This window comes from Felis catus, chromosome B3 (genome assembly GCF_018350175.1).
Source record: "Felis catus isolate Fca126 chromosome B3, F.catus_Fca126_mat1.0, whole genome shotgun sequence".
Lineage (NCBI taxonomy): Eukaryota > Metazoa > Chordata > Mammalia > Carnivora > Felidae > Felis > Felis catus.
Genome location: NC_058373.1, coordinates 21,700,940 through 21,845,118, shown reverse-complemented (window position 1 = coordinate 21,845,118; position 144,179 = coordinate 21,700,940). Strand labels below are relative to the sequence as shown.

The 144,179-nt window shown below is 48.3% G+C and overlaps 1 protein-coding gene and 2 long non-coding RNA genes across 4 annotated transcripts; 2 read left to right on the top strand and 1 right to left on the bottom strand.

The window, feature by feature from the left end:
- The first annotated feature begins 52,447 nt into the window (after window positions 1-52,447).
- LOC109500551 lies at window positions 52,448-60,015 on the top strand. The gene is made up of 3 exons (XR_002158157.3): window positions 52,448-53,011; window positions 56,074-56,193; window positions 59,035-60,015. It is a non-coding gene; the product is annotated as an uncharacterized LOC109500551 (long non-coding RNA).
- A 15,725-nt stretch (window positions 60,016-75,740) lies between these two features.
- KLF13 (Kruppel like factor 13) lies at window positions 75,741-126,675 on the bottom strand. Its single transcript, XM_023255009.2, has 2 exons — window positions 125,591-126,675; window positions 75,741-81,824 (listed from the first exon to the last, which is right to left on the bottom strand). The coding sequence occupies exons 1-2, from the start codon at window positions 126,180-126,182 to the stop codon at window positions 81,535-81,537; spliced, it is 882 nt and encodes a 293-aa protein (XP_023110777.1). The 5' UTR covers window positions 126,183-126,675; the 3' UTR covers window positions 75,741-81,534.
- Window positions 126,676-126,787: 112 nt separating this feature from the next.
- LOC123385838 lies at window positions 126,788-133,742 on the top strand. 2 transcript variants are annotated; one of them, XR_006598961.1, is made up of 3 exons: window positions 126,788-128,678; window positions 130,763-130,929; window positions 133,038-133,742. It is a non-coding gene; the product is annotated as an uncharacterized LOC123385838 (long non-coding RNA). The 2 variants fall into 2 exon arrangements; XR_006598960.1 differs by having other exon boundaries at window positions 126,788-130,929.
- Window positions 133,743-144,179: the final 10,437 nt, after the last annotated feature.

The window sequence follows — 144,179 nt, the reverse complement described above, 5'->3', positions numbered from 1 at the left end:
CATGCGGGAGGCTCTGTGCTGATCTCTGCTGTCAGAGGTGACTCTGGCAGAGGTGATCAGGCTCGCCTTGGTGAGAGAAAATCTGTGGTTGTGCTCATCCATAGCCTCCGTCCCTGCAGCCAGGATCTCTTTATATAGGGACCCATTGAGCAAACATCTGGATGGCCAGTGAAAGAGTTGGCTCGCATCACAGAACATGCCATCTTGTCCACCTGATTCTTGACAGTCTTTTCTACACAGTGTACTTGTAATGAGCATAAACATGGGGCACAAATATCTTCATGCCCTATGCACATTTTGAGAGAGCCATCTATGGGGTTTCTTAACAGTGCCGTTAATGACATTTGGGGTCAGATAATTCTCTTCTGTAGGGGACTGTCGTCTGTACATTGTAAGGTACAGTTTAGCAACATCCCTGGTGGACCCCTACCCACCAGATGCCAGTAGTGCCATCCACCTAGATGTGACAATCAAAAATGTCCCGACATTGCCAATATCCCCAAGTTGAGGCCAGGAGGATCATCCCATTAAGAACCATTAAGTGTAGGTTCATTCTCCTGGATGTCGTTCAGTCCAGAAATGTGAAAAACATTTGTTCTGTGGAAGCCTTATCCACTGGGATGATTTTTCTTCCCCACCGTCTTTCAAGGACACTCCAGATTGGGGCTGTATCTCTCATAGCCTGCTCTCAGCTGGAACCAGCACATCACAGAGAACCATCTGAAAGCAGGCCTGCTCCACCATCTGGTCCTAAGGAACTTCCCATGAGACATAGAGTGAGGAAGAGGAGGCAGCAATCAGGAGTACATGTCACAGGGGCCGAGCCACCTGCTCAAGCAACTGACATGTGCCTTCTGGGTTTTCTCAAGCACAACGTCTTATGCACCATCTCCCCTAGATGATAGACTTCAGATGTATGCGCTTGACTTTATAGGTGGGTAGATCAGATCACACCTCATCTATGATGGGCAGCTCAGGATTATGGAGTCCATCGATGTCCTCTGGTCAGCAGCTCAGCCCCTACCAGAACCAACGTAAGATGTTTAGCAACATCTTCTGGCAGTATGCCAGAAGCTGTTTCTTAGAAAGGAGAATAGTTCTATGCGGAAGAGGTCATGACTTTGTTCCAGATCACTAGAGTCTGTACTATGATTCACCCACTGGGGTTCTCTACAGAACTGCTGTTGGCCATGAACACTTGAGCACCACTGGGTCTGTTAGAAGATGAGGCCCAGGGGTCCCACTCAAAACAGGTGGCCTTACTCATTCCTTGGTAAATGTGTTGGGATAGCATAACCAAATAGCACATAGGTTGCCTTCAAAATCCAAAAGTCTCAGCAAGTGTCATGCTTATTTTTCAGGTATACTGATGTATTTTTCACTTTGTTGGGTTGTTCTGAAGAGCTCCGTACAGTCCACTGAAATGTCATCAAGGTAATAGGGTTCTTAATATTTATGGAGATTTTCTCCCACCTCTGTGTCTTACTGGGGCAGTTGCAATCAATGTAACGATGCCAGTAGTGAGGTCCAGCACTGTGTTCTGTGTGGCATCTTTACCAGCTCTATTATGGAGGTAGGAAAACTGGCAGGAACCTGAGGCAAGAGGGGAGAGCATGCTGTTGGCAGTCCTCGACATGAGCAGACTCTTTCTGGTGGATCTTATACATTGACATAGAGAACCAAAGTCACCCATTAGTGCCCAGAAAAGGTGTTTCATCTAGAACAGCAGTGGCAAGTGAAATGACCCATCAGTTGTAAGTTTACCTTGACCAGCTGCCTTTCTCCAGCATGCACTTGTCTTCAGTGTAGGTTAAACGGGTGAGGGACAAGGGGTTATACTAAGAACCTCTTCCCTTAAACTGCCCAAGTCCATGATAGCACTGCTAATCTCTGAGATTCCCCCAGGATGGAGAATTACCTACCCTTGATTTACCATCAACACAGAGAGGGGACTTTCACCTTCACCCCATTGCCTACCAAAAGAGCATTCACTCCAAGGCAGAAAAGCTGACACGGACATCCTGCCCACAGCCAAATGTAGCTCTTCCAACTATGCACTGGAAACTGGGAAATGAACACAGGTCAACACTTAGGACAAAACTCTTTGTATCACCTGACCTCCGTAAGCCTCCACCTTGCTGCAGGGCCACAGTGGTATTTTCAAGTTCCCCCAGATCAGTAACAACTCAGAGCCAGTGCCAACCTAGTGTCCTGAATAATTAAAGTACTCCCGTCCCCCAGTAATTACATGGGAATAGACATTTGCCAGAACGAGTCTTTTTGTCCCAGGACACAGCCACTATCAGGAAAAGTCACAGACCCCCGGGAGAGGTTTGGAGGACTTTTGTGACATCCAACTAGGGTAATAGGTGTGGTCTTTTCTCAAGGGCACCTGGTTCACATTTAGCGAAGGGGTTGCAGACCTGTGCGGTGGCTCAGATCTGCAAATTCCACAAACAGTTGTGACTCCACTCTTTGGTTAAGAAAGGAATTTTGCCTTCAAACAAGAGTGTTTTTTAATAAAGTTAACTTTGTTGAGGTATATTTGATGCACAAATGTCAAATGTACAGTTGGATGACTTTCGACAAATGTATCCTCCCTGGTGGTCACCACCAGATACAGAACATCTCATCACCCCTAAGAGACTCCTCCTGCCCTCCCTAGCATGCCCCCACCTGCCAAAGCAGCTAATTGTACACGTCACTTTGGATTTATTCTGCCCGTTCTTAAGCTTCACACAAATGCAATCATAATATGTACTGTTTTGTGTCAGTCTGTAACTTTTTTTACCACTGAGTAGTATTCCATTATGTGACCACACCACAATTTGTGTATCCATTTTCTTGTTAATGGACATCCAGGTTGTTTCCTGTTTGGGGGTATTATGAAAAAGCTGCTGCCAGCACTGGTGAACACTTTGTGGATATAAGCTTTCATTGCTTCTGGATCCATACAAGTAGCAAAATCGCTGGGGCACAGAATGAGTCTATACTTAATTCTTAGAAATTTCCTAACAGCATTCCAAATAGGTTGGGTGGTTTTACAACCCTACCAGCAAATGGTTTTGGTTACCCTAGATATGAACATACTGTGTCTGTTTTTTTTCTGATGCCCATGCAATAGTCCCCACGACCTTACGGTTGCCTCCACCAACCTGGAGCAGCCCAAATGGATGTCTGCTCCTGGTATGCCTAGGGGTTCACACACCTTAGGCACGTGCACAGAAGCACAGGGTCTGGTCACACCCCCACAGAGTATTTGTACAGACGTGTGCCATCTTATTCCCCTGCCTCATGCCTCCTGTTCCCTTTCTCTTGGAGGCTGAACATACACTTGCCCTCTGGCTGGCAACCTCGCATGTACCTCATCTCGTTGCATAGGTGTTTGGCTCCTGGATGTCAGGACCTTTGTCTGACATGCCCTGATGCCCATGGAGGCTTAGCTCATGGATGTGACTGGGACCTTTTCTGCTGGAGCAGAAGAGGAGCCCTCCTCTGTGAGCCCAGTTGAGCCAGGCAAGTAGCTGTCACCCAGGGAATGGAAGTGACCCACTATTCACTTCCCAGAGAATGTCTGGGAGTGCCCTGGAAGAGCTCCACAAAGTGCTGGGGCTCATCTCTTCACAAAGCAGCAATTGCCCAGAAAGGAAGCCATCTCAGGGGAGGGGAGACTTGCATCAGACAGAGAAGGGGGTAAAGGAGAATTCCAGCAGTTCGTGCACTGCTCACACGAACACTGATTGGGAGCCAGCTTTGTACTGGGCTGGCTAAAGGTTGGAGATTCACAATGAAATAACCAGCTTCCTCCCCTCCCCCACACACCCTCCAGCACACACAATGGGAGAGAAAGAAGGCCAGAGAGGGACATCTACTGATTAATGTAGAAACTGCTATAACAAGAATAAACAAGGCCAGCTATAGCAGGAGCCACTTCTTCCCTGGGCTGAGGGCCAGGGAAGACTTTGGGGAGCCCCTGCAGTGAGCTTGGGCTGTCCATTGCCATTTGTACACCAAGAAACCACAGCTCAGAGAAGGTAAGAATGCCTGCCCCAGGCCACAAAGCAGTTTAGGAGCTGAGGCAGGCAGCAGGCAGCTCCGTAGGGCCCCTAAGTCTGTGCCTGTCCTGGACATGCCTGCAGAAGGTGGGGAAGCCAGGAGTTTTAGGAGAGACTGTGTGTCCAGCAGCTGGTGGTGCAGGCCAGTCATAGAGGTTGTCAGAAATAGGCAGGAAAAGAAGACCATCCCCTCTAGACCCATCACCTGCACCCTGTCAGTAACACACACCACTTGGAAGCCCTAGGGAAGTTGAGTGTGATCACTGCAGTCCCCACCTCCTATGGAAAGAGAGCATGACCCTCTCTGCATTGCCATTGGACATCCCTGCCCCCCTGCATGTCTGAGCAGGATACACGTGTGCTGTCTGCACTCTTGTCCTTGGGCCAGCACCTGTACCCATTCTGGCCAGACAGGTGCCTGAGGAGCCTAGGGTGATAGCCACAGCACCATGGAAGAGGGGTGGATACAGCCTTGCCATCCTGGGGCCCCTTTTACCTTGGCAGAATCCTGGCATTCATCAGGTCCATATTTGCATTTTGAATTTTTGAACTTCCAGATCTAAATGAAAGTATCATGGTCACTTGATGAGAGCTCATTGGGGATCTGGATCAGGAGTAAATGAGCCATACGTACTCTGCTTCTGGAAAGCTCAACAGCCCTTTCCCAAGCAGTTATGCAGACGAACAGAGGAGGGGACCTGGGAAGAAAAGATGGTAAAAGACCACAGGACAAGCACAGGCATCTTGGAGGATGGTTGCAGGTATGAACAATAAGAGGTTGAAATGTTTCCCACCACTCAGAAGTTCAGCTTCTAGCAGGGTTCTTGTTCTTCTGAAAAAGGCTTGGCCATGATCAGTGATGCAAGAGCCGAAAGCCACTTTGTGACCACCATGGGTGGAAAGATCCCCCATGTTTGTGAAACACCTGCAGCAGGAAAGACAAGCTTAGAAGCTGAGACCTTAGCAGATCCCCCTGGCATAATACTGGGCAACAATGAAGACATCTTGGTGCTGGAGCCAAGAGGGCTTTGTGTGGACCAAGAGAATGTGGGCAAGGAGGCTGGCACCTGAGCCGATGCAGCTGGCGCTGTGTATCACCCTGTCTGGCAGCTGTGACTTGAGTCCCAATTTTTCTCCCTTTCTTATCTGGGACCTTATCTAATCTGACATGAACTTGATGCCCATTTCAGTCACTGCATCCGCTCTGTGCCATGTAACAGGTCAACAGCCGTATTGCTAACAAGATGCCCCATCTAGAGGTGGCCATACACTCTGGGCTCAATGAGCACTAACCGCAACAAAACTGTGTCTGGAGAGGTGTCTGGGTGTGTGGTTGTCAGCTTATCTGCTTATCAAAAAGGCTTTGCTTCTTTTGCAGGACTTTTGGCTTTCTTTTTTAGTTAGGGGCCACAAAGCTGCATTTAAATTGTAAATAAAAAAAACCATATGATGATAAGGAAATACAGAGAGTAATTTTTTTTTTTTTAGACTCAGTCATGGAGTGCTTTTAACTGCTTTTTGTTTTCTATGTATTTTAAGCCAGTAAAGAAATTATGCTAAGGGTCCCAGTAAGTATGAATTATACCCATCTCAGGGTGACTGAAACGGGGTAACAATGTTTCCTTTTGATTCCATCCTAATTCTAAATCTATTGATTAATAGCTTTAAATTTCTACAGTAGTAAATGTATTAATTCTTCCGTTCACACTTAATCCAATTTGAGGCCATTCGTGTGTGATTTTTGTATCTGCCTTCTGTGTAAAGGGAAGATACACTGCTTGCCTCCAGATAGAGCGACCCACAAGGCGCTTTGGAGTCAAGGTCAGCTAAGTGCTGCCCCCTGGTGGTGGGCATCGCCATGGTGGGTCTGAGGCTTTGAGGGGAGGCTGTGAAGTCACAGTACCTGACACTCTCTTCTCTGTGAACTTCCAGATTTCAGTGAAAGCGTCAATTTTCTGTGCCAAAAAGTCCACAGTACTGTTTGCAATGTTTTCTTCCTTTTACACAGGGCAGGGGGGGGAATCAATAAATATTTGGCAAACCAACAATCTACTTCTCCTCTTAAAATCCAGTGCCCCTTTAAGAAACAAAACAGATGAACATAGGGGAAAGGAAGCAAAAATGAGATAAAAGCAGAGAGGGAGGCAAACCATAAGAGACTCTTAAATACAGAGAACAAACTGTGAGTTGCTGAAGGGGTGTTGGGTGGGGGGAACGGCCTAAATGGGTGATGGGCACGAAGGGGGACACTTGTTGGGATGAGCACTGGGTGTTACATGCAAGTGATGAATCACTAAATTCTACTCCTGAAATCATCATTACACTATCTGTTAACTAACTTGGATTTAAATTAAAAAATAAATAAATAAATAAATAAATAAATAAATAAACTTTTAAAAAAAGAAGAAAAATAAAATCCAGTGTCTTGACCAATTGATTCTATAGTTCTAGATTTTGCTTCACTTTGTAAACCTTGATCTGAAACCTATAACCTACTACGGTGCCCCCAACAATAATTAAATCAGAAGTTTAGGCTTAACACGACACTTTATTATAAAGTCAAGTCCAGCCTCTTTGCCACCAACAAGAGATTTTGGGAAACACCCAATCGATACATTTCCCTCTTGGGGAAAAAAAAAAGGAATGAATAGTAAGACAAAAGGTATCAACCTCAAAAACAACTTTTTCATTAAAAATAATCAACTCCATTAGTTAGATTTTTTTTTTTTTTGTATCATGGATGCAAAAGGCCTGTTCTAGATGCCTCAGGATAACCACCATGAGGTGGTTTCTATCAAAGAGAAATGCAATAGGGATGGTCACAAACTGCTTCCACCAGAGGAAAAATGCTTTAGAACTGTTTTTTTTTAATTTTTTAATTTATTTTTTTCAATATATGAAGTTTATTGTCAAATTGGTTTCCATACAACACCCAGTGCTCATCCCAAAAGGTGCCCTCCTCAATACCCATCACTCACCCTCCCCTCCCTCCCACCCCCCATCAACCCTCAGTTTGGTCTCAGTTTTTAAGAGTCTCTTATGCTCTGGCTCTCTCTTTTTTTAATTTTTTTAACATTTATTTATTTTTGAGACAGAGAGAGAGACAGAGCATGAACGGGGGAGGGTCAGAGAGAGAGGAAGACACAGAATCCGAAACAGGCTCCAGGCTCTGAGCTGTCAGCACAGAGCCCGATGTGGGGCTCGAACTCATGGACCGCGATATCATGACCTGAGCCGAAGTTGGACGCTTAACCGACTGAGCCACCCAGGCGCCCCAAAACTGGTTTTGATAACCTTAAGGTTAGGGCCTATGTGAATATTTTTGGAAGCACCTATCCACATCCTCCCCACCCTGAAAAATACCTAAGACTCTGGTTAATGCATATGTATTTCCTGCAAAAGATAACTGTGATTTCTGGGAACCATGTGGCAGGTGCTTTGTGACCTTGAATGAAAAGTCACTGGGCACCCACTGCTGGAGGTCTATCGGCTCCAGACGCTGAAAGATGGGCAATGAAGAACTATCAATAAGGAGAGGGCTAAGGGCCCTTGGGCAGAACCTGACTGTGATGTGGCACAGGGGTTGGTAACTCCATCCAAAAGTTTTAAGGTAATAGTTGCAATAATCCTTAGTCTTTCCCTTCTGTTATAGACAACATGTTTGTGTCTTCTACTCCAGAATCCATATGTTGAAATCCTAACCCCCAATGTGATAGTGTTCAGAAGGGGAACTTAAGGAGGTGATTAAGTCATGCGAGCGGAGCATGATGGGACTAGTAATCTTATGAAAAGAAGCCAAGGAGCTTCCTCTCCTTGTCTGTCTTTCTCCCCATCTCTACCCACCCACCACTACCATGTGAGGACACAGCAAGAATATAGTCATCTGAAAACCAAGAAGTGTGCTCTCATCAGATGCTGAATCTAACTCAAACTTGATCTTAGATTTCCCAGCCTCCAGAACTATGAGAGATAAATGTTCATTGTTAAGTCCCCCAACTACACTTTCTTATTAGCAGCCTAAAGGGACGAAGACACCTTCTGGCTTCAAGAAGTGACTTCAAGAAGTGACTTTGCCATTTTTATTCTGACTTTCAGTTCATGAGATAACATTCAATAGTGTCACTCAAAAATGTGCATGGCAGAACAGTGGAAATATTCATTCTTTTCCATTTGAACATTCAAATACTGGTAATGAATTTTCTGGAAAAAAGAGAAGCAATTCCTGAGTGTGGTCCCCATGAAGGTAAGGAGGGAGGTAAGTTGACAGGTATGCCAGGACTTACCCTCAGAGCACTCCTGAGATGCTGCCCACACATACCAGAAGTGTATACACAGAGTGCCAGAGTTTCTGGCACCCTGCAAGACCATCCCTCAGATCCAGTTCATGGGTCTTTCTTGGAAATGAGTCTCAATGACCCATAGTGAAGAAAGAGTCCAGTTGCCAAGCCTATAGTGAACAGTCAGCTGAGAAGCTGGATGGTCTAGTTGGAGAACTTGCCTGAGGGAGCCTCCCCTCCTATGGTGAACTGAGTAATTTGAGTCAATCCATCCAATCTATCCAACAACTAGAAAAGCTGCATAAAATATAAGAAACACCTGCTAAAAGACATCAGATTAGCAACAAGATTAGAAAGAATTACATTTGGGGTCATTTTTAGTCTAAGGGAGAGTACCAATTCTACAAGAGTAGAACACATCAATGACAAGGCCCATTAAGAATAAAAGCACCAGTGGGGGTGAGACACTCTTGGTTTGAGAGGACTGCTAGGAGAAGCAAGAAAACTAGCCTTTATAGGGACTATAGCCTGGCTTCAGTCATCAGAGTGGCCCAGGAATTCTAAATTCCTGAATTGAGTTAAAGAGATCTTGTATGCCATGAACCTGCCCAAAGCAATTGGACATTACCTGTAAAAAGATAACATTATCCTATCCTTCAAAGTATTTCTACAAACAGCTTTGCATGTATAACATCTAACTCACAATAAAATAAAACCAGGCAGTCAAGAAGACAAACCAACAGAAATAAAAACTAGCAGAAACACACTGAGCCATAGAAACAAGCCCACACAAGTTCCAGATATTGAAGCTATCACTCACAGATTCTTAACTAGCTGTTTACTACTGTCAGGGAGATAAAACACAAGATTAATAATTTTCGTGAATTGGGGGCACCTTGTTTGCTCAATCAGAAGAGCATGCAACTCTTGATCTCAGAGTCCTGAATTTGAGCTCCACATTGGGTGTAGATATTACTTAAATAAATAAAACTTAAAAAAAAATAAAATTTTTTGTGAATTTGAAACGTTTTTATAGCACAACTGAAAGAAGCCAGATTCAAAAGTTTATATATTGCATGACTCCATTTTTTTGACATTTTGCCAAAAAGGCAAGACTATAAGGACAGAAAACATGTCAGCAATTGCTGGGGTTGGGGAATCAGGAAGTGGATGACCTCAAAGGGGAATTTTTAGGGTGATGGATCTATGCTGCCTGGTACTGGAATGGTGGATACAAAACTCTGAATTTGTCAAAAACATAAAATTGCACATCACAAAGAGTGCATTAAAATGCAAACTTTGTGTAAGGGAGGTTGGGGGATCCCAGGATGGAATGCAGACTGTGACAACAGATTCTGACCACATTACAAATGTATGACATGGCCTCTCAGAAGGAGGTAGGGAAAAGCAGCTGACCTAAGTCACTTGGGAAAACACTGTTTTGACTGGAGACCAAAAGACTTACAGACATAAGCAACTGTACTTAAGTACTGCTTTAGTTTCTCACGAGATAAACAATAAAGAAACTGTTTCACTCAAATGCTGGGATTGAACAAATAGGTGACCACACAGTGGATATTAGGAGCCAGTATCTCACTGTTGGAGACTGAGGTTACGGATCAGCATTGGGAGGTGGGAGTGAGTCCTTCCTGAGGGGCTTCCCCAGAGTCTGAGACATCAGTGTGATGTGAATGTGTGTTTAGTTCAGTGTGAAAGGACAAGTAGAGGAATGATTACGGGTATGAGTGTGTAAATGAGCTCAGACAGACAAGTTTCCTGGCTTCATCCACTGGGAGGAGCTAGAAGCAGTGACAACCCAGGAGAAGGAGCACACCCAGCTCCCAGATCTTGGTTTCTAAATACCATTTTCCAATAAAAGAAGTCAGGGCTCCTTAGAGAAATGACTAATTCTAGGGTATAGTATCTGGGAACAGCAGTGACCTAGACTATGGCCTCTTTGCTTCCAGGAAGCAGGCCAGGGTTAGAGATGGAAGCTGTAGCACATCTATCTGCTTCTCTCAGTCTTAGTCATGGGAGGCTGGGCAGTATAGGTGGCTGGAGGGGTGTTAGTTGCCCAAGAATGAGAACTTACTTTGTCATCAGGGTATGGAGACTGTTCTATCACCGGGAAAACAAAGGTATCATTGTTGGGCTGCTTTTTACCACATTTCTATGAGTGAAGTTGTACATACATCCCCTACAATGAAAAGTAGTGTATAAGAGAAAGTGGGTAAAACATACACATTTCCTAAGGTACTGGTAGCCAAGAACCCTTCTTCTTCTCATATACTTACTACACTAACACTACTATACCATCACTGAGTTTAGTAGTTGTTATGGACAGTACAGGAAAAAAGGATTTCTGTAATTAAAGAAGAATTCTATAAAATGTTAGTGTGTGAGCCCCTAAATACAGCTGGGTTGATGAGTTTGCTAATAAACAAGACATTGAACAATGCATGATTGTGGCAGAAATCTCCCAGCTGTTGAAACAAACTTGTATAGTACCTCACCAGGGGCATATCCAGGAATGCTGGGCTGTTACTGGGAATGAGTTGAGCCAAGCCTTGAATAAATGATGTCATGATTTAAGGTGAGATTATCTCTTCTGACTTCTCTTCTCATAGGTTTTGAATAAACAGTGTTAGACTTTACTGAAAGCTGCAAAAATCCATGATTTAGATGGATGTCTCTGTCCATTCTGGCTGCTATAACAAAGTGGCACAGACTGGGAGGCTTATAAACAACAAAAATTTATGTTTCACAGTTCTTGAGGCTGGAAATCTAAGATTAGGGTACCAGCACGGTCAAGCGAGGGCCCTCCCTCAAGTTGTAGACTTCTCATATCCTCACATGGTGAAAGGGGCAGGGGAGCTCTCTGGGGCCCCTTATACAAGGGTGCTTATCCCATCATGGGGTTCCACCCTACTCCCAAGGGCCCCATCTCTTAATATCATTATTTTAGGGATTAGGATTTCAGCATGTGACTTTTGGGGGAGCATACAAATATCCATAGACTATAGTGATACATTAAAAATAAACTGCGTTAAACTTTTCAATAGGAAGGAAAAATTAAGACCCCTCATTTGAAAAGATAAAAGCTCATGCTTTTATCTTTAGTTCCTCCCAAAGTAAGATCTCAAAGCAGTGATTGACATTTTCCTCCTAACAAATCTTCTCAGGACATTGTATAGCCTGTGGTAGGTACAAAAGGAAAAGACAACATTCTTCACTTTAAGAGATTGATTATGAGCACAGCCCTTCCTAGTTGAATGCTCTTCTCCGTTTGCTTCAGTAAATCAAAATGTAAATCAATGGCACAGATACTGAGTTTTCAGTATTTTAAAATATAATGTTTCTTATGGAAAGTAATTCGTGTAAAGCTATGTATGTATTGTGTGTATACCCAAGTTCAAGTAATGGCTTTCATTGCAGTTCTAGAGAAAAATTAATGATACAAAATATATTATAGCCATGATGAGAAGTACCATTGACATTAAGTACTAACCCCCCTTATATTCTCTATATCTTACTAGTCAATACCCAAAATTTCTGCTGAGAGAAAGAGAGAGAGGGGCAGATTAGTCATAGTTGAAGAGAGAATCTTTGAACTGAAGATAGGTCTGAGATGTAGGGTCTGCATCAGTTTGGTGAGTATATACACATCTGGTATCTTGTGTGAGTGGTCAGCTGGGAGGCCCCCTCTCCTCTGACGAGCTGTAGAGGATACAGCAGATGGAGCTCAAACGTGGATCCCAATACCAGGATTTGCCAGTAAGGAGCCAGTTGAGGCTGCATCCCATGCCCACCCTCGAGCCTCAATCGTGGCAATCAGGCAGGGGTGTGGGATAGGCAGGAGGAGACAGGGCCAGGGAAGTGCTTTGTAACCAGGTACTAGCTGAGGTCTGGGGACTCCTCATTCACAACACTCCCCATAGCTCCATGGCTAGGTGTGCTGGTAGATGTTCAACTCTGGCCCTTCCCACCCCAGTGGTCCTTGATGAATTCTGGCTCCCTCATCCTCTATAACCAGGTGCCCCTACCCTAGCTACAGGGACATACTCTTCCATGGAAACCACTGGGGTTTCCCTGGGCCTGGCCAATGCTCGTCTGGTAAAACTTCAACTCAGGTCCATCCCATAAAAGCCAGTGATTCCACCCACATGTGCTGGCATCAATGAGACTTTGACAAAATAGGACCAGAGCTGCCCCGATGTTCCTCCTCTTCCCCCATCTCAACACCAGCCTTCAAAGACGTAAAGCTGGCTTCACTGGTCTGCATGGATCATCAGGCCACCTCACTGATCAAAGGTTTGCAAGAAGCAGCCACTGGGGTCTGCAAGGGGCCTGAGCTGCTCCTCCTACTCCTGGGCCGTCTTCAGAGAGTTGCAAGACTTTAGCCTCCCTGGGACCAGGAGTACACCTGAGGAAAGCCCCGGATTCAATCCCAGCCTCACCAACCACACTCTGTGGCCCTTTCCTGCTCTCGGATGACCTCTTGAAGGGAAGGAAAAGGCTGGGAGAAACAGCTGTCCAGCAGCTCACCAATGGGCCCAGCAGGAAGGGCAAAGGCTAGTCCTCAGGCCCCTCCCAGATCCAGCAGGGTTGCTGCTGAGCTGTCCTCCCCCTGCACCAGCTCTGAGCTGAACTGCAAGGCCATCTGTCACTTCTATACCTTCTGAGCAGAGCACAGCACCCTGTTCGCCGACTGCAGAGCCCTGGAATTTGTGCCAGTGCCCAGCTCCACCCCGGCATGCAGGCTCCCTGAGGACAGGACTGGGATCCCCACGCACCCCCTCTGACCACCACCTGGGCTGGAGAGTAAGTATTCAGTGAATATCTGTTGAGGGTGGAGCTCAGGAAGGGTGAAGGAGCCGGAGGTTGAGCCAGGAACAGAAAAAAACAACTGGGGTGGGCACTTTTCAAGAGCTCTATGCTGTACAGAACTGAGAGCACCACTGCTGGGAGCACTAGACTGTTAACACATGCAGAGCACCTGAGGCAAAACCTGACTGGGGAGGGAGCACCCTAGGAGCCATCTCCCAGCAGGGCCAAGTTGTGTGGAAAAGAGGGCGCGTGTGCCACCACACCAAGCCTTCAGCCCACCCAGCCTCTCCCCTGTCAGCTACTGTGGTGAAGAAAAACAAGACTCCAAGAGAAGAGTCTGGGTGGGGTTGCCAGATTCAGAAAGAAGAAAAGAAGTAGAGCTGCCCAGTTGAATCTGAATTTCCAATAAACGTCAAATACAATTTTTAGTTTAAGTAAGTTGTATCCAATATTTGGGACACACTTATATCAAAAAACATTCCATTGAATTTCCACTCAAATTTAACTGGTATCTGAGCCTATTCAGGCTGTTATAACAGAGCCCCACAGATGGCTGGCTTACAAACAATGGAAACTTATTTCTCACAGTTCTGGAGGCTAGGAGGTCCCATGATCTAGGTAGACACCAGCAGATTTAGTGTGCGGTGAGAACTCTCCTCCCAGTTCAGAGACCGCTGTCTTCTTGCTGGGGTTTCTCATGGCAGAAGGGGCCAACTGGCTCTCTGGGGTCACTTATAAGAGCACTAATCCCATTCATGAGGGCTCCCTCATGACTTAATCATCTTCCAAAGGTTCCACCTCCTAATACCATCCCATTGGGGATTAGGATTTAATGTATGAATTTGGGGGGAGATAGAAGCATTCAGTCTATAACTAGTGGGCGTCCAATATTTTCTCTGGGAACCCTAGCCTGGTGACTCCTGAGGGACAGGTGTTATCACCAACTACATGGACAGAGGTGGAAGAAAGGCCCTCCCCACTTGTGTTGACATAAAACCATTATGAAAACCCCATCCCCAAAATTCATGACGCAGCATCCTCAAATCTGACTCCCTTGGGCAGCAGGCCTTCTCTTAAGTGGGGAAGCAGAGCAGGAAAAAAAGGTAAGGAATGTAGAACCTTCTGTAGCAGGCCTGCTGGCAGAGGGGGCTTTGTAGGGCTCGGCAGCCCGGGACTCACTTGCTAACATGCCCAATGGCTCCGTGCTTCAGGGAGGCTGTCTACTGCTCAAATTCTCTGGCCCCGACAGTACTGGAACACTGAGGCTATTCCCCTCTGGTTGTGGGGAAATTACTTGGGTCTGAAAAATGGGTTGATGGTCAGAGCAGAACTAACCTTTCAGGAGCCTCTGACCTCACAAGCAGTGTCTGAGGAAAGTCCCTGGAGACCCCATGCAATGAGAGCCAGCAGCGGGCAGGGGAGGAGCCCCTGCACCTGCCTGAGGTGTGAAAGTGGGTATGAGGCCGGCACATCTGACAAACCTCTCTGCTCATCAAGAGAAGATGCTCCACAGTCAGGGGCCCAGGTGGTGCAGCCACAAGCCTGGCTCTGATGTAACAAGTGTACAGGAAGCCTTGGCTGAGCACAGGAATGTGTGAGCCTTTGTATGTGCCCGTGAATGTCTATGTATGTGTGTCTGTGTGTCTGTGTGTGTCTTTCCTGGGTATATCTATGGGTGCCTGTATGTGTCTGGGAGTGTCTGTCAGTGTGTGTATATCTGTCTGTGTGTGTCTGTGGGTACCTGTGTGTGTCTGTGATGTCCTGTGTCCTATGTGTCTGTCAGTGTCTGTGAGCACCTGTGTGTCTCTGTGTATCCATGTCTCCATCTCTGAAGTGTCTGTGGGTCTCTGGGGTCATACATGTCTGTGTCCGCATGTGGGGACATGTTTGTTTCTCCACAACACACCGTATCTCTGCTCATGAGAGGCCAAGGAGGAGAAATAGGCCATCTCTACATGTCTCCCAGTTGCAGGCTGAGATTCTGATAAAATCCCCTTTTTCTAGAAGGCATTCTTAGGTGGTTTCCCTTTGGTTCTGGGGTCCCCACTGCCTCCATATGCAGGATCCTGCCATGGGCAAGAGCAGGTAGTGTGGGAAGGTTTGAGGTGAGCTGCTCTTAGCTCCAGCTCAGACAGCAAGTCGGGCCAAAGCTGCTGTTGGCCATGCTGCACAGAACTGGAGTCTGGGTTTGTCTGGAATCTCCAGTAAATAAACAGGAAATTCCCAAGTGGCTCCTGAAAATGACTTGCATACACTAGGGTGAAAGTGAATAGTCTTTAGGAAAAATAGGACTCATAACTCACACTTTCTTCCCAGGCTCATTTTTTCCCAAAGAGATGTTTTTATAAAGTTATGAATGGATTTTTTAAACCATATAATAAAAGGACATGGAAAGCAGGCTTAAAAGGGATGGAATCCTGATTTAGTCAAAGAAAACAGAATGACGCAGGGAATAGTGATACAGAGACCCATGCCCCGAGGCCACAGCTGCTGCCTGAGAGTGCCGAGTTTTCCGGATGCCCGGGCATATGTGAGCATGTATGAGGACACTTACACCAGCGTTTTCCTACACATGGGAGCTTACTGAGCACATATTAAAATATCTTCATTCACAGGATCCTGCTTTCCAGTGGCAGACACATGCCCTTGTGTGAACGGATGAAACTGTGGACTTTAGTTGTTTCCCGACTTTTGTCACTTTTGTTCACTGCCCTGCTGCAGTGAACACCTTTGTCGTAAGTTTTCACTTGATGGTGAGTAAACTATAGACGGAGTCGCTAAGTCACACATGTACAAGCACATGCTGAGTGGTGCTGCTGCCTCTGTGGGGCGTGGAGGTGGGCAGAGCCAAGTGAGGCCACATACAAGCCACACGGCCACCAAGCTCTGCCACACAGCCCAGTGGGGGACACAGGAGCAGGGACAGCATGCCCTGAAGAGGTAAAAAGTGTTTCCCACACCTAATACCACCTTAGGGGGCAGCGGAAGAGGGGAAGACACTCGGCATCCAGATGAGGCAGTATTGATTCTCACCAGGTTTACTCATTAGGATCAGGCCAAGAGGACCAGAAGGGGCACCGAGGCCTATTGACCTCAGGCTCAAGGAACGGGACACTGTTGATTGACAAGCTGTTCCAGGAATAAGAGTCAGAAGAAGCTGCCTTTCCCTGCACTTAAAAGAAGGGCAGAGCAAATGTGTGGCCCAGGTCAAGTGTGATTCCTCAACCTCTGCCTCCTTCTCCTCGAGCTCTGGTTCATCCCTCCCATATTGGCCCCATAACCAAGTCTGTCTTCTGTGTCTCACATTCCATACGTGCCTTGCCTGTGCCAAGCCACCCAGAACAGTGGACTGCCATGGGTGGGATTCCTCAGCCACTGGGGGTCTGGGACCCACCTGCAGCCCTAAAAGGTAGCTGAGGCCTCCAACCAGCACCCAGCCTTCTTCTGTCTCATGGGCCTGTGGGTGAGCTCCTCCCAATGACTCAGGACTAGCTCTACTCCCATATTTACTACTGAGTGTATACTGTTGATGCAGACCAAACCTGACCAATACTGTGCCAGTGGAAGGACTCTGTTCTAAGACTGGGGGTCTCAGGCCCCACATGGATAATCAGATACCTGGTCTGGGCCCCACTGCCCAGGGTTGTCTCCATCCCCTCCCAGCCTGAAGGCTGCTTACACAGAACACAATGACAGCTCTTGAACCTCACACAGAGGAAGCTGCGTCCCACCCTGAAACTTCCTCCTACAGTACATGAGTCTGTTGTACAAAGAGTGAGGGAGTCATCAAGATGAATAATCTGCTCTTTTCAAATTTGGATACAATCACACAGAGTATGTTCTCTGCCTATGATGAAATCAAACTAGAAATCAATACCAAAACTCAACAGGAAAGTCTATAAACACTGAAAATTAAACAATACACTTCTAAATAATCCATGCATCAAAGAGGAAATCTCAAAGGAAATTTTAGAATACACAGAACTGAATAAAAATTGTCATGGTTAATTTTATCTGTCAACTTGACTGGGCTAAGGAGTTGCCCACATATCTGGCTAAACATTATCTCTGGTTGTATCTGTGAGGGTGTCTCTGGAACAGATTAGCATTTGAATTGATGGATTCAATAAAGCCGATGGTCTCCCCAACGTGGGTGGGCACCATGCATTCAGCGAGGGCCTGAATAACACAAAAAGGCAGAAGAAGGTTGAACTCACTCTCTGCTTGACTGCTTGAGTGATAATTTGAATCTTCTCCTGCCCTTGTTGGTCCCAGTTATCAGGCCTTCAGACTCAAACCAGAATCTATAGCATCAGCTGTCAGTTCTTAGACCTTCCAACTGTATCTTTGATTGCCCTGAGTCTCCAATTTGCAGATGACAGATCATAGAAATTCCCAGCCTCTGTAATTGCCTGAGTCAATACCGTATATGAAATCTCTTTATAGATAGATGAAAGATAGATAAATAGATAGATAGATAGATGATAGATAGATAGATATGGAAAATGGAGATACAAGTAGAGACATATATCATCTACCATGATCTATCTATAGATAGATTATATAGATACATAAATATAGTTATATAGATATACAATCGATCCTGTTTCTCTGGAGAGCCCTAATACACAAAATGAAAATACAGCATATATAAATAAGCAAGACATGGTTAAAGCAACGTTGAGAGGGAAATTTATAGCACTAAATTCTTCTGTTAGAAGAGAGGAAAGACTTCTAGCATCACAACATGAGGAGTTCTGTGGACATGCTCCTCAGGGAAACTGTTGAAAAGCATAAAAAAACAACTACTTGAAGTGTCAGATAATGGTCCTAAAAATATACAGCAAATGAAAACAAAAAACATGTATTCAGGAAAATCTACTATAATTCATTAAGAACAGTGAGAGTTTGTAATATATGAACCAAAACCTGCTCCATTCCTTCTCCCTTCCAACTCAGCAAGGCAGAAACTCCATTCCAGTTGGATGCAGCCAAGAACACATTGCTCTCTTTCCTGGGGCTCCCAGCTGGAGACCTACAGAATCTTCCCAGGAAGAACAGGTCAGCACTTAGTATCCTACCTCCAGCTGCTTGAGGCTGAGTTCTAGTGAGTATGGCTGAGAAGTGGGAGATCCCTTCTGTACAACCACCACTCATGGGTAAATTTTCCACTTTGGACAATGGTGCCACTGAGAATACAGGGACCCCAAACACCTTTGCTCCACCTTGTAATGTGGTGGTTCCATACTAGGAAAGGTAAACAGAAACAGAGGCTACTGCCCAACCCCATCTAGCAGGTACTCAGCTCCTAAAGTGTGGATATCACCTAAAGAAAAGTACATCATTTTCCCCAACTCACCTCAATAGCCAAGGCTCAGAGATTTTACCTGGGGGGAAAGCAGATAACTTGAGAAAGAAATCCTAGGAGGAGTCCATCTGGTATCAGAACAAATACCAAATATTGATCCCCAGAACCACTCTTTGAATGGAGCCATACTTTGACTATATTAGTGTATATAATAATTGTTGAAAACAATGTAGCAATTAGCCAGCAATTAGTAGAGCATAATAGCTGGGTGTTATCAGAGAAAGAGACAGTCAGAGACAGTACTGCCAAACCCATGGTCATCACAGAGTGGCTGTGGGTATACCCAAAGCTGTCCCCAACTCTGTAAGAGCAATATCAAAGGCTTAACACTGCAGGGGGGGAATAAATTCTACAAAAAACATCCAACAATTCACTAAACAAATAAACATGCAATAACAATAACAAGCCTTTTAGGGGAGTTGAGTACCAGTATCAGAGTTGCTACAAGTTATTATCCAAAATATCCCAACACAAAGTAATGAAACATACAAAGAAACAGGAAAGCATAACCCATATACCAGGAAAGAAGCAAGCAATAGAAATTGCCTGCGACAGTGACTAAATGTCACTGACTTTAGTAGAGACTTTAAAGTGGCCATTATAATATGTTCAAAGAATAAATGAAACCATGATTTAAAAAGTTAAGAAAAGCATGATAATGTTTCATCAAACAGAGAATATCATAAAGAGATAGACCTTTTTTTAATTTTTTTTAAAGTTTATTTATTTTTGAGACAGAGAGAGACAGAGCATGAACGGGGGTGGGTCAGATGAGAGGGAGACACAGAATCTGAAACAGGCTCCAGGCTCTGAGCGGTCAGCACAGAGCCTGACGCAGGGCTCGAACTCAGACCGCGAGATCATGACCTGAGCCGAAGTCGGACACTTAACCGACTGAGCCCCCAAGCGCCCCAAGATAGACTTTTTTTAAGCAAATGGAAACACTGGAGTAGGAAAGTAACAAAGAAAATAAAATTTCCGCTAGAGGGATTCAACAGTAGATTTAAACTGGCAAAAGAAAGAATTTTAGCAAAGCTACAGATAGATCTATAAAGAGTATGCAAGCTGAAGAAAAGAGAAAAATAGACAAAGAAAAACAAACAGAGCTTCAAAGATATGTGGGACACCATTAAGTACAGCAATATAAATGTATAGTAGCCCCCCCTTATCCATGGGGAATACATTTTAAGACCCAGTGGATATCTGAAATTGTGGATAGCACTGAATCTTATATAAACTATGTTTTTTCCCTATACATACATACCCATAATAAAATTTAATTTATAAATTAGGCACAGTAAGAAACTAACAACAATAACCAATATAAAATAGAACAATTGTAAAGTTATATGAATGTAATCTCTCTGTCTCTTTCTCTCTTGTATTGTACCCACCTTCTTGTGATGATGTGAGATGATAAAATGCTTATTTGATGAGGTGAAGTGAGGTGAATGACGTGGGCATTGACGTGAAGTAGTATTAGGCTACTATTTATTGACCTTCAGTGATATGTCGGGATGATCATCTGCTTCCAGACAGCAGCTGAATGTAGCTAATTGAAACCATTCAAAACAAAATCATGGATAAGAGGGGACTACTCTAATCGGGGTGCCAGAAAGTGTTAAAGTAAATAAACAAGGAAACTGTTAGACTGAGGTGGCCTTGATAGCCTGTGTAAGCAACCCAAAACCTGAGCCAGAGTCAGTTTTACAAATGCACCCATATCTGAGAAAATGAAATTTAAGGACAATCAATCACAAATAGTTAACTAGGTTTTCCCAAATAAGGCAACTACTTAAGCCCTACCAGTCAAATCATTTCCTTGCTCTACTTCCATATCTTCTCTATAAAAGTCTTTCCTCTTATTTCTGTGAACAGAGCATTCCTAACCACTTTTGTTTGGTGCTATTCAATTAAATTGATGTTTGCTCAAATAAACACTTCAAATTTTTAATGTGTCTCAGTTTATCTTTTAACAAGGAGAGGAGAGAGAGAAAGGAAAAGGAAAAATACCCAAAGAAATGATCTACACATCCAAGCTCAATGAGCTCCAAAAATGCTGAAAACCAAAAACAAGTAGAAAATCTTAAAAGCAACAAGGGAAAAAAAAACAATGCATCACTTACAAGTGAACCCCAAGAAGATTAACAGTTGACTTTGCATCAGAAACAATGGTGACCAAAAGAAAGTGAGATAACCTATTCAAAGTGATCAAAGAAAAAACTTTCAACCAAGAATTCTGTATCCAGCAAAGTGATCTTTCAAAGATGGAAGGTGAAATAAAGACATTCCCGGTACACAAAAAATGAGAGAATTTGTTTCTAGCAGCCCCTCCTCCATACAAGAAATACTAAAGGAAGTTCTTCACGATGAAAGTAAGTGACCCCAGAGGGTAATTAAAATTTACACAAGAAAACAAAAAACATTAGTAAAGATAATTATGTAGTTATATTGTTTAATTGTAAAAGATCCTATAAAATGTCTATTTTTCATTCTCTTTTCTTAACTGGTTTAAAAAGCAATTACATAAAATGATATGCTTATAATGTATACTTGGACATATATATAATATATATAGTTTAGGTTCAAAGACACAACTAGATTGAAAGAAAACAGATTTAAAAATATACCATTTAAAGAGAAATTTCAAGAAAATTGGGGTGGTTATCTTAATACCACATACTTTAAAACAACAACAAAAACACTGTTACTAGAGATAAAGATTGCCTCAATGCAACTCACCAATACCTCCCACAAAGAAACTCAATGCTCATCTGGAACTCCAATTTTTGCAATTTTCATCAAGAGAGCACCTTCAGATTACCTGGTCTGGAGGACTGCAGAGTTTACAGTTGTGGTCCCAAACGACCATATATATTTGCATACCTTAAAAGCTGCTGCCTGAGGGTCTTGCTTTAAATCAGCCAGAAGCTAGGTGCTAACCAAGATCCCTCCCTCTGGAACACTCACAAATCTTGGTACACCCTGAATAACTGGGACAAATTAAGAATAAATCAGTCTGAAAAAAAAATTAAAAAAAAAAAAAGAATAAATCAGTCTGATTAGACAGTCACAAAGGTTCAAGAGACAACCAAGAACTAGGGCAAAGTTAAATGATAAGTTTCATCTCCAACACAAGGCTACTCCTTCAAGACTGGGATAGGTGGTTGTTTCAGCTACTATATAGACACCAACACAGAGAATCAAGCAAAAAAAGAAAAGAAAAGAAAAAGAAACAGAGGAATATGTTTCAAACAAAATATAAGATAAAACCTCAGAAAAAAACCTTAATGAAATGGAGATAAGTTATCTGATAAAGAGTTCAAAGTAATGGTTATAAAGATGCTCATTTAACTCAGCAGAATAATAGATGAACACAGTGAAAACTTCCATAAAGAGAGAAAATACAAGAAAGTACCAAACAGAAGTAAAAAAGCTGATGAACACAATAATTGAACTAAAAAATACAGTAGAGGGATTTAACAGCATTCTAAGTGAAGCAGAAGAATGGATCAGCAAGTTGGAATACAAGGCAGTGGAATTCACCCAATCAGAGAAGAAAGAAGAAGAAGAAGAAGAAGAAGAAGAAGAAGAAGAAGAAGAAGAAGAAAGAAGAAGAAGAAGAAGAAGAAGAAGAAGAAGAAGAAGAAGAAGAAGAAGAAAGAAGAAGAAGAAGAAGAAGAAGAAGAAGAAGAAGAAGAAGAAGAAAGAAGAAGGAGGAAGAAGAAGAAGAAGAAGAAGAAGAAGAAGAAGAAGAAGAAGAAGAAGAAAGAAGAAGAAAGAAGAAGAAGAAAGAAGAAGAAGGAGAAGAAGAAGAAGAAGAAGAAGAAGAAGAAGAAGAAGAAAGAAGAAGAAGAGGAAGAGGAAGAAGGAGAAGGAAAAGAAGCAGAAGGGAAGGAGGAGGAGGAGGAGGAGGAGAAGAAGAAGAAGAAGAAGAAGAAGAAAGAAGAAGAGGAAGAGGAAGAAGAAGAAGGAAAAGAAGGAGAAGGGAAGGAGGAGGAGGAGAAGAAAAGAGAAGGAGAAGGAGAAAAAGAAGGAGAGGAGAAGGAGAAGGAGGAGGAGGAGGAGGAGGAGCAGGAAGAGGAGGAGGAGAAGAAAGGAAAAAAATTTTAAGCACAGATCACTTACAGGAACTATAGGACAACATCAAGTGAAATAACATTCACAGCCTGAGAAGAAGAGGAAAAGGAAAGGGGGACAGAAACTTATTTGAAGAAATGATGGCTGAAAATTTTCCTGACCTAGGGAAGGAAACAGACACTGAGATCCAAAAAGCCCAAAGAGTTCCAAATAAGATGAACTCAAAGAGACCCATGTTATAATTAAAATATCAAAAGTTTAAAAAAAAAGAATCTTAAAAGCAGCAAGTGAAAAGCTACTTGTTACTTCTAAGAGAAACTACATAAGACTATAAGCAGATTTCTCAGCAGAAAGTTTGCAGTGCTCTTCCAACCAATAATACTCTTCCCAGCAAGGCTATCATTCAAAATTGAAGAAAAAACAAAAAGTTTTCCAGACAAGCAAAAGCTTACAAGAAATCAAAAGGGCCTTCTTTAAGTTGAAAAAAAAAGGCACTGATTAGTAACGAGAAAACATATGAAAGTAAAAAGCTCACTGAAAAGGTAAATATATATTAAATAATTAATCACTTATAAAACTTGTATGAAGGTTAAAAGACAAAAGTAGTAAAAATGACTACAATAGTTAAGGGATATACAAATTTTAAAATTATAACATCAAAAACATAGATAAATAGATTGACAGGTGAAAGAGATAGATCTATATCTATATCACACACACACACACACACACACACACACACAAACACACACATACACATACTCACACCATATTACCTATTATCTGTTTCCCTGGGGAACTCTAATATAGTAACCAAGTGGGATATATCCCAAGAATGAAAGGTGTTTTAACACCTGAATATCAATTAATATAATGTACCATGTCAATAGAATAAAGGACAAAAATCATGTGATCATCTCAATAGACTCAGAAAAAGAATTTCATAAAATCCAACACATTTTCATGATTAGAAATATTCAACAAGCCAGAAATAGAAGAGATCTTTCTCAACCTGATTAAAGATGTCTACAAAAACCCCATAGTTAATATCATACTTATGGTGAAAGGCTGAATGCTTTCCTCCTGAGATCAGAAACAAGACAAGGATGTCTGCTTTTACCACTTCTACTTGATGTAATGTTGGAGGTTCTACCTAGGGAAATTAGGCAATAAAAAGAAATAAAAAGCATTGAAATTAGAAAAGAAGTAAAACTATCCAATTTGCATATGACAAGATTTTGTATAAAAACAACTCTAAAAATCTATTAGAACTTATAAATGAGTTCAGCAAAGTGGCAGCATACAAGATCAATACACAAAAATCAACTATTTTTCTACACATTAGCAACAAACAACTGAAAATGAAAATAAGAAAACAATTCCATCCACAATAAAATACACAGAATTAAATACTGAGAATAAATTTATCAAAAGGAATACAAAACCTATATTCTGAAAATTATAATGTTGAAAGGAAATCAAAGTGATTTAAATAAATGGAAAAACATCCTATGTTCATGGACTGATGACAATATTGCTGAGATGGCAATATTCCCAATATTAATCTACAAAGTCAATGTAGCTCTTATTAAATTCTCAGCTGACTTCTTTGCAGAAGTTGACAATCTGATTCTCAAGCTACAGTAATTAAGTCAGTGTGATACTGGTTGAAGGATAAGCATATATATCAATGGGATAGAATTAGAGTCAGAAATAAACCCTTACATTTATGGTCAATTGATTGTGACAGTAGTACCAAGACAATTCCAGGGGGAAAGGAAGAGCCTTTTCTACAAATAGCTCTGGGACAACTAGATATATCTACATGCATTCCTCATATCATACACAAAACTTAACTGAAAATGGATCATAGAACTAAATCAAATACTGAAGACTATAAAACTCTTAACACGAAAATAGGAATAAATTTTTATTACGCTGGGCCAGGCTAGATATGACACCAAAAGCAAAAGCAACAACAACAACAACTACAACAACAACAAACAGATAACTTGGACTTCACCCAAATTACATACTTTCTGTTTCAAAAGACAGCAACAAGAAAGTAAGAAAACAATGCACAGAGCAGGAGGGAAAAAATTGCAAGTCATATATCTGATAAGGGACTTGCATTTAGAATACATTAAGAGCTATGACAGTTCAACAACAAAAAGACAAATACCCTCATTAAAAATGGGCAAAGAACCTGAATAGATATTTCACCAAAGAAGATACGCAGATGGCTAATAAGCATAAACAAGATGTTCAATATTGTTAACCATCAAGGAAATACAAATAAAATCCTCAATGAGATACCACTTCACATACATTGGGAGAGCTAGCATTAAAAACCCAGATCACAACAAATGTTAGCAAGGATATGGAAAAATCAGAACCCTTATACACTGTTGGAATGTAAAATGATGTCACCACTTTGGAAAATAATCTGACAGTCTCTAAAATTGTTAAACAGGGATCCCATATGGCCCAACAATTCCACTACTGAATCTATCCCCAAGAAAAATGAAAACATGCCTACACAAAAACTTGTACACTAATGTTCCTAACAACATTATTCATAATTGGCAAAAAAAGGAAAAAAAACTAATGTCCATCAGTTGAAGAATAGATAACTAAATGTGGTATATCCATACAATGGAATACTGTTTTGCAACAAAAATGAAGTAGTCATACATGCTACAACATGAACGAACTTTATATTATTATGCTAAGAGGAAGAAGCCAGTTACAAAGGACATCATATGTATGATTCTATTTATACGAAATTTCCCAAATGAACAAATCTAAAAAAATTAGTCATTTCCATAAGCTGGGGATAGGAAGAATGGGGTGACTTCCCATGAGTATGGTGTTTCTTTTTTGAGTGATGAAAATATTCTAAAATTCTGGTAATAGTTGCACAGGTAAGTGAATATACCAAAACCAATGAATTGTATGGCATGTGAATTATAGATCAATAATCAATAAAATTGTTATATTTAAAACAATGAAGTTAAAATAAAAGAATAGAAAAAAATCAATGAAGCAAAAAGCTGATTAATCAAAACAATAACATTGCCAAACCACTAGCACTTTTAGTTCTATAAAAACTGCCAAACTGCTTTCCAGAGTGGCTGTACCATTTTACATTTCCACCTCTAGCATCCTTCAAGATATCTAGGATGGGGGCACTTGGGTGGCTGTCAGTTAAGCATCCAACTCGATTTCAGCTCAGGTCATGATCTCACAGTTGTGAGATCAATTCCCAGGTCAGGCTCCGTGCTGGGCATGGAACCTGTTTCAGATTCTCTCTCCCTCTCTCTTTGCCCCTCCCCCACTTGAACGTGTGCTCTCTCTCCCTTTATCTCTCTCTCTCTCTGTCTGTCTCAAATATATATATATATATATATATATATATATATATATATATATGTAAACAAAAATACCTTGGGCTTCAGACTCTTCTACAACACAGAATAGCAGAAGACCATAATGTTACTCCTAAGAATTTTGAAGGAATGTTTATAGCTCAAGAATACCTTAGTGCATTTGGACTGCTATAATAAAAATCTCATAGACTGGGTGGCCTAAACAGGAGACATTTTATTGCTCACACTTCTGGAGGCTAGAAGTCCAGCAGATTCAATGTCTGATGAAGGCTTGCTTCCTGGTTCATAGACAGCCATATTTTCACTAGGTCCTCATATGGAAGAAAGAGTAGGGAACTCTTCATGGTCTCTTTTGTAAGGGCACTAATCCTACAAATGAGGGCTCTACCCTTATGACCTAATCACCTCCCAAAAACCCTACCTCCTAATAACATTACATTGGAGGTTAGGTTTCAACATATGGATTTGGGGGGGATCAAAAACATTCAGCCTATAAGAAATTAAATGGTTAACTACTTTGTATCTCATGTGGAAAAGTCAAATGGAAGGCATTCTTAGATGGGAAAGTGTTTGTTCAGAAAACATACCACCAAAAATTCTTACAGACATAGCCCCAATTGAATAAGGTAAAAAACAACTTAATGTTTTTTAAAAAAATGATAAAAATATGGTGTTAAATGTTGCCAGTGAGCACATAAACCAGTTGTAAGAAAGATCAACATAAATCATTGCTATGAATCTAGTTACAGAATTGAATATGAATGCCGAGAATTCTTCTTGAGACAAAAGAAATTTACATCATAATAGTTCCATGCCAATGATCTAGATATACACACCAGTTTATTTTGCTAAGTACCAAGAAGTGAGTGAATAAAAGACCAGGTGAGGAGAAATCTTTTTTTCATTTTATGGTTATGAATATAGGCAATAATCTAAAAGAACCCTGTGAACAGAAAAAAGAAGCAGGGAAGATACTTTCCAAAACACAGAGAAGATACCCACCAAAGATAACAAAATCCATTAAATGAAAGACAAAACAAAAGAAAGAGCAAGAAAGCGTAAAAGTAAAAAAGCATGCAACAACATGGCAAAAATAAGACTGAAGGTATCAATTACAATGACAAATGTAGATAGGTCATGTATCTCTGTAATAGGACATAAACTATTGGTTTAATTCAAAAAACAATATCCAAGCACATGCTGTTTATAAGAGACACACTTAAAGGTGTGGAATGTGATTTGTGAACACAAGGTCAGTGACCACATGCTGTCCTGCAGAGTCCAGCCGTGGGACACCATGTGGCATGTAAGAGATAACTCAGTATGTATTTGCTAATGAAAGCAAGGGGGTAGGCAAAAATGTGCTAGGTAAATGCAGACAAGCAAGGGAAAAATACAGATATCAAAAGTTTTTTTTTTTAATCATAGAAAATAAAATCCAAAACAAAAGTATTAAAATAGGGCAAAGAAGATCATTTTATTTTGTCTAAGGATATAAATCATATATATCCATTTTTGAAATGAAATTATAATCATAATTAATGAAATCATAATTCCATTATCCTTCTTACATGTGAAATGTTATTACCTCAAAATATGTAACATAAAAAGTTTTGGGGGCACCTGGGTGGCTCAGTCAGTTAAGCATTTGACTCTTGGTTTCAGCTCAGGCCGTGATCTCACGGTTGGTGGGTTCAAGCCCCGTGTCAGGCTCTGCGCTGACAGCATGGAGCCTACTTAGGATTCTCTCTCTCCCCCTCTCTTTCTGCCCCTTCCCTGCTTGCTGTCTCTGTGTATCTCTCTCAAAATAAATTAATCAACTTAAAAAATAAAATAATAAAAATGAAATAAAAAGTTTTTAAAACACCAGGAGAGAAATTGGCAAAAATGCAGTTGTAGTGAGCAGTTTGACCCTATCTCTCTCACACTCTTTGACAGAGGCAGTATATTTGGAATCAACAAGAATACTGAGGTCTTGAATAACATGATCAATACTGCTGATTTAACAGACACTGCTGGTGAAGTCAACACACCACCTCCCCTCCCAGCATTTGTGTAGAGACATCCTTCGTCACATGAACTATTTTATAATGTTTATTTATTTCTGAGACAGAGAGACAGAGCATGAGTGGGGGAGGGGCTGAGAGAGAGGGAGACACAGAATCGGAAGCAGGCTCCAGGCTCTGAGCTGTCAGCACAGAGCCCGACGCAGGGCTCGAACCCACAGACCACGAGATCATGACCTGAGCCGAAGCCGGACGCTCAACCAACTGAGCCACCCAGGTGCCCCTGAACTATTTTTTAAATGAAGGAGTCTATCTGGGGGACCAGGAGTCTTTTTAGGGAAGCTGGTGAGTGGATGGGGTAGAGGGGACAGTATGGCAGATACTCCCTTTCTGGTCCCCAGGACTGGGTTTGAGCTCCTGAAGTTGGAAATGAGGACTAAAGGTAAAGAATAAAGTTTTTCTGAGCAGTCTGTTAATTTCTGGGTCAGAAGTCACCTATCCATGAAGAAAAAAGTCTTAGAGTCCAGACTGGGGCACAAAGGGACCTCTATTTGGTTCAGATGACAAGTGTGGCTTAGAGCTGGGCAAGTAAGTACCCATCAGTCTTCCCACTTCTATGGGGAGACAGGCCATATTCAGTGGAGATCTTGTCAATGAGGTGGTGTGTGTGTGTGTGTGTGTGTGTGTGTGTGGGTGGGTGTTTGTGGCGGGGTGATCATCATGTCTTCATAATTTGGGTATAATTTGAGCATAAGAGGAATGTGCATATTACGTTGTAGTCATAGGCTAGTGATCTGTGAGCCATGTCTACATCAAATTTTACATTAAAAAAAAACCTTTATTTTCCAGCATTCAAGAAATATTTATAAACATTGATTACATACTGGGCCACAGAGAAAACCTCAATAAATACCAAAAAGCAAAAAGTGTATTGAGAGTCTAAAACCTCAGTGCAAAAAAATGTACCAGTTAATGACTACAGCTTAATTTTTTAAATGCATTATGTGGAAACCATACCTCAATTTGAAAAATCTAACCACTTGAAACATAAAAACAAAAAACACACTCCTACATGAATGTCAGGTGATGGAAGAGATCAAAACTAGAATTACATACACAGGAATGATGAGAAGACTACCCAGCAAAACTTAGGGGACACAGCCACAGCCTGCTTTCATTACTAAGCAAGAAGGAATGAATATAAGTGACAGGAATCATCAACATAAGAAATTAGAAAAAGGGAGATAATATGTGAGGACTGTGTTTTAAAAACACACAAACATAAGAATAAAAGCAAAAGTAAATGCATTAGAAGAGAAAAAAGAAAGTCAAGTCTAGATAATAAAACTCAGGCCTGTTCTATGGAGAGACTCATTCTGCAGGCAGTTATGGGGGAGGGTGGCTCTGAGCCTCACCTCTTCCTCCAGCCCTGGGAGCCAGCTGGGGTTGTTTGAGGTTGAATGTAAATCAGAACACTGTAGACGGGGGTCCCATGAACAGATGCCAATGTAAGCGTGTTGTGAAGAAGCCCCTGGTACCAGTTTGTCCCATTTGTGACTCTGTTCTCCAACTAATTTAAGTAATTTTGGACCACTTGGATTTGGTCATTTGTTCTTTGTGGATCTCAGTCTCCTGATCTCAATCTCTTCCAGTGTTGAGGCACAGAATGAACCAACACAGAGAGATTTTGCAGGCCCTGGCAGCCAGGGAGAGCCCCAAGAGCCAGGCCTAGGTAGCCAGGCAGAGAAAGGTTCTGGGCAGGTGGGGGCCTATAAAACAGCGCTCCCTGCTGAGCCCCCAGGGAACTGCAGATTCATAAGCAAAATAAATGTAATTGTTAAGCCTCTTAACAATTGGAGTGGTTTGCCTCACAGCCATAGTGACTGGGGAAGTTTATTAAGGAAGAAATTGAAGACAAGTCTAAATCTCCTAATACCCTAGGACATAAGGCTGACATCCTTTATACTTCAATTTAGAAAGATATTGCTAGGAAAATAACTACCCTTGTGGTTGCTGTCAGGATAGAGGATGGATGTGCAGTGGTTGGCAAAGCGCCTTGCACATAGTAGGTATCCAAGTAGTAAACAGCAGAGGCTATCCTCACCAACAGCACCTCTCCCAGGACAGTTAAGTATTCAGACAGTGGTATTACGTGTCAATTAGCCTCCCTATCCCTGGAGCCATTGAAAAGAGTTTATGGGTTTTCTGTGGTCAATGACTAGTCCCTTCGCTAATGTCCCCTGCCTTTTCTTTCATTCATGCATCTCTTTTTTAAATTAAAGGCCCTTCTTTGCAAAACTGCTCTCCAACCAACCTCCAGGCTTAAAAATAGGTTCTGGGTCAAGTCCGGGCGGGGTGCGCTGCTGGCAGTGCGTACGAGGACCGCGGAGCCCGAGTAGGGCTACTGGCCCCGGGCGCGGGCACCCGCGTGGGGCGCGGGGGCGCGGGGGCGCGTCCGTCTCCGGGTCGGCCCGCAGGCGCCGCCCTCCCTGGCAGGTCACCGTGACCTCGCCGCCGCTCTCGCTCTCGCTGTGACTCGCGCTTTCCGCTTGCTCCGCTGGGCGGTTCCCGGCTTCCCCGGACAATGAAAGGCCACCGGGGTCAGCTCGGGCTGCCCGCTCCCTCTGCCTGCCAGGCGGCCGCCTATGTCACCGGAGGGGCGACCGCGTGGCCGTGGGGTTCAGAGTGTCCCCAGCCGCTCTGGGCTCCCTGACAAAGACGGGGGCGGGGCGGGAGGCGGAGTCTCAGGCCTCTGTGACTCGCCCAGGGGCAGAAAGCATGGAAGATCTGCTGAAGTGGGATTATGCGCAGATATAAGTCCTGGAGCACGTGGGACCAGGACCCTGACCTGTCTTCCAGGAGCCCCTAGTATGTGGGGAGCAGGCAAGCCCAGAAGCGAGTCCTAGCTGAAGCCGCAAGTGCAGCCTGCTTTGAGAGACTAGGCTGGGGTCCAGACGCTGGGAGAAGTCCTGGTGGCAGGAATGTGAGCCCAGCTGAAGGGACTGGCAGGGCTGCCCGCGTGCAACCAGGGAGAAGGCCTGTGAAGGCAACAGCTTCGCGAAGGTCCAAGGGAGAGGGACCTTGGAGGAGGCTCAGTTTGATTATAGTTTAAGGAAAAGGGAATCGTGGGCAACATTAACCCACATCAGCCATAAACCCCAATTAGCACCTCCATCAGCCAGCCCAGGAATGTTAGAGAAGGAGGCAGGAGTGTGGATCCCAAGACACTGAAAGGATGCATCCACTGGGACCATCTAGTTCAAGGCAAGGCCTGAAAATTGCCAAGAAACCACCAAGGTGTATTTGTCAGTAGAGGTGACCATATGCTGCCCCAACAAAGTGACCCAAATCTTAAATTCTGAGCACAACAGAGGTTTGTTTCTCTCTCACACATGGGACACTTCAGATCCTGGTAACTCTCCAAACAGTGACGGTCCAGGTGGCTGTCGGCTATCCGAGCTACACTCGTGCTGTGGCTCTTTCTCCACCCAAGACCTGGTCATCGTGGTAGGGAAGAGGGACCTGGAGAATTGAATTGATCAGAAAATGCCTCCCCTTGAGCGTAACAGGTGACCCTCTGCTCACAGTGCACTGCCAGACCCAGTCATGGGACTCCATTAACTGTGAGGGACAAGAGGTGTATCTCCCACAGGCCGGGAAGGCCAGGAGAACCACATGGGGTCAGTGTTAGGGGTCTCTGGTACCAAAAGGCCTGAACCCCAAGGACCATCTCTGCCTCCACTCTGTTTTGGTGGGAGGCTGGCTTGTTATCCAAGTTAACAAGCTGCCCAAGTCAGCTGTCAATTGAATAATTACAAAGCCTTGTGATTGTCTTAGAAGCCACATTAACAAAGTTTTCTGTGAAAGATTTGCTGAATCCACCCTCAAACCACCTCTCTCCCTGTGAGGTCCCTGTTCAAAATGCATGCACTAGGGTGGTAAGCAAAGGATTTAGCATGAGAGTGAACTGCAAACGTTCACAGCTGTCCTCGAAACTTCCCCTTCCGCATTGGTATATGGACCTCCTACCCTTACAGGAGTGGGCACGTGACCCAGGGCTGTCCAGAGCTCTGACTCCCCAGCCACAGGAATCAGTCCTGGGCATACAACCCCAGGGGAAGAGCACTCAGAGCAGCCTCAAGGACTTTGTCTTGAGCTTTCTGCTCTAAAAGCTCTAGCTTGTCTAAACTTGGAGATGTTGATCATCAGCTTGCCACAAAGTGGGGGAAGCTGGCCTGAAGGAGAGCCAGAAAGGGGGGAAAACAGAACAGAATTATGGAGAGTGTGTGTGTGTGTGTGTGTGTGTGTGTGTGTGTGTTTGTGTAAGAGAGAGACCCAGAGAGGCAGAGTTTCAAACTGAGATAGACTGTAGATAGACACAATTTGAGATCCTGGATCCAACTATGCCTGAATCTAGCAACCCAGTTACAAGCCACTAAATTCCCTTTTTCTGTTGCAGCTAATTTGGACTATACCTTTAAGCAATTACAAATGGAAAAAAAAAAAAAAATCCTGAATAATACAATCATTAAATGGCTTTTGTCTGCAAACCCCAACACAGAATTCTTTTAAACTGGGCTGTACCACTAGAGTCCCTCCTTCTGCAGAGGCTGGGATTCGAGGGGCCCCCTTTTCTCTAAAGCCAACTTGTTAGTGAAGAACACAGGTTAGCTGGCCCCGGTGCGGGAGCAGGAAAAACAGACCTTTCTATTAAGGATGTGTCTATCCCTGGGATTTCCCTCTTGTGCCCAGTCTTCCCCTTTCCCTCAGTCTCATGACCTGAGGTTCTAGAAGTTAGGATGTGACAGAATGAGGTGTCTCCAGAATGACTAGAGAGCCCCATCTTCTCTGGTGTGGGGTGCACAGGGATCAGCTGAGTGAACCTCTTCTCCTCCCCTGTAGAGAACACGCGGTGACCAGTACCCTACTACAGGGTCAGAGTGCTAGTAAGGAACAGGGTTTGGGGAACAGAGACCTCAAGTGAGCTAGGGTGCTGGGTATTTCCTAGAAGGCCACAGGAAATTATGGTATACCCACGTGAGGGTTCCTGGGCCCTCTGGAGCACACACAGCTTCTCTCTTCAGGGCCGTAGAATCTAGCTTCTCTGGCTTGGTCTTCCCACATCTGCTCTCTGCACATCTGCTGCCTTGTGGACTATCCTGGCTGCCCTGGGCCTGCAACCTCAGCCCCCAAACCTGCAGACTTCAGGTTGAAAGACCCAACCACAGAGCTCAAGGTCTAGGAGATAATATTGCCAGATGAAAGACAGAACACCCAGGGAATGTTTGGGACATGCTATACTAAAACTTCATTCATTGTTTCTTTGAAAATCAAACATAACTTTACTTTTATTTGCTAAACCTGACAACAGTAGTGGGAGGAAGCCGCTGAAGGGAGAGTGGCTAAGGTAAATGGGAGATCCCAAGCTTGCCTCTTGCCAGCTGTGTCCTGGGGTATACCCCCTGCCTGCCCCATCCCACAGATAATTCAGTCTCTAAAGCAGTCCTGAGGCCAGCAGCACCCTGCTACCCTTGGGGGGACTGTGCATGGCTGCAGAGGCATCCAGGGCAAATCTCAAGATAGAGAAGCAAGATAGAGAAGAGGCGCCTAGCTGTCCCACCCACATCCCCACCCTGCTCACCTGCCAGCCCTTTCAGACCAGGACTCCAAGATTCTTTCCCATGCCAGGCATCCACTCTGGGCAATGGTGTGTGGAACCTCACACCAGCCCTGGGGGTATTAAAGCACTGAGGTATGTCTCTAACCTTTTCCTGTGACTATCTCTCCATGAAAAGATGATGAACACTCACTCCCTCTTGCCCTTGCCCACGATCTCTGTAAAGGCTCCAGGGAAAACCAGTATACTACTGATGGCCCTGGGAACCAGGGCTGGTGACCCACACAGCTGGCCCAGGTAGGCCAGCAGCGCATACTCTGTGCCTCCCTGAACCTCCATCCCCATTGTGGTTGCACAATCCATCAGGAGGTGTAGCCTGCAGCAGCTTGAAGGTCTAGTCCCTGAAGCCTGGGCAGGCCCATATCCGGGAGGGCGGAGGCTGCCTGTTCAGCTCCATCACTGCTCTAAGTGCCCTGCAGGGTAGTGACTATTAAAAAGGGCTCCTTGGTTTCTTTCCTAAACTGGTAACATTTTCACCTGAGATGAAATAGAGGGGCCCCACAGACACATGGAGCGGCAGCTGCCCTTGGCCGTGCCTCTCTGAAATGAGCCTCCTGGGTTTCACACCTCAGTCTGGCAGGTGCCTGGGGGAATTGACAGACACTGCCCCACCTTGAACTCCTGCCACCGGATTACAGCCCCACAAAGGTCTGGCCCAGGGGGTGGGAGGGGCCTCCGGGCCTGAATTCCCTGCAAGAATTAGACACAAGCCACACAAGGTGTTTGATAAACACAGTCGGCTAAGCTCTAAACTGATGCCTGTACAGTGGGGGCCCCACAAACACAACTCCTTTTTTTTTCCAGTGTTTGCCAAACATCAGATTGTGACCCACTAATATGTGGCCATAAGCTTAGTGGGAGGTGATCAGTAGAAAATGGGAGCATGTTATGCACAGAGTGTGTCACACTTAGGTTGAGAGTTTTGTAAAAATGGTATCATATATATACATATATGTGTGTGTATATATGCATCTGTGCATGGATGCACATATATGCAGAAAAATGTTGAGTGTATCACATGTGGGGTGAATGTGTCACACATAGGATGAGTGCTTTGATGAAAATTGTATCTCTTATAGGTATATGTATGTATATATGCATATGCATGTACATGCATATATACATATACGTGTGTATACATGTGTGTGTACATGTTACCATGTAAGTTGTACCATCTGAGTCATAGCCAAAGAAGTTTGAGAAACTCCTGCATTCTGTTTATCTAAAAAGAAAGAGAAACTAACAAGCCAAAGTTCCCTTGGCTTCTCAGGAAACGGGCGCCAGACAATTTTAGGGCAGGCTCTGATGGTCAAGGGGTGGAGATTGTGCCCCTCACCTGCCACAGGCATTGAGTGGCATGTCCGCATCGCCTGTGACATCCAGGAAAGAGCTTGGAATTGGAAGACTGAAAACCTTGGCACGTACCCCAGCTTCTCTGATCCCTCATGTCCCTTACCTGAATTATGTGCCTTTTGAGGCCATTTTGAGATTAAGCTTGGTATCACAGCAAAGGGTGCTCAGTGTGGCCCTGAAGAGACTCTTCCTTCTTACTGTCAACCGAGGTTTCTAAATTTCAGAGAAAACCCAAGGTGTCCCCAGTGGCCTTTCTAGCGACAAAGGCTCCTTAGAACCAGCCCCACCCTCTAGCCTACAACTCACAAAGGAACAAAGTGTGGACTTAAAACTTGAAAGAAGCAACAACACACGCACACGAACCCGCCCCATCCCTCAGAGTGCGTAAGATATACACAGGAAGGAAGTGGCCTGGGTGATTCAAAGAGGCAGAGCTTCGATGTCTCAAGGAAAGGCATATTTTCCGACAAGCCCGCCCTGACTGTGGTTTTGAACAAGATTTCAGACGTAGCTTTGGCCAGTCCCCCCCTGCCCTGACCCCCTGCAGGACCGTAGCGTCTGCTGTCTAGACACAACAGTGAGGGTGGACCCCGTGCAGGAAGGCACCCTGCAGGCTGCTGCTGGATGGCGTTTGGGTTGGAACCAGGCAGGCGACGGAAGGCCGGTGCTGTGGTCCTGGGCAGGGAGGCGTGGGCGGTTGCCCGGCTTGCCGGGCTAGGGCGGGAGAAGCCTGTTACTCTGTGTGTTCCCAGCTACTGACTCACCAGCAAACCTGTTTTTGATTTCTGGTTGTAACCAGCTTCAGGCCCCTGCAGAGCCAGCCCTGTGCAACCAGGGTAGCTCTGAGCACGTCACTCCCTAACTCCAAAGTCCCTTCCATGCTCCTGTGACGCTTGATGGCTTACCCACAGGACCCAGCCTGCCCCAGCCAGCGGCCTCCCCTGCTTTCCAACCCCTCCACCCCCAAGTTCAGGTTCAGTCAGGGGCAAGCTCCCTGACTTTTACCTTCCTTGGTCTGTGCTGTTTGTGGTCAGTAATTCCTCCCTATCCACCTTCCATGTCCTGCTCATCCCCAGAGCCCAGCTCAACGCCACGTCCTCTGTGTGCCTTCTCAGCCTTTCTCTTGCTGTCACCGATCCGGCATTTTACGATGTCAGTGCCTACATGTCCAGCTCTGTGAGCCTGAGCAAATCAGTTAAATCTCTGCGCCTCCTTCCCCCATCTGGAGAATGGGGATAATCAGAGCCGCCAGCTGAGACAAGATCACGGCTGTGAAACGTGAGCCTGGCACACAATACCACTGGCTCTGTCAGTGTCATGGGCACCGTGTATACCCAGCGTCATGATGACAGTGTTTCATCCTTTGCTGATGGTCATCTCTCTGGGGTAGGACTGGTAGATTCTTCTTCCATCATCCCTCTACAGAATCTTTCCAGTATACAGCAGGTGCTCAAAAAAGAAAAGTGAGGGGCTGTACTCCCAACGGTCTGGGGTCAGGAGGCTCTGCATGGTGGAAGGCACCTGAGAGCCAGAGCATGGCAAAAAGCAACGCTGCCCAAGGAACAGGAACAGTAAGGGGGTGGCCATGCTGAGGCTGCCAGGGACTGGCCAGGGGCCAGCTTCCGCTGCTCGGAGCCCAGGACGTCAGCAGGAGTCTATCCTCCTCCAACCACACAGGGGCAGGGTTGCATCCAGACCAAAGGCCAGGAAGACCTTGCAGGCTGAGTGCCCAGTGTGGGTGTGTCTTTGAGTCGACATCCACCAGAACTTCCAAAGTCTCTGCAGTCTGAGCTCACAGGCTGGACGAGGGAAGAAGGAAAGGGGGGGCATCCCACAGCCCTGCATTGTGCTCAGGCAGAGGGAGACCTTGCGAGGACCTCAGTTTCGGTCTGGCGAGGGGTCATTGGGTCCCTTAGTGGTCTAAGGAGACAGGTGGCCTCAATACATCAGTTCAGGGAGAGGAGAGGCTGGTTCATAGGCTGGGCCCTATCCCAGGTCATGGAGGCATTGAATCACAAGAAGCTAGGCCACCACCAGCAGTGAGGCCAGATGCCCATGGGGGCTGTCCTCTGGCTTCTACACGGACAGCCCTCTGATGAAGTATAGAGAGAAAGAGAGAATAGAGTGGTCCAAACTGTTCACATGATGTCCTACTGATGCTGATGGCATGGTTGCTGGGGGTCACTTTGAATTTCCAGGCAGAGGCTCCTGTTCCTCAATCCAGACACATTGTTCTTCAGAATTTCAGGACAGAGATTCTGGCTGAGGGTTTCCTGGCTATTCTCAGGCCAGATAAACAGAGAGGCCTGCAGGACCAAGGCCCTGAGGGTACCAGGCACAAGCAGACAGCAAGGCTGGCCTTGGACAGATTCACCCAGCTTTGGGGCCTGAGGAAAGAGGTGCCTTTGACAGAAGTGTTACGAAGGTGAATCTCAATGGAGTAAACCCAGAGGATCATGTTTCCATGGTGATCGTTAAGTGCAGGACCTGATCACCTGCCCTGGGCGTGCGCAGCAGCCTAAGACCTGAAACTCAGAGCAGTCTAGAGCTCACATGGCCCCCCACTACATGGGCCTTCTTGGCCTCTGTGCTGCTGGGCATCAATGCAGGATCCCCTGGTCCACTATCTCTCCACTCTCCTGGCCACCTCCTCTCCCCTCACGCCTCCTCTCTGAGAAGTGAGAGGCAGCAGACAAATTTTGAGGCCTCTGCCTGCCTGCCCAGTGCACAGAGCTTTCTCTCCTGTCCCAAGAGCAGGAGGTCCCTCCTTGGGGTATGACCCATCCTCCACTGGGGCACCCATTTTCCCCACCATCCACTCAGGGACATTGCTCCCTGGTTCTCCCTCCTCTGCATCATCAATTTTTCATTCCTACCAGATCACTCCTGTCAGCAGATCATGTTGTCATTATTTCCACTTTTAAATCAATGCTCTCTGTCTTCCCCTCTCACCTAGGGCGGAGGAGCAGAGGCCAGACTTATCCTCCATCCTGAAGTTATAACACAACCAGACAAACTAGGTGAGCAACAGGACGTCAGATGAGGAAGGACAGTGGTCCCTGGGAGGTGGAAAAGAGATGAGGTAAACCCTACTATAGGTCATTCCCTGCCTGAGAGCATTCAAGGGTACAGAGCAGACAGGGGAACCTGGCAGAATAGAGAGGACTCCCTGAGTTCAGGACATGGGGCTGGAAGTCCAGGGAGCAAGACAACTAGAATGTTCAGGACAGAGGACCGAAAAGGAGACTGCTGCCGAGAGTGAGCCCTGGCGATCTGCAGGAGGTCTGCCCAAGAATTCAGCACAAGCCTGTGAAGCCCTACCTAACGGAGTAGAGAGCTGTGCCTGGTGCCCTGCCAGGGTTCCCACCAGCCAGACTGGAACCTTAGGACTCACTAAGCATAGGGTAGAGTACTCAGAGATTAGCCTAGACTGAGCACTGCTCCAAACCCACCTGACACATCATAAAAGCAAGACCCAGAAAGGTCCAATGACTTCTCAGCAAGTCATTTCTGTAATTGCGTCACAGAAATGAGCTCAAGAATTTTTGCAAGAATAAAAAAATATCAAGCATCAACATGCTAAAAGTCACAATAGTTGGCAGCCAATTACTATGACTTTGCATTGTAGCAAGAAAACACGTCCCCTAAAGAAGAGAACCAGGTCTGGTCCAGGTGACCCGCACAGAGCTTTTTGTGTAGGTCAGAAGCAGCATCTGCCTGGGAAGCAGCCCATCCCCCTCATCAGAGAATTAGCTCCATACAAGAGCATGAGGACGAAGGGTGGGAGTGGGGAGGAGGTTATTAAATACAGAAAAGAGCCAAGGGAAAAAAAAAATTCTCATTTCCACATCCTCCTCCAGGAACATTTCTTCTTCAGCAAAAGTGCATGAAAGGGTTTTCATACTTGCTCTAATCTCAGTCTTCTTTTCTATTTTCCTCCTTATGGTGAAATATATACCCAGAAAATGTTTAGAATATAAATATTAACTTAGCAAGTTATTGCAAAGCAAATCCCTTTGTAGCTACCACTCAGATCAGATGCATCCTAATCCCGGCCCCCTCCTCGGATTTCTGCCACCTGGCATTCCCAGGAAGATTAATACTTGAACCTGAATCGTAGTTTGCCACAGAAGCAGGCATGCTTAAATGGTGAGGGTGAGATCTTCATGTCTGTGAAATGTGTATCAATGGAATCATCCAGACTGTGTATGGTTTTAGATCCAGCTTCTTAAATACTATAGACTGGGTGACTCAAACAACAAATGCTTATTCGTACACTTTTGAAGGTGGAAATTCTGGGACCAGGGTGCCAGTGTGGTCGGGGTCTGGTGAAAGCGATCTTCCTGATTTATAGATGGGTGACTTCTTCCTGTGTCCTCACATGGCAGAGGGAGGGAGAGGAAGGAAAAGCAAGATTTTTTTTCATTTTGTATTAAGGCACTAATCCCACATGAGGGCTCCACTCTTATGACCTAATCACGTCCCAAATGTCTCATATCCAAATACTATCACATTGGGAACTGGGGTTTTAACATACAGATTTCGGATATAAAACCAGTGAGTCCACAGCAGGTGCTATGATCAAATATTGCTAAGAACATATTTGCATGTGCATTTGGCCACAAAACACATGCATACTAGTAGGTATATAGCCCCTAGTAGAATTGCAGGCTCGTGGGTGTGCAAATCTTCAGCTTTAGGAGACACTGCCACACCATTCTCCAAAGTGATTATACCTCCAGCAGTGTTATGAGTTCCTGGGACTTCACATACTTACCAACACCTGGTACTATCAGTCTTGTTGGTGTATGGAGCTAGCTCACTGTGATTTTAATTTGCAGGTGAATGAACATTTATATGTTTACTGTCCATTTGGATATCCTCTCTTTTGAAGTGCCTGTTCAAACATTTTGCTCATTTTTCCATTTTACTCCCTGCTCTCTTCTTATTGATTTTCCACATGTACTTTATATATTCTGGCTATGAGCCTTTGCCGTTATATGTATTGCAAATATCTTCTTCCACTCTCTGACTTAATGTTTTACTCTCTTAATAGTATCATTTGATAAAGAAAAGTTTCTTAATTCTAATGAATTAAAATAATCCAGCATTTCCTTTACCATTAGTGCTCTTTGGATCTTGTTTAAGAAACCTTTCTCTAAGCCAAGATCATGAAGCTATTCTATATTTTCTTCTGCAACTATCTTGTTTGGTTTTCATCTTTTTAAAAATTTTGTTAAAATATGGGCCCCCTGGTGACTCAGTTAAGTATCCAATTCTTGATTTTGGTCTAGGTCATGATCTCATGGTTCACAGGATAAAGCCCCATGTCAGGTTCTGCACCAACAGCAGGGAACCTGCCTGGGATTCTCTCTTTCCTTCTCTCTCTGCCCCTCCTCTAAGTTCTTTCTTTAAATAAATAAATAAATAAATAAATAAATAAATAAATAAATAAAATTGCATTACAGTATACATAACATAACATAAAATTTACCACTTAAGTCATTTTTAAGTGTACAATTCAGTGGTGTTAGGTTCATTCACATTGTTCAGCAACCTACACATGACTCATATAATGAAATTATATAGTATTTGTCTTTTTGTGGCTAGCTTATTCCACTTAGCATAAAGTTCTCAAGTTTCATCCATGTTATAGCATATGACAGGATTTGCTTTTTTTTAAGACAATAATATCCCCCTGTATGTATATACCACATTTTCTTTTTTTTAATGTTTTTTTTAATTTATTTTGAGAAAGAGAGAGAGAGAGAGAGAGAGAGAGAGAGAGAGAGAAATCAAGTGGAGGAGGAGCAGAGAGAGAGAGGAGAGAGAGAATCCCAAGCAGGCTCCACACTGTCAGTGGAGCTGGAACTCAGGAACCGTGAGATCATGACCTGAGCCCAAACCAAGAGTCAGATGCTTAACTGACTAAGCCACCCAGGCACCCTGTATACCACATTTTTTCCTTATCCATGCATCTGTCAGTGGACATTTAGGTTGTTTCTAACCCTTGGCTATTGTGAATAATATACTACAATGAATGTGGATGTGCAGATACCTCTTTCAGATCCTGTTTTCAATTCTTTTGGATATATCCCGAAGTGCGATTGCTGGATCATATGGTAATAGGGTAATTCTTTTCTCAATTTTTTGAGGAACCACCATACCATTTTCCACAGTGACTGCACCATTTTACATTCCCAAAGACAGTGCACAAGAGTTCCAATTTCTCCATGTCATCACCAACACTTGTTTTTTCTGTTTTCTTGATAGTGTCCATCCTAACAGGTATGAGTTCATATCTCATTGTGACTTTTATTTGAAATTCCCTGATGGTTAGTGATGGCATTCCATAGGTTGCCATTTCATTCCATTGTTTTTTTTTCCCTTTGCTGTGCAGAAGTTTCTAAGTTTGATGCAGTCCCATTTGTCTATTTTTGCTTTTGTTGTCTATACTTTTGGCATAATACCCAATAAATCATTGCCAATCCAATGTCATGAAGTTTTTCCCCTATGTTTTTTTTTCTAGAGTTAGTTGTATAGTTTTACAACTTTACCTAGTCTTATATTTAGGTCCTTATTTTTTTTTTTTAATTTTTTTTTTCAACATTTATTTATTTTTTGGGGGGGACAGAGAGAGACAGAGCATGAACGGGGGAGGGGCAGAGAGAGAGGGAGACACAGAATCGGAAACAGGCCCCAGGCTCCGAGCCATCAGCCCAGAGCCCCACGCGGGGCTCGAACTCCCGGACCGCGAGATCATGACCTGGCTGAAGTCGGACGCTTAACCGACTACGCCACCCAGGCGCCCCTATATTTAGGTCTTTAATTCATTTCTAGTTAATTTTTGTAGATGGTGTGAGGTAAGGGTCCACCTTCATTCTTTTGCATGTGGATATCCAGTTTTCCCAACACAATTTTTTGAACTGATAATCCCTTCCCCCATTGTGTGTAACTTTAGCACTGTTACAGAGATCACTTGACCCTATACATGAGAGTTTATTTGAGGGGATCTCCATTGTGTTCCATTGGTCTATATGTCTGTCTTTATGCCAATACCATACTGTTTTGATTTCTGTGGCTTTGTAATGTTTCAAAATCAGGAAGTATGAGACCTCCAGCTTTGTTTTTATTACTCAATAGTGTTTTTGCTATTCAAGGGTCTTTAGAGATTCCATGTGAATTTTAGGATTTTTTTCTATTTCTGAAATAGGGATTTTGACAGCAATTGTGTCAGAATTTTGATACTATTTGCAATGAATCTGTAGATTGCTTTGAGTAGATTTAAGAGTCTGTAGATTGTTAAAATGGACATTTTAACAATATTAAGTCTTCCAGTCCATGAATATAGGATGTCTTGCCATTTGTTTATTTTCTAATTTCTTTAAATAATGTTTTATAGTTTTTAGTGTACAAGCCTTCCACCTCCTTGGTTAAGTCATTATTTTTGAGACTAATGTAAATGAGATTGTTTTCCTCATTTCCTTTTTGGATTGTTCATTGTTAGTGTATAGAAATACAGCAGAAATGTATAGAATGATTGGTGTGTGTTGGCTTTGTATCATGCCACTTTGCTGAATTCATTAATTAGTTCTAAAGGGTGTTTTTTTTGTGTGCATGTGGAATCTTTAGGATTTTTTACATAAAAGATCATGCCATCTGCAAACAGAGATAATTTTACCTCTTCCTTTTCAAACTAGATTGCCTTTTATTTCTTTTCCTTGCCTAATTTTCCTGGCTAGAACCTCCAGTACAATATTGAATAGAAGTGCCTAGAGCAGATTTCCTTGTTTTGTTCCTAATCATAGGAGAAAAGCATCCAGTCTTTAACTATTAAGAATGATGCTAGCTGTGTGGGTGTGTCATAGATGCCTTTATCAGGTTGAGGAAGTTCCCTTCTGTTCCTACTTCATTGAATGTTTATTCATGAAAGGGTGTAGAATTTTGGCATATGATTTTTGAGATGTTCATGTGCCTTTGATTTTTAGTCAATTAATATGATGCATTATATTCATGAATTTTCAGACATTAAACCAACCTTGCATCCCTGAAATAAATCTCAGTTGGTCTTGGGTATATAATTCTTTTTATAAAATTTTTTTTTCAACGTTTATTTATTTTTGGGACAGAGAGAGACAGAGCATGAACGGGGGAGGGGCAGAGAGAGAAGGAGACACAGAATTGGAAACAGGCTCCAGGCTCTGAGCCATCAGCCCAGAGCCTGACGCGGGGCTTGAACTCACGGACCGCGAGATCGTGACCTGGCTGAAGTCGGACGCTTAACTGACTGCGCCACCCAGGCACCCCTATAATTTTTTTTATATGTTACTAAATTTGAACCCAATATATATAGGCTTATTTTTGAATTATCTATTCTATTACATTGATCTATTTTTTAAACCTTTATTCCAATACTATACTGTTTTAATTACTACGTCATTAAAATAAGTCTTGGATTCATGTAATAGAATTCCTTCAATCCTGCTCTTATTTTACAAAACTTGTTGCCTAATCTAGTTCCTTTACATTTAATTTTAGAATCCATTTGCCCATATCTATAATAAACCCTGTTGAGAATTTAATTGGGATTTTACCAAACCTATAAATTTGTTGAGAATTACAATCTTAACATTATTGAATCTTCCAATCCATAAGCATCGTATAACTCTCTTTTTAGGTCTTTATTAACTTATTTCATCAATATTCTGTAGTTTTCAGTGTTCAAGTCATGTGTGTATTTAGGCACATTTACACTTAAGTACTTCATTTTTTTTTGCACTTTTTGAAATGGTAACTTGAAAAACATTTAGTTCCAATTGTACAGTGCTAGTATACAATATAATTGAAATATAATCAAATAAAATATAGAAATACAATTGATTTTGTATATTGAACAAGTATCTTATACCCTAGGTAAACTCCTATATTAATTCTAGAAGGTTTTGTTTCTTGTTTTCGTTTTTGTCTTTTGTAGATACTTTGGATTTTTTCTACATATTCAGTCATTCATCTGCAAATAAAGGCAAATTCTTCTTTTCCAACTTATATGTCTTTCCTTTCTTTTATTTTTTTCTTTTCTTTTTTCTTTTTTTTTTCTGTTGTTGTTGTTGTTGCTGCTGCCATAAGTACACTGGCTGGAACTTCCAGTGCAATATTGAATAGGAGTAGTAAGGGAACACATTATTGCTGTGGTTTTGATCCTAGGTTAGATGCATTCAGTTTTTCACAATTAAATATGTGCTAGCTTTGGGTTGTTTGGTTTGTTTGTTTGTTTGTTTACATGCCCTTTTTCATGTTAAGAAAGGCCCTATTTATTCCTTGTTTACTGAGAATTTGATTTTTTATCATAAATGGACGCTGAATACTGGAAAGGACTTCTTATACTTTTATTGAGTGGATCATATGGTTTTCTTTTATTTATTTATTTGTTTATTTTTGGTTTTCTTTTTTTAAAGAACTTGTTAATAAGATGAATTCTATTGACCAAACCTCAAATGTTGATCCAGCTCTGCATTCCGGGGATAAACTCTTCTAGGTTGTGATGTATTGTTGTCTTTATACATGCTGGATTCAATTCATTAACATTTTATTGATGATTGTTGTCTCTATAATCATGAGGGATATCAGCCTGTAGTTTCTTCTTCTTGTACTGCTTCTGTTTCAATGTGGTATCAGTGTAATATTGGACTCATAAAATGAGTTGGGAAATATTGCCTCCTAAACAGCTTTTTGAACAACATTATGTAGAATTGGTATTATTTCTTCCTTAAATATTTAGTAGAATTCATCAACAAGCACATCTGAGCATGAAGTTTTCTTTATTGGAAGGTTTTTTTTCTTTGTTTTCAACAATTTGAATATGACACATATAACAGTGGTTTCATTTCTTTTTCTGGCCTTTTCTTTTCTCCTTTCCTTTCCTTTCCTTTCCCCTATCTTTCTCTTCCACCTTTCTTTCTTTCTACCTATTTGGTATTCTCTAAGCTTCTCAGATCTATGGTTTGGTATCTGTCATTAATTTTGGAAAAATATCAGCCAATATTTTTCAAATATTTCTTCTCTTCTATTCTCTTTCTCTTCTTCTTTTAGGATTCCATTAATGTATGTTAGACCATTTGGTATTGTCCCATAGTTCTTGATGCACTGTTTCATTTTGCTTTGTTCCTTTTGTTTTCTCTTTATATTTTTATTGACTTACTTTAAACTTCATCTTGATTCTTACCTTGGCTGTATCTCCTCTACTGATGAGCCATTTAGAGCCATTCTTCATTTTGGTTACTGTGGTTTTCATTTCTAGTATTTCCATCCATTCTTACACATAGTTTTCATTTCTCTGCTAAAATTATCCATCTGATCTTAAGTGTAGCTAGTTTTTCCTTAAGAGCTTCTAACGTATTAATCATTGTTATTTTAAATTCCTTATGGGATAGTTCCAACATCTTCATCATATCTGTTTGGTCTGTTGATTGCTTTCTCTCTTGGGATTGTGTTTTTTTTCTTGCTTTTCCATATGGTTTGTAACTTTTTGTTAAAATACAGACATTAGACAGTAAAAGCTGAGAAAAATACATTTTATGATTGGAAATGAGCACACCTTTCCTTCTGAAAGAGGCTTCTGCTAGGGTTCTATTAATTTAGTCAGGAGTCGGGCTGGGTTTGAGGTTTACTGTTGCCATTGTTGCCTTCATGGCATAATAGGCCTTAAATTCTTCTAGTGATACCTTGTGTTTAGAGTGGGGGCTATTTTGCTGAGGTTTGACTTCACTGTATGCTCCACCCTCAGCACTGAATTTTCAGTACGGCACTTCAGAGGCCTCTGCCTCTTGGGGTGGCTTCCCCAACAGTATTCCACTGTTATTTTGACTTGGTGTTTCTCAGCATGGGGAAGGGGAGGGTGGATGTATCAGGACATTCTCCAACATTCTTATTAAGCCTCAGTCCTAGGCAGGCGTTGGGTCCCTGAGTCTTGGGGATGTGCCTCCTCCAGCTGTAGTTCTGGGCCCACATGTTTCCTGCCCTTTCCCAAGGGGCAGAACGTTTGTTTCTATTCCCTTCCCCAGCTGTAATCAGCTGTAAGAGCGACACTGCTGCTTTCCTCCATTCTTGCAGTTTAAAACTTTTCATCCCATCTGGGAGGGTGGGGGAGGGGAAGGGGTTGGGGAAGGGGGTGGGTGGGGAGGAGGTGGGAGGATAGGGGAGAAGTGGCCTGCACCACTAGGAACCTTCTCAGGAATCTCCCCAGTCTTTCTTGTGAGTATCTGACAAAATTCATTTCAACTTCTAACTTTATTTTTACAAATTATGTGTTATATGTAACCTAGGAATCTATTAATTTCTATGTGCTAATTTTACAGCTTTTCTTTTATTCTTTGAGGTGCTTTTCCCAACAATTCTCTGGGATTTTCCAGGTACACTATCTTGTCATCTGCAAGTAGAGATAGTTCTACTCCTTTTTCAATCTTTGTCCCTCCAATTGTGTTATCTGACTGCATATGCAATGTGTTCATTAAAAGCAGAAATATAAAGTATTCTTGCCTTGTTCCTGACCTTAATAGGAATGTTTCTATTGTTTTCCCATTGAATAAATCACCAGCTTTAGGACTGAAGTGTATATATTTTATTATGGTAAGGAAGAACCCATTCATTTTTTGTCAACACTTTAAGTATAAAGGGGTGTTGAATTTTTCAAAGGCTTTCTTGGCATCTATGGAGATAACCATATAATTATTTTTCTCCTTCAGCTTATTAATGTGGTCAGTGTTAATATCAGATTTTCTAATACTGAGTCATCTTTGTATTGCTAATATAGAATCTCTTCTCACTATGGTACTGATTTAGCTCCACAGTTTGGGGAAGTCCTAATTTTTATTTTTATTTTTTTAATTTATTTATTTTTTTTATTTTTGAGAGAAAGAGAGAGAAAGACAGCATGAGTAGGGGTGGGGCAGAGAGAGACTGAGACATAGAATCTGAAGCAGACTCCAGGCTCTGAGCTGTCAGCACAGAGACTGGCACAGGGCTCAAACTCACAAAATGCAAGATCATGACCTGAGCTGAAGTTGGACGCTTAACTGACTGAGCTACCCAGGTGCCCCTTTTTATCTTGATCTCATTTTCTTATGGCCAGAGTATACCTCAAGGTATACTTTTTCAAAATAAGTCCATGGGAGGTCAACTTTCAGAGTCTTTTCTTGTATAAAAAATATGTGTATATATATACATGTCTTCATACATGTCTTCATTGTAACATCAAGGTACTCTTCCCCCAAGCCTTGAAGGACGTCTTCTATTTCTGTTTAGCACACCATGCCACTGATCTCCTTCCTCTGCCAGTGACATGTGCCCCCTCCCTCTCCAGGCAGCCTTTAGGATTTTCTCCTTATTTTTCTAAATATGCATGAGAGAGTGTCCAGGTATTGCCCTTTTCTCAATCATCCTATAAAGTAACTAAGAGGAATTTTTAATCTTAAAACTTTTTCCCCTTTTATAGCTCTGGGAAATTTTCCCCGATCATTTCTTTATTTCGTACTGTGATCAACAGAATAATGGTCTCCCCAAAGATGTCCACATCCTAATCCCTGGAACACTGTGAATGTGTCATCTTACATGGAAAAGAGACTTTACAGATGTGAGATCTTGAGACGGGGAGATTTTCCTGGATTAGCTGTGTGAGCCCAGTGTCATCACAAGGGCTCTTGCAAGAGGCAGGCTACAGGGTCAGAGTCAGAAAAGGCGATATGACAGCAGATGGAGAAGAGAGGGCAATGTTGTGATGGGAGCAGGGGTCACAGTCAGAGAGAGAGTCTTGAAGATGCTACATAGCTGGTCTTGAAGGTGGAGGAAGGGGGCATGAGCCAAGAATGCAGTCAACTTTCAGAAGCTGGAAAAGGCAGGGGCCTCTGGGTGGCTCAGTCGGTTAAGCATCCAACTTTGGCTCAGGTCATGATCTCACAGCTCATGGGTTCAAGCCCCCCATCGGGCTCTGTGCTGACAGCTCAGAGCCTGGACCCTGCTTCAGATTCTGTGTGTGTGTGTCTCTCTCTCTACCCCTCCCCTGCTCAAGCTTTACCTCTCTCTCTCTCTCAAAAATAAACATTAAAAAAATAAAAACAAACAAAAAAACTGGAAAAGGAAAGGAATTCATTCTTAGAGCTTCCAGAAGAAATACAGCCCTGCTGACACCTTGACTTCAGGACTTCTGACGTTAGTAACTGTAAAATAATACGTTTGTGTTGTTTCAAGCCTCTAAATTCATCACAGCAGCAATAGGAACCAATACACTTACCCTGCCCTTTCTGTCCTGTTCCTTGTTTCTGAACTCTTAGTGACACATTTTGGACACCATGGACTGATGCTACACATCTCTTAACTTTCCTTCACCTTTTTCTTCATCTTCTTGTCTTTTTGCCCTACCATCTGGGAAGTTTCTTTGACTGCATTCTCCCATCCTTCTCCTGAGTTCTTCTTCCAATTGTATTTTGAATTTCTGTGAACTTTTTCTTGTTCCCTGATTTTTCCTTTCTGTAGCTTCCTGTTCCTGTTTTGTGAATGCAATACCTTCTCAAAAGTCTCTGAAGTGTTAATCATGACTTTTAGATTTACTCATTGCCTTTGATATCTCTATCTTTCCAGAACAGCTGTTACTTTTGCTCTTCGGGGTCCTTCTCTCTTGTGGGGACTGTTTTCTTGGTTGCCTGTTTACGTGTACAAATGAAAGACAAGACTGATGCATATAGACAGCTGGCAAGGCTTCTGTCTGTGGTTCCCAGGTCTGTTTACTCAGCAGGCCTCACCCCTTCCCGAGAAGGTTGGCTTGAGTTCTGCATAGAGGGTGACTCATAGTAACTGGCAGCCTTTGCTCGAGGGTGCCGGGACTCCTCACCCCACAAAAAGATCCAACTAATGAGGGCTTTACTCAGGTGGGTACTAAGCCTCCTTCCAAGGTCATTTCCAAGTGCAAACACAGCACTGCTGGCTTCTTGGTGGAGCCTGGGTTACAGGAGAGCAGAGTGCTCTCCTCACTGTTCCATGGATGGTCCTTGAACCAACTCTTCTCTCCCCACCACTGAAGCCCCTGGCCAACTCCTGTTCTCCAGCTTCAGACTCTGAACTCACAGCTTTTCCAGGTGCTCAGGGAGGCTGATACCTCTACCCAGGCTGCCTCTTGCGTACATAGTGGGCTGCGGTCTCCTCAGCCATGGGTTTTTAATCAGTATGATCATGCCTGATTTTTTTGTTCTAGAAATCTATGAAAGTCACGAGTTCCCTGATACTCGTCCATGCCCTCATCCTCTTCACAAGTCTGCTGGGATTATGTGATGTTGCCATTTCCAGAAGTTTTGGAGGAGGGAAGGAACTCATTCTGCCCTCTGGACACCTAAGCTCTCCGATAGGTCTATACAAGATGCAGGTAGCTGTCACCGTGCTAGTGGTAACATGTCTCTGTGCAGGAAGCCTCTTCCTTGACAAGACGAGGGCCATCCCACCACTGAATTGCCTTAGCTTAGCTACAGTATTCTAGTCTCATGAGATTCTTAGAAGGACTGGCTAACCTTTGACATGAGAAACATAATTGATTCTAAACGCTCTGAAAGTGGTGTATGGGAGAGGACTATCTTTGGCTGTGGGTGAAAACCAGTAGTGACTTTAAAGAGACAGTGGTGTACTCAGTGCAGGAGGTAGGAAAGCCTGCTAGGGAGGCTGCTGCATGTCGAGGTTTAGGCTCTATCCCTCCCATGCTTTGCTGTGTGCGGCCCCCACTCCTAGATCACCACATGGTCCAAAGGGACAGCTCCAGCTCCAGTCATCGTGTCCACATTCCAGCCAGCAGAAGAAGAAAGAAGGAAGAAGGGCTAATCCACTCCTTTTAATGCTATTTCCTGGAATGGAAATCGCTCATGATGCTGCCATTCACACACCACTGGCCAGATCTGGTCCAGATAGCTGTGTGCCAAGCTTGACCTTGAGGGTTTCATTATTAAGGAAGGAGCATATATGGTGGGGCCAGCCAGGGGCAGGCAATATGTCCCCTCCATGACTTTACTATCTCCACAGGCCTGCACATCATGGGTACTTGGGAAGAAAGCAGGTTGGCTGTCCATGGCTCAGAATGGTCTACTCATTCCTCACTCCCTTTGCTCTGGCCTGAATGTTTGTGCCCCCATCACCCCAGAACCCACATGTTGGAATCCATACACCCAACAGGATGGTATTAGGAAGTGGGGCCTTTGGAAGGAGATTAGGTCATGAGGGAGGAGCCCTCATGAATGGGATTCGTGCTGTTTAAAAATTTTTTTTAGTTTATTTATTTATTTTTGAGAGACAGAGACAGTGTGAGTGGGGGAGGGGCAGATAGAGAGGGAGAGAGAATCCTAAGCAGGCTCTGCATTGCCAGTGTAGAGCCTGACAAGGACCTCAAACTCACGAAACCATGAGATCATGACCTGAGCCAAAACCAAGAGTCAGACGCTTAACCGAGTGAGCCAGGCGCCCCTGGGATTCGTGCTCTTATACAAGAGCCCCACCGAGCTCTCAAGCTTCTCCCTTCTGCCCTGTGAGGCTACCAGTAAGAACTCTGCAGCTCAAAAGAGGACCTTCACCCAAGCAGGCTGACTTCCTGATCTCACACTTCCAGTTTCCAGAAGTATGAGAAATAAGTTTGTGTTGTTCATAAGCACCCAGTCTGTGCTGATTTGTTATAGCAGACGGAACACACTAAGACCCCCATTTCCTGGGCCTTGAAGACTGGTACAATATTTTTTCTGGAGTTAAGGATTCTGGGGCCAGAGTTAATGTTCCATTAATTATTTGCCAGACACCCAGCTTCATTGTGGTCCCTGATTTTAAATACATCACCCAGAACTACCCAGACCAGAGTGAAAGTCTTGCCCCTCATTGGTTCAGAGTTGCAAAGACGTTAAAAGAATCAGGGACGTAGCTGTCCTTGAACGTTCAGGGGTCAATGGTGGTTTGAACTAGCAGCAGAGCTGTGGAGCGAAAGTCGATAAACAACTTGTTTCCCAAGGCCTTTGTGTAGCCCGCCCTTCCTCTCCTCCGCTTTTCCTGCTGCGTCCCAGAGGACCTGCGCCCTGCGCATCAGTTCTGCTGGAACAAGTTATGGTAAGGGCGGCTTCGAAGGAAGAAAACAATTCACAAGTGCCCTCGCCGATCCCTCCAATGCAAACATTTTCCAAAGTATTTTTTCCACATTTTCGCATCTCTTGTTTGAATAAGTCCCCATTTACTGCTGCTGGCTGAGCCAGAACAGTCTACGCATCCCAGGGGAGGGCCTGACCCAATAGAAAGAATTCCAGACTAACTAGCTGAAGAAATAAGTATTTGGTAATGAGCGTGCAGAGGACACGGAGCCTGCCTTCCCAAGCTCCACCTTGGGCTTCCTGTGGCTGCTTCTGCCAGGAAAACAGCTTCTTATCCACTCTGGCAGTTAGGGGAAATGTGACAGCCCTGGATCTGGTGCCTGCGAAAAGTGTTTACTGGGTCCTGCTCCAGATGGGAACATTCAGGCTCAGTCCCCTCTTCTCCTACATTAAGTCTTCACTCATCCTCTGACTACACTGCCTTTCTGGGGCCTTTGTCATCTGGGGCTGCCTGGGGGACTTGAGCCTGCCTCATCTCCATGGCTAATGAAGTGTCCCAAGGCACTGGTTGCCCCCCCTCCACCCCCCTCTAAGTCATGCTTCTGTGGGAGGGGTCCCAACCAATCCCCTGTCCTTACTTAAACCTCCTCCTTTCAGAGGATGACAGAGGCACATCTTTGGGCACCAGGGCCCCTCCCACAGAGAGGCTGAGTACTGGCCCTGGGGGTCGAGAGTCTGGGGAGCAAGAGAGCCAGGAAAAAAACTTGCACCCCGGCTCACAACCTGGCCATCTTGCTCTGTCCTGCCTGCTAGCTTCAAGCATAATCGTCCTCAAGGAAACTGCCTGTGCTGAGAGGTCAGAGGCTATGTCTGGACATACTGTGTATTCCCCACCACTGGAGAGACCACTGCTCACCTGTCTTTCACCTCTCCTTGGGGGTGAATTGCATTTTCCAAAGTTAGCAACAAACGGGATCTCTAACCAACTGAACCTTTGATCTTTGTACAGCCAGCTCTGACCATCCTCCTGCAGAGAGGGAGGGGCTATTTCCCCTTCTCCCAAATCCAGGGATGGTGCCACTCTGGGGTAAGTGATGCTATTCGACTTCTGAAGCCAAGTTACAAATGACGAGACAATTTCTGCCTGGCCCTCTTGGGACTCTCCACTTTGAAAAAAAAATTTTTAATGTTTATTTTTTGAGAGAGAGAGAGAGAGAGAGAGAGAGAGACAGCATGAGTGGGGGAGGGGCAGAGAGAGAAGGAGACATAGAATCCAAAGCAGGCTGCAATCTCTGAGCTGTCAGCACAGAGCCCGATGCAGGGCTCAAACTCACAAACTATGAGATCATGACCTGAGCCAAAATCGGAGGTTTAACCAACTGAGCCACCCAGGTGCCCCTGGACTCTTTGCTTTGAAATGCAACTACCATGCTGTAGAGAGGCCAAACCTGCACAGAAGCCACATGGAAGTTTCTCAAAGCAGTCCAAGCCAGCATGTGAGGAGGCAACTCTTCAGGTGAGCAGCCCAAAGTCCAGGGGTCCCCTCAGGCTTGGAGTCCTCCCAGTGAGGTCCCAGATGCTGTGAACAGATTCTAGCTTTCCTTGATGTTGTCTTTCCCAAATTCTGATGCTCAGAAACATAATAAAATGATCTAAGCTGCTATGTTTGGGGTAACTCATTATCAGTAACTGCATCCTTTCTCTTACAGAAACATCACACTTCCTGCCCCCTTGAAATCACATGTGGCCCTGTGACTTGCTGTGGGCAATGCAATTTGAGTGGAAATGATGTATGACAGTGTTTCATTGCTTGGCTCCATTCTTTGCCTGTTCTTCTGGAAGACATGGAGATGTTGTCTCTGTGGGTCACATTGGACATACGGTAGGAGGAAAACACAAGAGTTTTGTTTCCAACCACTGAGATTTGGGGGTTGTTTGTCACCACGTCATATTGTGTCCTGACTGATACACACACTATTCCAGATGCAGTTGCCTGGCTCAGGGGAGACCATTGCTTATGGACTGAACACTATAGACTCTGGTGTCCTGGTCCCCTACTTGTCCTGTTTCATGGCTTTCTCATCAAACTTAGGGAAGATTCTCTCAATGCAGGGCTTACCCTTTTATACTTTTCCAGAAGCTCTTCAGTGCCAGAAGAACATGCTGTTGACCAGACCCAGGACAAGCTGGGCACATCCAAGTTCTGGTCCAGCCCCTAGAGACAGTGGCCTCAAACATGAGGGCCATCTGGGTTCAGAGGAGCAGACAGTTGGCCATGCAGCCAGAAGAAGGATAGGGACCTAGGAGCTAGAGAGCTAGGTTTAGGTCCTTGTACTGCCTTGGGTAAGTCCTCTGCTTATGAGCCTCAGTTCCCTCATTTGTAAAATGGCGTAACATCAGTGTCTTGGTCTGTTCGGGCTGTTGTAATAGGATACCATAGACTGGTGGCTTCTAAACAATACAGATTTTCCCCCACTTAGGATGAGATTAAATCCCAGTAAACCCATCATAAGTTGAAAATACCTTGCACCAAGGAACACCTGGGTGGCTCAGTTGGTTGAGCGTCTGACTTCGGCTCAGGTCATGATCTCGTGGTTTGTGAGTTCAAGCCCCACATTAGCCTCTGTGCTGATAGTACAGAGCCTGGTTGGGATTCTCTGTCTTTATTTCTCTCTCTCTCTCAAAAATGAACATTAAAAGAAATATCTTAAGTCGAAAATGCATTTAATACACCTAATGTAGTAAACATGATAACTAGCCTAGCATACCTTAAACTTGCTCAGAACATTTCCATTACCCTACAGTTGGGCAAAATAATCTTACACAAAGCCTATTTATAATAAAGCATTGACTACCTCATATAATTTGCTGATTACTGTACTGAAGGTGAAGAACCAACCAGCTGTGGGTGTGTGGGTTGTTTACCCTCATGATCGCATGGCTGACTGGGAGCTGTGGCACCCGCCACCACCCTGCATCACAGGAGAGCAGCATACTGCAGATCGCTAGTGCAGGAAAAGATCAAAATCCAAAATTCAAAGCATGGTTTCTACCAAATAGATGTTGCTTTTGCACCATCATAAAGTCAAAAAATCATTAAAACAAACCATTGTAAGTCAGGCACCTTTTGTGTTTATTTCTCACTGTTCTGGATACCAGAAGCCCAAGATGAAGACACTAGAAGATTAAGTGTCTAATAAGAGTTCTCTTCCTGGTTCATAGATAAGTGTCTTCTCGCTGCATCTTCACATGGTGGAAAGGATGTGGCAGCTCTCTGGGGTCTTCTTTACAGGGGCACTAGTGCCACTCACAAGGGTTCCACCGTCATGACCTAATCACCTCCCAGAGGCCCTACCTCCTAATGCCATCATATTAGGGGTTAGGATTTTGACATATGAATTTAGGGAGGACACAAACAGATCATAGCATAATGTCTTCCCTCACAGGGCTATTATTTAGAGGATCAAATTCCCATGCGAAAGGCCCTACCCAGGTCAACAGCACAGGTGGCACCATTCAGTGGCAGCCATTGTTCCTGAACGTGTGCTTTTACACACAGCACACACCATCACATCCAGAAGGAAAGGTGCAGTCCCCAGCCACATGCTCCAAGCAGACAGCCCATTAATTACCTCCTTCACCTCCCCAGACCCATGCCTTGTCTCACTCAGGCAAGCTTGGATGGTTCAACTCCTTGTCCCCAAGGGACCTCCCTGTGCAGTTGGGCAACACATTCAAATAACTCTATCTGGAATGACTTGCAGACTTAGTGAAAAAATCATAACTTTGCAGGATAAAAGATAATGTCTCTTCATCTTCCAAGGTTGGGCTTTTGACTGATTACTGCACCTCCCTCAAAAGGTTGCATGGAGGTGTCAGTAAGGTAATGGCAACTGTATGCTGCTCAGTGCTCAGGCCATAATCTTGGAGCCACTTCATCCTCCTTCTTTCTTGGATGTGTCATATCCACCAAATCCAGTCATTGGTCCCTTCGCAGTGTGGTCAACATCCAACAACTATCACACACACACACACACACACACACACACACAACCACCACCACTACGCACACTGTTTCAGGACATCTCCCCAACAACTGCCTCCTGTCTGGTCTCTGGCTTCCCCCTTCCCCACCCCTCCTTTCTCCACACAGCACAGTGATCCATTTAAAACCCAAGCCGGGAACTCTAGCATATTTCCCAAAGCCACCAAGCAACTCTCCAATTCTCAGCAAACATCAACTGGATGGACGTCCCACAAATTTAATTCAGATACGACCTACCTGGATACGGCATCAGATCCCACAGCTTAGGGGTTCAAGCCCATGAGAGAGGCCCCTACTTCAGACACCAGTTACAAGTCCAGGTTGTCACCTGTGCTTCTGACCACCTGGCTGTAAATCAGAGTTCCCATGACCTCCTTCTTGGGTTCAATTAATTTGCTAGAGCAGCTCAGAGAACTTCGAGAGCACTTACTTACAAGTCCCAGTTTATTATAGAGAATACAGATGGAAAACCAGATAAAGAGGTATACAGGGCAAGATCTGGAAGGGTCTTAGATGCAGGGGCTTCTGTCTCTGAGGAACTGGGGTATGCCACCCTCCCCGCATGTGGAGGTATTCACTGACCTGGAAGCTCATCAAATCTTGTTGTTCAAGAGGTTTTATGGAGCTTAATCTGCAGCCCCCCCCCCATCCTTCTCCTTCCCAGAGGTCAGTGGGAGGGACTGAAAATTCTAACCTTCTAATTCTTCAGTCTTTCTAGTGACCAGCCTATCCAGCAAGCAAGCAAGCAAGTGCCCCACCCTAAGTCACCTCATTAGCATAAACTCAGATGTGTTTAAATAACAAAAGACACTCCTATCACTCAAGAAATTCCAAGGGTTTTAGGAGTTTTGTGCTAGGAGCCAGGGACAAGACCAAATATGTTTCTTCTTATACCACAGGGCCAGTCACCCCTCTGCTCTCCTCCAGCCCTGGGCCTAGGAGCTGTCCTGCCCACACCTTCATCTCAAGACCTTGAATTTGCCCTTCTGTCTGCCTGGAAACTCTTCACCTGGATATCGGTAAGCCCCATTAACTCAGCTTTCTCAGATGTTTATTTAAATGTCCCTGTTCCAGGAGGGCTTCCTGGTCAACCCATTTAAACCTATAGACCAACCCCTTCCACTTGGGGTCCCCTTCCCTTCATTATTGTTATCTGTTTATCACTATCACCACCTGACACACAATCAGGTGTTTATCGCCCCTTGCCCAATTAAAATCCAAGCATGGGAAGGGCAGCTGGATGGCTCAGTCAGTTAAGTGTCTGACTCCTGACTTTGGCTCTGGTCATGGTGTCACAGTTTCTGAGTCTGAGCCCCACATCAGGCTCTGTGCTGACAGTGCAAAGCCTGCTTGAGATTCCCTCTCTCCCTCTTTCTCTCTGCTCCTCCCCTGCGCTCTCTCTCTCTCTCTTTCTCTGTGTCTCTCAAAATAAATCAATAAAATAAACTTTAAAAAAATAAAATGAAATAAAATCCAAGCAGGGAAGTGAAAGCAGGGCTTCATCTTCATCCATTCCACTGCCCTCACTCTGGCGATTCCTGGGAGTAAATTCATGTGGGAATGCCGTTTTCCCAGTGACAAATGCAAAGCAGGGGGACAGGAGGGTGAGGATGGCATGACAGAGCAGGACCCAGCACCTGGCAGGCAGATGAGAACCACTTGCTACAGCTTCTGTGGATCCAAGTGGCACTGAGAGAAGCCTGGAGGTCTGAGTTACCCTTCCCACAGCAAGTGCAGTGGAAAGCCCCTGGGTGAGGGTCAGAAACAGAGTTCAAAGGGGATCGCTAAAGATGCGAGGGGTCGGTCATCCAGCAAAAGGGCCCTGGAACCCTCAAGGCACTGACGTGGGGGACCCAGTGTGGAAGAAGGCCTGGAACTCAGAGCCAAGTTCTCACTTCCTCCCTGGCAGACCCGGACGAAACATGTGAGACGGAACAAGCCTGAGGCCCATGTGAGCACAAAGAGCTCCTGGGCCACAGGACCCTGCCTGGCAGTGGTTGGTGCCCCTGTGCCCTGCAGCAACCCCACCCTAGCACACCCACCCATGGTGAGCTAGCTCTGACTCAGACGGTCCTGCACCCAGCCCATGGATGGTGGTTGGGTGGTTTTCGGCACTCTTGGACCCATCTTGGAATAGAGGGGGCAGGCCCAGGCCTGGACCAAGAGCAGTGGGTGTCAAGGAACCCCCAGAGGCTAGCCTAGCACCTGCATGGGCCTGATGGCTCCAGGAAGCCAAAAGGATTATCTGGTGGTTTGGCACAGTTGACCCCAGAAAATGCAGGGATGCAGATACCCTGCCAGGTGAGTTTCCACCCTTGTTCCCCCCATCAATCCTTGGCTCTTGAAGACCTGCCAGGCTAAGGCCCCTTCTATTTCCAAGGAATCTCAATTCCCCTCAGAGGGGTATTAGATAAGCATGGCTGAGGGGGTCTTAGCTCTACCTCTGACTAGCGCTGTCCTCCTCCAGGACAGCCTGCATCATCCTCTCCAGAAAAGCAGTGAGAGGGACCTTGGACTCTGCCAGGGACACACAGGGCCCTGGGGTCAGGATGAGGCTGGTCTTCCCCAGTCACAGTCTCCAGGGAAAACCTCACTGAGGATGCAGCCCCACCCAGTGGGCGGATCAAAGAAGGTCGCGTGGGCGAGTTCAGTGGGGCTGGCCCCACACTTCCAGGCCTGGCTGCCCAGTTGTCCGCCCACTGGGCGCCTGTGGCTGCCCTGGCCAGGAGGGGAGAGGGGTACTGTAGTGAGGCCCGCCTTCCTGCTTCGTAGCTACACAGCTCCAGGGCCTTGGCCTCCTGCCTGGTCTCTCCAGGGCCTGGGGTCCTGCTCCCAAGTCAGTCCTGATGTAACACTGCAGCCCCGAGGCAAAGATGGCTCAGAGAGACTTGTTGCTGAGCCCTGGGGACAGGGGGCACCTCCCTTCTGGATGGGGCCCAGAGGTCAGTCAGACCTTGCTCCAGGGCATTCCTGGCTGGCAGGCAGGCAGGCAGGCACCTGCATGGGGAGGGAGACAACAACATTGAACACATCCCTGGAACAGACACTGAACTTGAGCCTGGGAGTGTATAGTGGGGTTGGCCCCACAACAGAGCTGTCACAACTCCCACCAGCCACTACACACAGATGCCAAGAACTGGCTTGGAGGTTTCTCCCCTCCTCTTGTAACATTTGTCAGTAAAGCTCAGGTTTGGTCTCTTCTGTCCCCTTGCAGCCCTGTCCCCTGATGCTTGCTCACTGGGGAGATGGTCTTGCTTGGGAGGGCTGGGCTCCCACAGGTTATAGGGGGAGGGAGGAAGCCTGGAAAACACCACAATTAGGCCCCACCCCGAGCACGGTGTGCTTTGTGATGGGAACCTGTCCAGGCAAAGGCCTTATCCTAGAGATCTGGCAAATTACTGGGTAGCCATCAGAATGGAGCCAGAGCACAGACGTGCGTGCAGCAGGCACCTTATTAGGCTAATTATGAGCTGGCTCCTTGGCCCACCGATACTGCGTAAAATGTAAAATAAACTCAGGGTTGGCCTAGAAAGCCACTCCAAGGTGGTGTTTTCCTTGGGAGGAGTGCTTGCCAAAGGTCCTCTGGCTGAGGCCCCAGGGGGAAAATGTGGAAGAAGTGTCAGGGTGGAGAACCCCAAAAAGAGCAAAGAGATCTGCAGACCCAAAACCAACCTACAAACTGCACGAACCCCTCCCCCACTTCCTTATCTGTAAAGTTCATCCCTTCACATGTATGATGTGCCAGGAATTCCTGGCCCCTGGGTTTGGTTGATATGATAACGTTACTAATACAACTGGCTCTGCACTCTACACCGATTAGCTCATTTAATCCTTGAAGTAAACCCATTTTCTTTTCACAGATGGGAAAACTGAGGCCCAGAGATGTTAAAGAGCTTGCTGACAACTGTCAGAGCCTGGAACCAAGAAGCAGCCCCAGCCCTAAAGGACAACCAGGCCCAGGAACTTCCCAGAACAGATAAGCCTGTGGGATGTGACATACTGGGGAGACCAGCGCCCCTCCCTGAGTGCCAGTCCCCGCAGGTTCATAGGCAGCCCCTAGGCCTGTCAACTGGCAGCCAGCACGGGGAGTCACTGGGAGGGAGGACGCCAGGCCCAGGACCCAGCATGTGAATGCTGGGCTGCTGGGGAGGCTGGCAGGCAGGCCGGCAGCCAGTGGCTCCAAGTCAGGTAATCACACTGGGCACCCTGAACACCCCTACCCCACCTGATCGCACCAGCCCTCACCTCCCTCAACACCCTCTCTTGAATTTGGCAAATTCAAGCTGCTTGGGAACTGAGCCCTGAGGCTGTCTCCTGTCAAAAGAAAAGTAAGGACATAAAGAAGGAAGGTATCCACTGGGACCATGGGGCCCAGGAAGGGACACTGCCCCACCCTCTCCCCTAAGGCTTCCATGACCCACCAAGATTCTACATCCAGTCACCTGGTCCCTTTCCCTTCCCAACATACAATGTCACACTCACAGGCCTGGCTGGATCAGTACCTCCAGGGCCCAGCCTGTCCCTTGATGCCTATGCACTCCCCATGGGCTTCAAAGCTTTGAGGACAGAGATGACCAGGTCTCATCCACACCCATGGTAGGACCCAGTCAGGGTGAGACAGGAGCAAACACAAAAGGCCAAGGACCCCTCCCTTGGGGGCCATCAGAAGTCACTCAGAAACCCCAAGTCCTTCTCCAAGGTCCCTTCATCCACAGGGCCTGGGGTCTTTTAAGAAAAGGAGGGCGGGTGTCTGGGTGGCTCAGTTGGTTAAGCGTGGACTTCAGCTCAGGTCATGATCTTGAGCTTCATGAGTTTGAGCCCCACATTGGGCTCTGTGCTGATAGCTGGGACCCTGGAGCCTGCTTCAGACTGTGTCTCCCTCTCTCTCTGCCCCTCCCCCACTCATGTGCTCTTGCTGTCTCAAAAATAAATAAACATTAAAAGAAAAGAAGGAAGGAAGGAAGGAAGAAAAGAAAGAAGGAAAGAAAAGAAGGGAGCACATCAAGTTCTAAATTGGACCTAAGGGGCTTACCTGGCTTTACCCATCTCTTTTCACTCTTCTTTTCATTCAGTGAAAAGAACAAAGGGGCACAGCCTTGTTTTAGTGACCATCCTCAGAGTATATTCAGGACCCACAGTCACAGCAGGCTTGGGAAATAACTAGGCTCTCCCCAGACTTCCTGGGTCAGAAACTCTGGGAGTGGGGCCAGCACTAGGTTTTTAACAAGCCCTCCAAGGGGGGCTGGGGCAGCTACACTGTGAGAGCTCCTGGCTAATAGCTTCCCTCTTCTACCCTAAGACACCCCCCGCCTCAGACCGCCCCCATTGATTGCCTCAATTGGTTCTTCCTGGCAGAGAGCCCAGAACCCCAAAAGGCTTCTTTAAAGAAATACCTCCCAAGGGATCCTCCTAGTTTTTGTTTTGTTTTCTTTTGTTTTTTTGTCTAAAAACCACACCCTGGCTGATGCTTGAAATTCTAATCTGTCTGAATGTCCCTCTCACCAATGGTGGGACTGGGGCAGGTGGGGGACTTGAAGGTCAGATCCCCTCCTTAGCTCACAAACTGGAAGCCCCTTCCAACAAGGCCAGGGGCTTCCAGATCTGTCTCAGTGTCTGATCTCCTTTTCAAAGGCAGTGCTAAGCATCTAAGCGAGGAAAGAATAGAACATTCTGCAAGCCCAGCCTGCCTGAGAGATAAAGAACAGAAAGGAAGTGCGGAGGTGGCGGTGGCTTTCACAGTAAGTCGCCTGGACCTGTACCCCAAGAGGCCACCATAGCCTGCCATGGCACCCCAACTGTCCCTCCACTGTCCCAGATAACAGAGTCGGGGCTGATGGGATGCTTTTTCATGGTCCAGCCCTGACCCTTGCGCCACGGAGGGAGGTGTGCTCACCCTGCCTCCTGTCAGCTCTCCATGCAAATATGAGCTGAGTTACATAGGGTGCAGGAGCCCCCAGGAGCTGCTTCACCCCACTCCCCAAATCTCAGGGCTAGAGCTCTGTATGTCCCTGTCTCAGCCCCACCTGGTAGTGTATCAGACACTGCCTCGGGCACCCAGGAGGCATCTATATACACTCGACATTCTGATTGAGGACACACGAACATCAGAGAAAAGAGACAAAAAAATGTTAGACAGGAGGAAAAGGGAAAGAAGATACAGTGACTGCCAGGACAGAGGGCTCCCTCAGACTGGGTGGTCAGGGGTATCTGCCAAGGAGAGGAAAGGTAAGAAGGAGCTGGTGGGTGTAGGAAGAGGAAGCATCCAGCAGCACACAGCAGCTAGTACAGTCTCTAGACAGCAGCCTCTCAGTGATTCCAAGGACAGATGGGAGGCCAGAGAGGGTGGGTGGTGGGGGAGGAGAAGCAGGGGACAGATGGCCAGAGAAGGTGGCAGGACCAGTGTGCAGAGCTAGGGTTTTATTCCGAGGGTGACAGGAACACATCACGAGATTAAGCAGGGGTCACACTTTTAAATGGTCCCTCTGGTTGCGGTGGAGATAGATTTAGGACTGACCACAGTAGACAAGACCACTCTGGGCCAGTGCCTGTGGCAGGGCAGTCCTGCTCACCCTGGGAACCCTTCTGGGCCCCCGTGGGCCAAAGCAGTGAAAGGAATTCTCCCAGAGCCCTCTACCCCACTCCAGTGCAACGGGAGATTTGTTTTATATCTTCAAAGGGTACATTTTGTCAATAAAATTCAGAGCTTACTTTATTTAAAAATTAAAAAATTAATACTCAATTCAACAAAGTCCCAGATATAAAGGGACTAGTTCTTCCTTCAGCTTTTAAATTCTCTTACTAAATAGCTTATTTTATACATAAACCTAGCAAGTTTTAGTCATCGCTTTGTTCAGGAAGGGCTTTGATTTATGTTTTGGCCCATCCACGTATTTTGTTAATTATACTCCTTTAAATGTTTTAAACTACATTTGTGCATTTAATTTTAATTTGATTTTAAGTACTTCAATTGTATCAATGAAAAAAAAAAAACCTTCCCAAGTACTTCAGTACTGTTTTATAAATCTAATACATTAAACTATAGAGACTCACATTCTCTGAGTATTCCAATACTGTATAAGAACTCAGATTTCTAGTTAAAAATCTCAAGTCTAAATTAATTACTCAATTATGGCTTTAAATTCTAATTAGAAAGTTGGTCTATGAGTCTAATCACCCAGATTATCTTAAACATGACGAATGCTGGAAAGACCAAAAGCATCTGTTTAAACAATGTTAAAATTGTGGGTTTCCTTCTCTTAGACATTTGGGTTGACAATTCTACAGTTTTGTCATCCAAAATAATATCAGAGTTACCTTTCTAAGAAATGTCGGGCTGTGTTCTTGGCTGGCAGAACATTTACTGTTGGGAGAGGTCCTGCCTCGTGCCTGTCTGCCCGGCAGGCTGGGCCTGACCTACAATTGCTCTTCCAAACCCTTCTCCAATTTAACAGAGAGCCAGTCTTCCCAGTCAAGTCTCTAGACACGAGTCACCTGTCATCTAATTCCTGTCTCTATTCATAGATGTTTGCAGTCCCCACACTCCTGACTTTACACTTTTCTCCAACTGGCCTATGTATTGCTTCATTCAGTTCTGGATTCTTTTCAGGTCTTCCTATCTGTTAGGAGGCATTTAAATGGCATCTGGCTGACTGTCCCCCAGCCTGGTGACAGCTGACTGCTGCTGCTCGATAATGTTGTCCTCTGTGTTCTGGCCGTCTTTCCCTAACCAGTCAAGTAGACTGTGCTGTTTGGTGGCCCCAGCCCACCCCAGACAGATGTCCAGCAGCACAGACAGGATGACAGGGGTGTCCCAAACCCCTCCATGGATCTGGAGTACCAGTCTGTGTGAGGAGAAAGCCCTAGCCATGGGCACCCCCTAGAACCAGCCTCCTAGCAACAACCCCACTTACCCACTCACCCAGACTGGTATATTCTGAGATGGACAATAACAAGTGTGTGTGAGAACATGGAGTAATTGAAAATCTCATTCATACACTGCTGGTGGAAATGTGAAATGGTACAGAAGGAAAACAGCCTGGCAATTCCTCAAATGGTTAAACGTAGGGTTACCACATGACCCAGCAATTCCACTCCTAGGTATAGACCCGAAAGAAATGGGCATATGCCCACATAAAAACTTGTGCATGAATGCTCAAAGAAACATCATTCATGAGAGTCATAAAGTACAAACAACCCAAATGTCCATCAACTGATGAATGGATTTAAAAAAGTGGTATATCCATTCAATGGATAGTTATTCAGCCATAAAAAGGAATGAAGTACAGGGGCACCTGGGTGGCTCAGTCAGGTAAGCGTCCAACTTCAGCTCATGTCATGATCTTGCAGTTCCTGGGTTCGAGCCCCGTGTTGGGCTCTGTGCTGACAGCTCAGAGTCTGGAGCCTTCTTCAGATTCTGTGTCTCCCTCTCTCTCTGCCCCTCTCCTACTCGCAGTTTGTCTCTCTCTGTCTCTCAAAAATGAATAAACGTTAATTTTTTTTTTTAAATTGGGGCGCCTAGGTGGCTCAGTCGGTTAAGTGCCTGAATTTGTTCAGGTCATGATCTCATTGTTCATGAATTCAAGCCCCGTGTTGGGTTCTCTGCTGACAGCTCAAGCCTGGAACCTGCTTCATTTTCTGTCTCCCTCTCTCTCCTCTCTCTGCCCCTCACCCGCTCATGCTATGTCTCTCTCTCTCAACAACAAATAAACATTAAAAAATTTTTTTAATTAAAAAAAAAGGAATGAAGTACTGATATGCCCTATAATATGGATGAACCTTGAAAATATTATGATAAGTGAAAAAAGCCAGACAAAAATGCCATATATTAAATGGTTCCAATTCACATGAAATAGTCAGAATAATAAATGACTGTGGGGGGGGGGGAAGGGGAATAGTGGGGGTGAGAGATAAAGGTATGTTTTAAGGTGATGAAAATGTTCTAAAATTGTCTGTGGGGATGGTTGCACTTATCTCCGAATATACCAAAATCCATTGAATTGTATCCATGAAGTGGGTGAATTGTATGATATATGAATTATACCTCAATGAAACTGTTGTAGCAAAAAATGTGTGCCCAGAGAAATCTTGTTTCCACTCCTACTCCCTCTGCCTGTATCCACAGGACTTCTTTTTGCAAAATAAGTGAAGTGTATATATATACATATTTTTTTAATGTCCCCTACTTTCTTATAAAAGTAGTAGTGTCTTATGTGAACAATTTGGCACCTTACTTTTTTTTTAATTTTTTTTTTTTTAACTTAACAGTGTATCCTAACGCCAGCTGTTTCCATGTCTCTCCGTCTTTTCGACGGGTACCCAGGACCCCCTGGTGGGGGGTGTCATGCACCACTAGGAACACCCATGCCTACCTGTTGCTTCATCTCTGTCCTGGTGGTTCACTGGGGGAGGGTCCTGAATCCAGGCACACTTGAGCGCTCTTTGGTGGCTATTGCGCATTGCCGCGCCCTCCAGCTCCGTAGCTGGTCCCTGCCGCCTCCAACTTCTTACCTGCAAACTGGCTGTTGTGGGAGTCAAGCAAGTTGATACTGGTCGAAGACGTAGAACAGTGTCTGGGACATAATGACCATGATTTAAGTGGGAACTCCTATTATCATTACCCTCACCTTCAAGGCCAAGCAAGCCAGTGTCTGGCTGGGAAGATCCGCCTGCCACCTGGCCCGGTGCCTCCTCTTTGTGCTTTGAGGGCAGAGACAGCCGACGCCTCACCGCAGAGTACAGTGGGGCTGAGTACAGTAAAAGGGGGAGACAAGTAAGGGCATGAGCAGGGGCCTTCAAATGGAAGAACAAAGGGTGGGACAGCCTAAGTGCATCCTACTTCGGTCAGAGTGATTCTGGGAGGGGCTGAGAGTGATGGGGCAGGTGTGCTCCCCTCATGAGGAGCATTTGTGCAGAGGCCTGCACAGAGTGAGGAGCAAACCTTGCTATCTGGGTCAAAAATTTCAGAGGCCCCGGGCAGGGTTCACTTGCTATATGCCAGACTCTGCAGGGAAGCCCGTGTGGTTCCAGCAGGGTAGGGGCTGGCAAGAAGGTAGAGGTGAGGCAAAGCTCTGGGAGAGGCACATGCCAAGTCAAGTAGGGTCTGGCTCCATGTGAGTGGTAAGGGAAGCCACCTTCAGGTTCTCATCAGAAAAGGATCCACACATTTTCCTCTAGAGTTGTAAGGCTCCTGGGGGCGTCTGGGTTGGACATAAGTTGCATGTAGCTTGTCAGTGGTGGCTGCTCTCTTAATCCAGGGAGGAGAAGACGGGGTCTGGAGCCAGAGTGGCCTCTGGGGAGGTGTGGCAAAGCCTTCAGAGAAGGATCTACTTTGATGATAGGGCCAACAGAATTTGCATCTGTCCATCTCCATATGCAGCAGGGCCTAGCTGAGCCCTGGGCATGTATCCAGAGTTGTTAGCACAAGCCTACGTCTGCTGCAGAGACCTCCCGGAAGCTTCCAGAGATAAGAAGGTAAGAGTGTCAATAGAGGAAATGCGTGTGGATCCCCAGATGGGGCTCTAGGCCCAGTTCCCACATGTGACCCATGTCTGAGGTCCATCCAGAGTCCACATTGTTAAAATAACATGAACAGACTCTACTGAATTTCCAAAATGACACCTGTCCAAGCTACTCTGGTCCTCCCCAAGATATCCTTGGGGGTCCTCTGGACATTATGGCCCCAAGGGCTCCAGAACATGGAAGAAGGAGCCCCATGGGATGAAGCAAAGCGGCAGTGGCCCCAAAGGATAAGCATGAGGGAGCAGAAGAGTCACTGGGATGTGCCTGCAGACCTCTCTAGTAGGTGGAGGACAAAGGACATGTAATCGTGGACCAGAGAAACCTGGGGATTCTGGTCTGGTAGGGGAGGACCCTGGGGCCACTGTCCTCACAGATGGAGCATGGCAAGACCTGGAGAGGGCTCCAGGCTCAGCCCCTCGCTGTGGCCACAGCCAGGTATGTGGCCTGGGGAGCCTCAGTGTGCCTTCTGTAAATGAGGATGGAGTCTCCTCTCCCTGTTTCCTCCGGGGGGATCATGATCAGCATTAAATGAGCTCATGTGAGTAAAAGCACCTTAAAATTGCAAAGTGCATAGAAGAATGCAAGTTACGATTATCGTCACTGTTCCCTGAAACTATGGCATCCTCTTTCTATCACATAAGTAGTGTGTGTGTGTTCCAGAGTGGATTATATTCTCAGAACCAGAGGGTTGAAAGACATTTGGGGGTTAGAAATACAAACTGCAGCAGCAAGGGCAGCATCTAGGAGTCCTTGGGCCCGACCTTGGGCGGAAGCTGAACGCGGAAGCCGAAGGGCACTTCCTTGGGGGGCAAAGGGCAAAGCCAGAAATCCACCCCGCTCTGGTATGGAAGTGGGTAGATAGTGCGAGGGTAGACTGGGGCACTCCTGGGGACACAGGATGCAACGGGAGGATTCAGATGTAGGTGGAGACGCTGTGGGTGCCTGCATGAACGTCTGGTGTGGGAGAGCCCACGGGTGTGGCGGCAGCCTGAGACAACACGGAATGCCATCTCACATGGAACTAAGTGGAGCTGTGAAGGAAAGCAGAGCTTTGGGAGGGGTGAACCGTGACGGGCGGGGTCTGGTTTAGAGGGAGAGGCTAGATGTGAGCACCCAGCCTCGGTGAAGAAGCCCCCCTGCCTCTAGCCCTGTTGTCACATGAGCTGACTCTTTGACAACTACCTGTCAGCCCACACAGGAATCCTAAGCCTTCCTGGTTTCTACAGAAAACCCTCTTCGCTGGGAGCAGTTGATGAATTTCAGGAATTTACTGGAGCCTTGGGAAGCAAGGCTGGCTTGCCTGGCCCCTCTCGCCTTCCTCCTTCCCACACCTCTTATCCCCTCTCCCTGAAAGTTTCGAGGAGCCCCTGAAGGCCTGGACGGTGCAGTGTCCCATAGCCTCAACCCACGGCCCCGCCCACAGCCCCGAAATCACCGCCCACCGTCCCGAAAGCCCCGCCCAAAGCTTCACACATAGCCCCGCCGACAGCACTAGGAGCTCCGCCCACAGTCCCCAAAGCCCTCACAGCCTCCACAGTCCTGCCCATAGCCCGGCCCACAATCCCCGCAGCCCTGCCCACAGCCTCGCCCACAACTCCGCCCACAGTCCCCCACCTCCCCGCCTATAACTCCACCCTACAGTCTCCCTAACTCCCCCACAGTACCCCCTACAGACCCACCCCGCAGTCTCCCACAGCCCTCCACCTGGTAGAGGAGGCTCAGGCGGTGAGAATCCCGCATCCTTTCCCGCTTTGGTGGCCTAGTTAAGAGTCAGGACAAGGTGCTTCCAGCCGAGGCGGCCTGGGCACTGGCTGGGGACAGGGATGCCAGGGAGGGCTGGAAAAGAACAGGAGTGTGGTCTGGGTCTTAGAGGATGTGTGAGATTTGAGTAAAGAAGCCCATTCCAACTCAGCGAGCAGACCAGGAGATAAGAGGGAAGATAAATGAGAGGATAATCCAGGACAGAAAAAGTGAAAGTAGAGACAAGAGATACAGAAGGTTGACTCTGTAAATCTACCTTCAACTACTATGAAACAAAAAAGGAGAGAACATGAAGTGAGGAAAATTTGCAACAAAATATCAGAAGAAAACATTTCCAGGTCTAAAGAGACACATGGGACAGAGAATGAAGGAAAAATGACCTGCCCTTAGAAATATCTGCATGAAAGCACAAAACAACAGGAAGAAAAGGTTGAAAGGTTGCAAAAAGGGTAAAAGTAAACGGTTTGCTGCAAAGGAGAATCACAGTGGTTCAGACTTCCCATCAGTAGCAATAGATATAAGAAGACACTCGGGAAGTAATTTTGAACCTAGTTTTCTATACTTGACCAAATTACCACTCAGAGTATGAGACAGAATAAATATATCTTCACACCTCCAAGGATTCAAAAATATATATACACCTCACAAATATCCTCCCTTGGACAGTTACTTAAGGACATACTGCAGCAAATTGAGAAAGAAAACCAAAAAAAAAGACACGGCGTCTGGAGTATAGAGTATAGAGTGACCCTCTCTGGGGCAGTAGAGGGAGTCCCAAGTAACAGCTGTGCAGAGTCAGGGAGCAAGCAGCCAGATTGGGGCAGGAGCAGGGGCCATGCTAGGGAGGAGGCCTTGGGAACAAAACAGTGCTAAAATTGATGCTATGGCAGAGGCACCTTATAGTTTGTTAATAAGAAGGAAGAAAGGTAATTAAAAACTACAGAGGAGGGACACTTGGGTAGCTCAGTCAGGTAAGTGCCTGACTACAGCTCAGGTCATGATCTCACAGTTTGGCAGTTCGAGCCCCATATTGGGCTCTCTGCTGTCAGTACAGAGCCTGCTTAGGATCCTCTGTTCCCTTCTCTCTCTGCCCCTAACCCACTTGGCACTCTCTCTCTCTCTCTCTCGAAAATAAATAAGCATTTTTTAAAAAGCTACAGAGGGAAAAATGTATATAATGAAATTAAGTCTCAAATATAAAGCAAACTAAAAGAAGATATGATTTTAAGCTATTGATGGAATGAAGGAATGAAGTGTGTTCACCCAACTTGCCCTGGATGCTAAGAATATCCTTCTGTAGGCTCACAGAGAAGGAAATGTCCCCTAGTCCAGGGACTGGCTGTGCAGTGAGGGACATGTAACACGTAAATGCTCGCAGCCCTGGCAGGTAGAGGCTCCCGCTGCCGTGCCACCTGAATCCACCTTTATTGTACAGTTTGCAGGAGTACATGACGGAGGGGCAGAGAGGGGCAAGAAGGCTGGATGGTAAGGGCCCTGGGACCCTCACCTTCCAGAAAGGGAAGTAGAGACTTGGGCCAAAGGTAGGGTCACATCTATGAGAGAGAAACAGCATTTTGTAACGCTTCAAAGGGAACCTACAGAGTTCAAACATTCCTTGTCATGTAAGCACAGGGTGGATAGTCGGAATTAATCAATCTTCTTTCATATCAGGAAGCCAGTCTATTTCGTCAAATGCTCATAAATCACAAAGCAGGAGGACAGACAAGCATTTCATTGAGGCATAGGGAATAACTAACAAGATATTTAAAAAGAGAAATGATTAAAAAAAAAAAAAGGGTTAGCCCTGGGGTGGTGGAATGTTCGGTGGCTGGGGGCTGGGGGTGGGTGGGGAGCAGGAGGAGAGAGATTATTTTATCACTAGGTTTACTGGTATTTGTTTTTTTAACCTTGTATTACTTTGATTAAAATTCATAAATGTTAAAAGTGAAACCAATGATTGAATTACTTCCAAAGTCCTTGAACACCATGACTCAACACCCCATAAAGCAAAGTAAACATATTTTGCTCTTTTACTGGAACTTTCTCAATCAGTTTTGCAACCATCACCAAATGTATACAAAGCATGCCTTCCTTACTCTACTGTATACATGAAGAAAAAAAAACAAAAAAACAAAACAGTTCCAAACATTTACCTAAGGGTACAGTGCCAGCTGGGATGATGAATAATGAGCCACAACCTCCACCCCCAGATGGCGCCTCCAGGTGCCACAGCAGGTAACCAGGACCCTACCCTGCACTCAGAGCCTGCATCCTTCCCTAGTCTCAGATCAATGAACACTTCTCTCCTTGCAGAAGCTTCCCATCCAGGAGCTCACCTCCTCCCCACCCCCCAGTCCCCGCCCTGCCGCTTCCCTCTGACTGGAGCAGTTCTATTTTTATTTCTTGTGTTGTACAGCTTCTGTCCCAGCCAGCAGCCATGCTCCTGGTGCCAGGCTTTGCCCAGCGTGGGGGGTAGCCCAAAGCCATCACAGCACACTTCAGGCTGCACATTGCAGGGATGGCCCTCAAGCCTGCCTGGACAAGCTCAGATGCGGGAACCAACTCCTTGGACCATGTAAAATCGTCAAACATTTTACATCTAGAGCAAATATGGAGAAAGAAAAAAAACCTGTAACTCCCACCACCTAGCAGGTACAGGTGAAGCCCTCTGAGCCACCTGCCCTGACTTCCCCAACATGCTCTGCACACTTGGCTTATGGGTATGGATGCACGAAGAACACATGTCATTGCCCTGTGTTTCCAGCGCTCACAAGCATGTCACTCTATGGCAGTGCTTCATTTTTGCAGTTTGCTTTCTTTATGCAGCACTGCTTTTGGATAAGTTTGATGCACTTGCTTCTGCATTGTGCCTTTGCACAGTTGTGCGGACAGCCACTGGGCACGTCCCTCCTTGCATGGATGCATGTTTAGGAGCCCTTGGGGTGTGTTTGGCTCTCCATAAGGTCACAGTCATGGACGCCAGTGGACATCTCCTGGGGGGGTGGGAGGTGAGCTTCCCAGCTTACCTTTGACAAGCTCTTAGCTTCATAAAAGTGCTCTGGTAGTTTTTAATCACAAAAGTTATACCTGAGTGGGTGTGAAAACTTAAAAAAGAAATAAAAATAAGTAAAGAAAAATAATTTGTAATTTCTACTAAACATAAAACTGCTTGAGCTTTGTCTCTTACCAGTAATCTTTCTATGCATATATATATATATATATATATATATACACACACACACTATATATACATATATATACACACACACACACTATATATACATATATATATTATTACATTTTTAAATAACAGGTGAGAAAATTTTTTAAATAACATGTGATTATAGTTTACAAACTGTTTTATAACCTGCCTTTTTTACTTAATATATTGGATACTGGAGATAGTAGATGTCACATAGTTAAGTCAATCCCCTATTCATATTTATGCTATTTTAAACATTTTGGTATTTTTAACAGATAGTTTTCTTTTAAGTGTTTTATTATTTAATATTTGCTGCATTCACAAGTGTGAATGGAAGTGTGAGTTTTGACACCCCCCCCCCACCCGGCACCCACCCAGGCACAAGCCGGTCACTACTGACATTGACCCTGGGCACCTCACAGGGTCCTGTGCTCCCCACGGTAGAGGTACCCACTCTCCTCGATGTGGGCTTTGTGCTTCCATTATGCAAAAAGCTCAAGCACTAGCAGCAGCTGCTCTCCCCAAGGTGAAAGATTCACATAAGCAATTCCCTGGACCATGGTTAGGAGAGAGCTGCAGAACCCTGGATGGAGCCACCCTCCCTGCTCTGGGTGTCCTGCCCTTGCAGGCCTGCTATCAGTCTCAGCTAACCTTCCACAATGTGCTTACAGTTAGAAAGGGCAGGAGACAGGCAAAAGACAGGGCATAGCTTTCGTTCATCAGAGCCAGCATTCAGTAACCGTTTTCCAAAAACAATAATAAATCAATAAGCAGACCTCATGGGGTGCTCTGCGTGCTGAGGACTCCTCTGAGGAGCAAGCCTATTGATTATGCAAATCATATTGATATTTATTGTTGATACTCACCCAGTGCTCCTGGGGAATTAATAAATAACTCACTGCCCTGCTGTGAGAATGGGAATAGAAAACACTATGACAGAGTGACAGGGACGGGGGCAGAGAAGCAGACTAAATCCCTGAGTGCGGCTTCTCCAGGCCTCACGCTGTCATGGAACCCATTTGTCACTGAGGGTAATGACTGCAGGGCCATCTGTCTCCGGTGTGGGGAGCAGGTAGTCATGGCTGCATAGGAGCCTTCGTGGGGAAAGGGATCTGCTTGGCTGTGGGAAGGGCCCTAACAGGAGGCCTGAGCCTCATAACTGCTGGTGACTTGGAGGTTGCAAGTGGGAGTGGAGGCCAGGCCCAAGGGAGCCTGGGCACAGGCGCAATTCCAGCTGACTTGGCGCCTGACATCTGGGGCCTCCATGCAAACTTCACAACAAGCCTGTGTGGCCCCCAGCCAAGGCTGTTTCCCTGCTGAGGAAGGCAAGGCTCAGAGAAGGACCTCTCTAGGGCTGTTCAGGCAGCACGTTCAGAACTGAAAGCTGGGTCCAGCTGTGTCTGGTGCAGAGATTCAGCCTCGCTCGAGTGAGATGGCTGCGAGAGGGACAATCACTTTTTTATTTTTATTTATTTACTTTTAAATGTTTATTATATTTTTGAGAGGGAAAGCATGAGCAAGTAGGGGCAGAGAGAGAGAGGGAGACAGAGAATCTGAAGCTGGATCCAGGCTCTAAGAGCACAGAGCCCAACACAGGGCTCGAACTCACGAACCGTGAGATCATGGCCTGAGCTGAAGTCGGACGCTTAACCAACTGAGCCACCTAGACACCCCGCTTTTAAAAAAAGAACTCAAGTACAGTGACTAATATTTTCATTGTTGTTATTTCCACTTTTCAGAGCTGACAACTGAAGGAAAATACTGTGAAGAGCTACAAAATGCAAGTGGCAGAAGCCCAGTCCAATTTAATTCACTGTGTGACTGCAGGGTTCTCCCACCACGCGGGAGTTGATCAGGCCCAGCGTTTCTCGGCTGTAGCCTGAGTGGCACTGTGCTCTCCCTTGGCTCAGGGCAGGTGCAGCAAGGCTGTGAGGACCGGGGCAGGTGGGGAGATTATCCCAGACTTGCTAGATGGGCCTGATGTAGTCACAAAAGCCCTTATAAGAGGGAAGTTGGAGGTCAAAGAAGAGAGAAGTTGCTGTACTTTTGGCTTGGAAGATGGATGCAGGGGCCAGGAGTCAAGGCATCATTTCTTCAATCAAGAAAAGATGTTCCAGAGGGAACCAGTCTTGATGACACCTTGAGTTAGTCTTATCAGATTCATTTCAGATTTCTGACATCCAGAGCTATGATGAGCAGAGCAGAGAATAGAAATGTTTTGCCTTAAGCAACTACGTTTGTAGTGATTTATTACAGCAGTAATAGGAAACTAACACAGGCTGTATGCTTCCAACACCATCTCCATCAAAACCTGCCTGTCCTGTGCACCACTGCTGTGGAGTCTCTGATCCGTGACGGTGGCAAAGTTAGTGTGGAGGTGGCCACCTTGCCAGGAGTAGCCAGGTGCCATCGCTGGGCTAAGCCATTTTCCTCTCATCAGACCTTAGAAGTGGTGCTAATGGCGGGAATTTTATCGTGGGATATGTGAGGTTTGATTAGGGGGTACTGAGCCACCCAGGTCCTCAGAATCAGTTACACAGTCTAACGTGTTATTTGAAGCCCTCTGCAGTCAAGCCCAATCCACCAAACACCAGCCTGCACCCCCAACATGACTGACAAGGCCACAAAGAGATAGTTTAAGAGGATCATGCCCCAGTGGATCCTCCTGAAAAATATTGCAGCCTTAGTTTTGCCTACTAAACAGGCTCCCATCCAGAATTCTTTTATGGCATTTGTGGCCAGTAGCATTTCAGCCTCTGCTTGAATACCTCCAGCAGTGGGGTGGCCACTGTTTGCAAGCCAGCGCCAAATGATGGTAAGTTCCTGTAGTTTGTGAGCCATGGCCAGCCTCTGCCCTCTGACAATGTCTCAACCAGATGCCAGCCTCCACCTTCTCAAAGACAGCACTGTCTGGTTACTCCCAGGCCCTGTGTCCCCCAGAGACCTGCTGCAGGTCAGCACCAACCAGCCATAGGCTGGATGGCCTCCAGATTCGATGTGGTAAGATGGGTCTATCTTATCTGGTATAGGCACACTTCATCTTGCTGGCTATGATCAGGGACTTGCTGTCCTTCTACTGGCTGCCAATGTCATTTTGAATCCTCACTCTGTTACCCAAGAACTTTACTACTATGTTCCCATCTAGGTGCAAACCCTCCCTGACACTGCATACTTCACCTAACTGCCCCAAGTTTGACTTTGTAATGCAAGGTCCTGATAAAACAGCAGAGGGTGTTGGGCAAGGAGTGTCTGGGGGCTGACCACTCTGTAACACCCAGTACCTGCTCAGTTCTGATATCCTATTATCACAGACCCTCTCCCCCCACTGCTTATGTGCTGTTTATGCCACACGCAGTACTGCATTGGTTTTTTTTTTTATTTATTTTAAGAGGGGGGAGGGGCAGGCAGAGAGGGAGAGAGACAGAGAGAGAGAGACAGAGAGAGAGAGAGAGTCCCAAGCAGGCTCTGTGCTGTCAGAACAGAGCCTGACGTGGGGCTCAATCTCAGGAACCATGATATCATGACCTGAGCCGAAATCAAGGGTCAGTCACACAACCTACTGAGGCACCCAGGTGCCCCTCATTGCATTGGTTTTTTAAACACCAGGAAAATCTATTGCTTGAACATTTTTTTCCTTCTATGCTACTGGGTGCCTCTCAAGGTCTCAGGACACCCCTAGGGCTTGAGATGGAGGCTTCCTGAATGCCAGGCCCCATCTTCTGGAAAGGAACACCAGAAGGAACCCAAAACTTCTTGCAAACCTCAGCAGTGATGTCACAACTGATGGCTGCATTTGCTCCCACCCTGTTAATATTTATAAAGCATTTGGGCTCCTCTCAACACACACCTATTTATGGAAGTGAATCTATTCAGCTTGCCGCAATCAGGGAGTTCCTGAGCAAAAAGGAACAGTCTCTGAGAAAGCAGAACGATCGCCTTCCTGGGAAAATCCTCCGACCAAGACTGGGCTCTGTCTCTATGTTAAAAGTTTTTTGTTTGAAAACAAGCCCTGTTTTCCTAACAGGTGTCAGTCCCCTAACAGGGACTTCACAGCTCCTCCTCCTAATCTACGCTGCAGGAAAGATTTTATCAGGAAACACCTGCCAGTGTAGATGTTTTCCAGGTTTAGGAAAAATCACCTTTGATTGACTGCAGTGCTTTTCGTTATTACTATTTTCCATTTCGTGTTTTCATGTGTTCTCTAAACAATAGGCGATCACGTAAGAATCAGGCACAGACCCGGATTCAGTCCTGGATGAGAACCTGGCTGGGGGCTGCGACGGCAGGGCTGCACCTGCACCTTCCCTCCATGCTCTTCGGGCACAGGTCTGGGGCCCATCTCTTCCCACCAGCTACAGGCTTTATACTGCCTGCTATGGAAATGCCCTGATTTGGGTGGTAAGGGAGCAGCCAGGGGTGCTTAATTATCACAGGAGCCTTGAATGAGCTCTGGTATCAACACATACCATGCCAGTCCCCAGCACCCCAGACCTGGTGCTTGTGGCAGTGTGTTTTGGGGTCCGTTCCCACAGCCAACCTCAGGGTCTTCTGTGGCTGCAAACAGGTCACTCTTTGGGCCCTGGGCAGGGACAAGGGGAGCAGGCAGCCATCTGGCTGAGTGACAGTGTATAGTCTGACAGACTTTCAGACCCTCGGAGGGCAACTGGAGTTGAGAAATGGGGCTGCTGCCCTGGGGAGCAGGTGTTTATGGGGGGGTTGGTTCTAGGGACCAACACTATGCCCTGCTCAGGGTCCTGTCATCACTGCCTCCCTGGGGTCTACCTTTCTCCTTGATGCTCTGAAGGATGGAATTGTCAGGCTGAGCTTTTTGTGGGGGAGGGAGTAGAGTTGAGGGCAGGGAATGTGATAAGCTGAAATAGGCAGGGGATAGCCAGAGGGGCACCCACTTTCTGCAAAGCCTTCTATTCTATAAAAGGCCTACAAAGCTCAGGGTCGGTTACTGCCCCTCAGGCAATTACGTATGCTGCAGTTGGTCCATTGGAGTTGGACCAATGCTGGAGTTGGTCCATTTTGGTCCCTCCCCTTCCCCACCCCGGGCCTCTCCAAGGAACCAGCTCTGGCAAATAATGAATCATAAATTTTATTTCAAAATGTAAACGTCACTAAACATGCATACACGTTAAAACAATAAAATTTACAATTTAGTTAATTTTTTTTTCTTTTTGCATAGGACATCATTACAATATAGAATCTATGCCATACAAAATACATACAAAGTTTTATCCGAGCAAGCCAAGGCCAGATTGGGAACTGTACAACTGTAATACTTCACTGTAGTGATCCAGGAAAGATGAAACGTGGCCTTCGGAAGCATGGTGTGGTGCTGGTTAAAAAGAAAAAAAAAAGTTCCTACAGAAAAGGAAAATGTGTGCTCCATGGAAATGGTCTTGGACCCTTGGATTCTGCCTTGGGATTTTGGCAAACGATTCCAGAGAAACTCCATCAATGGCTTTGGATGGGGAAGGGGTCATTTGTGTGGGTCTGGGGTGGCTGACTCATGCACCCAACATATCCACACAAGTTATTCCTGGTTCTGTGGGAACCACAGCAAGCCCCAGGCCCCACAATGCATAGCTCGTGCTGACGCCGTTGAGCCCTTGGGATCCCCGGCACTAGGCACATGGACTCTCCGGGCTGAGACTAAAGAGCGAAGCCACCCACCCACCCATGGGCACCCTGACCAGGAATGGCCACCACACTGCTCCCCAAGTGGTGTCTGAGCCGCCCTGGGAAATGACCCTCTCACCCCACACAGAGGGCAGGCTGGGGAGGGATCCGGCCGGTACACCCAGCCCTTGTGCTCTGAGTGGGAAGGAAAATCTTTGACCAGACCTGTGGCTGTCTTGCAGGCATTCAGCTCACACATACTTGGGTTTCTAAGTGAGCGTGTACAGCATCCTGTCAATGTGTCACTAGGAAGCTTCCCTTGAGCCCTAGGAGAAAGCTGCTCCTGTGGTCCACTCCCCTCCCATCCTGTTCATCTTTAAATAAAAGTAGTAAGGTTTTAAAGCTGCATAAGAAGGGAGAGGCTGGGCAGGGCCAGCTGGACACACTGCCAAGTCCAACATTGCTACAGGGGGTCAGTAGAAACCAAGAAACCAGGTATGGCCCCTCTACCCTCATGGATCCGGGGCTCACAGCTCCCACCACCGAATCCAATCTTCTAACCAGTGAGGGACAGGACAGTGGGTGGGGGAAGGGCCTCTCCCTAAATGACACTCAGGCATTTATCAGTAGTAAGCTGGATTGTACATCCAAATTCTGGTACAAAATTCTCTGGAATGTGTCTTGGACAAACCTTCGAAACCTAACCTTAGAATGAGGAACATCAGTCATAGAGGCAGGCTTTTCCCAGGGCAACCCTGCATTCAGAAAGTGTTAGCCCACACCCTCCATTTTAGCTTTGGAAAATACGGCCACCAGAATCGCATATGCAATCTTTGGATAGCAAAAAAGATGTGGGTGACCTACAAAGCATTTCTTACTGGTCTCAATGTGACCAATACATCAGACACTTTAAACCTTCCAGCACTGTGTTTTTGACTGAATGACTTTGTAAAAATGGGTTTAAAAAAAAAAAAAATCCATGATACCTGCCAGAAGTCAAAATCATCAGGTAGCCTGGTAAACAAGCCCAAATCAGGAGTCAGAAAACAAGGGGATGCTATTGCTCAGATCACGCTTTCTTGTTAGGTGGCACTCCAGCTTGCTGAGGATGAAGTCCCCAAGGAGTGCTAGGACCCTGTGCAGTCCACCTTAGCACCTGCTTCTGGCAAGAAAGGAGGTTGGGTCTTCTGAAGACTGGGCTGGGCAGCAGAAGGCTCAAATGGAGACCCCAATTCTGCCACACTCCTCTTGGGACCCTAGAAAGCCACCAGCCCTCTCTTCATGTCCCAAAAAGTGGGCCGGGGGCCACCTGTGGCCTGTCTGTCCCTATCTCTGAATCACCTTCCACTGGTCTGAGCGGAGAGCCAGGGCATGGTGAGATCTGGGGACCCCACTGCCACTGATGTTTGCACCTGGAGGCTGCACCGTGGCGAATCCTGCACCTGCCCGGTTGCATGGCCTCAGAATAAAGGGTGTGGGGGGTGTCCTGCACCTCAAAGTGCCACAAGTGGGGGTGTAGTGGGATGCAGGTAGGGCACCTCCAGGACTATATTCCCATCAAGGGCATCACTGCCTGTTCCTACATAGCACCCTACAGAAGAGGACCCTGGGCCCTTTGTGGAAACAGCTGTGTTCATCTGTTTCTTTCTGGATGGCTATAGGATTCAGTGGGCATATGGGGAGCCAACAACTGGTCCCCTAACATGGCTGATGCAAAGAGGGGCTTTCTTATTTGGGATGTGAGCTAAACACCAGCCTGCTGATGGTTGGGTCCAGGGTCCCTTTTAGGACTTTTTGGAGGGGAATTCTTCCTTTGTTCAGGCATCCTTCATCTTGAGACCTCTGCCCCCTTGGCCTTTGAGAACAAGTCTGCTACAAAATAAAGGTCTGAGTTTTCACTATTATTTCTAGGAGTCCTATGGGTTCCTCAATCACACTGAAGCCGGGCAAGCATGGCCATAAACCAGAAAAATGAAAGACCCTGAAACAGACCCAAGCTGGGAAGACATTCTACATTTCAGAAGAAAATGCAGGTTGTTTCAAGAGGGTCCACCCCTTTCAGCGGGGGCCCAGGGGGGCCAGCTTTCCAAGGTCCACCGCCCCCTTCCACAAGCACTCATTTCATGATGAGATGCCAGTGAGAGCCCATTTAAACCTCACCAAGGTTCATGGATTTTTCCCACCCTTCAAGTGAGATGAATTTTAGCCCCAGATGAGTTGGCATGGTCCGACTGGAGCCCCGGGCCTAGTGCCCAGGGGTGCCAGGCGGGAATTCTCTCCAGGTGCCCTAAGTCAGCAGAGCAGTGCCCCATCTCCCAGGCCAGGCCCCTAGAGGAAGGACCGCACCCTGCCATTAGACCAGCACTGCTTTGGGAACGAAGACACACTCATTTGCCAAAAATAGCCAATGCCTGCATATTTCTGTTTTAAGGCAATGTTACCCTTCCATCTATCCGACGGAACAGCCCTGGGTCATTTAGAGGAAAAATTAAATTAAGTGCTCTCTTTGGAAACAGCAAACACCCGCTTTCCCTCCCCCACCCCCCACCCCACCTCTAAAACAAACCAGCTCTTCTTTTATTCCAAAATGACTGGGTTTAGAGTCCTTACTCCCCTTCTTATGTGCAGACAGAAGTGGGGTTAGAAACCCTCCCTCTGAGATGCCAGTAGGCAGATCACAAGGAGACTCCCGGCTCCTCCAGAGGACAGCATTTTGGCCTCCCAGAGACCCACAGCCTCCTCTCTCTGCCTTCGGGGACCCGTGGACGGTGAGCACACCAAAGGACTTTGGAATAAAATTCCTGAACCTGGAATGTGAGTTCCTGAGACATGAAATGTATTCAGAGTGTGGCTTTCTCTGCCTCACACGGAAACAACTTTGGGAGGGGCCTCTGAGGGCCTTCCAGGCCTCACTTTGGAACTGGGCAGGAGGATTTTTCACACTGAGCACTCAGAGCGCTCTTCTGTCCAGGTCTCTACAGGATATTCCACCCTCTCTCCCAGACCAAATGCAAGCAGGCAGCCCGAGTAGGGCCCGGCAGCCAGGGCAGTGAGCTCTGCACCCGATCCCCTGGCCCTGCCTGGCTTCCACCCACAGCAAGAACAACGCTACTGCCCAACCTAGTACCTAACATGCTACTTGGAAGCCACCACCATGCCACCCGTCAATCCCAGATGACACACAGTGGAGTTAGAAAGGGGCACCCAAGTGCTGTCAACAGCAGACTGCCACCCTTGTGGTCACTATGGACAGAAGGTGTTGGCCCAAAGCAACGGCCACAGGCTGTGAGCACCAGCCAGGCCTGGGTGTCTACGGCTTCTCTGTGCTGCACCCCATGCCATGACAGGGTGAGGGTGGAAGCAGGGTGGTCACAACCAAGGCACTCTGGGCCCAGGAAGCCCATCTACAGCCCTCTGAGGTCCCAAGGGTCATTCCTCCTCACCAAAATGAGCAGAGGTCTCTGCAAGATACCCCAAGTCCACCCCAAACCCACCCCCCACCCCAACACACACATACACACATACACACACACACATACACACACACGCACTGTCCTGGGGGCTTGTATTTACAGGCCCCAAATCTCAGGAGGAAGGAAAGGGTGGTGCCTGGGCAGCACTCAGGTGGAACCTCCAAATGTCTGCAGAGGAGCAGCACGCTGGAGCCCAGCCTGACTGCCTCACCAGGGCTCAAGGTTGGGGCTCCACGAGATACTGCTCAGCTCTCTGCTCCTCCTCCCCTGGCAGGAGAACGCTGGCGATGGAGCCCCCACAGCCCTAATGTGCCACAGGCAGGGTGTGGGCTGAGGCCTCCCAGGCAGAAGGGGAGAAACGGGAGGGAAAGGGAGAAGTCCAGGGGGTGCAAAGCTCATGGAGAAGCTGGAGGTTTGCTAATTCTGAGCTGGGAACACGGTGGGTCTGAGCAAAGTATTTCCCACAACTTTCTGTCTGGTGTTCCCTGGGGAGCAAACAGAATGCACGTTCTCCGACAGCATTTCCCATAACATCTGCTTCACCACTCCCGTAAAGTTCCAAGTCACAATGTTCCGGTCTCTTGCTACAGAACTGTCTCTGTGAAGCACTGAGCGATGCCGCATGCACGACCACACACACAGGGCCTCTGGCAAGGTGGCCCAACAACCTTCCCCATTGTTTCCAACAAAGGTGTCTTGATAGCAGGACGGGTCCAGGAGAACACAGGAACTGGAGGCACCAGAGACACTTTCAGACATCTTTGAAAACACCAGGATTCCTAGCCTCTATTTTCCAGTCAGAAAACATGATAAAAGTGAGAGGTCCCCATGTACCTTCTGCAGGACACAAACTAGCCGGTGTCCCTGTGCAGGGCATGCGCCTCAGGCAGGCCAAGGGTGGGGCAGGTGTGGCCCGGGCCCTGTCGCATTGGACTTCGGATGGTGCAGTGGTCTGACTGGCTGGGGCTTGCACCTCTGCTCCCAGTGCTGAGAGGCCCAGAGAGAGGCTCCTGGAGTCAGGGACAGGGAGACTGGCAGGGCCCCGCAGAGGGTGGGCGCCTCTGTGGTCTCCCCAGGTGGAGTGCTTCTTTCGCCCAGCACAGCTTAAGGCATCCCTCTGAATCATCTATGTCCTGAGCCCGGCCGGGCTTCTGGGGCAGAGGCTGGCGGCTGCGTGGAGACTTGGGGCCCCCTGCTGAGGAATCTGGCCTGGAAGCAAATGTCAGTGACCACATCCGCTCAGAAATGACTGACGGACTAACCCAAGGGCCAGACACTGAGCTCCACCTGCATTGCTCAGTCTTTGTCCCCAGTGTGTTCCCGAACCTAACAGAAAACTCCAGAGTGCAAATCTATGTACAGAATAAGGCGGCAGGAAGGGGGTGTCCTCACTGACCTCGTGGAACATGTCCATCCCTGAGAAAGGGGGGGAGGGGTTCAACACCACTGAATCTCACCTTTGTGGGTATGTTTATTGTGCAATTTGTGGATGGTGTTTTTTGAAAATTTTTTGTTTCGTTTTTTTACAAATTCACTTTGACACCTGAGGTGAAGAAAATTGTCTGTTGTGTTGTTGTTTTGACTCCAGAAAGTTCTTTCTTTCTCATTACAAAAGGAAAAGACACGGCATCACAAAAGGAAGGGCGAGCATATCTGCTCATGGCTGTAGTAGGGGCGGAGGGTCCTCGCCGGCCAGGGGTGGGCGGGGCCCGCGGAGGGGTGGGCGGGGCCCCGCAGAGGGGTGGGCGGGGCTGTGCTGCGTTGGGCGGCGGCCGCGCTCAGGGCGAGCTGGCCGGGCTGATGGTGGGGCTGCTGGCATCGGAGCGGCTGTAGTCGCTGAGGGAGCCGGTCCGTGAGCCCCCGCTGCGCCGCTGCAGCATGCCCGGGTGGAAGTTGGCATGGCGGCGTGCGTGCTTCGTCAGGTGGTCGCTGCGCATGAAGCGCTTCTCGCAGATGGGACAGCTGAACTTCTTCTCGCCTGTGTGCGTGCGGTAGTGCCGGGCCAGCTCGTCGGAGCGCGCGAACTTCTTGTTGCAGTCCTGCCAGCTACAGGCGAAGGGTCTCTCACCTGCGGGGCGACAGGGCAGCGCATTAGTCACCGGTCCTGGCCCTGCCCTCCACGCAGCCTGCTCCTCCCCATCCCTAGCCGCGTCCCCTCCCTCTCCACCGGCCTGTAACCAACCTATCAGGGCAAACATGTGCCGTGCCTGTGCCCTCCAGCCAGTACCCAAGGAAGGCAGCAGGCATCTCCCAGGATGAAATGGCAGCTTCTCAGTAACTGTGATAGCAGGGCCCAAGGCCCCTGGCGGTGGCAGTCCCAAGCACACGGCAGAGCATGACCCCCAACAACCTGTGCAGGCACCCCTGGCCCTGGCCTGAGGGGAGATCAGGCTTATCTTCAGGCTCTGAGATTGGGAATCTCAGAGGTAGGACTTGCAGGCCTACCAGGGAGGGTCCAGCTGCCTCACACTGGCCTGAAGGGAGCCACACTCCAGAGCCCCACACCCCTGCAGGGCCAAGAGACAATTCCCAACCTGAGTGCTCTACTACTATTCTGATCCTCAGTTTCCTCATCAATAACATAAGGAGCCCAGACCAGGTAATTTGCTTCTCATGTTGCTCTTTCAACCTCCAGTGTGGCCAATAGGTAACAGCCAGCAGAACAAGAGGCTGCAACAGGCTCTTGCAGACCCAAACACAGTGACAGACAAGGGTGGCTACCCAGAACACTCCCTGACAGGGAGGTAACAAAGGTAGACTTCAATGAGGACCTCACCCCTCCCATCCCTCAGAGCAAGGAACAGGCCATCATTTACCCAGGCAAACTCTGAACCACAAAAAAATGGTATCAACTGCTCAGGGAGAATCAGCAGGGGCTTCTGCCACCCCAGATGCAGCCCTTATGGCACTGGGGGTGGCCACACCACCACCCTTTCCATTCTCCACCACCACCACCACCCCCACTCCCCCCATCCCCGCCCCCAGCCCTAAAGCCTTCAGCCAGTCCTTGAAGCTGGTGCACCTGTGCCCAGCAGAGGAAATCCACGCCACCCACCCTAAATGAGCCCATCAACCTTAAATATAAACACTCAAGGATGGCCAGATGGCGAAGGAAATCCAGCAAGATGAAAGGGAAAAGGCCAAGAGCAACAAAACAAAGCTGACTCCAGAGGAAAAAGAGTGAAGCCATGAGACAGAAGAGAATGTCAACCTAAAACTTTGAATTAGTATTCTGAGAAAATTTTCAGACAAAATTTCATGCATAAAGTGAACATGATACCATCAAAAGGAAGTTCAGAGAACAAAAAATAGTGTTTAGAAAATGAGAGTATTATTGCCCAAACAAAAATTTCATAGAACAGATGGAAATATACTGAAGAAAATACCCCATAAAAATGGAACAACATCAAAAAAGCTCTGAAAATATGTGAATGTTGCAGTGTTCTCTGCCTCCTAGTAATGCTGAAACTAAGAGCTCTGTGTGGCTGTATATGTTGTTACTGATTTTACAGGGGCTTTGGGGGGGGGAGCAGGAAAGGGGGTGTGTGGGAGGAGAATTCAAAATCAAGAGAGCAAACCATCGTATCCCAAAACTATCTGATAGTTACAAATGATAGTTCAGAGTTACAGGGAATCAATCCTGGGGGTGAAATATATTTAAATAATTTCTGTTCGTTAGAAAAAAGAAAAGAAAAAAATGGAGGAGAGTAAATTACCAAAGAAACAAGAAAACAGTATCTGTCAGAATCAAACAAGACAGGAGAGTAACATGGAAAGGGCTGGCAGAGAGGTGGGCAGGGTAGTAAGTAAAGGCTCCTGCTGCAAGAATTTCTGCAATGCTGTGAGAATTTCTGCAAAGTCAGAACACTGGGTAAAATGAAGAGATCACAAAACTTATTAGAAAGAGGTGAGAACAAACACCAAGTCAACCATGAGGGAATACCAGACTTCTTGTAAATCACACGGGATGCTCGATGAAAAAGAAACAGGGTCTTCCAAGTTTACCTCTCAAACTCCAGCAAAAATGAGAAAAGAAAAAATGAGAAGCCAGGGAAATTAGTGAAAAATGAAGGGGCATCTCAGGATAAGAGTGAGGCAGAGACCTGGTGGCCACAGAGGCAGGAATCACAGGGGGATAGTTTCAAGAAGAAGGTGAATTCCATGCATCAGAGAGTATGATCAAGAGGCTGAATAAACTTCAGGACACAGTGAAGGCACATACTATTCTTTGGTTAAAAGAAAAAAGAGAGGAAATTACAAACTCCAGGAAAATTAGAAGACATGCAAGAAAACTGGGATCTAAATTTGAAGCAATCTAAAGTGCTATAAGATATGAGCCATCAGGGAAGAGCTCTGAGCCAAACACTGTACTACGGGCTTTTTGTATGTTATATTTATCTTTCACAACAACCCCATGAGGCAGCAGGAGGGAATGAAATCCCACCACAGGCCCTGGCATATGGAAGCAATCTTTACACAGTTATGGTCATGTGAACCCTAGCACTAGTTGTCAGTATTTAGAATCAATGTTATAGACAAAGCCCATACAACTGACTCATGGCCCCCCAGTAAAGAATGTGGATTTAAGAGAAAGGTAGGAACACACACATGCACAAAGGAAATGTCTAAATGAGGTTAAAGTTATAAGGATAATCAACAACAAAAAAAATTAAAATAATATATTCATCAATTCAGGAGGAGGTGAGGGGAGGGGTAGATATGAGGTAAATCCTTCAATTTCATGGCAGGGAGATAATGCATCATATATAAATCTGATACATCAAAGAACAGTAAATATATATATATATATATATATATATGTATGTATGTATATATCATATAATTCATTTATGGCAGTAACTACCAAGACAACTAAAATCAGAGCAGTGTTAGTCTCTAGAAAGTGATGCCTCACTGGGAACAGGATTTTTTGTTGTTGTAAGCTCTTCTGTGTTATGTGTCTTTTTAGAATTGAATACATTGTTAATTGGTTCTGGAGGAAAAAAATCTCGTCAACAAAAAAAGTTTGAGAAATGCTACATGCTAAGTCCCGTCTAGGAACTTCACAATGCACATTGGTCATTAGATGTTTGGAAAGGTCTAGCATTAAACACAAAAGTTTCATTTTCCTGTGACTAGGTGCTGAGTTCAAGAGCTTGGTGTGCCACGTCTGACAGATGAGGCTTAGATCTGTTCTCACAGTATACTGATGTGTGTGGCCTCAGATAAGTACCTTTTTGCCTATGGTGGGGTAAAGAGTGCTCCCTGAAAAAGATGTCCCGGTCCTAATCCCTTGAACTTGTGATCTTATTTGGAAAAAGCGTCTTTGTAGATACAATTAAGGTAAGGGTCTTGAAATGAGATCACAAGTGTCCTTTAGAAAAGAAGAGAAGAGAGGGCCAAACGATGACAGAGGAAGAGACTGGAGTGATATATCTATAAGCCAAGAAACTCCAAAGACTGTAGGGCAGCCCCCAGAATCTAGGAGAGAAGCATGAAATGGATTCCATCTCCCCACCCCACCCCCAGAGCCTTCAGAAGGAAAAGAGGTGGGCAAGGTAGTGAGCTGCAAACACCTTGATCTTAGACTTCTGCCCTCCAAAACAGTGAGAGAGTGCATTTCTGTTATTTTAAGCCACCCAATTTATGGTAATTTGTTATGGTAGCCACAGGAAATGAATATACTACCACATCCTTATAGTGGGGTACACATGGTGATCCCATGGGCTCACACACACGACCAGACCTTGGCACTGTGCCTGACACATGCCAAATGCCACCTATGAAATGTTAGCTATTATTATTGCTCTTATCCACTATTTTTTACACCTGTGTCTTCTCAAATTTAGGCCCATGGTGGCAGTAGGGGAAGACCAACCCAAATTCAGACTCACCCTTGCTTTCTAATAAACCCTGGGCCCTCATTGGGAGCTTGTCCTTTTCAAGGTCCTTATGTTTGCAGCTCTGGGAAGCACGTGAGGGGTATAATTATAGGGCTACAATGATGTGTGGGCCACACAGAACTGTAGCATCCAATAGGATGGGATGCTGGTACCAGGTAGCCTGGAGTGGCAGAAGGCAAGGAAAGTCCAGCATCACCCCTAGGCCAGCACACAGCTCTTGGTCCATCTGGGTAACAGCAGCTCAGCACTTTTATTGAACACAGACTCGCTGTCTGGCCCTGGGGACAGGGTCATTATGCAGAGTCCCCCCAATTCCATCCTTTATACCTCTGTCAGCCCATTCCAGGAGGGTAGACAGCAATAAACAGATGAATATATCACTCAGAAGTTATGATTCATGCTGGCAAGGATCAGCACCAGGGTCTGGCAGGGCCCGCCTCTACATGGTGACATTCAAGCAGCACCCAGGAGGCTGATGAGGAGCAGCCAGAAGAATCGAGAACAGCTGGGGAAAGGCAGCCTGGACAGGAGGACAGAGTCACCCACAGTAAGGCTCATACTTGTAGTGAGGGACCGAAAGAGTATTTGTTCATGTGGGTTATATCCATTGATATTTATCATATTAGAAATTAAAACTGAAAAAAGATTTAAACTCAAGCACATGTGCATTCCTGTAGCTGTCAGGGGGATGTCATCACACATCATGTACCTTCTGGAATATTTCATTGTATTCTTTTGAGAGAATAAGGGACAAATAATATTATTATTTTGAAAATAGTTTTGACCTCATGGTCTCCTGGAAGTATCTCAGGTACCTACAGGTGTCCCTGGGCCTCACTTTGAAAACTGCTCTTCTAAGGACTGACTCCAAGGTGGTGTGACTAGGCGGAGTGAGTATATAGGGATCGTACACAGAGTAGAGTGGGGCCCAGCACGGAGTTGGCCACCCAGACCAAATGAACCCTAGCTTCCCTCCTGCTGGGCTCAATTCTGAATCTGCCTCCTCTTGGGCATGTGATAGGAGGACACAATAGTACCACAGGGCCACCACAAGGAGAATGCTCAGTCTAGCTCAGAAGTGACACTGGCCCTCTCAGGATAGGAAACCTGATCAGAGATTCCAGAACCCTGAAGGGAGATCAGCCCTTCTGCAGCATCCTGCCTGATGCCTAAGACTGGGATGGGCCCACTCCAGTCCCCCTGCCCTCGCTTTCCAAAGGCAGGGCTGCAGGAGGCCAGGGTTGGGGCTGTGGGACAGAATGGTGAGAGGGACTTGGGAGGGGGAGGCAGAGTGAGAGCAAGGGGGTAGAGGTCAGGTCTTGTGGGGTACAGGGTGCACAGGGAGGGAGTGAAGGAAGCTGGGTGGGGAAAGGCTGGGTCACTATGGGAGGGGGCTTGGGAGGGGCCAGGCTGCAAGTGGCAGGACTGCGAGACAGGGGATAACTGGTCGGTACAGGGCGGGGTGCTGTTGGTGCACCGTGAGGGGGGCAGCTGGGCAGCAGGGGCGCCTGGGCCAAGGGCTCACGGGGTGCAGGGCGGGGGTTACATAAATGTTCCTTGGCGCTGCGATGAGGCTGTGAGAGCAATTGCCTCATCTTATCAGGGAACACTGCGTCCCACATGCTCCTCTTGCCCAAGCCACAGGCCTGGGCTGGGACAGTGTGTTCCTCCCAGAAGCCGCAAGAAGCCAGGCTAAGAGGACAGGGGCTTTCCTCCTGCCCAAGCCCCCGACTGAGCGCCCAGCCCAGGGCCCTGCCCCCTGCCCCCTTCCTGGCAGCTGCACCTGCACGTGCAGCTTGGGAAGTGTGCATGTTTCAGCTCACACCCTGAGCCACTGAGAGACTCCCTCCTGCTCTGACCCCTGTCCAAAGGGCATGCTCCCAATTTTCTCAAATGCGCCAACCAGTTTGGGCCAGACTGCCAGCTCCCACAGATGATTGGGTCCCTCCTGGATCCAACAGCACCTGCACATGGCAGTTTTTGGTCTGTGAGCCCCTTGTGGGCAGTCCTGGGGGTCCTTTTGCGTTGCAAAAAAAAAAAAAAAAAAAGACCCGGAGCCAGAACAATGTCTGTAAACTAGTGCCTCTTCTGCCTGTGGCAGTAAGTGATCTCCCCAGTTGGCCCCTCGGCCTCCCACTGGCTCTTCTCAGCTCAGGCTGGCTGTGCCAACCAAGCCTCTGGGAAGCCTCGTTGAGCTCCCCTCTGTGGAAGAAAGAAGGGAGGGGATGCATCTCTGAATAGGGGGCCCCTGGGGAAAAGGGCACATGGATCCATTGACTTAACAGGGGTACCTAAGATCACATGAAAAGACCTCAGTGAGCATAAGGAAACCCCACGGGTGTGTGTCTGGGGAGCGTGGTGAGGGGTGGGGCTGGTCAGAGAGAGGCTTTCACAGAGATACACCTTTTCCCAGGCTCCCAGGCTGCAGCACCCAGGTCCTGAAAGGAATGGGCTGTCACTCATCACTACATAGCTCTGTTCAGTGGCCCCTGGTATGGGGCCACCTCCAGCTCCCCACATCAAGACTGACATGTTTTTCATACCAGCGAGTCCCTCCTGCTCACCCTCCCATGCTGGGACAGATTGGGAGATAGCCCACCATTGGGGCCAATCAGCTGTCAGCCTGCAAGGAAACCCAGGCCAACGGGCAGCCTCGGGGTCAGCAGAAAGGCCTGTCCCCATTATGGAAAGCAGACTTTCCTTTCTTTAGAAGGCCACTGGCTATTTCATTGATCACTGAAAACGCCTGTGGTTTATAGACCCATGTGGAGCTGACATGCAGATGCCCTCTCCTGGGAAGCTCCAGCTAGAAGCGCTTACCCCCATGGTACAAGTGGAGGAGGTGAGAACCCACTCAGTGGGGACCCCTCTTGTCCTAGGACTCTGCCTGTAGCCAGAGAGGTGCTTTCTGCATGGAAGCAGCCCTGCACCCACCCCACCCCTGCACCCCTACTCATTTGTCGATGGCTTCAGGGGTTGCCATCTTGCCTGTTTCTTCTCACAGTTACTGTGAGGGTTAAGTGGGAGCACATACATGCTCATGGGAGATACACCACTATCACCGGTTGTGGGGGGGGCGGGGTGCTCCTGGGCTACTGAGCCCCTTGGGCAGGGGGCTCTCATGAGCAAGTCAGTGGCAAGTGACCGTGGTGGGAACCACTGGTTGCACGTTCGAGCCCCATACCGCTTTGTGTTCATCTTTGCTGGAACAGCCGCAGCCCTGGCCCTGCCCCAGGGCACTCTGGTCTCATGCTACCATTACCGGTGCACAGGTGTTGCTGATCACATGCTGCCTTACACTCCTGCACAAGCAGAGCTGGCAGGATGAGAGGGGGAGGTGGCACCTGGCTGTGTGCAGCAACACACTGCCTTGGGGGCACAGTTCAGACAAAATCTGCCTTCCTACAAAAGATGTAAGTGTATTTTTGAAGTAGGCATTTTGGGTGTTGCTTTGTTTTATTTTGGAATAGGAGAACTAGATCCTAAAATTCATACAGAAAAACAAATAGAAGCAGCTAGGAAAACTCTGAAAAAAAGAATACTGTGAGGGTACCAGACTGCCAGATATTCAACATACTGCCACAGAAGCTGATAACTGACTGGTGGGGAGGAGAGGAAATGCCAGAACTAGACCCCAAAACACCAAAACAGTGGGAAACACACTTAGCACAAATTATCATCTCAGATGGGTAGAGGGGAGAGGGTCCAAAAAACGTGTAAGGACAACTAAGTACTTTCTGGAAAGAAAGTAAGGACCATGCTAGGATAGAAGTTCTTTCTATGAATCAAAGCCCAGTAACTATAAATGAAAAGATTGATAAATCTGACTATAAAAGCCAGACATGGACAAAGTCACCATAAGCAAAGGCAAAAGATAAATGACAATCTGAGAAAAAAAAAATATTTGCAGCTCATATCACAAAGGCCTAACCTCCAATACAGAATGAGAACACAGAAATTAAAAGACAAACCAACACTCAATAGAAATATGGGCAAAGGCCATAAGACAGTTGATAAAAAGAAAATACAAATGACTCTCAAACATCTGAAAACATGCTCAACCTCACCTGTCAGAGAGCAAACGCCAACAAAACCGCACTGAAATCCTACTTTTTATCTGTCAGGTAGCAAAGCCACAGGAATACGCACTCTCACATTTCGCCAGTGGAAATACAAAGTGCCCCAACCCCTCTGGAGGGCAACGTGGTGATGCTGATCCCAATTACAAATGTGTGCAACCTTCGACCCCACAAAACAACTTTTGGGAAACTATTCTACAGATACACCTGCACACCTACAAAATGGGATATGGGCCTGGTCATTCAATGCAGAAAAAGCCTCAAAACAACTCCTGTCCTCCAGCTGGGGCCTGTGAAATAAGTTATGGAACCCCCATGTGACGGAATACTATGAAAAACAAGTGGAATGGACTCTTTCTGAACTGATGGGGAGAGATCTCTAAAGTGGTACTGTTGAGGAAGGAAAGCAAGGTTCTGAGCAGAAGGAACAGTGTGCGCAGACATGTGCTTTTGCTTGTAGAAAGGTCCTCTGGGAGGATACAGACTACCTGGGGACAGAGGGGTGAGGAGAGGGTGCCTTGAAAACTACGTAAATCTCCTGGATTTCAAAACACGCAAATGTATTTACCTATTCACAAAGTTAAAAACAAGAATCCACAGCAAACTAGGAAATGCTAGCCACAAATAACACAAATTTTATTTTATTTTTTTAAATGTTTTATTTATTGTTAAGAGAGAGAGCATGAGCAAGGAAAGGGCAGAGAGAGAGGGAGAGAGAGAATCCCAAGCAGACTCCACACCGTCAACCAGTGTAGAGCCCGACATGGGGCTCAAACTCCCGAACTGAGAGATCGTGACCTGAGCTGAAGTTAGACGCTCAACGGACTGAGCCAACCAGGTGCCTCAATAATGCAAATTTTAAAACAGGAGCTGACAGAACAACCCTATGAGTTCCTGGCCAGACCCATTCACACCACATGTGGCCGTGCATACTCTCCTCAGCACATTCTGAATACAATCCCCAGAATTCCCCTTAAAATAGATTCCCCTTAGAATGGGGGAGGGGGCAGGAGAGCTCCTTGGAATATGAGAAATTCAAAAATAGCAGTGAAGTCCAATCTACTTTTCTGGAAGGTGCTCCTGAGGACGGACCTCCAGGATTCAAGCCCCTGGGTCACTCTGCAAATTGTTTTGTTGGAGGGTGCTCCCTGATCAGTGGTTTGACAGACCCAGTGTGACTTAAAAGGCAAGGGAGAAGAATCTGACAGCAGCAGACCCAGAGCTGTTAACTTGCATGTGTTAAAGGTCCCTTCAGCCTCCTATATACCATGTTCCTGTCATAATTATCACTGGGTCCGCCCTCACAGGACTGGAGAGAACCTGCCTCGGTGGCTGGGCCAGGCTCTGGCTGCTGAAGAGGTGCTGCCAGGTGAGTTCATCCAGCTGTCAGGAGACAGACCACAAGTTCAAGGCAGGAGACTCGGTCCCTTCTGCCAGGGACTGGTAAGGAGGTGGGAACTAGGGAATGGGTGCAGGCTTCTGGGAAGGGTTTTTCTCTTGGACCAAAAGAAAGGAAAAGGAAGGAAGGAAGGGAGGGAAGAAAGACAGAGGGCCGGGCACGGATGGGGTGGGGGAAGCGGGCACAGTACAGAAAAGCCTCTGGCAGGCTGTGCTGGGCTGTGACGTCTGGGGTGGCACCAGTCATTGACAGCCACATGGGGAGGTCCACAGAGACTCAGAGAGAAGCCAAACTGCTCCTAGACACAGACAAGCCTTCAGCCAACTTGAGGCTGCCTGCCCGCACTACCCCCTCCCCAAAGAAACAAAAGTCTTCAAGGTCAGCCAGGGCCCCTGGGAGAGGGCATGGAGCAGAGCAAACGACCCCCTTCCTGCTGCCATCTGCCAACATGCACAACCAGCTGCCTGCTCTGTACCCCAGGGCCCCATGCCCACACCCAGGGCTCTCTAGGCAACCAAGGGAGGGGCCCTTCTCTGTAGAGCCTTTGGCAACCATTCTGTCCACTTCCTCTTCCTGTATCTCTCCCCTCCCCCAGGCTTCATTTCCTCACTCCGGTCCTCTCCCTTTTGCCCCCTCAGGTGGGTCTTGACAGCAGGGCCCCAGCCTGGCCACAGCTGCCCCAATGGTGGCCACAACGCATAGCACACACACCTGCAAACATGGAGCTTCACAGGGAGGCAGCCTTTACTTCCAGCATGCACAAGCTCATTGACTCTACCCTGAGGGACAGGAGTTGTGTCAAGATCTTAGATATGGAGACTAAAAGTGGACAGTCAAAACGACCTCACCAAGGCCACACACCCAGAAAGCCTGGCACTCCCAGTCCAGATTTCACTCAGAAGGAGGACATTCTTACAGCCTCTCCCCACCATGGAATAGGAAATGTTCTGACAAGCTGACCTCAGCCATTAGCATCCTGGGGGTTGAGAGCCCAAAAGGGACCATCAAGGCCAAAGGCCCATCTCACAGATGAAGGCACTGTGGCACAGCACACACAATGTAAGGTACCACTCTCGGCACCCTGGGGAGAAGCTTCCCAGTGGCACCCCCAGCCCAGTTGAGCTGCACTGGGCCACTCTGCCTGCTGGGGACCTTGGCAGGCAGTCACCAGTCCCTCTGCAGCACGTGGCCGCACCTAACATGTGGACGAGTTGGGCAGTTCCTTTTCAAGAGGGCCTGCCTGCCTGCCTGCCTGTCTGAGAAGGTCTGAGCACCCTGAGGCAGCACGTGGCCCCTGGGGAGCACGTGCTCTTCCTCCAGACCCAGCACCTACACTGGCCTGCTCCAGGTACTCAGAGCAGAGGGCCATTTCCTTCACGAAAAAAAAAAAAAAGTCACAAGTTTCAAACAGAACATAGCAAAACAATGTATTTGTCAGAGTTGGTTTCATAAAGCAAATAAATCAAAATAAAAACAAGTAAGTCATTTTTCTATAGTTCTAAAATGCTTTTGGTTTTTGAGGGAGCTGATGCGGGGGCGGGGGGGGGGGGCAAAAAAAAACATCCAGTCACTGACCTACCTTTTCTAGAACAGCTGAAGTGCTAAGGAACTGCTCTAGACACTCTGGGAGGAGGGAGCCTCTCCTTCAGTAGCCCAGGTCACCAGACCCAGCAGAGCCTCAGCCACTTGGACAATTTATACCCAGTGTGTTTTAAGAACACTCTTTTGTTCAAAAGAACCACTTGCAGAGAACAGGATACTGGAACAGTAAGCCAGAGGCCTTGCTCCTCAGTAAATCTGAGTTCCACTGCCAGAGAGGAGGTGGTCACCCACTGTCCTCACCACCCGGCCCTCTCCCCACCTGGAAAAACCCATGCTGTGGTGTAGAAAGAAGAGCATTTCCAGGGCCTTTTGAGGCTCAGGGCACTAAGGCCAGCCGCTTCCCTGTCACAGGGCCTGCCCACCGCTTCTCTGAGCCTGTCTCTTCCTCCTCACATCCTTCCTAGTGCTCAACCCTGATCCTGTGTCCTTCCCCAGCCTAGCGTGGAACAGGTCACTAAGGGAGCTGACCCTGAGGACACCAGCCAGGGAGAAAAGCCGACACCACTCTGCTTTCCAGCCCCCACAGTCCCCTAGAGTGACCCTTCTTCAACAGCTCTGCATGGGGACACTATGATCCAAAGGCTACCCGAGTCAGCCTGAGGCCAAGGGAGGGCCAGTGAAAGCTGGGGCAAGCTGCCCACCCCTGAGGTAGGGTGTGGGGGACTGGGTGCTCTGTAGTGTTACCCCTCATGTGTCGAGGTTAGGTAGGCAGACAAAGGAAGGGTTGGCACGGAGGCCGCCTGCCTGTCCCTCTCTAGAGTCTCATAAGCCACAGACAGGGGCCCACTTATATGTAGTCTCATTCCAACCAAGAAAACAGACCCTCTGTCCCAATGCCTGTAGGAAATGCACATGCCTCAGAGCCAGAGCTGCAGGAAGGAAACACAGCCGTTATCTTGGGAAGACAGGATTCATGCGTGACTGTTCGTTCTGCATTCCTACACTTTTCAACTGAGCTGCTGTTTGCTGTCAGAAAGAGTGCAGTATGTTATCTCACAAAGTCGGACAAAAACACATCATAATACATGTGTATTTATGGATATAGACTACAAACTTCTATTGTGAAATAATAATAGCTCACCCAAAGCCCAGCTCACTAACTGGGCCTGCTACCATAGAACCCAGCACCTCTGGCCTCTGGTGAGGGAGTAGCACTAATTTACACACACAGGTGCACATGCCCGGAAAGGTCAAAAGACCACATGCCAGAAATTTCATAAAGGTGTTTTCCCCCCTTTTGCTAAGGGTTACAAAACACATTTGAAAATTTCCGTTCCCAAGGTCTCATGTAGAACAGCAATAATAAAATACTAATGATTTCTGCCAGCAGGCAGGCAGAAGTCACCCCAGACAAGGGCTCTAGAGGTCCCCCACCACCTTCATACAAACACACACACACACACACACACACACACACACACACACACACACACACACACACACATTCTCCTGAAGAGACATACAGAGAGAGATCAGCTCCCACCACCAAACACTTCCAGATCCTGGACTGCAATAGTCTGCCAGATGATCAAATGTGATGCATGGACTCATGTGACATGACCCCAAAGAACAGACATGTCCATTTCTTTCCCCTCTATTCTGATGGCCACATCACTAACTGTCTCCAAGGGAACCCAGGAGCACCTTCCCTGAGCTGAACAGGGAGCATTTTGAGCATGCTCTCAAAGGGAGCATTCTCCTGCTTTGGAGGCCAGAGTGCTGTCACCAGCCCTGTTCTGGGAGTATGTGATCTACTGCACACCAAGCCCTTACAGCTGCTGACAGCCCAGGAATGACATTTCAGTTGGTCTTTTCAGAGATTTTTCTCAGACTACAAGGACATGAATCTGGAATCCACAATTAAAGATTCAGGTTTATTTACTTGATAAAAATGTTCATTTGAGGCTGACCAAAAGTAAAGGAAGCTCATATTCAGAATATATAAAGAACTCTTAAATCTCAACAATAAGCAAACATCTGATTTTAAAAATGAACAAAAGATCTGAACTCAACCAAACAAGATACACAGATGGCAAACAACTATGGGAAAAGGTGCTCAATATCATCATTAAGGAATGCAAAGTAAAACAATGAGGCAGCACCATACATTTATGAGAATGGCTAAATTCCCCAAAACCAACAACACTAACAGCTGGTGGAGCAACTGGAACTCTCATTCATTGCTGGCAAGAATGTGGTGCAATCATTTTATAAGATAGTTGACAGTTTCCTATAAAGTTAAACAGAGACTCACTCTACAACCCAGCAACCCCAACCCTAGGCATCTAGCAAGTGAGTTGAAAAGCCATCCACAAATGTTTATAGTAGATTTATTCATAGTCAGTGAAAACTACAAATAAGCACTTTCTACAGGTAAATGGATAAACAAATTGTGGTATATCCACACAATGGAATACTATTCAATGATGACAAGGAAGTAGCTATTGATTCACAAACACAAAAATGGTTGAATTTATGCAAAATTAAATGCATTTTGCAAAGTCAAAGAAGCTAGATCCAAAAGTCTACATACATTGTATGACTCCATTCATATGACATTCTGCCAAAGGCAAAACTGTATGGACAAAAAACACAACAGGGGTTGTCAGAGTTGGGGAATCAGGAAATGGCTGACCTCAAAGGAGAATTTTTAGGGTGATGGAACTGTGCTGCCTGGTCCTGGAGTGGTGGATACAAGACTGCATTTGTTAAAATCCAGAGTACTGCATATCGCAGTTTACACTTTAACGTATGCAAACTTTGAGCATGTAAAGGAGGTTGGGGGATCCCAGGACAGAATACACACTGTGACAACAGATTCCAACCACATTACAAATGTATGACATGGCCTCTCAGAGGGGGGTGGGGAAAAGCAGCTGACCTAAGTCACTTAGGAAAACAGTGTTTTGACTGGAAACCGAAAGATTCACAGACAAAAGCAATTGTACCTAGCACTGCTCTAACTTCTCACGACAGAAACAATTATGAAACTGCTTCACTCAAATGCTGGCACTGAACAAACAGGTGACCACACGGTGAATGGTGGGAGCCAGTGTCTCACTGTTGGAGACAAAGGTTACAGATCAGTAGGGGGAGGTGGGAATGAGTCCTTCCTGAGGGACTGGCCCAGAGACTGAGACATCAGTGTGATGTGTGCTTAGCTCACGTGCACAAAGAGGGCCAGATAGAGAAATTATTAAAGGTATGTGTATATAAATGGGCTGGGACACAGACAAGTTTTCTGGCTCCATCCACTGGGAGAGGCTAGAAGCAGTAACACCCCAAGAGCAGAAAGCACACCCAGGTCTTGGTTTCTAAATACCATTTCCAATAACAGAAGTCAAGGCTCCTTAGAGAAATGGCTGATTCTAGGACTAGAGCCAGAAAAATACAAGATGAACCTGACTTATCTTATTAATGCCAGAAAGTAAGGAAGTGAACAAAAAACAAAAATGATGGGGATGTGTTGAAGGGACACAGGAGCCAACCTGATAGAGTTCCTGGCCAACGCTGGACCAATTGAGCAACAAAATAAGTATCAGTGGATATCATTCTCCCACTGATACGACGTGATGAGAAGGGCACTTCACCTCTAGTATTTTTCCCCAAAAGCCACAAACCCAGTGTAATCATGAGAAAAACATCAGACAAATGCAAACCAAGGTACAACCTACAGAATATCTGGCCACAACCCCTCAAAACTATGAAGGTCACGGAAAACAATGAAAGTCTATGAAACACCATGAGGAACCTGAGAAGGCATGACAACTATAGTTTAGGTAATAAATCAGAGAAAACCCATTTCACTCAATTGTCGTGATCACTATAGCAGTGACCATGTAGCTCATTTCTAAGTAATAAGTCAATACTTCTTAGCCAGTACAAATGGCTGATACGGCCTCACTTGTTGGGGAACAAAGTAAATGCTGAAGAAAGTACATGATTTCTGAGGTTCTTAAAATGCTTTGGGGGCACTGGCTCATGCAGTGGTCACCTTTGCCAGCTGGACACTTCTCTGACCAATGCTTGCCCGCCCACCTTGAGGACAAATGCACAGGAGTCGCCCAGCAACTGCAACAGTGACAGCAAAGTGCCAGCTGGTCCAGCATCCGTTCTCTGTGTCTTCTTTCCCCAGAGAACATGACTTCAGTTTGTAGCAACAATGCACCAGGTAAAAATGGTTCCTTTCCGACTCCCTTGCAGTTAGGATTGGCTTTGTAAACTGACTGTAGCCAAATGAGCTCTGGATAAGCCACTGGATAAGCCTCGTCCTGATCTGATAAAGAGGACCATGTGCCTGCCACCATTCTTCCTGCCTGGAGAATGTTCCAAGGTTGTAGAGGCAGCAGCTGTCATGATAACACGGGTCGAAAGCACAGCCTAATTCACACATCAACAATGACTGAAGAGAAAGAGGTGATGAGCCTCGGTCTCTGATGGCATCCTGGAGCTCCCACACTGGCCCTGGATATCTACTTTGGGATCTGTAACCAGAGAAAAAGAAACCTAAAGCTACCAACCTTAGGTTTAGACCTTCTTCTTTCCCTGGGCAACTGTCTTCCTGTGAGCTGCTTTCAGTTGCTTCAAGATTATTGCCCACTGTAGCTCTGGCTGTAATTCCAGGATAACACTGTTGGATAATAACCAAAGGGGGACACTGGCAACTGGAGGGACTGGACAATTTGGCCCATGCAGAGGTAGGAGGTGGGAAGGGATTCTCCTGCTGATGAGGGAGGTCCTCATCTTTCCCTCTCGTCTCTCCCTGGACCTCCCTGCACTGGCCCACACGCCAAATAGGAGCTCTGGATAAAGATAGCGATCACCACCTTCCCATCCCCAGATCCCTCTAAAATGAAAGGAAAGGCATTTTAAAGGACTAAGTGAAAGGGAAAGGAGAAAACAATAGTAATTTGGAGGCTGGAAATCCGAGAGATGGCGGAGAAAGCAAAGAAGCATGTGACCCTGTACAATGTGACCTCCCACAGGCTCAGGAGTCCCCGGCAGTGGGGGGACACTGGGGCTGAAAAAGGGGGCACCTGAATGTTAAAGAAGCAATAGACACATCACAGCCTTTTGTCTACTTCATACACAGCTGCCTGCCTTACCTGTACCTGTCGAAGAACAATTTACTGTCTCAGTGGGTCAGGAGAGGTGGGGGATCTGGACCGGAGACCACAGAGATGGCTCAGAGCAGGGCAGCCTCCTGAATGGGGGCCTGAGGAACAGCTCACCTACTCCATGCTGCCACTCCCAGCCCTCTCCCCACCCAGCCCTCTGAGCCCTGCAGCCAGGACGACATCCCCAGGCAGGGACGGAAAGTCACCAAGCCCATCTGTGCACCAGGCCCAGCCTCTGGGCAGTGTCTCCAGACACCAAGGATCATCAGACAGAGAAGAGCCTCTGACCCGGACAGCTGGGTGAGAGATCCAAATCAGCAAGCAGAAAAAGGCAACACAGAGGATGCAGAAGCCAACTCCAGAGCTGTCAGTCATCCTCAGAGGTAAGAAGCATCCAGGAAGCAAGGACAGGATAGGATCCTCCTTATAAAAGGAGATCCAAAAACCTGAGTCTGAAAGTAAAGACACAACAGGGGAATATGGCAGAGGTCAGGGTTGGAAAAGAACAGAGAGTTTCACAGAACACAGAGCGCAAGACAAGTAAATGGATGATAGGAGGAAAACGTAAGATAAGGGAAGGATCAGCCAACTGTTCCAGCTCCAGATAAAAGGAGGCCAGAGAGCCCAGAGAGCACAGAAGGTGGGCTGTCATCTGGAGTATGAGCAAGAATGAGTCCCAGGGCCCGCTGGGGGACACAGAGCCTTGGATCCAGCACTTCTGCCGCAACTTATTAGTCTAGGAGCAAAACACTTCCAGACATGGAAGTCTCCACAACATGGCCTCCTCTCCCTTCACCAGAAGGCACAGGCATGGGTTCAAGGAAATAGGGCCTCAAACAGCAATGGCCAGTCTGGGAAGCTGTTAAAGGTCTGGAGAGGAGACCTCCACATCAGCGAGAGCCACATGGCCACAGGGCATGGGAACAAGCCAAGGATGACAGCACTGAGAAAACCAAGCAAAAGGACCAACTATTAATTCTATGGAAAAGAAACATATGACACTAGGGTCACTGTCAACTAGTATTCAGTTAGTCCAGGTCATCTGTAAATACTGAATGCTGACCTAATGCAAAATACCCCACTCTTCTGGGGGTGGGCAGGGTGACAGGGACCTCACTTCTCATCTGCCACCATGGGAAGTCAACACATGATGTTCAAAGCTGAAGCACAGAGCAGAGCCCCCATGGACATGCAGGGTAGAGTCAGGGCGGTAAACACCGCAAGAGGCAACTGAAGAAGCCAACAGGGGCTTCTGCTGGGAGAGGGAACAGGAGAGCAGGGCATAGCCAGGTCCCTCCCTGTGCATCACAATAAAATGAGCTGGGTGATTTGGTCCTTAGGCTACATGTGTTACTTGGTGCATTACTCTAATATTTTTTTAAATTTTTAATGTTTTTATTTATTTTGAGAGAGAGACTGAGAGACAGAGAGAGAGAGAGTGGGAATGAGCGGGGGGGGGGGGAGGGGTGGGGGGGGTGGGCAGAGAGAGAGGGAGACACAGAATCCAAAGCAGTCTCCAGGCTCCGTCCGAGCTGTCAGCACAGAGCCTGACATGGGACTCAAACTCATGAACTGCGAGATCATGACCTGAGCCAAAGTTGGACACCTAACTGACTGAGCTACCCAAATATTTTTTTTAAATGATTCACAAAATGGGACAGATCTAACGTTTGTGGCAGCCAAGCGTTTCCGTGGAGAACCACTAGGCTATCCCTGTCACCCCTTCAGAAGCTGTGGGATGGTGTGGGCCCTGCCGGCACCTAAGGGGCATGGGTCTAACACCTGCTTTGCTCCTCCCTATCCCCTCGCACCAGAGGAAAGCCCTTCCTAGGTAGCTGGAGCTCCTACTTCTGTACCTGTGTTACCCTAGTAGCACTTTTGTTCTTCTTTGTTGCTGTTGCTTTCGATTTTGATAAAAACCTGTGTCCAAAACGGTTCGGCACTGGGTACCTTCTGCCTACAATGAAGCACCCACATGAGGGGTGTGGCCCACACCACTTCCCGAGTCTAACGAGTGGTCTGGGGTGACTTCAGGCTGTGGCTTTCTTTATTTCATGTTTAATTAGTGTTATTCTAGCATTAGACACATTGGACTTGATTTAAAAATGTGCAGCAACTGAAATATTAATGGATAAAATGGTATGGTGTCTGGGATTTCCTTGAAAACAGTGGAAAGAAAAGGATGGAGGGGCTACTAGGGCTGTGGGCATTTGTTACATGCTCCTTTCAATCGGGGTGTCCGCCTGACACTCTCCCTACTGTACAGATGTGGGGTGCAACCACTTGCCTTAGGCCTCGCCAAGAGGCCACTCTGCTCCCTGGATTTCATCCTGGCTCTGGCTCTCCCTAGGCTGCTCTCTGCCCGCCCTCCCGTGGGCAGGTTGACGCCCTGCAGGCCTGGCCAGTGCCCTGGACTCGCCACTGTAATTGGTCCACACAGGCCCTGTGTTCGCTCCCACGGCTGGGAGAGCACAGTGCAATGGGGCGGGGACTGGGCCTGGCCAGGGCCCTCCAGGCTGATGCTGTCTCCTGGGCCCCACTGTGGCCAAGCTCCACATCTGACCCGAGACTGTGCATGTCCACTTGTTCCTGGAGTCTGGGAGCTCTGGGGAGTGCCTGACTCTTAGCGGTCTGTATGCTACGCATGGCTACAGGGATGTTTTTTTCCAAGAAGCAGCCTGGTTTCTGTTTAAAAGGAGAAACATTCAGATAAGAGTCCTTCTTCTTTTCTGCATGTCAATGCCTGTGGGTGCTGGGTTCTTGGTGAGAAAGGGGCCGGGGGAAGGGGAGTCCTGCCGTCAAGGGCTCCCCCCAGACCCACCCACCAGGGGAAGGCCGGCTGCATGGAACTGCCCCATGCACCCTGCCAGATCACTGTGGGAACTCTGGCCACAAACACCACAGCCCCCCTTCCCAGCAGCTATTCTTGGTTTGTGTCTCCCTTTGGTGGGGGGAGGATAAGGGTGGAAATGATCAGAAGCTAAAATTAGCAAACAGCAAACAATTGAGGCCAGGAATCTGAGGTCAGCTGAGGATAACGGTTTGTTTTTTGCGGCCCTGAGGTGGTTTGAGCAATAAAGGGAATTGAAAATGAAAACAAATCTGGAAGCAGCCCAACCCCTGCCGGGACCAAGGCAGACACTGGGTCAGCTGCGGGTAGACCAGGCCAGATGGCAGGGACTTTGCTCAGCCCAGGACCCTTCCAGGGCTCCCCTCCTCCCACAGGACTTCCTGCTATTTCCCTGTGAGCTGGTCTACAGCCAGAACACCTACGGCTGTGAGTTACAGAAGGTTCGGAAGGGTTCCCAGGCACTAGTCTGGTTCTGAATTCCACTCCTGGGAGGACCAGCATGAGCAGTTGTAAAACCCCCAGCAACTGTGCCGTGTAACCAAGGCCACCAGCCCCTGCTCTGGTCCTATGGGCACTTGCCTTTTAACACAACCCAGTAAACTGCCTAAATCACGGTACAGGCAATCAAGCCCAAGGAGGGTCTGTGACATGCCAGGTCACACCGCCACCAAACAGTGGAGCCACCCTGAGCCCAGTTCCTTGCCCAGTGCCCCTGCCCCACTTTCTGCAACCCTTCCTCCTCTGGAAGGCCCACCTACACACTTAGGGGCCCCTAACCCTGACACAACATAGCCCAACAGAGCCCCTGACCACAGCAAGGCATGGCTGTGAGGCCAGGGCCCTGGGCCCCAAGTCCAAGGGATGCAGCAGTTTTGACTCCTGGCTGTCCCAAGGAGAGACAGCCAGGATGTCCACAGACAGACAAGGGGAGGACGGCCCAGCCTCAACACCACTCCATGGTCAGGGGCCACCTCCCCCAGAACTCCCAAGTAGCCAGACTGGAGGTGCCACTGCCCAGTGGTCTTGGGATTCTATCTTGATGCTCGCAGCTTGGGACCTGGAAACAATGTCCTCCCTTAACTCCTAGGATACTCAGCTTGGCCATGTGATGCACAGGACTTAATACAGCCTTTGACTAAAACACACAGGAGCCTGGAGACACAGAGCCCTGGCCCTGAGGATGGGGCTCCTGTCTGCAGGACAGAGCAGGTGCCCAGAGGCTCTTCCATGGGGCTGGCCCAGGACCAGGGGCTGGAGCCACACCAAGTGGCACCACTGTACATGTGTGCTAATCTCAACAGTCACCAAAGCTGTCAACAGACCTGTTCCCCAGTCACACCTAGGCCAGGCAGGACTCACATGGCTTGGGTCTGACCAGGCCTTCCTCACTGGTGGGCTCAGAATAACATTCTACCATGGGGACTGCCCTGAGCTGCATTTATATCTCCAGCAAGCTCTGACCAGAGCCCAGCTGGCCACCACCCTGGCCACCAGGTCTATGCACTGAGCAGGGCTGATGCTGGGAACCAGGGGAGTTTGGGAGGCAGCATCTCGAAGTCCAAGGCTGCCTTTTCCTGTCCTTGTCCCTCAGGGCACATGAAGGGCCCCAGGTGGACCCCAGAGCTAAGAGGAGTGATGGAAATCCCTGGGCGTGGCTGGAGCCCTAAAGATGAGAAATGCTCCCAACAGCCACCTTCCCAGGTTGTATGCTGCTGTAGGAAAAACTCACCCTTCCCTGGTTAGATCTCAAGGCCCCTGGTGTCTGAGGCTACCTATACCACATACCCTACAGCCGTGAGGGTCTGGAGGTGGGGTACACAACAGGACAGTTTAAGGGCAAAGAGTGGGTCTGGGGCTTTTGTTCTGTGAACTCTACACAACACAGACCTTGGTTCACCGCAAAACTCATTTGGGTATCTCATAATGCCCTCCCTGCTGCGGTGCCAGACTGGGTGCTCGCCTGTGCGGCTGTGGGGGAGGGGCTTGTTCTCCCTTTCTAGAAGGCAATTTGCCCCTGACTGCACGTTCCGTTACTTGCTCCCAGGAGTCCATGCTGTGAAAATAATGAACCTGAGCCCACTGTGGATGGCTGTCAGTCATGAAATATTCCAGACGAGCAAGTCACTGGACGTGTCACAGCCACCCGAACTTAGGGCCTGTTTAGGATACTAGAGATGACCAATGAGCGTTCATGTGGCAAGTGCAGGTAGAAGAGCCAGTCATCAACTCAGGGATGTGATCGCAATGGAATGTTACCATGGGAAAAGTACGGATCATAAGAGGACTTCCATCAGACAATCCCAAGTCTTTTTTTTTTTAAGAGAGAGAAGGCACAAGTGAGCAAGGGGCAGAGAGAGACAGAAGAGAGAGAGAGAGAAGCAGTGCTCACCAGGGGCTCATGTTTTTGCCTGAAGTGGGGCTTGTGCTCACCAGAAGCAGGACTCAGAGTTCACCCTGTGTGGGACTCTAACTCACCAACTGTGAGATCATGACCTGAGTCGAAGTCAGATGCTTAACAACTGAGCCACCCAGGAGCCCCAATCCTGAGTCTTATACTAAAAACATACAGAGGCAAAAATGTTGACTGTGGTGACTCATGGGCAGGTGCGATTAAAGTTATCGATACTCCTTTTTGCTAATCTTTGTCTTAATACTTTTCTGTTTCCAAAATCCTTTTTCACGAACATGCTCAACTTTTATAATCGGAAATGAAAATGAACACACTGCACTGAAATCAGTCCCTCAGCAAGCCAACTTCTTATGAGAAACAGGAACACACATCTGACCCCCTCCCAGAGCACCAAAACCCAGTGCATGCTATGGGTGGAGCATGCATTTTCTGACTGTTGACTAGACCCAACTCAGAAGCTGCCACGGGTTCAGGGATGGTGGATTTGGGTCATCTGGAAAGGCAAGTCATTCCTGGAGATGCTGTGGGATTCTCCACTTGGATGTCCACCAATATCCCCCCATCCAGTGTCCTGACTCTCACCCTTACCCCCATGTTCTCACAGAAAGACCATGACAAGGTAGCTATAGCCCCCAAAGCACCCTGGGCCCTGGGTGTCGGCCTGGCCATGAGGCCTCCTCTGAAGCCCGCCTAGAGGGCTGTACCCAGACCAAAGTTACCTTGTGGATCCTTTCATGTCAGACCAGAGGCTGCCTTACACGCCAAACCGCACTTTCTAAACACTATGTGGGTGAAACAGGTGCAAAGCACCAAGCCCTGGGCCTCATTTCTTTTACCCCACATCCTGGGGGACACAGTTCCCTACACCTCAAGTTTAAGCATCTGATGAAAACAGAACCTAAGGGGAGCATCCCTGCCTGGAACCTCATACACTTCACCCTGAGATCTGTAATGAGATGAAGTTCCCAGCCATCCCCCTGTGGCCCTGGCAGAGGAGCCCAGGGCAGGTTCTGGCCTGGCTCCACCGCCTCTTCTCCCCTCCCCAAGCCAGGATCCCTGGGCCCAGGAAGCCCACTTCCCCACTGTGACTTGGGCAGACTCTTCCCCTTCCAAGCTTCCAATTTGCATACTGGTTTGAAAACAGAGACCACAAGCCACACCACCCTCCACGTTCTGGGAGGTCAGGGGAATTCTCTGTAGGACTTCACTTGGTGGAGAAGAGCCACATCACCCACAGAAATGTTCACATATTCTGTAAGAGCTTCTTGAAGGACTTGGGAATTTCAGCAACTCTCGGAGTACTCCTGGTTCAGCCAAGGACACATGGCTGATCACTTGTTCTACCGTCTAGCTTCCTGTGGAATTCCAGGGACAAACGAACTCATCTGTTTTTTGTTAATTCGTGCCCAACTTTGCACTGGCAGGAGGGTACTGGAAGTTGTGACCCCCCTCCCCCCACGCCCTGGGGAGCCCTCCAGCCCCTGGAGAAAGAGGCCTGAAGGCACTTCAAACACCCAAGGATCCCTGCTCCTGACTCCTGACACCCATCTTTCTGGCCCACACTCAGCCCCCAGGGGCCTGGCGGCCACCCATTTCCTCCTCACCACCAGCATGTTCACATAGCGAGAGGCCTGTGGAAGTATCAGAGGTGAGGCAGCTGAGCAGAGGCTGGACACCACCGATGCCTGGTCGGGGCCTGGAGACTCAGGTCCAGAATCAGGCACAGCAAGGGGCAAGTGCACTTTCAATCCCTGGTCCCCCTGACTGTTCACCATTCAGCCCACACAACAGCCACTACCCCCCACTGCAGCCCAGCAGGACACATGCTTTCCAAATGGGCCAGGCCAGTGGGTGGCCCACCTGCTGTCGGCCTATCCCCAGTCGGACCATTCCCAGCTCTGGGAAAACAATGCCAAAGCCAGGACCTGCCCAAGTAAGGAAAGCAATGGGCAGCATTTCCATGGACCCCAGGATTCCCCCAAATGGAATTACAGTCACAGACCATAACTCTCCAAACTCAAGCATCAAAAAGCCCCCTTCAAGTGGGGGCAATGAGCCCACAGGGAATACAGCATCCTGCCCCACACACATCTGCACTCCTTGGTTCCCGAGTCAATACCGGGCCTCCACAAATGGCCCTGGATGATGCCAGAACCAACATCAGTGGCTGAGGCTGTACACCAGAGCCCAAGGCACAGGGGCCTGGCATGCAGTCTAAGCCCCGGGCTCCCAGAAACGAAGCTGGCCGAGTCTGGTGCAGGCAGGCTGTGCACCGCCCTCACGGTCAGCCATGTTGTGGGTGCCAGGAGGGGCTTCCTGGGGCTGAGTGTCTGTGAACTACAGGTTCACTGGAGGTCAGAACAGGGCCGAGCAATGGTGGTCTCAGGTAGGTAAACCCGTGTGTGCTGCTAAATCTTTTCTTTGAGCTCTTCTATATTTTCTGAATTGTTGCAGTTCATGTATCGCTTTCAATAAAGATGTGTGTGCATGTGTGTGCCATGCATGTTATTTTTCTTCCCAGAAAGCACTCAGGCTGGGCTGACACACCCCAACCCTTGGGTTCCACTGTCACTTCTGCACAAAGTCAAATTCAAGAGAGTAGCAGGAGCCTCCCACCACCCTGGCCTGCTTCTGCTGCATGCTCTTCCTCTTCTACACTTGACTGCTCCTGTGGGCATCCTGACAAAAGCTAAGCAGCGTGTCCCACATGCCAGTCCTGTGTGTTTTCCACTTTCCTCCACCAATAGGAAAGCCTGGAGTCAGTCCTGCCTTCGGAGATAGATGACAGGTGCCCAGAATGAGCAGGAAGAAGCTGCCAAAGTTGAGGCAGATCCTCCAGGACTGGTCAAGAAGGCAAGGTGGGAAATAATCACACAGGAGACACCAGACATGACATTTGGAAACCCACCTTTCTTCCTCACGTGCGGGCCATCCTCAGGGAAGGCGGGGCAGATGTTGGCCTGAGGAATGTTCAGTCTGGGAGAAGCCAACAAAATTCCTGAATGTTCCACCAAAACTGCCCACAGAGGAGACATGCACGCAGCCACAGAGCACAGAAGCCAGGGGACATGGAAGGGCAGGGCAGGCCAGACACCATGACACCCACTTCCTTCTTCTCCCCTTGGTTTCCCAATCATGTGGCCTTCCTATCTCATCTCCCCTCTTCTGGTGCTTCCCCCACCCAACCCAGACCCCAGGGGTAAAGGGGTCTCTCCCCACCATCTCTCAGGAGCAGCACAATCCTCTCTACCTCCATGCCTCGGGGCTGGTCTCTCATTGCCAAGCAATGCCTCTCCCTGCGGATGGGTCCCCAGACCTCCCACAGACTTGCCCTTTGCTACCCAGCCTCTGTCATGCTCCCCATGGTCTACCTCCACGCCACCCCCTCAACTACACAAGCCTCGCTCAGAGCTTGGAAAAGACCAGCCCGCCCCCACACAAGCATGAGGGACACTCCCAGTCAGTCCAGCTCAGTCTCAGAGAAACTAGTCACCTGGTGGCCCTGGACTCCCAGGCAATTCCAAGACCCTGTTACAGAAGCCTTCTCCTCAGACTTGGTGCTGCCGGCACAACTCTGGGGTGGGGGTGAGGGGGTCCAAACCCCAACTCCTCGTGTAACCAATCTAGTTTCTCAAGCCTGCAAATCCTCCTACCTACTGAGCTTGCCCCCCCAACCCAGACATGACCCCACCACAGACCCAGCTGAAGACCAGTGGCCAGGTGACCTGAGATTCCTACCCAGAGCCCCTCCTGTGCTTGACCCCCCCCCCTCCCCTACTGTCCACCCAAATCACCATTCCAGTTTGACCTCCCTGACTTCAGCGGCCTGGCTGCTGACCCCCAACTTTAACTGCACTCGGGAGGGTGGTGAGGAGTGGAGGACAAGGGTGGGCCAGGCCTAACTGCCTGGCATTTCCCTGTCTAAAAACTGAATGGTTTTGAGGCACAGGTGGTGTTTTCATTTCTTCTTCCAGTTGAAGATGATGCCTTTGCAAGAGAAAAAAAGGTACGGAAGTGAACCACTGTGACAAAGCAGGTCATTGCATCATGGGAGGCCTGCCCCAGAGCAGAGGCTGTGGTTGTGGGGGGAGGCAGCAGGAGTCTTTGAGCCCCTAGCATGGGAGCCCCTGGGGACCCTGAGAGGCCAGGAGACCAGGTAGGATAGGTGGAGAAGGAAGAGAAAGGAAAGGTGGCAGTGGGTCACCAGCAGGACAGGGGTGCAGGGGTACCAAGCACAGGGCCCGTGGGAGACGAGACAGGGCCACACTGTGACTGGGGGATGGCCAGAACAGGGCCAGGTGTGCAGCCTTCCTTCTGCCATGAGGGATGACCCAAGCCGGCACAGTGAGGGGCCCACAGCAATGCTCCTGAGTCGGCGGGCGGGGGGGAGAGAAATCTCCAAGTTTCAGAGAAACGAAGAGGGAATTTTCTGGAACCACAGATGGGTGATTCTGGATGATCTTCCCAGAAACAACACAGTCGAGATCATCAACCTGGTGTCCTGTGCAGAACAGACTTGGATTCCCATGGGGACAGGCTGGAGATTCATGAGGGGCACTGGGCAGTGGGTCCATGTGCCAGGACTGGGGCTCATGCTGGGTGCACACGGGTACTCAGGTGTCATATCCCCTCTGCACGCAAGCTCCATTTGAACTCTGGGGAGGTCATGAGAAATGTCTGCCCTCTGATACTCTTCCTTTAGAACCAGGATCACAGCATGTTTATCAGAAGGTCATTATTGTCAGTAGCTGAGAACTTTATCCATGGGGCGGCAGAAGTGATAAGCTGGTAGGAGTGCAGGGGTGAGGAGCCATAGGAGCCAAGGAGGTCGGCCCATTATAAATGGGTGGGGAGAACAGGATTTCAGTGGTTAAAAACATTTGAAGACTTTCCACCAGGTTGGCTGAGCAGACACCCTGGTCAGAAGTGGGCACTGGCCCAGCACTGCTGTGGTCCATCCTGTGACAGAGAGGTTACCACCTACCCCCAGCTGTGGAGACAACACGCTGGCACCGCTGGGCACATCAGCCTCGGGCTGTGGGAGATCTAGCATGGCATCACCACGATGATGCCCCCGGGCACAGTACACCCATCCGGGGACATCGGGGTGCTGCTCCAAGCACTAGAGAAAGGCAGCCACAAGAGCAGTTCACCTCTCTGGCTCTCCTCACACTCGCTGAAGTGCTTTCTTTCACTTCTGGCTTGTCCACTCATCACACACTGCTAGACACAGTGGTCACTTGGGCCTGGATCTGCCCCCACCCCCACTGCTTTCTGAAAAGGCATCTGAAGGAGGGAAAGGCCTGGCTGAGTGGGATGGGTGGGAGTGTCCAAGGTGAAGGAAGGGCTACAGCAAGGGATGCAGACACCCACACCCCACCCCACCCCGTGCCCCCACCCACAGCAGCATGTGAGGATGAGGTCACATAGTGCTGGACTCAGACACCAAGTCTTCAAGGGGCAGAAGCACCAGCTAGAGCCAGGACCCTTGTGGCATTCAGGGAATGAGTGACAAAACCCCATGCCTTATGTCCCCCACCCTGACACTGTCTGCTGACACCCCACAAATGCAGCTTTACACACCAGTCCAGTGTGTGTCAATGGCGGGGTCAACCCCACCCCCACACCTGCCAGACCACTGCCTTGACCCCTGGCCACTTTCTCTCTCCCGTCTTGAGAGCCCAGCACTTCTGAGCCAGGCTGCAGGGTGGGTTGAGACTCCCCTGCCCACCATCTTGTGACCTTACGTGCCTCTGTCCACCACACTCTGCCCCATGCTCTGGCCAGGGTCTCATCACTACCTCTGCCTGCTGGACCCCATAGAGTCCCAACCCAATCACCCTTGATGAAAGCCTGGGCAGCCAGAGTGACACCCTCTGAAAAGCAACAGGACACTGACCACAGACCCCAGAAGAACCTGCCACAGACCATAAGGGCCCAACTCCCTGGCCCAGCCCCAAGGGTTAGCCTGCACCTGTGGCCTTGGGGGCTGACCTCCATTCATCTCGCTTCCTTCCCCCAAGTCACTTAGGTACAGAAGCAGGACCCTATGCTAGCCTCGGGACAACACAGCCAACCCCACTGGGACTGTGTTCAGGGTACGTGCAGGGTGCCCAGGACTGCTCAGTGACAGAAGGCTCCACAGCCAAAAATCCCTCCAGCGCCAGACAGCAATCCTCCCCAACTCCGTCCTACACTGGAATCCATGGGATTTGGTCGAAAGAAAGATTCTACTGCTTTTAGGAGAAAAAAACAAAAACCTGTAAACTCAAGGACCAGAACTCATTCCCCACATTCTTGGGACAAATCCTGTTGACCACTATGTTTGGCCTTGGGATAGGGCATGGAATGACAGCCCAGTCCTCCAGAGAGTCCTCCAGTGCTCTCCCTTCTCACTGGTAGGAACAGTACCTTCAGGCCAGGCTCCTGAGAAGGGGATGACCCCTCATTGCACTGTGGGCCCAGCCCATGACAGGCCACCCCACAAGGCAAAGGTCACCAGCTAGGGTACTGAGGAAGCATGTCTGGTGAGTGCCTAGGGGGCTGCTGGTTCCTGGCCTTGATCTCAACACCCCCAATCCCCTCCCTGGAACCCCTGCGAATTGGATGCTTGGAAAATTCTGAGCCACAGCCCATTTCAAGTGTCAACATCCTGAAAACTCAGGTGAAGGGAGTGATGAAGACATACTCAGGAGACTCCTCTGCTGACACCAGCCCTGCTGCAAGGGAGGGAGGCCAGGTGGGAGACTAGGTGCAGGCTGCTGTCAGGATAGACCTGGGGTGCCCCCATCTTCAGGGGCAGGGCTGGGGGAACAAGTCCTGCCCCTGCAGTTGGAGTGACAGGCTCTGGACTTTGAAGGCACAAGGCACTAATCTGAGGTAGTTGGGGAAGTGTTGCTGAGTATTTGCCCAAAGGAGTTGGGGAGCATCTTCGTTTGCTCAGCCTGGAACAAAATACCACCAACGGGGTACCTTACAAACAGCAGAAATATATTTCTCACAGTCCTGGAGAACAGGAAGTCCAAGATCAAGGCTCCAGCATGGTCGAGTTCTGGTGGGGGCCCTCTTTCTGGTTCATAGCTGGTGTCCTCCCACTGTGTCCTCAAAAGGAAGAAAGGGCAAGGGAGCTCTGGGGAGCCTCTTTTATAGGGGCACTAATCTGTTCATGAGGGCTCATGACCTAATCACCTCCCAAAAGCCCCACCTCCAAATATCAACACATTGGGCATTAGAATTTCAACATAAGAATCTGGGGTGGGGGGGGGGGTGGACACAAACATTTGAATAAAAGCAGGGAGCATCCCCCAAGGTCAACGTCATCTCAGAGAGCCAGTTATTTGTGCCACGAGTATTTGCTGGGCAGGCGGGGCCTTTCACTCGAATCCGTGTGACCTGCCTCGTTGGGAGGAGACTGTTACGCAAAACTCAGCCACAGGAAAAGGAGGTGCAGAGGGGGCAGTGACAAGATACTCCCTCAACAAAGATACATTAAAGCAGGATGACCACGTGGAGCACCCCGGGGCTGGGCAGGAGCCGCAGAGGGGTGACTCTGCCCTCCAGAAAAACTGAGACGGCAGATACCTCTGGCCTTCCCAAGCTGATTCGGAAACAGGTGACACCAGTTCTGTGCCTGAGAGCCCAAGACGCCCTGGGGTTTTCTGCCTTGGGCCTTTGCATGACTATCTTCCATGGAGTCACGGCAGCCCAGAGTCAGAACCTCCAAAACCCAGAGAGCACACTGAGCACCCAGGGCTGGCCAGCTCTCGACAACGGGCAGCATAAGCAGGAAAATTTCCCAGGCCATTTCCACGTTGTTGAAAACTGTACCCTAACATATGAAATCCAGTTTACACCACTGTAGCCCAGGATGCAGCTAGCACAGGTGGGCCCATGCCTTGTGAGGGCTCTTGAGCACCCAGGCCAGCTACTGGATGAAATGCCTCCCCACGCTGGGCCCCACAGGAGGCTGGACACCCCTCCAGCCCTCTTGCCTTCTCCACACAGGTGAGCACCCTACAGGCAATCTCCCCACTCACCCAGGGTGCTGACTGGGAAAGCACAGGTTGCAGAGGCCAGGTCAGCCACCTCTACTGGAGACTGCACCTGTCCAGGCTGCTGCACAGACAGCCCTGGCTTCTGCTCCCCCACCCCTATGAGAAGGACAGGGGACATGCCTATCTCTACACGTTGAAGGGCATCCAAACGTGGCCACCACAGACCCGGCCGCTGCTTCTCCCAGGTGGCATTGAGCAGACAGCTATAGCAGCTGCACCTGAACCAGAAGGGTCAGCTCAGGGGTCTCACCACAGCCCACTCGCTCAGAGCCAAAAAGGGAGGAGGCCCACTTGGCCACTCGAGCAGGAGACAGAAACAGCACAGGCCCCTGGCGGCCTCTCCTGTCTGAGCAGAGGGGCCGGGTGGGGTCCGCAGAAGGAAAGGGAACCCCTGCCCCGACCCAATGTTCACAAATATCCTCTGGAACAAGGAGATGCCAGGAGAGAGCAAGGAAGCCACGTTAGTGCCCAGGTGTCATCTCAGACTAGATGCCCTCAGCCCTTACATTCATTCAAAATAGTCACCTCAGACCACACAGGAAGCATCTTGATGCCAAACACATTCACACGAAGATGAAAAGCAAGCAGGAAAAGGGTATGAAACTGTGGTTCGACAGCTGAAAAGCCAGCCTCAAGAACGCTTTCATGCTTCCCTTTAGGAAACAATTCTCATATCTGCGAACATAGAATTGCTGCCCCAAAAAAGAAAAAAAAAAAAAAAAATAGAGGGGAAAAGAAATCCACAGATGGCCCAAAGCTCATGAAAGCAATTACTCCTGCAAACAAGAAGCAGAATGAGTGCTGAAACCAGAGAAGCCCAGGAAGTTACAAAAATAGCAAATATGAGTCCTGAGTGGGATTCCCTGGCTGCGCGCGTCCGCGTCTAAGCGGCTCTAGCAGCAGAACCAGGCGCTCTCCACTTGAAGGAGCCACTGGGAGTGTTGGGTGAAGCAAGTTTCACGGCAAGCAGGATTTCTGCTGCCCTCGGACTCAAGAGCTAGGCTGCGGGTATGAACTCAGTCATCGTGCTTCTGGAAGTCTCCCGCAGAGCACACCTGGACTCAGAAAGTCCTTCCATTTAGGTGGAGTCACTGGGCAGGGCTGGCACAGTGTCTGTCACCACGAGCCTGTCTGACGCCATGGCAGGGAGATGCTGCTAGGCCTGAGTCCACCTCAGGCTGTTGGGCACACCCAGAACTGCTCTGGTGACCAGTGATGGGGTCTTCCACCTCAAGGTTCCCGTTCAGCTGCTTCTGCTTTTTAAAAAGAGTCAGGCCAGGTACAGCTGGCTGGGGCCTGGGAGGGCTCCTTTACGGTTACCCAGTAACAAATGAGGCTCACCTGAGAGGGGGCCGCCCTAGCCTGAGCACAGCTCCCCAGGAAGCAGGTCTCCATAGCAACAAGATGCTCAAGGAAACTGCCTTTCTGTGGCAGGCTCCTGCTTCATCCTCCCACAACTCAAGACGGGCATTTTATGGACTGGGGCGTGGCTGGGGCCACAAGGCCGGTGAGGGTCACCCACATGCGGTGCCAGAGGGTGGGGACGTGAGCTGGCACCTGTTTCAAAAAAGTAGTTCTAAATTGTCTGTTGTTGTTTGTTCTGTTCTTTTTTTTTTTCCTTTTTCAAAAGAGAAGGCAGCAAAAACGTTCATTCGGGTACCCAAGAGCATCACTGTAGTGGGTGAAATTCTCCTGCAGGTTAAACACACAGACACACACCACACAGACACATACAAACCCTACCCCCACGCAACACAGATGCATACACCACACATGCATATGCCACACATTCTACTCGCGCACACACTCCTCCTCTCCTCTGAGGTCAGCATGCCCCAACCTGCTTTACAGATAAGAACCCTGGCCAGCTCAATCTGTTCTCACTCCAAAGCCTGGAGACCTCATCAACATTCCATTTAGTCCCTCTGTTTAAATGACAAAGCATAATCAGGCAAAAAGGACTTTCTCTGATAAAAACACTGAGAGGCTCCCTCAGGAGCTGACTGTAACACTGGGCACACAAACTTGCCTGCTGCTGGGAGGAGAGGGCAGTGGGGTGGGGCCCAAAGTCCAAAGCCCAAATTGTTAGGACTGACAAAGGGCACACAGACGCACCAGATTTCTGACAAAACTCCCAAATGGATTAGGGCTTTGAACTTTCAACACTCTTCAATGCCATTTCAACACCTTTGTGTTTTTTCTTCAACATCATAAAAAATGTAAATCCTTCACCAATAAAAAAAAAATCTAATTCTACGGACATCCTTGAAAAAGGTCTCGTACAAAGGGAGAAAGGATGACAAGGCTTCTCAGTGACCAGGTAGGGAGGCTGCCCAGCAACTGACACAAAAATCTGGAAAAGCTGAAAGGCACAGTGCATGAACAGGTAACACCAGAGACTCACCACAAATAAATGCAACAAATATAGACATTTCCTTCAGTTTGGGGTTGGTGGACTCCCCCCCCCCCCCCCCCCCAGTGATGGCAACAGTCCCGCTGCAGGGAAATGCTTTCGACACAGGTACACACAGGGTGTTGGCCATGAGGCCACAGGGCAGCCCGGCCCAACCCAGCAAGAATTCAGCCTATGTGGAGAGAAGGGGACCCAGGGGCCCTGCGTGCCCAGGATGAAGAAGGGACTCTGGATGCAGGCCTAGGTGTGAACTGCAGAGCAGTTCAAAGGACACACCACCAGCCAGGGCCACCTGGATCACCTCTACCGATGATAAAACGAAGGAAGTCAACTTTCAGCCTTCCGATGTACTCACCGGGCTCCTCCTCGATAGGGGCAGGTGACTGTACTGGGTAATAGACAGGGGGATGAAGCAGAGAGGCCCAAGGAAGCCCCAGGTAAAGTGCAAGGCCTGCACAAGAACCTGGGGCTGAGCTTCACCAGCACCTCCCAGGGCCCTGCGTGGCCTGGCACTCCCTCAGACAGCCAGCAGGGTGGCAGGAGGCCACCCAATCTGGCACATCCAGCCCAAGCTACGCACATATGGGCAGTTACTGTTTAACAACAAACACGCTGAAGCGTCACCTTGTACCAAGACGTAAAACTAGTTCACACCTTGGCCTCCCAGGAGAATCTGGCATCGGGTGAAAAGAGCACTGCTTAGGCTCAGAAAGACTTACAGGTCTCTCAGAGGACTTCTGGAAGCTCCAATTATGGGGATCTGAACACCCCAAGATAAGAGAGGCATCGCCCCCAAATTTTCCATGGAACATAATCAACCTCAAAACCAGTACAATCTTGGTGTGGTGTTTACAAAGTGCTCCCAGGGCCTGGACCCTCGCCAGCTGGCACGGCTGTCGGCAGTGGGGGTCCTTTGTGCCACCCCCACCCTGCCTCGCCAGGGCCTTGCCATAATCTAAAAGAAAAAGTCAATGAATCACTGGAAGAAATGTTCTTCCTACGAAGGGAATATAAATGTTTATTAAGAAATTATAGGAACCAGGTCAGTCATTTTGGTATCTTAGTCACTCCAGCTAATTAAAGAAAAAATCAAAACAGAACGCCATCCCAGAAACTTGAGACAATGAGAACTTCTCTTGCCACAAGCACTTTGAGCCCCAGCTCCGCCAGTTGCCAAGGTGACCCACTGTTTACCTCTCATTGTGTAGGAGGCTGACAGCCCACCAGGCTACCTCCCAGGGAAGAGCTGCCAGGGCATCCCCAGAGGGTGCAAGGAGGAAGCCACAGCCGCCCCACAGGGTCTCCCAGGCTGAGCCTGGGCTACAGCACAAAGGAGAGGTATCTTCACTGGTTCTCCTCAAGTTCCTGGGGCCCTACTCCCCCAGTACACCCTCCTGCCTTAGTCCTGTGGGCTGGAAACCCCTGACAGCAAGTTAAAAATGTGCTTAGTCCTGGGGTGCAAGGAGGGAGAGGAGAGGGGAGGGGGAAGGGGAGGGGGAAGGGGAGGGGGAGGAAAAAGAGGAGGAAGGGAAAGGAGGAGGGGGAGAAAACGGAGAGGAGAGGGAAGGGGGTAAGCAGAAGGGGGTGGAAGGAGGGGGGAAGGGAAGGGAGGAAAGGAAAGGAGCAAGAGAAGGGGGAGGTGGGCGGGGAACAGTAGGAAAGGGGAGAAAGGAGGAGAGGAGGGGAAGCAAGGAGCAGGAGGTGGTGGTGGAGTATGAGAAGTGAGGGCACACCAGGTTGCACACTCGGCTGGGTAGGCAAAGAGCTTCCATGCACCTGGCCTCATCCAGGCCCCCATACCAGACTGTCTGCCCCAGTGAAAAAGGTCAAGGGCAGAATGGCCTGAGAAGGAGAACTCCACCAGGGACCTGGACTGCACACCCTCCAGCTTGGCTCCTGGGTCCCCACCCTATCCAGCACATACTACTCCCTCCTTCTCTGCTCTTGCAAGGCCCTGGCTTTGAGGTGATACAGCCCCACTGGGGGTCATGAAGAAGAAACCATCCCTGCTGCAGCCTGTACCACCTGGCCAGATGCCTTGTGACTGGCTTACTTCCAAAGGAACAATCTCCTGAGCTTTGGGGGCAGCTGACAGTGCATGCGCACGCACGCACGCACACACACACACACACACACACAGGCACACACATAAATATCTGTCTTCTGAGGCCATGGTGCAGTACTGAATGTGGGACAGGAGGGCCTGAGTGTGGGAAGGAGTCTCAGCTCAGATTCAAGGAGACCAGTGAGATCAGGGAAAGGGAAATGAAAGTGGAAGTTTTTCAAAGGCTAAAGTTAGTACACTTCAGAATGAGGCAACCCATCCAAAGCAAAATGCTAACATGTAACACCCACCAACCATCAAGGAAGAACAGCTTCAAATCAGAACCTAGAAGAAGCTGAGGCTGGATTTCCTTTGAGACCCAAAGACCTAACAGCAACTCAAGACAATGACCTTTGTGCTCACCACCAGGACAGCATAAGGCCTCCGATGGCAGACCCTAGCCCCACCCCAACAGAGAGGGCATGGCATAAAATGCTGATACTACATCTCCTCAGGAGAAAAGACAGCATCCTGCAAAGCCCCTGGACCCTCCTCTTCACCCCAGAGGCCTATGGCCAATCAGCAAAGTAATTTTAGAAAACAGGACATGCCATGCAAGCAGCCAAAAAGATGCACTCTGGAAAAGACTAGGAAACCTTGGGAAACTGCCCTTAACACACAGGGCTGCAAGCAGGAGTCTCTTCTGGGTCCCCACAGGCTGCTATGAGGGGCCGCCTCCTCCACCACACCATTCAGAGACAAAAATGGCAACTGATGAATAAGCACAAGGAAATCCAGAATGTGAAGCCACTGGAAGGAGCAGGCAAGATCTCCATGATGGGATGGAGAGGACCAGTGCATGGTGTCTCCAGGGCCCAGGTCCCCACCTACCCCGCCACCCGCCATTCAGTATTCCCGGACCACAGAGGGGTGTGGGGAGAGACATGGGGACCACAATGAATAGTGGACAAACCAGATGTGGCCAGTCGAGGGAATGAGGCCAACAGGCAGTAAGGCAGGAAAGCAGACAGCAGAATGTAAACTAAGACTACAGACTGCTAAGTAGCCAGATTGTCCATCACTTGTTACAAGGGCAACTATAAAAAAAATAAATTAACATTTATTATTCCTCCTTCAATGAAAATACATTTGAGTTTGTTACCGGTAAGATGTCTGAGGTGCACCCATGGTGCCAACCCCCAGTTCCCAGACCCTTCCCTTAATCACAGACATGGTCTTGAACAACTAGTCCAGCCAATGGCCCAGGTCAAACATCACTCTGTGCCAAGGACACACCTGGGCGCCTAGGCCCCTACTTCTCTCCCCTAAAGGGCTGAGCTCTAAGGCTCAAGTATGTCTCTTCTGTTTCCTCTCTTTCCCAACACTTCCTTGCAAAAACCTCTATTCTTGATCTGCCATTAACTAACTTCTACCTCTAGCCCCAAACCAAGTTCCCTTTATCCTGTGTGTGTGTGTGTGTGTGTGTGTGTGTGTGTGTGTGTGTGAGCAAGCATTTATACCATAAAAGAGAGTTAAAGACAAGTGAAAAAGTCAGAGAGGAAGTGTACAGGGTCCTACACATACTCAAGGAGAATGACATCAGTCCTACTAACACAAGAGTGTCAGAAGGCCCCAATTTAGGCCCTTGACCACCAGCCAAGCTGTCTAGCCATCACCTTGCTGATGTCCCTCCACGTCGATGTGGTGGTCCTGGGTAGGGAGCAGGAAGCCCCCTGAGCTCCTCTAAGCCCACTTCATCCTCTCCCCATTCCCAAGCTTCCTTCCAACTGGCCCCATGTTTGCAGGAGATAGCCATGTGCCAGAACTCCACCTTCAGAAGCTCCTGGGACAGGAGCCCAACAAAGGTACTGAACCATGTGCTCTCTGGTGAGTGATTTTTAATTTGGGCCCCTATTTCTTGCAAAGCTCTTCCATGATGTTCCCTGGGCTCTAGCTCCAAGGAGATGAGCTTGTACCCTGTGCTCAGGGGACCATGGGTCACCCACCCATGCAGGAAGGCCACACCCCTGTGGCAGCAGCACAGGGACATTTAATCTGAGGCATCAAGCCTCAGTGCTTTTCCAAACAGGTCACCTTGGGACAGACTGGCCAATCGCCACGGAGTGTGGCCAAGTTCCTGGTTAGCAAGTATTTTTGTGTGATGAACTTCAAAAAAGAAGAACAATAAACAGACGCCCCCACCCCCAACACACACACCCCAAAATAAAAACCTGTACCCTCTGTTCTGTTTGTCCAGGATGATGTTAGTTAAAACTATGGACTGGTCAAGGCTGCTCCCTTGTCCAGGCCCTGGGGCAGAAGGGGAACAGGAGCTGAATGGAAGGCACACCAGTGCTAGGGCACACTAAAAGGGGCAAGGGAGATAGCAGGGCAGATGACCAACCTCTTTACCACAGCCTAGTTTCAGCTGAGGGGACTCCATGCCTCCAAGAAGGCTGACTGGCACAGGGCTGATCCACAGATGTTGGAAGACAGGATTGAGATCAAACTGAGTAAATGAACCAGAATCACAGGTCCCATGTAAACACGTTCCGGGCTTGGATGCAACATCAAACCAGAGAGCACATTTACGTGTGTGTAAGTGTAGCCAAATGACAGAGCTTTTGGTTGGGTGAAGATTTCTCTGTCTTACATCAAGTGCCTAGTGTCAAGTCACTGTCAAAAGAGTAAAAAATTAGCATTTGAGTCTCCATTATATTGACCTAGAACAGGGGAAGGCCTTCCAGGCTCAGAGTCCCCCCCAGGGGCCATGGCAGCCAAACCCCCACCACCCCCATCCTAGTCCCATCACAGCAGTCACTTCTCAACTGCCAAGCTGGAGACAACACTTCAAAGTTTATTTCCATTTTGATGGGAAGTTGACTTCTCAAGAAAATGACCCCACTTGGCGCTATGAAAGGGAAGTAAAACACGCTTGGGTGTGTGAACTTAGATCAATATTTATTTTCTTCTGGAAAGCATGTAGAGACCCACCAAGATCCTAAGGGTATCACTGGCTGCAGGCCAACGCCCCCCCCACCCCACACCAGGCCTGGGGGATGGGTCACCTGTGGCCACAGAGCCAGGGTGAGCTAACTAAAAAAAAGGCTATAAGTACCATCTGGAAAGACTTTCATTCAAAATAAAATCAGGACGTGTTGCTTGTTTGGGAAGGGAGCTCCTAAGACTAGGCTGAGCTGTCCTTTGATTATAAAAGGACTTCCAACAGCAGGACCCAGAAATGCCAGCACTTGTCCAGTCAATGGACTTGTCCAGTCGGAAGATGAAACAGAAACCTACCAGGTGGACCAGACAGAAGGGGGCTGAACAGAGATGGGCAGACACTGCACCTGCACCAACACAGCACCTGGCTGTACATGCAGGACCAGCAGCACCCTAACCCTCCAAAAACCCAGTCTTGGAGTGTCACCCTACCTACCAGTTACTTATTATCAGGAGGACTGTGTCCCTTTATAGTGAAGAGACCTGGCAGACGCCACTTTAACCACGTATGTGATCCAGCAATCAGACAACCTGACCACACGAGCCCCCACTGTGGTGCGTGCAAGTGCCCAACATTATATGACCTGTGTCGTATTTCCCACCAAAAACTGTTTATGCTGAATCTTTTTTTTTTTTTAAACGTTTTTATTTATTTTTGAGACAGAGAGAGACAGAGCATGAATGGGGGAGGGTCACAGAGAAAGGGAGGCACAGAATCTGAAACAGGCTCCAGGCTCTGAGCCATCAGCCCAGAGCCCGACGCGGGGCTCGAACTCCCGGACCGCGAGATCGTGACCTGGCTGAAGTCGGACACTTAACCGACTGCGCCACCCAGGCGCCCCTGTTTATGCTAAATCTAATCAGGGGGAAGCAATCTGACAAATCCAGACTGTGGGATGTTCCACAAGACAACTAATCTGGATCCCTAAAATTCCAATACAACAAAAGGCCAAGACTGTCCCAGACTAAAGGAAACTAAAAAGACATGCCAACCATACACAATGTGTGATGAACTGGATTCCAGACCCTACATGGGACATCTTGGCGATCATTAGAAGTGAATATGGACTGTATGTTACATAATATGTACTATTTAAAGAGAGAGGAGATAGGCAAGGGAGAAAATACAGTAGAGAAAGGGAAAAAAGGGATAAAAATAAAAGGGTGACAAATATTTAACTGAGGAGTCTAGAGGAACGTATGAGCGTTCACTGTATTACTCCCTTAACATTTCACAATAAGAATTTGTGAGGGAAGCAGTGTGCTTGGGACAGGAAGACTTCTAAATACCAGGAGGCACCTGCCCTCCCCTGGAACACAGGTCCAGGCAGGAAGAGCAGCCAGGCACAGCGGGCAGACCCAAACTCAGAAGTGTGGCTGCCCAGGCACAAACCTCAGCTCCCCCTTCATTTGCTGTGTGACTGTGGGCATATTTCTTAATCCATCTGGGCCTTGGCATCATTATTTGAGGACTAGTAATAACAACAGTACCTATTTCATAGGGTCCTGTGAAGATTAAAAAGCTTATGAGGAATGAATGCAAACAGAACAATGCCTGTCCCTAGCAAGCAGCCTGCTATTAGATACAACAGAGAGCTGAGTGTATCATCCCTGAAGTTTTCATTTCAAAAATGAGTTTAACTGCTTTCTTAAAGCATAAACCAGACACACTTTAATAGTGCCCTGATATGTCAAGACCACTGTTACAAATGTCAGTTATTATAGAATGCAGGCCTAGGGGACTACTGAGGAGGACAACAGGCCCCTCCACAAACAGCGCCACATTCGTTCCAGCACAGTGTGGCTGGGTTGGGTTTCTTGAGTTATAGATTTAGATACACGTGCATACACACACACATACATATTAATAACTTGTTGGCTTATTTCCTTCCTTGGTTGTAGATGCTATCTTATCTCCCCTTTCCCCTTTTAACTTGCTACATCTAGGAACCTAACGACCAACTCAATTCAGAATAAGGTCAAAGCAAACAGGCCCTTACAGTGTCGGGGCTGTCATGAGCTCATTTCAGTGAGCAGACTTCACAGTGCCAACTCTGAAGGGGCAGGGCTGTCTTCCAGATTTGAAGCCTTGCACATGGTACCTCTGGTTAAGTCAAGGGTGGTCCTGTCAGATTGCTCACACAGGAAGGGCTCCAGCCCTCTTTTAGCCAGGGGAGGGACAGTTTCAAAAGGCATCACATCAGTCCCTCCCCCAGTGCCAACAAGCCAGGAGGCACTTCAGGGTGCGAGGGCACAGCTGACTGCTGCAGGGGTTGAGCCCTTACCCAGGCTAGGCTGCAGGGTAAGCCAAGTAAAGATGGCAGGAGGGGGACACCTGGGTGGCTCAGCAGGTTAAGCGTCCGACTTTGGCTCAAGTCATGATCTCACAGTTTGTGAGTTCAAACCCCACATCAGGGTCTCTGCTGTCAGCACAGAGCCTGTTTCGGATCCTCTTGTCTCCCTCTCTCTCTCTCTGCCCCTCCCCCCTCAGTTCTCGTTCTCTTTCTCTCTCTCTCTCTCTCTCAAAATAAGTAAATAAAATTAAAAAAAAAAACAAAAAACAGATGGCAGCAGGAGAGCTGGTCTGAGCCGTGAGAGAGTAATGGTGGTTTTAGGGTTGTTTTAAATGTTCTCAATATGATGATCTCACATGTGCAAAAGAAGAACTGGAAGAAGTAAAAAAAAAAAAAGTCAGCAACACAGCAGGAACTTCAGTACTGGGGAGATCAAGACCTCCATCTATTTCCTTTAAAAACATAATGTGCTATTTCCTTTAAAAACATAACATGTCTTTTAAGTTAACATGGTAACTCTACAATGCATGTAAATGCTGTCTACACTACTATCAATAACACTGCCAGGTCTCAATCCTACAGAAATGCCAGCTCCTCTGCACCAACACACATACTGGATTCTACTGCCACAGGCATGAAATGATAAAAAATGAGAAGGCAACATAACTATCCTTTCAAGATAAAGGCTAAACAAGTTGTGGTACAGTCACGCAGCCACACCTGGGAATACCATGCAGCCCAGATAAAGAACGAAGGTGCCTTGTTAAATAAGCACACAGAAAAAAAGCCTGTGGTAGAATATATTTGCTAGGATCCTACATGTATAGTTTTCAGATGTCTGTGTGGATGCACATGCATGCATACATGCAAATCCACTAAAAGGGTCTGTAAAGGGAGACACCAACAGGAGGTGATAGTGGTTAGCCAGAGGAAGAGAAGACTGGCACATTCTGTCTACACACTTCTGCATTGTTTGAAGTTTCACAACTGGCCCACTGGCAGCCTGGGACTATGAGGGAGACGGGACAGGACCCACCAGCGTGGATGTGTCCCGAACAAAGTGCTGGCCCTCTGCCAGCATGGCTTTGCCCTGGGTGATGGAGATCCCCGCCACTCACTCCCTGACAGGCTGCCTGTCCAAGGCAGCTGCACCAGGAACCACCTTCGAGGGGTACATGGGAGGAATGTGGTTAGAAACCAGGCTCTATAGCCAGAGTTTGTGTTGGGGGAGGGGACCTAAATACCCTGAATACCCTGCCCCAATAATCTCACTCACGATCAAATCCCTTGTTCGGTGGCTAAACTTCAAACTAACCCCACCCAAATTATTACAGGAAATGGCTGAGAATGCAATCTTAACTCTACCTCCACCTCCAAAAAGAGGGCCAGGTGACCAGGCATGTCTCTGGATGTCTGCAGGAGGGAGGGGCTGTACACAACACAGTGCCCCCTTTCCAGCAAGGCCCCCAGAGCTGCTGAAATGGGCCCAGCTCATACAGCATGCAATTGGATTTTTAGCTCCCAGTGCTGCAGGGAAAACAGGGCACAGAGACATTCTGAAAATGATTCTTTGCGGGAACAAATAGGTAGGAATGTATTCAAGGCATCTCTGCCAAGAAAGACTGAGTGGCCATTACTACTGGGGACCCGCCAAGCCCCACCACTCCAGATAACAAGCAGGAATCTCCTGGCTGGCTCAGGTGGAGATCTGCCCTCAGAAGGCCAGAGGCCTTTCCTTCTCAAAGTCCTTGAATGTTCACATCAAAGCCCTTCAGCCTCCAAGAAAACATGTTCCTGGTCTTGCTACTCCCCAAGGCAAGACTTAGCAGATTCCCAGATCTGGGCTGGAAATTCTGATTAGCTAAATAATAAGTGCCTTAGGAAAAAAAAAAAAAAAAAAAAAGCAGCTTGGGTTGCAAAAATGTGAGTGTCTTTGTTTGATCACGTGTTTGCTTAACATCAACAATTACCTAAATGTGACAGGGTAATCAGTCCTCAGGACACTGCCACACAACTAAGCAGGCCAGGCAGCTCTGGGAGATCGCAGCAGTCAGGGAAGTCCAGGTCTCCCCAGAGTCAAGGCTGAGGCTTGTACTTCCCAAAGGGTTCTCAAACACACAGCCTCATTTCCCACAGACCTTCCAAGTGGTCAGGCAAGACATGACCAAGCTGCAGGGAGGTCTGGGGACCCGTCCTTGGTCACAGAGCTAGACAGAGCAAGTTGTGAACTGCCTTCTTGGCTAAAGTGATTTTGATATTCACCCTCTGCCATGAAATTGCTGCAGGTGCGTGGGTTGGGGGGTGGGGGGTTGCTCCTAGTGGAGTAGAGGGCCTGGCATGACCTGAACCATTGTCAGCAGAGAACCCCCAGAAAGCTGCTGGAAGCACACAAACCAAACCACAGCTATCTCAGAACCGGGGGCTGCTGCTCAGGTCTTCCCAGGGTAGCCTGGCCCCTTGGTCACCCCCTGTGGCCTGTGGGCTACCCTTGTCTCCTCTACGAACACCAGTTAATTATGTTCTGCACACTTGGGGGCAGGCTGGAAATGGGCTCCCTAGTCATGGCCTCCACCAGAAGCTGAACCAGACTCCCTCCAGAGGTGAGTTCTTGGTTCATAATCAGATTCACCTGGGACACCACTTAAACTGTAGTGTTTGGCTGAAGGTCAGTATTTGGGACCTGGAAATCTACATCTCCTCCAGAGGTAGGGCCTCATGTTTCTGCACACAGGGACGGCAAGCCCCGTTCCCTGCTCTTAGACACAGCACACTACAGTCAGAGTGTTGGTTCCATCCTCTTCTGCTTGCTTCGGGTTTCAGAGCACCCCCAGAGAGGCTGGGTTCCACCCCACAGAGGGAGACCCGAGTTCTCATTGCCTCGGAGCAATCATCTAGCCAAGGGGCCCACTCAGGAACACTACAGCCTGGATCAGGGGGCAAGCAAACCCAGACGCTATCCTCCAGCTAAGGCCCCCATCCAAGCCTGCCCGGTCCGTGACAGCGAGCCCCGGCCCTCAACCAGCCCCTCCACAATTCTCGAACCCAACTAGCCCAGTAGAAAGCCACCGTGAAACAGGATGCAGAGAGTCTCTTATCCTTAAATTACCTGCCCAGCACTGGCCTCGCCCCCGCAAGGAGGTCCTCGAGCCACGCCCCATGCACTGCCCCCGCCCCCGTAATCTGGGTGCAACAGGATCCGAACGTAGTTTGGCCCCTCCTCCACGGCCACACCCACCCTGGCAGTAAGGTTCCCAGTCTGAACCAACACCCCTACACTAACCCCACCCCCTATCTCGGTCCACACACCCTAAATTCCGACTGAGAATGAGTAAAATGGCCCCGCCTTCACCCTCGACCCCACCACAGGCCGAGCTATCTGGGGCGGCCACAGCAAGGGACCAAAACCGCGGGGGCAGCTTCTGAGGTAAAGGTTTGTCTGAGATCCGCTGGCCTTGACACCTGCAGACCTGGAGACAGCTCAGTTCCAAATTTACCAGGAGACAGAGGTCCTTCAGCTCCAGGGTCTTCAGGACTGCAGTTTTTAGCTAGCTTCCGAACTATTGTACAAATGTGAAGTCTAAATCTTTGGTAACAAGGTAACAGTATATTTATACGAGTTTTTTAACCTGCTCCAAATGCGAAAGAATTAAGTGTACCAGAAGACTTAACGTGAGCCCAGAGGAAATACACAATTCTTTAAGCCAAACTGAAAGAGAAAGGTTACCATCCCTTAAAACATTGTTCCCACCTTTGTGTTTAAAAAAAGAAAAACAACTACGAGGTCCCTGGTCCGCTGAGGCCGCCCGTCCCGGTACTGGTGCCGCCCGCACGCATCCAGCACCCGGCAGGTGAGAGCAGGGCCGGGAAGAGGGAGGCGCACACGGCCGGCAGTGAACAGGGCACTCCTTTCTGGAGAAAGCGCCCCCCAGGCCGAGGAGCCCCCTCGGGTCGGGCGCGCCCCCGCCGGCCGGATGGGCGGGGCTCCCACAAAGAGCCTCCGGCGGGGAACCGGGGCCGCCACCCGCGTCGGCCGCCGCTGGCTCTGGTTTGGACAAATTAAACCTTAGAGCGCTGGAAAAATTACAGGAAGAGGAGAGTGAAGAATGTGCCGAGTGGCTGGAGGGAGCCCTGTCCCCGCGTGAACTTCGCCCGCCGCTCGCCCGGGCCGGGCCGGGCGGGTCCCTCCCATCCCGAGCGCGCGCCCGGCCAGCGAGGGAGGGGCCGGCAGGGGAGGGGCCGGGCGAGGGCACCCCGCCTCCCCCGCGGCCCCGGGGCGCCCCCACCGCCTGTCTCCCAGAGCAGCACGCGCGGCCCCCACCCAGCTCGCCCGCACCTGCTCGCGCCGCCCCCCGGCCTCGGCGGGGTCTACGCCCGCAGCCCAGATGACGACATCCGCCCCCGCGGCCCCGCCCGAGAGTGCCCGGGGAGGGGGCGTGCCCGGCGGGGGCGCGGTCGCCGGGCGGGCGCCGGCTCCCAGCTCCCGGACCCGCCTCGCTAGGCGCGCGGGGCCGGCCGCGGGACCGTGTGGCGGGGGGGAAGGGGCGAGGCCCCGACCGTTCCCGGCCCCACTGCCCCTAGCGCCCGGCCGGCGGCTCCGGGGGCGTGGCCCGGTGGCTTGCGCTGTCCCCGTCCGCGCGCTCTGGGCGCCCGGGCGGCCCTACTGACCTGTGTGAGTTCTCAGGTGCGCCTTGAGGTGCGAGGATTTCCCGTAAACTTTCTCGCAGCCCGCGTAGTGGCACTTGTGCTTTCTCTGCGGGGATTCGAGGTCGGCGCGACTTCGGCCCCGCCGGCCCCTTTGTCTGAGGCCGGGTTCGCCGCTCCCCGCGGGCCCTGGCTCCCGCTCGGGCTCCAGCCCCGCCTCGAGCTCGGCCTCGGGCTCGCTCCACGCGGGGCTGAGGGGCGCGGCCGCCGCACCTTCGCCGCCGGGGCAGGCGGGCTCGGGGGCGGGTGGCGGCGCAGGCGGCAGGCGGCAGGGGGTCCTCGCCTTCCGGGCCGCGGCGCCCTCTCTGCGCTCCGCTGGGGCGGGCGCCGGCGCTTGCTGGTTGAGGTCCGCCAGGATCCGCGCCACCACGAAGAGCGAGGCGCTGTCCTTGCCGTCGCGGCGCTCCTCGACGCGGGGCAGCGTGGCGGCGACAGCGGCGGCCGCGCCTTCGGGTCCGGGCTCCGGCCCTTCCCGCGGCCCGTGCACAACCGCGCGGCTCGACATGGACACGAGGCACTCGGCGGCGAAGTGGTCCACATAGGCGGCGGCTGCCATGCTGCGGTCTCCGGCCGGCGGGCCGGCGGCACTGCTGGTCGCTGCGAGTCGTCAGCGGCGCATCCGCACCCACGGCCTCCGGAGAGCGGGCGGGGGGCGGGGGCGCGGCGCGCCCTCTCCGCGGGCTGGGCTAGGCGCGCAGCCGCCTCTGCCGTCACCCGCGCGGCTCCGCGTCCGCGAGGCGCCCGCCCGGCCGGGCACCAAAGAGTGAGCGCATGGGGGGCGCGGGCCCGTGGGGTCCCCGCGCGGCGTCAGAGGCGGCCTGTCCTAAGGATGCCGAGCAGCGACGTTAGTGACTGTCTCGCCAAGTCGCGGCCGCAGCCTCGGCGCGCATTGTGGCAGGCGGGACAGCCGCCGTGCGCGCCGCGGCTCGGTGTGGGCGGCCCGGCCCCGGGGGTGGGCGGGGCCGGGGCCACATCTGGACCCGACGTCAGCCCCCAGCCACATCCTGGCGGCGCAGGTTACAGGCGGCGGCTGCCGCGGGGAACTGCGCGCGCGGAGGGGGCGGGGATCCCAGAGCGCGCACCGTCAGGATACAGCGGTCGCGCGCCCGCGCCTGGGGAGGGGGCGTGGCCTAGGGCAGGGAGGGGGGGGGGGGAACGCCATTGGTTCGTAGGTAGGCGGCCGGACCAATCCGGGCCGCAAGAAGGACCGGCCCGGCCTCGGGGCCTGCCCTCGCCAATGGGCGTGCCCTCTTGGCCGGCGGGAGGAGGAGCGGAAATTTGAGCCGGGAGCTGGGCACGCTGACGCAGGACGTCCGAGGGCGGCGGGCCGGGGCGTGGCTGCGCGGGGGCCGCTCTCCACCCCCCACCCCCAAGCAGCGGGGAGCCCGCGGGGGCATTTTCCTGCCAGGGCTTCTGTGTGGTGGCGGCCTGGAACCCCGGCGTGAAAGTGAGCCCTCGGCAGGGCGTCCCTTTGTCCCTCCATCCCTGCCTGTGAGGGGCACCAGGGATGGGTGCGCCTCGGCGAGGCTTGCCTCCGCTTTTCTTCCAGAGCGACGTTTGCACGGCGGGGAGGCGTGTCCGCTCAGGCTGGGCGCGAGGCAGCAGGCCTGGCCTGGGGGCGGAAAAACTCTTCGTGCACCCTGCCGCAAGAGGGTTCCTGGGTGGCCGCGTCTCGAGACCCATGCCGTTCGCCCCCTCCGTGCTCTTTCTCTCCTGAGCTCCGGGCAATGGTGCGGCCAGGCTGGGAGCGAGGTCACGGGTGGGGCGGGGCCTCTACCGCTGGAAGGATCGGCTGCTCCCCAAACTGGTCCCGGGCGGCTAGGGACCCGAAGGGGACCGCGCTGCCGGTGAGCCTAGGTCAGCCGAAGCCGAACTGGCCCCAGGCTGGTGGTTAAGCTGACAACGTGGGTGACGTGCCCACCGCGTCCTGTGCTTGCAGGAGTGAACTACGTGCTGGTGCAGCCGGCGCCGCTGTTCAGGGAACGCGGGGCCCCTTCCTCCTCCCCGCCCCAGGCCTGCAGCCAACTTCTCTAGGCTGCCCCTCTCCCACCGCAGTGGAGAAGGCTTCAAACGCCACCAGCTGCGAGGACCCCGCCCACCACGCCCCACCCACTGTCTGGGCCTCCCGAAGGAAATACTCTACTGCGCCGGGTCCGCGCGCACTGCTTGCCCTGCCCCTGCCAACTTGCCCTTGACTTTCACAGTCGCCCCCACTCTCCAACCCTCGGCCCCGCCGTTCTTATACAGGCCTAGGCCATCACTGGAGAAGTCAGTACATAACTTCCTACTGCCGCAGAATGGGGCGCAGCCACCGCTGCTCCGGACCCTTCAGGCAGCCCCTGAACCACAAGACCCCCCCGCGCCCCCAACCACAACACCGAGGCCTGGGATTGCAGTCCCTGGGTGGTTTGCCTTAAAGGACGTTCGCACGTGTCAGCTGACAGCAAGGGAAGCCTGCTGGATGAAGGCAGCCCAGGCACTCAAACCCTGTGGACCTGAGAAGAGTGGTGGGTGGGGCAAGGTCATCCTGCGCACAAATTAAGACCAGCCATTTCTCACCAAATTAATTTGGGGCCTGGATAGAAAAAACTTCTTTCCAGGTAATGAAGAAAGAACTGAGACAGACCATTCTCTGTTTCATGTTATGGTGAACCGTAAAGTGGCCTGGACGACTGAGCACCCTGGGTGTCTGTAACTGAAACCCTACACTTCCCTCTCACTGATAATTTGGTGCGCCCTGGGAAGACTATGGGACAGAGGGGGGGGGAGGGGAGGGGGGGAAGGAGGGGTATGCTGGGATGGGCTCTGGAAAGGCATCTGGGTCAAGTCCCTCTAAGAGGGGCTCTTCTTGGCAGGAAGTAATCATTTTGCCAGGCAGATTGTGTTGATGACATTTAAGAGATTTGTGTTCTGACCAAATAATGATTCAGAATGTTCCTCTAATCCCACCACATGTCACAATCAGTCACTTCGTTAAGGATGGAGCTGGCCCTACACCGACTTGCCAGCACCCATCCCCTCTCAGCCAGGGGAATTCTGCCCAGTTTTTGAGGTACCACATCTCTCTGGTTTCTCCATGACCCCTGCTGGTACATCCCAGCCTGCACACACTCTGGCGGTCCTCCCACAAGTATGCACTGTTCTAGACATTGGGCCACAGCCATGGACAAGACCCCTGCCCTGGGCGAGGTGAAGCCAGCCTGGGTCAGAGGTCTTCTGCACTGACACACAGCCCACCCCCATCCACAGCCTAAAGCATTCCCTAGGGCTCTCCAGGAGTGCTGAGTGCAGCCTCCCTAAGGGTTTCCCCTGTGCCCTGTGGCATTCTGGATGCAAAACTCAGGGCTTTGGCTGGCTTCTCAGGCATTTGATCCTTGTTCACCGAAAGCCTCAGGGCCTGCAGCCTTTACCATGTAGAAAATCTTCCAGTATCCAGAGATACATTTCTTTTCCTCAGAGCTAGGAGTCCATGTTTCTCTTGCTAAATAGGATTTTGTCAGACATAGCTCATGTATAGACGAAGATGGGTGGGGATCAAGTGTCAGAAGAAAGGAACAGAATATTCAAAAGCAGAGTAGGGAAGATCAGATTAGAACAAGTAGATGGAGACATGTCTGGGGAGTAAAGAGGTTAAAGCCTGAAAAGGTGACTGGGGTTTCTGGTAAAGGTGGTGGACTGACTCTTACCTTCTAGAGCCCCCTGAAACAACAGCAGGTTTGTTTGTTGTAAGACAGAAATTGGCAAGGATGGGGAGAGGAAGGGAGGATGTAACGACGACACAATTTTTGAAGCTGAAATACTTAGCAGACCAGAGTACATGAAATCCCAAAACGATAGCCAGGAAAGAAAGCCAAGAACAAACTGGAATCTCCAGAAGTTTCACGAATGGGTGGCAGTAGGCACCTCTGGACATGAATGTGAATGAGGGGCTAAAATAAGAATAAGGCTGAAAGCCTTATTAAGAAGAATTGAGTTGCCCAGATCCCCTCCCTAATTCTGTGCGGACTACGCTGTCCTGGAAAATTATTATCTAAAGAAGGTAAAAGGGAGCATCTTGGTTGGGAGACACCAGGCACAACTGACAGTTTAGGAACAGGGAGATTAAATGAGCACATAGATACTGGATACTGAGACCAACCTCTGTCCCCCTTTGGGATTGCAGATTACAGGAGCCAGGAGACAAAGGGTCTTTCTGGGGCATCAGATCAGGCCAAGGGGAACACCTAAACTTCCTGACATCTGTGGTTGTCCAACTAAGCCAGATCACCCAAAGGAGAGGCCACTGTTAATAAGCCCCACACATGTGTACAGAGTTTCTAATCAGTCTTTTACAGACCACCAAAGCTGACCTGGCATCTCAGGAAAGCCTTGTGTCATAAAATCTAAAGCCCCAGTGGATTTTTTTTTAAACAACTTGGAAGAAACAGAGACTAGCAGAGAGAAGTACACGTCAACATAAGTACCAATAACGTCATCAGAGAAATTAAGATATTGCAACCCATGAAGGCAGGACACATATAAAGAAACATTCAGAGAACAAACAAGCAAAAACAGTTCTTGGAAATTGAAAATAAGATATCAGAAAGGAAAAAGAAAAAAAAAACTCTCAAGAGAGGGAATGGAAGGCACAGGTGAGGAAATCCCTGTAAAAGTAGAACAAAAAATAACCCCAAAAATTGGAAATAGAGAAAAAAGAAGACCATACAGAAAGTCCATTGATCAAATCATAGGAACCAGGAAAGAATGACCAGAGAAAAAATACAGGGAGTGGGCAGAGTCATCAAGGAATTAATCCAAGAAAAGTCTCCACTACTGAAGAATGTGTGTTGAAAGAGCCCTCAGGGAGCCCAGCACATTGGGAAAAAATAGCCCTACCCCAAAGCAGATCTCTGTTCAAGTTCAGAATAATGGGGACAGAAAGTGTCCTGACAATAGAAGCAGGTCACTTAGAGACTGTCAGGAGTCAGAATGGCTGTGGGACGACTCTCCATAACAAGTAGAAGTTAGAAGGCAAGGGGCAAAGCCTTGGGAAATCTAAAGCAAAATTATCTTCACGCAGACAAAGCACAAACCAAATGTTTTGAGATGCACGATATCTCACAAAATTTACCTTCCATGCATCCTGTGTCATTGTAGGAAGCTACCAGCAATAACGATTCTTCCAAAATGAAGACTTCAGCCAATAAAGAGGGAGGCATGCAGTCCAGGAAGCAGGCAATCCCCACAGGAGGGAAGGAGAGGCACAGGGGGCCACTAGGCCAAGCTGGAGCAGGTCAGAAGCTCTGGGGACACCTCTTCACAAGGTAAAATAGAATCCCTATAGCAGTCAGGAGAGGCTGGGCCATGCTGCAGTGCAAACAACCTGCAAATCTCCAAGGTTTATTTCTGGCCATGCTGCGAGTCTATAGTGAGGCACCCAGGGACAGGTAGGTTGATGAAGCAGTCCGTCTAGAACATGCTGGTCATCATGGCAGACCAAGACCCACGGTGAGAGCCCTGACCCAGACGTGTCACTCATGCCTTCTTTCCCACACACAAAATCTACTCTCTCCCACCCCAAGTGGGCCTGATCCACTTTCATGAGCCTTTTAAATTTGAATCTAGAGGCCAGGGACAGGGAAATCCAAAACCAAAAGATGACAGGGTTTCGAGGTGAGGGAGACTCTGCAGTCTCCCTGGAACATAGCCCAGTTCCATAAGAGGCTCAGTGGTTTCCTCATGTGTGTGGTTCATGTGACTGGCTCTTCTTAGTCTAGAAACCTATGATCTGAAGACAAATTGTCTGTGCCCTCCACACCCCCCCCCCCCCCGCTCCTCAAATACACAATCCCAACACACAGTGGTAGAAATGGACAGGATAACACAACAAACTCCCTGATTCATAAAGCAGAGGAGTGGAGGAGTCCCAGTAGATGGTGTCCTTAGCAATTCTAAAATCCAGCTAGGCAGATATTTTCCCCTGCTCAGGAGTGAGGATATTCCTGGAATTATCCCAATCCTGCTGTCTGGGAGGGACTGGCCAGTCACTGTTCCTTGGAGTCTTGTTTCACCCTTAGGGGTTTTCTTCGTTATCATCTTCCTCCTCTGCACTGGTGGGGGGCCGGGCATTGGAAATACACCTTCCTTGGGGGCTGGGCAATTCCCAGCCCACTTCCGTCTGTAGAAGGTTGGAGATTAAGGGTAATTATAAATTCCAGCCACAAGCTCTATCAGTCCTTGTACGTGGTTTCTTTGGCACTACTAGTTTCTCTCAAAAATATAGTTAGCTTCTCTTCTTTTTATTCTTAAATTACTATATTTTCAGAATATTTTCAACAGAACACTGATGTAAACATGGGGAAGACAAGAAATATAGTCTATGTGTGTCATTTAAAAATAGAACAGATGTGAGAGGCATTTTAGATATGATTTCTTAAGATACATAGGCTCTAGAGCAAACAGTTAAGTTTTTACCATTTTAATCCATATAAGAACGCAACGAAATTCAAGTTTCAATGTTGATGGCTACATGTCTCTTTGGTAAAAATATTATAACCAAGGAAGAATTTTGAAATATTCTGCAATGACAATAAAAAGGTAACTATAGATGGTGTATTTATACAGCATATGAGATGCATATTTAAAGGTTTTTTTTTTAATGTTTATTTAGTTTTGAGAGAGAGAACATGAGCAGAGGAGGGAGACACAGAATCCAAAGCAGGCTCTGAGCTGTCAGCACAGAGCCCAACACAGGGCTCAAATTCAGGCACCACAAGATCATGACCTGAGCTAAAGTTGGATGCTTAACCAACTGAGCCACCCAGGTGCCCCTAAAGGTCTTTTAATGCCTTAAGACTTGAGAACACTAAAGATACAGAGGGACATTATCAACTTGCAAAGTCATAGGTCTGGAAATGTTATTTCTCCATGGTTTCACTAATGTGTATGAATATTTTAATTTTTGTTTCTTCCTGTTGTGTCCTCCTTATCTGTGGTGTGTCTCATGACTGTTGTGGACATTCTCTTGTGGTAGCTTTCCTCTGCTATTTAGATACCCCTAGTCAACACTTGGGTACACTGAATGGCCTGGCAGCTGGGGCTCCACAGCTGAGGCATTCAGACCCACATCAAAAGGCTGAACTTCACAGGTGCCTGGGTGGTTCAGTTGGTTAAGCATCCAACTTTAGCTCATGTCATGGTTTCACAGTTCATGAGTTCAAGCCCTGTGTCTGGCTCTGTGCTGATAGCTCAGAGCCTGGATTCTGCTTTGGATTTTGTGTCTCCCTCTCTCTCATTTTAAATATCACTAACTGATTCAATTAAATGTGGTTAACTTCTTACCTAATCTATTTGATTCCAGTTAGCTTCATTGTTGAGAGCTGCTTTCATGGTGGTTTTTAATACATGCTTTTCTCTCTCAACTTAATTGCAGGTTCTTTGAGCTTCTTGATCTTTGATGGTAGAATGACACCCTTGTCTCTTTTCACTAGTTCTTCCAAGTTATTCCAGGTGACAATTTAACAAATATTCTACCATTGGATACATGATGGTCAACCCTTAAGCCAATGCTACAAATATTATTTTTTGTTGCAGCAGCACCCCATGTTTGGTTAACCTTCTCTATCAGTCAGGAGCAGCTAAGTTATGCTATAGTAACAAATGATGCCAAAAGTTCCATCACTTGAAATACCAAAAGGTTAGTTTTCAATATATCAAAGGTTGGCTGGGGAACTACTCTGGTGGGTGATCACCCTCAACCCAGCATCCAGATCAGTGGGGCAGCCATTCTCTGGAACACTGACAGTCCCTTCTGTTCATAACAGTCATAAGGACTGTGCTACCCACAGGGAGCCAGGTGCAGACCCATCATGTCCCCAGAAGGCAAGGAGCTGAGCTATTCAGTGAAGCATTAACAGTTTCCACAAAACCTGTGACTTCTACAAAATGTGACTTCTGAGGCTATTGAGAAAACTGGCAAAGAGTTTGGGATTGACTTAATGGTAAGTAGATAGAAAATTAAATGAACAGAAAAGAAGACAAGCCAGAGCTCCAAAGAAAACAAAAGGAAAGTCCATTGTAGTTGACCATTTGGCTCAGTTACAGGGGGCATTTTCATAATAAGAGTAACAAACATGGAGCATTGATCTAATGAACTATTCTATATTACTCTAGTGGGGCCTTTTGAGGAGTACATGTGGGCAGAGGAGGCAAGACGAAAGGAAGCTAAGTCCACATCTACATATGGGGAGATAACCAACAGCAACCCAAACTGAAAGCCCCAGAGGTAGCAATGTGATCATTCTGTGGTAGATAGAGTTCCAAGATGGCCCCAACATTCCAGCCCCTGGTCTACACATACCTCCTCCCATGTAGTCAAACACTGATGCAGGTGTTTCTGTGAAGGCATTCTACAGATGTGACCCAAATCAGCTGACTTTAAGATGGGAAGGTTATCTGGTGGGCCTGACCCAGTCTCATGACCCCTTCCATCTGGGTCTAGGGGTCAGAGATGGGAGGTCAGAGAGATAGGAAGCATGAGAGGGATTTGAGGTGGGGAATATTTTGTGTTGCTGGCTTTGAAGATGGAGGAAAGGTTGTGTGGCAAGGAAACTGGGTGGCTGAGAGTGGCCTCCAGATGACAGCCAACTGGAACTGGGGACCTCAGCCCTATGACCATAAAGAACAGACTTCAACCACAATCATGTGAGCTTGGAAGAGAGCCCTGGGCTCCAGAGGAGAATATGGCCTGGGTGATACCGTGATTTTAGCCTCATGAGAATCTGAGCAGAAAACCCGGCTGCACCAGCCCTGGACTTCCGACCTACAGAACTGCCAGATCATACATGGATGTTTAAAGCTGCTAAGCCTGTGGTAATTTGTTACACCATAGAAAACTCATACACACCCGTCTGAGTTACAGAAATAATCAGGGAAGAGAGGCAAGAGGGATTGTCTCTGGGGAGGGGGAATAAAGGAAGGAAGGGAAGTTAAAGACTGCTGTGTTTCATAACAAACCCTGCACCTTTAAGGTAGCCACATGTTTAACTTTGATTTAAAGAATAATCACAATTAAAAGATTTATCAGAGACTACCAGCACCCAGCTGCTACAGACCGAATGCTTGTGTCCCACCCTGCCAAATTCATATATTGAAATCTACCCCCCACCCCCACCCATAGGAAGGTATTAGCAGGCGGGGCTTTGGGAGGTGGTTAGGTCATGAAGGTGGAGCTCCCGTGAATGGGATTAGCACCCTTACAGAAGAGACCCCAGAGAGCTCCTTTGTCCCTTCTGTGTTGTGAAGACACAGTGCTTTGTGAAGTTCCTATCTGTGTACCAGGAAGTATGTTCTCACAAGACATCAAACAGACTAAGACACCAACAAGATCCATCCCCAATTTCTATACCAGTGACTGACCACGTTTCCCACACAACTGTGCAGTCGGCCAGGTAACCGAGTTCTCCGTCTGGGAATGTGAGTGGAGGGCTGTGGTGTTGCTTCTGCACTGGGGCTTTTAAAAGAGTGGGTTTCTGTCCTGCCTGTTCTCTTTCCCCTGCTGCCAATTGGATGATTATGACAATAAACCTCTTGGGGATGATGGAGCCCCCAAATAGAAGAGACTGGGACCCAGAAATCGGGCCGAAAGTGCTCTCCTGGATGGCCACTGTATTTCAGCCACAACAATCCAGGGCCCACCTGTTATTGGAGCTTAGCTCATCCTAGCTAATATAAAAGTGGACGTGAGAGCAAGGGATGGAAGAAAAACAAGAAAACAAGGTGTACGAAGAAGGGGGCTTGGTCCCAGGCAAAGCGAGGGTTGTGCATTGTGCTACTGTGTTATTCTCTAGGGTTGCTTCTTGGTGGCAGTCAGGCCGTGGGGTGCCCGCTCTGGGCATCATCCTCCTACTCCTTCTTCCTGGGGCAGCCACAGCCTCTAAGTCCTGCATCTACTCGGGGCCCTGGCCTGGAGCTGGGCTGAGGGTGGCTGGAGTTTATCTAGGACCATCTCATGATGTCCTGATGCTTGGCACCCCCCACTCACAGAAGGCAAACAGTGTTCTCTTCATCCAGCCCAGGGGCCACTCGTAGGCTCCCACCTGTCCCTGTCTCCTGACTTAATCACACTATCATAAAGAATTGCTTGCGCCAAGGAGGACTTTGACCCTGAGGTTTTGCAGTCCTCAAGTCTGACCATTTCAGAGTTGGATGGGTGGATGAGAACTTCTGACTGAAACTCTCATCACAGTCACTGATGGCGTGATGCATGAAAAGGAAAACAAGCCATTCTCTGTTGTATGACATGGGGGTGGGGTAGAAAACCGTTTTCATGTGCCATCTCCCAGTGGTCCTGGAGTACAAAATAATTCATCAGGTCCTAAATGATGAAAGCTGACTTCACATCTGGTGCACGCTTACATGGTGAAAGATTAAAACCAGAAATGCTTCTGAGACCAGCCCTCGAAAGACCGCCGAAGAGATATTTACAGTGTCTGCAACAAATGTAGGAGGAAAGCATGTTAAAATGATGGATGGTCCCTTCCAGGCTTGCTGGAGCAGATGGCTCCCACTCCTAAACACAGCAACTGACATGGGATCCCGCCTTCCTTCCTGATAATCGGGGAGGCTCTCTGGTTGCCATGATAATTGCCTGTTCTGTGTGCCCCTTCCCAGTCTCACCCCTTGGTTGTCTGCTGTTCATAATTTGTGATCCTCTCCCTGGGTAGGTGCTCAGGGTCAAATGCTGCATTTCATTCTCTTGACTTAACTCTGAGATTCCTGCCAAGCCCCAACCTTTGAGAACACTTCAGAGCTCCCCTGATCCATTGACACATATGAAAATGCTACAAGGAGGGTGCCATTCCTTCCTATTTCACAGGTTAGAAATCTGAGCCTTAGTCAGCTTGAGAGACTTCCCCCAGGCCACACACAGCAAGATGCAGAGCCCAGCCCGGACTTCTTTCGCCTCACATTGGTGCCCCCACCCCCTGGCCTAATTAATGTGGGGATTTATCAAATCAATTAAATCAGAGCAAGTCTGGTCCATTCTGGACTGTGATGGAAATCCTGTCTAATGAGTATTTCCATTAATGGGATTGCGAGGATTTGCAATGGACAATATAGGATAAAACCGTCTTTAATTCTTGGCTGTTTGCATGTAGGATTTAGTGAAGAAGGGAAGGATGGTGAGGATAGCGGATAGTATACAAACGAAGCAGTGTTCTTTTATGCTAGTGCCCCAGATGATACTACTCAGGCATCATAAAATCACAGAAAGCAGGGCTGGAAACAGTCTGCTGGGTCATGCCCACCTGACTCACAGTCAGGGGAGCTCTACAGTATGGGCACTTGGAGTCTGTTGTCACCTTTGCGGGGGTGGGGAGGGTGGGGAACATCCATCCGTCCATCATCCACACCTGCCATATGTTCAGTTGGTTTCTAGGCTTTGGGTTTCCTAAGTAGGATAGTATATCAAGAGAGTCAGTAGTGATTATACCTGGTTTTGCAGTTAAACTAGTTGACTTAAAATACTTTCAAAATGTAGTATGAGTTGGTTCTTTCTATGCGAGCCTCTTTGAACTGGAGCTTCCGAATCTGATATTTGGTATGGAACTTCTTTCACAGGTAAAGCTGATGTCTGTACAACCAAAGCTATTGATATTCCAGGGGGGGAAAAATGTTTTCCACTCCCAAGGAAACGGAAAGGAGAAGTTGAAGCTGAATTAGTTTTAATCTCATTCCATGTAACTTGAGAGCAGCCAAGAGACTGCCATCTCTGACCAGAAATCATTTCCCGGAAGTCCAGAAGTAGTTTCTGGAAATTGCTGACTAGGGACCCTCTTTGTGGTCAGCCTTGGGTCTGGTGAGTGACCACGAGGGAGGCCTTCTGAGGGCTCCTCTCCAAGTGGATAAGGAGGCCCCAGCCCTGAGCCAGCCCTGGGGTCACTTACTGGACAATGCTCCACTCCACCTGCCCTCTGTGACCAGTGCCTCAGGTGCCTTAGGAAAACAGGTGCCCAGTGAATGGGGGAATTCTTCAGCCACATTCTGTTGTCTCCTTAAAGCCCCCCCCCCCATGACCTTTATCCACCTAGGTGTCATTATGAAGCAGTAACTCTGGGACTGAGAAAGCTTGACTCTCGCTCTGCAGTCCAGACCCCCAGGCTGGCCAAGAGCAGGAGAGGCAGGTGAGCAGCCCATTTTTTGCAGACCCATTCAGAAGTTGCACACATGCTTCCACCCACAGCACCCCCACCGTGTGCTGGTGACACAGAGGTCCAGATGGTGCGGGAGCTGCCGCTGCCCTTTGGGGGGAGGCCTGCAGAGCTAGCCAGGAGGAACCAGGGGTGCCCTGAGCCTCCAGGATGCTGGCAAGCTAAAGGGGGAAGCACAATTGTTGCAATATCACAAGACAGTTTTAAATATTGCTGCAGTATTGTTGCAGTTGTTTTTTTTTTTTTTTTTTTTTTTTTTTTTTTTTAATGGCCTCAAAGTTTTTGACATTAGATCCAGGCAGTTCTTGACTGCTTTAACGCATAGGGAACAGTGAAAGGGAAGCTATGTGTAAAAGGCAGCCAACTTCCACCTGGCTCTCTTGGGGGGAACTTTCATATGCTCCCTCTTGGAGCTCTGAGCTTCCATATGAGAAATCCAACTGCCCTGACCTGGAGGGTGATCCCCACCACAGTTCCAGGCATGTCAGTGAAGAAGCATCTGGGCAGCAGACCCTCAGGTCCTCCAAGCCTTCCAGACCTCCCAGCTGAGGTCCCAAACATCAGTGAAGCAGAAGCAAACCATCCCTTCCAGGACCCATCAAAATTCTTAATCCACAAAAGCAATGGTTCTTGCTGTAGGGCATTGTGTTGGGGGTTGTTTGTCACAGGACAGTGGAAACGAGAACAAACATGGTTTCTTTAAACCAAGAGATGACTGGCCTAGTGCTCAAAGAAAAATGATCTCTCTCAATCCTGGGGGGACCATTGATGGGAGCCTTAGGTCTGAGGACTGGTCTCTATGGGTCAGCTAATCAAGGGGACATTCTGTGTTTGACTGGGGAACTCACCTGAGACTTCCCTGGTGTTCATGGCAGCCCAGTAGGTGCTGTCAGGGACCCCAAGCCGCAAGCTCTCTGCCTTCTCAGAGCCTTCTCTGACACAATGGGTGAAGGCTGTTCTGGATGCTCACCTCCATGCTGCACATGACGCATTTGGGGTCCTTGCAGCCCAGCCCTGTCCTCAAAAGGACTGGGGACCATGGACATCCTGGGCCTGCCCCTCTGACACATTCTCCAAAATTCCACATTTCCACAGCTTCCTTATTGTAACATTATTTAATCTGAAAAACACTGAAAAGCTGATAATTGCTGTTTCCTCCAGGAAAAGAACACTTTCTTTTCTCTTTTCTGCTATCTCTTCCATGTACAGACCAGTTTTCTCTATTTACTCGTTTTGACAGCTCTTGCTAATTATTTACTGTGTCGATCAGCTATTGCTGCATAACAAGATATCCCCAAACTTAGTGGCTCAAAAGAACACTAGGCATTTACTATGACTCACAGTGTCTGTGGATTTGGGAATGGCTAAACTGGGGAGTTCTGGCTTGGGGTCTCTCTCATGAGACTGCAGTCATACAAAGGCCTGATTGGGACTTGAGACTCTGCTTCATGGTGGTTCGCTCACATGGCTGCCAGGTTGGTAACAGTTGTTAGTGGGAAGCCTCCGTTCCTTCCCACTTGGTCTTTTCCATGGAGTTGCTGGAGTGTCCTTACCACATAGCAGCTGGCTTCCCTGCTCCCTGACCTAGAGCAAGAGATTTAGAGAGAGAGCCGAGTGACAGCTATCCTTTTTCTGACCTAGCCTCAGCAGTCACATAGTATCACTTCTGCCACAACCTAATCATTGGCTCTTCTGAGACTTGCTAAGTATGGCCCAGATTCAAAGGGGGGAGGGGAGTGGAGATTAAGCTCTACCTTCGGAAAGGAGAAATGTCCAAAAATTTGGAGACATATTTGAAAAGCACCATACCTACCCATTATTCAGTGTCCATTATCCCCTCATCCTATAATTTTATGCTAAGCAGCAAGATACCTGGCTAAAAGATTACATTTCCAAGCCTCCCCTGAAGCAAATGGAGATTAGTGAGACGTAAGCAGAAGTTGTTGGGTGAGGTTTGCCAAAAGCTCTTTAAGAAACAGCTGGCATTTGCCCTATGCCTCTTCCTCTTGTTGACTGCTTGGGATGCAAATGTGATGGCTAATGCTGCAGCAGCTATTTTGTGAATATGCAGCAACTGCACATGACTGGAAGGCATATGCAAAAAATCAAAGAAAAAACTGAATGGTGCTTGAGTCCCTAGTGACATCATGGAACCTCCCATAACTGACTGGAATTGTCTAACACTGAACTTCTTTTATAGGGAGGGAAGCTAGCAGTTCTTGATATTTATACCAGGTTTACTAACGGATGGACACAGATCCTAACTGATAAATTTATCATTGTTTTTTCTTCAAACCTGGCTTGCATAGGACTCATCATTGTATTTCTGAGCCCTCTTCCTACATGATGTTCTTTTGCAAATGGGCTGGTTTTCTGGTTGTCTGTAAGTTAAGTTGCTGAAGGAACTGATTGATCCAGATAATCACAACAATCCATTTGGACACTGCTTCTCCTGTCAGACTCAGTCATAGGCCACCTAAGGATGGGGAACTTTGGGGATTGGTCCCACTCTTGATCCAGTTGCCTGTGGCCTCTGGGGATAGGTGACATTGTGCTGCTGTCTGCCTAGAGCAGAGGGCTTGGATGAGCAGAGAGGGGCTGTGCTCCATTGTGGGTGAGAGAGAGGCAACATGAGGGGCGCTCTGAGTCTGCCATCATGTGAAAGGTCTAGGTCTGTCCAGGCAGGAACCCCAGGTCATTTAACAAACCAGGTCACCTGCATCACATATAGCTCCTCTGATCTCTGAGAACCCATTTCCTGGTGGTATTTCAGTTCTTCCCACTCTGGTCAGCCACAACATGTATCTCCTGCTCAGCCATCCTGGAGCACAAGAACCATAGTCAGGAGTCCTGGAGGCACGTCTCTACCACACTATCCCTTTGTGGAAACTCATTTGAAATAGAAGATGCTATTGCTCCATAAAAACCACCCAAAATGTAGTGGCTACAATAGCAGTTGTAGTTCACTTTGTTCATACTTCTGCAATTTGGGCAAGACTTGGCTCATCACTGCTCCTTGCAGGGTCAGGGGGGAGCCTCAACTGCAGAAGGAGAACCCACTTTCAAGATGGCTCACTCACATGGCTGGCAAGTTAGTCCTGGTTGTCCACCAGGGGCTCAGCCTGGGCTGTGGGATTGGGGCCTTGATTCCTCTGCAAGCAGGCCTCTCTATAGGCTGCTTGGGCTTCCTTACAGTGTTGTAGGCTGGTTTCCAAGAGCACGTGTCCCAAAGATGGAAGTGTAAGTCATGGCATTTCTATGGCCAGGCGTCCAGACATCACACAGCAACTCTTCCCACCATAGTCTGGGTTGCGGTAGTCACAAAGGCCAACCCAGATTCAAGAAGAGGAGACATGGACTCCACTTCCTGATGGGGAAGTAGGAGGGTTCTAGAAGAGCATGTGGGGTAGGAGATATTATTGTGGAATTCTTTAGGAAATGCAACCTGCCACAGAAAGTGTGCCTGAGGCCCTTCATTGCTAAAGTTGGAAAGTATCTGATTCTATTGCAGTGCATAGGACATCGGAGAGGCCTGAAATGCCACGGCTCAATCCCCCTTCCTTCTTTTCAGGAAACCAAAGTTCTTTTTGAGAAAGAGATATAGATATATATTTTCTTTTTAAAGATAAGCTATGATTTCCCAAGTGCCAAGGTGAGATATTCACCTTCTACAGAGCCACAAGCAATGTGGAGCTGGGCCCATCAGGGAAGGAATTTCTGTGGTTCAAGAATTCACTCCTAAGAGTGCATCCAAGGCCACTTCCCAGAGGGATGTGTTGAAAGTGACCCCCACTCAGAGCCTTACTACACCCTAGATCTGTCCCCCAAGAGCCTCTGATGCTGAGGGAAAAAAACCCTAAAATCTCTGGCTTTCCCAGCCTCCCCTGGAGCTAGGCATGCCTTATGATGACATTTGGACCAATGGGATCTTTGGGACCCATGGAGAGAAATACCACATCCAAGAAGCCTTCATACAGGGAGAGGTGAACCTTTGCTGCCTTCTGTTCTCCCAGCACCCACTGCCCATGACCCAGAGCCTTGCTGCAGCTTTAGAAGCTGCCACAAGGGCTGAGGAACACCCATACCCACCCTGCTACTTACCTCTGGGCTGCTTTTATGAGAGGAAATGGAGCTCTTCCCTTCTTGAAGGAGGCTGTATTGGGTTTTCTGGAACCAGGTGTGGCTTCTCTTCAAGGAGGCAGTAAGCAGAACCCTCAGGGCCTTGGTTGGGGGCCTATGGTGGGAAGACTTGAGGAGGAGGGTAGGGGACAGGTCCTGGGGAGGGACTACAATTGGATTAATGTCCTTAAAAGAAGAGGAAGACATTGGAGAGAGTCCTTTTTGACTCTCACTACCATGTGAGGACACAGCAAGAAGGTGGCCATCTATAAGCCAAGAAGAGAATTCTCACCAGATGGCAACTCCTTGATCTCCAACTTCCAGCCTCCAGAACTGTGACAGATAAATGTCTATTGTTGGAGCCACCTAGCCTGTGGTATTTTGTTACAGCAGTCAGAGCTGACAGAGAAACCCTGTGATGCCGGAATCATGATCCCATTGCAATGGAGGAACGAGCTCTGACAGGCATAGTGGGCCACACTAAGGCCACATCCAGGGTCTAGGTTAGAGCCCTGTTCAGATTCCCAGCTCAGCTGATAAGTTAGAAATGTGATGGGCTGCAAGTAACAGAACCCAGCCAACGATCACTTAAACAAATGGAGGTCTCCTGTAATAAGATGTCGGGAAGTAGGCCTTCCCAGGGCTGCGGGAAGGGGCTCAAGGGCACTGACAAGGACCCAGCTCCTTCCCCCTGACCCTCCAGACTCCTTGTGTTCTGTTCTACAGACATCGGCCACAGCTCCAGTCTGCAGTTAGGGCTAGAAGCTGGGGGACGGTGGGGAGGGTGTTGGGAGCACGTGACTTGTATATGCTCTCTGCCGCAACTTTCCCAGAAGACTTCTTCACTTTACGTGGCCATGTCAGCAACAGGGGAGACTGAGGAAGCACGTCTCTGACTTCCCTGTTCTTATGGTGGGAGGTGGCATTGGACAGGTCCCGAGGATGCCCAGCATTGGTCACTCCTGGCATCTCATTACAGATCCTGCTTTATGACTCAGAGTGTTTGTCAACTTGGGACAGTCTGGGGGAACTCATTCAAATTTGCAGTGCCCTGTAAGGTTTGACTGGCTACCTAACAAAAGAGCATGCTCTGATGAGTGGGTGTTTATGTTCCTGGTGGGTGGGGTAGAGGATGCACTCTTCCTAATTCCCTACCTTCAGCCTGCCTCAGATTCCGCAGGGATTTCCTGATGATGGCTGCTGGCTTCTTTGTCGGCGGGCAGCAAGGGCATGAAATTTGTAAGTTCTCCATGGGCTTGGTAGAGGCAGCTGTAACCACACAGAGCCTCCTCACAGGTGGGACGGGGGATCCCCTGCATCTAAAGGGAGCACATCCTCGGGTCCTTCTTCTTCCAGCTGTGCAGCACGGTTCTATCTTCTCCTCCTAAGATGAGTGGTCCTGCACAGGATTACCTTAAAGCCCACCATGGCTTTGAGGGAGGCCCTTTCTACACAGTTGTTTCCTGGTTCAAGGCACTGCCCTGCCCACCCCATTGGGACTTTAGAGGGGTGCCTGGCCCCTCATGTGCTCTTACTGTCCTGTAGGTTTACCCTGTGGTTGATCTATGCTGCTCATATCCTGTCAAGGCCTCACCAGTCACTCCCTGTGGGTGTGTGGGTGCATTTGCATCTGTGGCCAGCATAACCCTGGCCCCTTCAGGTTAAACTGGAGACACACAGAGAGTTAAACATCTCTCCTGAAAGCCAGAGAAGATGCAGGGTTCTCATGTGGAATACAGTCATAAAGTTAATTTAGGTCCACAAGTATTGCCTGATTGTAGGCACTGAGGTGTGGCTTCTAGGCTAAGTACCCAGGGTACCAATATGCAGAAGGGACTCATGGCTAGGATGTAGGACTCTGTGCAGAGAGAAGGCAGCAAAGCTTGGCAAGAGCATGAAGAGGCATCCAGGGAGGCTGAGGTATGTGCAAGCCTGGGTGGGTTTACGGGAATCTGCAGGTCTCTCGGGGACAAAAGGGAATTCGGGTGTGATAGTAGAGGCAACCCAAGATCAGCAAGGTGCGCTCAGGGGAGGGGAAGCTCCACCCGGCTGGGAGACAATGCTCCAGGAGGCAGGTGACGCCTCTGATGGCAGGGGTCCTGTCAAGCTTGGCAAGGGCAGATGGTCACGTACTGTGGGAGCTCCTGACACAGGCAAGAGTCAGTGTGCTGGCCCAGACAGCTGGATGCCACGCAGGGACACAGAGGAGGCATAGGAGGGAGAAAGAAAGTTGAGATGCTCAG

Coding starts and splice junctions, on each gene's coding strand:
- KLF13 (XM_023255009.2), bottom strand. CDS start 126,182: ATGGCAGCCGCCGCCTATGTGGACCACTTCGCCGCCGAGTGCCTCGTG. Junction 81,825..125,590: donor GCACCTGAGAACTCACACAG/GTCAGTAGGGCC, acceptor GTCGCCCCGCAG/GTGAGAGACCCTTCGCCTGT.